Raw genomic sequence first — 144,179 nt, forward strand, 5'->3', positions numbered from 1 at the left:
CCATTGAGTTGGTCATGCTATCGAACCATTTCATCCTCTGCTGCCCTCTTGTCCTTTAGCCTTCAATCTTTCCTAGAATCAGGGTCTTTTCCAATGAGTCATCTCTTTGCATTAGGTGGCCAAAGTATTGGAGCTTCACCTTCAACATCAGGCCTTCCACTGAATATTCAGGGTTGATTTCCTTTAGGATTGACTGGTTTGATCTCCTTGCTGTCCCAGGGACTCACAAGAGTCTTCACAAGCACCATAATTCAAAAGCATCAGTTCTTTGGTGCTCAGCTTTCTTTATGGTCCAACTCTCACATCCATACATGACTACTGGAAAAAAACATATCTTTGACTATACGGATCTTTGTTGGCAAAGTGATGCCTTTGTTTTTGATATGCTATCTGGGTTTGTCATAGGTTTAAGAACTTCATTTATGACCAGTGTAATCTAGGAAAAGCTCAAAGATTTAATACTAAAATTAATATAGGCAGATGAGTTTCCATTCTGAAATCAAAAGAATATTCAATATTCAGAAATAAAGAAGTTGATTTCCATAAAATGATTCCTGTAATGTAGAATCATGAAATAATACTTGAATTTATGCTGAGGAGTGTTACTAGAAAAATAGAAGGCAGACATTAAACACAAGGAAGAAATGATCAGAATGAGAACAAATTCAAAGATGTAGAAAATATCAGAATACAGGGCAGATACTAAGGCAAAGGAAGCACAAGCAAAACAGGATGTAATAGCAAAAGAAAACATTTTAAAAAAAAATCTAAAACATTGAAGGAGAAGGCAATGGCACCCCACTCCAGTACTCTTGCCTGGAAAATCCCACGGACAGAGGAGCCTGGTAGGTTGCAGTCCATGGGGTCATTGGGAGTCAGACACGACTGAGCGACTTCACTTTCACTTTTCACTTTCATGCATTGGAGAAGGCAATGGAAACCCACTCCAGTGTTCTTGCCTGGAGAATCCCAGGGACGGGGGAGCCTGGTGGGCTGCAGTCTATGGGGTCGCACAGAGTCGGACACGACTGAAGCGACTTAGCACCAGTAGCTGCAGCAACACATTGAAATATCAGCAAGCAGCTCTATGTAACTGATTAACTGAGCCTGGTGGACCCAAAGATGTCATGCAAAAATAAAGTGTGTATTAAACAAGTTCTGCTTACTTTTCTTCCCATCACCTGGATGAAATCATAAGCAAATCCCACTGTGGCAGCAGATCTCAGACTTTGGCTTGATCGAAATCCTCTGGGGGGCTTGTGAAGACCAGATTTCTAGGTCTTACTGCAGAGCCTCTCATTTAATAGGTCTGGAATGAATCTGAGAATTTGTATTTTTATTAAGTTTCCAGATGATTCTGATGCTACTGAGGAGGGTTGAAGACCACACTTTGAGAACCATTGCAGTATGGTTTCTGGTTACTCTCAATTAGTTGTTAAGTTTTTGAGGTATTAAAAACTAAAGAATGATCTATTAATATAATTATTGCTTTATTTCATCATCTGATTCATAACATTTTTTACCCATTATTACTGTCTCCCACCCACTCCCCCAACAAAGAGAAACTACTTTAACTGTAATTTGGTTTGGAAGCTTGTGGTCAGGAAGAAGGGTGTATTAGGCTTCCTTTTTCCTTCTGGATAAAAACTTATTCTACTTGTTACCTGTTGTTTTTGCCACTTTAGACTTGGTAAGGGAGGGATGGCCATAGTCTTAAGTGCTAATGCATTTTTAATGTAGTCCCTTATTTAGAATGTCAAATATTGATGCTTTTTACCTGGAAAACGTAGGAAACTACAAGGAACATGTTCAGTAGTGGATGATGTTGCCTCAGTCTAGCCAAATCATCTTCTGATCAGTTTCTGGCTTCTTTCCAACAGGACCCACTGACTCCCTCTGCTGTTGTCACATTTCCTTTCTAAGCAGTCCCATTTTATAGCTGAGAGGTGGAGTCACACACTGGTATCACAAGTTTTTAACCAGTCCTGCATGCATAATTTTCTAGTGTTTTCAAATCTTAGAGGTGCTTCTGAAACTCAAAAACATCAAGAAAATGTGAATTTAACATTCCTTAATTATAACATATAAAATGTTTAAATATATTCTACATTTTAAAGCCATATTCTCTATAAAAATAAATACAATTTTGTGTCATCACGCATAAAATCGGACTGCCAACTTCCACCTTGCATTTGTTATTGAGATTCCACTGTCTCTTAGAGTTATACCACTATTTAGGCAGAAAATGAGAGTAAAACTTCTAAAATAAGGACAGGACTTTGACCCTCAATTTTATATTGATTGCTACTGATATCCTTCTGGAGTAGGAAATGGCAACCCACTCCAGTATTCTTGCCTGGAAAAATTCCATGGACAGAGGAGCCTGGAGGGCTACAGTCCATGGGTCACAAAGAGTCAGACACTGTCAACTGAGCATGCGCACGCACACACACACACACACATACGCACACACAGATAACCTAATCATCGGAGTTCCCAGAGACCCCTTTATTCTGTAGCTCTTTGGTTCCAATTGCCATATATTGGACAGTGAAGGGGTATTTAATGATGTGGGAAGCTTGGTGCAGCTGCTCTGTAGGGGTCTTATCACTTTCCTGAAGACAGTACCACATAGGGAACAGAGGCATTTTAGGGGATGGAGTGGAATCACAGTTAGTCAAATAATCATACATGTTGGTGGAGGATGAAGTGCTGGTGTGTAGAAAGGCATGGGGCAATCAAAGGATATGGTGCTTTGTTCAAAGGATATGGTGTTTACTAATGATGATGATGATAAAAACAGTTTGGGTTAACTGTCGCTACCATGGAGAGCCAACAAGATGAAAACGCTAAGTTTAAGGCCTTGTACACCCAACCTGGGCTTCTTTTGTGGCTCAGCTGGTAAAGAATCCACCTGCAATGAGGAAGACCTGGGTTCAGTCCCTGGGTTGGGAAGATTCTCTGGAGAAGGGAAAGGCTGCCTGCCAAAGTCCAGCTCAGGCAGCCAGGGAATCAGCCTGAAGGGATGAGCGGTGTCGGTGGAGGATGATGTAGCCTCTGACTCAACGTGCGGGACTACATGTTTATTTCAAGGTTCAGGTTTTCTTTTATACTTTGACAAATGCATTAGGTCAGAGGTTTGACATTTTCAGTTCCCCCGCACCCAGATTTATTGTCTCCAGAAATCATTGTCGCCCTTCAAACAGAGTTCCTGCTTCAGCAATTCTCTCAGAATCAGCTTTACTATCTATTATCTACTTCCTCTTATGTGTCCTGTACTTAACTTGTGATTACATAGTAACTCATGCTTATGTCTGGGCTGCCTACCACATTCCTCAGTTTATTTCTTATCTTTCTAAATCCTGTTTGCCTCTAGTATCTTAAGCTCACTATCTCCTAAAAAGGCTTCTAGCTATTAATATCTCTAAAATTCCTAATCTCTATAAGCTATAGTAAAATATGCTAACACTACAACAATCCTTAAACTTTTAACTTCTAGCTATTCTTAATTATTCCTAAACCCTAAGCTCAGCAAACCTCTTTTGCCATAAATATTTCCCTCACAAACAGGTCTCAGATAACAATCCTTCCCATTGCCTCAAGCTGCGGCCTATGTGCTCATCCTGGAACATTCTTTGTAAAGATCCTTGAACAAATGTCAATGGTTACTTTATAGATTAATTTCTGGGCACAACTGCAGAAGGCTTTGTGCTTTCTCATGCTTCTCTCAAGAACAATAAGCACCTTAACATTCTTTCCAGCCAATTCAACCGAAGAAAGGAAAGAACGAATCACAAGACTTAACTCCTTCATCCCGGGACCATGCCTGTGGGATGAGGAGAGGGGGTTGGGGCCATGCCTCTATTTTGTCAGTAATGCCTAACGTGGCTCCCAACAGCTACCCACTCTTGTATTCTGGCCTGGAGATTTCCCTGGACTGTATAGTCCATGGAGTCACAAAGAGTCTGACACGACTGAGCCACTTTCACTTTCACTTTTCACACCCAACCCAAATCTTCACCGGTGGAGAATCAGAATGCCTCTAGGCTGTTGCTAAAGGAATCCCTTATTATTTATAACTGCAAGGTAGACATGGCTCAGGATCAGATCCAGAACTTGATTGTACAAGATATAGTGTTGTAAAATTATTTAAACCCCAACCTTGCCAGGTCTCTCATGCTAAAATAAGGCAAACAGCAAATAGTGGGATCCTGAGATTGGGATGATAACAAATTTGGCCTCCCAGAGTTGTTGAGAATTTTAAACCAAAAATTACTGCAAAATCTTCCTTATATGTGAAAGCAGTTCTTCTTTCACACATTTTTCAAGAATTATAAGTGAGGATCAGGATTCATAAGGAGATTTAGATTATCTTCAGGACACACACTCATGATAAATAGCGTTCTGCTGCTTCTGCTGCTGCTGCATCACTTCAGTCATGTCCGACTCTGTGCGACCCCATAGACGGCTGCCCACTAGGCTCCCCTGTCCCTGGGATTCTCCAGGCAAGAACACTGGAGTGGGTTGCCATTTCCTTCTCCAATGCATGAAAGTGAAAAGTGAAAGTGAAGTCGCTCAGTCGTGTCTGACTCTTTATGACCCCATGGACTGTAACCTATCAGGCTCCTCCATCCATGGGATTTTCCAGGCAAGAGTACTGGAGTGGGGTGCCATTGCCTTCTCCGAAATAGTCTTCTAGTAGAGCCCTAATGAAGTATGTGTTTCATCAAAGAGGACATAACAGAGATACTGAAATAGTGCAGAATCTGGATGATTTGTATCTGTAAGAACTGAGGGAGCATGTATGGAAAAGGTTTTAAAGGGGTTAGTATGAGATGACAAAACGGAAAGTTGACTTAAGCCTATTTTAGTGGTATAAGTGTACTCACATAGAATTTGTGATTTATACTGTTGGCTCAAGCATCTTACTGTGGTCTTGGCCTTAAATGTGACCAACTTTTAAGGGAAGGGAGATGGTGGTACCTGTCAAGTGTAATCTAGAGAAAAGTTTTGAAAACTCAAGGAGATGCGAATCTTGGAGTGGAGCTCTTATGTGTTCAGTCATCTTGTAACCTTAGGAAAGTCTAAAGAATGCTCCCTTCATGAAGGCATTAAAAAACCAAACAAACAAAAAATAAGCATCCATAAAACATTTTTGGAGCCTTTCCTCTCAAGGCCAGAGATGATCGTGGACAATGCCAGTATATAATTGGCTTTCCCAATTATAGTAGGAATAATTAGATCAAGAGTAATAGAGGATGGGTGGTAGCACTTAAGCACAGGTGGGCCCAGTATTCTCAAGTGATTAACTGAATCGCATGTGAAGTGTTTTGACTCTCAGGCTACCGTGTTGGTGAATCATCATTTGATCAAGGGAAAGAACCCTATGAATGAAATAGAAAGTCAGCCTTGACTTATATAAACAGATAAATTCTAAATGGTATTAGAAGAACCCTAATTCAAGTTCATCACAGGAGTGGTGATTCACAGCCCCTTACTCAGTTTGCAGACCCACAGTTACTTGATTAAGGAAGAAACTTGTGCCTTTGTGATGCAGGCACAAGTGTATGGTATAACTCTTCTCCCAAGCTTTCATGATCTGTGGTCATTTACCAGGGTGTGTGCACAGGAAAAAGGAAAAATTTCAGGTTTTCAGAAGGTCACTAAGACTTCACATGAAAGCTGGTTCTTATCCATCCCATTTTGCCACCATGGTCACTGTAGTATTTAGATATTAGATAATAGAAAGTGTCTTGGCCAGAATTTATCTTAGTGTAAGTCTAGTTGGTACCACAGAAATATCTGTGCTTATTTACTCATTTTGGGTGTATATGGTAGAAATGAACTGATCTCTCTCTTGTTTTATTGATCTGCATAGTAATTGGCAAAATCCTCACACTGATCCATGAAATAAGAGCTATTATTATGTAGGAAAGGGCAAATTCATATTTCTGGTGCTCACTGCTTGCTATGATAGTAACATGATAGTAATGTAACATCACTTCTGAAGGAAATATAAAAATTAGTGCCACTGTCAAAGACTTTAAAATGCAAAAGTGTTTGTTTCAGTCACATCTTTATTTAATTGCCTGTGTGACCATGCACGCAGCTTATATATTTTGGGGAGTAATTACACATAATCTTAAACATCAAATAAGAGGAAGTAGTAGTGCCTGTCCTAGGCAAACTTTCTTAGAATTAGAGGAGAAGGGACAATTTCCTAACTTATTATGAGACAAATATTAATCTTATGCTTTCTGCCAGTACCTGTTAAATTCCAGCAGGCTAAAGTCATTAACTTGAAAATAGAGTAAAATCTCAGACCCTTCACAATTCTTTATAGGAATTTCCTCAATCTGATAAAGGACATCTACCAATAACCTACACCTAAACATCTAACGTAGTACTGAAAGATTTAATTCTTTTCCACTAAGATCAGGGACAAGGCAAGGGTGTTCATTATTGCTACTTCTAGTCAATATTGTCCCTAAGTTGTAGTCAGTAGAGTAAGGAAGGAAAAAGCTAGCATAAAAAGATTAGAAAATAAGTATAACTGTCTTTATTTCAAGAGGAAAGTTATGACCAACCTAGACAGCATATTAAAAGCAGAGACATTACTTTGCCAACAAAGGTCTGTCTAGTCAAGGCTATGGTGTTTTCAGTGGTCATGTATGGATGTGAGAGTTGGACTGTGAAGAAAGCTGAGCACTGAAGAATTGATGCTTTTGAATTGTGGTGTTGGAGAAGACTCTTGAGAGTCCCTTGGACTGCAAGGAGATCCAACCAGTCCATCCTAAAGGAGATCAGTCCTGGGTGTTCATTGGAAGGACTGATATTGAAACTGAAACTCCAATACTCTGGCCACCTGATACGAAGAGCTGATTCATTGGAAAAGAGTCTGATGCTGGGAAAGATTGAGGGCAGGAGGAGAAGGGGACGACAGAGGATGAGATGGTTGGATGGCATCATCGACTTGATGGACATGGGTTTGGGTGGACTCCAGGAGTTGGTGATGGACAGGGATGCCTGGCTTGCTGCGGTTCATGGGGTTGCAAAGAGTCAGACACGACTGAGTGACTGAACTGACTGACTGAATGATTTCAAGATAAGTTGATTTTTATGAGAATGTCCCATAGATTATAGCTGGATAGTTTAGGAAGGAGAAGGTACAAAGTTGAAAAATTCATGACCAATACACAAAAATTAATTGTATTATTACATACTAGTGACAAATAATTGGCAATTGAAAATAGAAGAGTAGTAACATTTAGAATAGCATAAAGATACAAAAATATGGGATACATTTGAGAACAAGATATAGAAAGCATGCAATAAAATTACAAAACTTTGCTGATTGAAGTTAAAGAGAATCTAAATAACTTGAGTGTTATGCCATGTCAATCAGAATCTTTAATGTATTAAGTAATCAACTCTCCAAACTGATATATAGGCTCATTGCAATCCCAATCAAAATATCAGCAGACTGTATAGAAATTGACAAGTTTATTCATAATTTTTGTGGAAATGAAAAAGAATATCCAAGATAACTTTGAAATAGAACAATAAAGTTAAGTACTCATATTATTTAACTCAATTCTTTTTATAGAGCTAAAATAATCAAGAGAATAATTCATTGGTGTAAAGACAAATAAATTAATGACACAAAATAGGAAATTCAGATTTAGAATTTCAGGTTTTCTTTCCTTTCCATGACCTTGACAATTTTTATTCTTGTTTTTGTACTCACAGTTAGGATTTATTACAGTGAAAGGCTATAAAGCAAAATTAACAAAGGGCAAAGCACATGATGTGAAATCCACAGGAATCCAGACAGAAATTTCCAAGAGTCTTCTATCAGTGGAGTCACACAGGACACACTTTTATACAATGTCTTTCAGGTATTTTATAAAATGTCTTTCAATTGATGTTTCTTCATGATTAAACTGTGGATTTTTTATTTGGGGGAATAATGTTACAGAGATAAGTACCTTCTCATCATATCTTATCTACATGTATATTACAATAACATGACCATACATTTTCTTCAGTGAGTTGTCTGAATTGACATTTTAAAGGTATTTACTATTATTATTAAGAACGTTTTAGATCTTTTAAATCATGCTGATATTATGTTATACCTGTCAGTAGTATTTGGAAACTTTTGGATTTTGAATGTTTTCTCAGATAAGTTTGACAAATGTTTTAAGGTTTGTTTCTATGTAATTTATATTTTTATCACTTTATCATTTGCCTATTAACAGATTATTATATGTCTAAATGAAGAACACTTATTTAGCTACTTCACTGGGCTATCTTATAGTTTACAATGGTTTTGAATTGATTGTCTTTAATATTCCAGATATACTGAATATAATTTAAAAAATAAATTATAGCATTCCCTCATCATGGAATAATATGTTTTTAAACAATTTTGAATACTATTATACACAAAAAACAGTTATATCATTAAGTAAACAAAGCAGAATAGTAATTGCTGGATTTCACCTAGGGTTGAATTTACTTGAGGTACTTACTGTATGGAGTGCTGTCCTCTCTATTCCAATGCTATTGAATTAAAAATTGAGGGAACAAAACCCAGATTTCTGCATCATCAGTAAACACCCTTGGTGGCTCTGATATGTATAGAAAATTCACAATAAAATCTGGTTATGTAATAAGACATATGCATAAGAAAAATTTAAATTTATGTACTTATATAGTAGTAAACTTAATAATACTTTTCAATAACCTTTTTATTCTCTGGATAGCATACTATCTTGATCTCAAAAATAAGATTTACTGGGATTCCAGCAATGGTGTGGGAGTTTTTCTACTTCAATATTAGTGGTAAATTTATAAGGTCTTTTAAACTTTTAATTACTTCAAGAAGTAGCATCAAGTTGTAGTTTTTGGAATGTTTTTTGAATGGTAGTGGTTCTGTGATAAAGAGATGGAGACCCTGTAGAAGAGGGACTGCATTGCTGGTTGAAGGGGGATCAACAGTAACTCACTTAAAAATAAGGATCAGGTAAATAATTTGTGAGGCCTAGTGTGAAATGAAAATATGATGTCTTTTGTGCAAAAATCATGAACAATTTTAAGACAGCAATGGCAGAGAGTCAAACCAAATACAAGGCCTTCCTAAGGATAGGGTGCTTTGTGACTGCCCAAGTTGCAACTGTGAAACTGGCTTTGTTCTTGATACTCTAAGAGCAAGTTACAGGGTAAAAGATAATTGTAGTTTCTACTCTTCATGTACATGCTATCATTTTTGGAACCATTATATGTAGAGTTTTGAACAGGATTGCAAATGGTAAGTCTTTATAAAAGACATTCATTTTCAAATACTTTTCCCTCCAGTGACCTAATTACTATATTTCTTTTTCAAATGTAAAATAGTTCTTCCTTAGTGATTTAAGTGAATCCCATGGAAATTCATTGCTCCTCTAAATAATCTTTTAAAAATAGTTTTATGAGTCTATATAGTGAATCATCGTAAATAATAAGTAAATGCATATGAGGGTAATGATAAACATATATTTTGGAATCTTTGGAAAGACAAAAGACATTTTTAGCCGATTGGTATTGCTTTTTTTTTTTTTTTAATCTTCACTTATTCTAGGAAATGAAGAATGTTTTGATCTTTTAGGAATATTCCACCTCAGAGGTTAAAAGGTTTGAGCCTTAGAACAATTTTAACTCTCTTAAGTTCCTTTCTCTGTAGGATTCTTTTCAGTGGAAGGAGAGGTTCTTTCTTATTATAATGTTATTAGTGAAGTTTTCCCATTTCAACTTTTACCACTGGTAGCAAATCCTAATGTCTTTTGAATAATAGGAGTAAGTTTTTTTTTTTTTTTTTTAAATGATAGATTCAGGTCCTTTTGTGGTTCTTCTGAATTTTAGGGCTTCAAAAAAGTAGATAATGAAGCTTAGTTCACAAAAATATGTGTTCTCTCACTTTCCTCCCACCCACATGCCTATTTAGTGTGAGAGTAATAGAGTCTGATTTTCAATTTTAATGGACATTGCTCTATCTGAGAGTATTCAAAGAGAGTTTCATCTAATGGAAATGTACAATGGAGTCTTTTAAGTCACATTTCTAGATTCTCAATGTTAACAAAATTCTTGTGGTCTTTGGGTGATATGTTATAGGCCGACTTGGCTATTTTTTAAAGACTTAATGCAGCAATAGGAGTATTCTTTGTGGGTTTGTTATTGTTTTGCATCAAATGCAATATATGAAAAATGAGGACATATCTCAAGCAAAGATAAATTGTAAAACTTAATTCTATAATCATGCAATTATACATAGGCATTAAGAAATAACATTTATTAACCATTAAATTTAAACAGCACTAAAATATGCCTAGAGTTGACTTATGAAATGAGTATCATTCCTATTACACTGAGGCTCAGGACAGCATGTCCTCCAGTAAGGCAGGAGTACTTTCCTTGAGCATGATCTTCTGCCTCCAAATCTCAGGATTATTCCACACACACTGTAGAAGTCCAAGAATAGAGGTGCATAACGCTTCACCTTCAGTATATTTTTCCTTCTCCTTTACTTCAACACCCAATATCTCCATATATTTCAATAGTTCTATCACATCTTCTCAACACATTCTCTGCCCATAGAGGAACTGGATAGTTCACCTTAGTTATCTTGGATCTAATAGTCTTGCTGTTTATTTATGCCCATTAACGATTCTTACCATATTCAAAGCCCATGTTTCACCTCAGAATTATTCTCTAAATCCAAACCATGTGGAGGTTTTTTTTTTTTTTTTTAATAAGAACATAGTTTGTACTAAGTGCTAGTGTGGTGGTCAGTTATATTGAAAAGACACTGAATTAAGAGTCGGAGAAATCTGAATTTCTGACTTACATGTTCTTTGATATCTTACAAGAGATGCTGTATTTCAGTTTTCTCAACCATCAATGGAGCTAATAGTGCATCATAGTTTTGTGAATATAAACTACCAAATACAGTAATGGCACATGGTTTCTAAGAAACATTATTCTCTTAAAATTTTTTTTTCTGTTGTATCCAGTGAACTCTTAATATCTATAATGAAGGCAATCAATACATTCAAATCACCTCTTATCTTAATCTAGCACTTTAACACTTGATATTCACTAAGGGATAAGGCAACACCAATATGTCACAGAGTGTATTTCAAATAAAAGGCAAAAATGTACATGTGTATTTTATAACAGTCTCTTTCTACTAAATTACATGTAAAGCAGCCTTCAGTCCAAATAAGAACAACATCTATATTTTCTTGGGCTTAGTAGTGTTTAAAAATTTTTTTAATTAGTGAGTCATATTTTGTTTAGTCAACCCTACAAGGATTGATGTTCAAGCTGAAGCTCCAATACTTTGGCCACCTGATGTAAAGAGCTGACTCATCGGAAAAGTCCCTGATACTGGTAAAGGTTGAAGGGAGGAAGAGAAGGGGACAACAGAGATTGAGATGATTCGATGGCATCACCGACTTGATGGACATGAGTCTGAGCAAGCTCCAGGAGGAGGTGATGGATGGGGAAGCCTGGCGTGCGCAGTCCATGAGTTTGCAAAGAGTAGGACACAACTGAGCAACTGAACTGAACTTATGAAATATGAACTTATGAAATCTTCCCATTTTATGTTGTCTAATACATATCTTGCACCATAACATTGGCTCATTATGATGGATGAGATAGGAAAAAAAGAACTTTTTCTGCCATCAGTTGATCGGAATCTTCATTAGCAAGAATACTTTATTATACGTTGGAGAATATCAGAGTATAAAACACTAATTTTATAACTGAGCAGAATCTGGATGAGATTCTAAAGACGAGAAAGATAAGTAAAGCTAAGGTTGCTTTACTTTAGCCCTGAAAATATTTGTGAAGCTATTAAGTAAAATGGAATACTTTATTTTAAGGGAAAATTAAAGAACACTATCAATCATGTTCTCTTCATAATCTATGGATACAGATTTCTAGTCTAGTCTTTGTTCATTTAAAATTGTTTTAAAGCTTTTATTATAAAAGTATCAATTTTGACTAGCAAAGGAAAGATTAAAATTTTGTTAGAATCATTTCAAGTACATGTCCTACTTAATATTTTAATATTATAAAACCATGGCAGAAATGACAAAATCACTCTTGATTGGACATGAGGCGAATTGAACGCATTATAACTTTTGTAGTGTGCTATTGACACAACTGGAAAATTCTGAAAGAAATGGGCATACCAGACCACCTGACCTGCATCTTGAGAAACCTGTATGCAGGTCAGGAAGTAACAGTTAGACCTGGACATGGAACAACAGACTGGTTCCAAATAGGAAAAAGAGTACGTCAAGGATGCATGTTGTCACCCTGCTTATTTAACTTATATGCAGAGTACATCATGAGAAACGCTGGGCTGGAAGAAGCACAAGCTGGAATCAAGATTGCTGGGAGAAATATCAATAACCTCAGATATGCAGATGACACCACCCTTGTGGCAGAAAGTGAAGAGGAACTAAAAAGCCTCTTGATGAAAGTGAAAGAGGAGAGTGAAATAGTTGGCTTAAAGCTCAACATTCAGAAAACGAAGATCATGGCATCTGGTCCCATCACTTCATGGGAAATAGATGGGGAAACAGTGTCAGACTTTATATTTGGGGGCTCCAAAATCACTGCAGATGGTGACTGCAGGCATGAAATTAAAAGACGCTTACTCCTTGGAAGGAAAGTTATGACCAACCTAGATAGCATATTCAAAAGCAGAGACATTACTGTGTCAACAAACGTCCATCTAGTCAAAGCTATGGTTTTTTCCAGTGATCATGTATGGATGTGAGAGTCGAACTGTGAGGAAAGCTGAGCGCTGAAGAATTGATGCTTTTGAACTGTGGTGTTGGAGAAGACTCTTGAGAGTCCCTTGGACTGCAAGGAGATCCAACCAGTCCATCCTAAAGGAGATCAGTCCTGGGTGTTCATTGGAAGGACTGTTGCTGAAGCTGAAGCTCCAATACTTTAGCCACCTCATGCGAAGAGTTGACTCATTGGAAAAGACTGATGCTGGGAGGGATTGGGGGCGGGAGGAGAAGGGGAAGACAGAGGATGAGATGGCTGGATGGCATCACCAACTCGATGGACGTGAGTCTGGGTAAACTCTGGGAGTTGGTGATGGACAGGAAGGCCTGGCGTGCTGTGATTCATGGGGTTGCAAAGATTCAGACATGACTGAGTGACTGAACTGAACTTATGGACACAACTAGAGTGGGAAATGGAACCCACTCCAATATTCTTGCCTGGAGAATCCTGTGGATAGAGGAGCCTGGAGGGCTACAGTTCATAGGGTCACAAAGAGTCAGACATGGGTGAAGCCACTCAGCATGTGGACACTACTATCCAGAGTTCAAAACTGAACAAAAAAAATAAAACCATATCTCAGGACTCTCAGGACAATAAGGGATCACCTCCAGAGTTACTGTCATTATTCCACACGATGAGTGGATGATTAACCCTAAGCGCACACACAGGACAGCAGCAACAATCAGATCAGATTAGATCAGATGAGTCGCTCAGTCGTGTTCGACTCTTTGTGACCTCATGAATCGCAGCACGCCAGGCCTTCCTGTCCATCACCAACTCCTGGAGTTCACCCAGACTCATGTCCATCGAGTCAGTGATACCATCCAGCCATCTCATCCTCTGGCGTCCCCTTCTCCTCTTGCCCCCAGTCCCTCCCAGCATCAGAGTCTTTTCCAATGAGTCAACTCTTTGCATGAGGTGGCCAAAGTACTGGAGTTTCAGCTTTAGCATCATTCCTTCCAAAGAAATCCCAGGGCTGATCTCCTTCAGAATGGACTGGTTGGATCTCCTTGCAGTCCAAGGAACTCTCAAGAGTCTTCTCCAACACCACAGTTCAAAAGCATCAATTCTTTGGCACTCAGCCTTCTTCACAGTCCAACTCTCACATCCATACATGACCACAGGAAAAACCTAGACGGACTAGACTTGACTAGACGGACCTTTGTTGGCAAAGTAATGTCTCTGTTTTTGAATGTGCTATCTAGGTTGGTCATAACTTTCCTTCCAAGGAGTAAGCGTCTTTTAATTTCATGGCTGCAGTCACCATCTGTAGTGATTTTGGAGCCCAGAAAAATAAAGTCTGACACTGTTTCCACTGTTTCCCCATCTATTTCCCATGAAGTGATGGGACCAGATGCCATGATGCCATGCAGCAACAATAATAATCAGCAATAGCAGCTAAAGGAAATAGATACTTGATACACCTGGATATGTTAAAGATTAATTAATAAAGGACACTTTACAAAACTAATACAATTTTGTAAAGTTTAAAAATAAAATTAAATTAAAAAAGAAGATATTATTAACTCCATGACAATAAATGTAATAATTTTAATGAGAAAAAAAAAACAAAAGTTGTTAGGAATGTGAAAGATATTATTATGTCTATGTATAGTAAGACTGAAGTATGTCTTTTTGTGCAAAGGCAGAATAACAATAATTTTGAGAGTAGATTTACAATATTACATTAAGCATAAAGAAGGTCTGGTGTTCTGGATATCTTTCTTTTGCACCCTCAGATCTCCTTTGTATTTCCCCTTCACTCAGCTCAATGCTGACTTATATGGATGGCATTAAAATTTCTTTTGTCTTTGGGCTTCCAAATGGATTTTGTCAAGGAGAATAAAGGGAGGGTCATATGCCTGAGCTAAGAGGGGAGAGTGATACCAGCATATTTGTCCTCTTGGCTCCTTCCCTTTATGGTTACCTTATGCTGGTTGTGTGTCCCCATCAAAAAAATCTCATAGTGTGTACACTGTGTACATGTGTACACATGTCTGTCTCAAATTGTGGTCATCCTCTCTCACTTTGGAGCTTCCTGGTGGCTCAAATGGTAAAGAATATGCCTGCAATGCAGCAGACCCAGGTTCAGTTCCTGGGTCGGAAAGATCCCCTGGAGAAGGAAAGGGCAACCCTCTCCAGTATTCTTGCCTGGAAAATTCCATGGACAGAGGAGCCTGGTGGGATCACAAAGAGTTGGACATGACTGAGCAACTAACACGTTCACTTTCTCTCCCTCTATCCTTCAGGTATAAGAGTTATATTGGCCTTCACCGTTGCTAACCAGTAGCACAAGCAGTAGCCTCTTCTTTTCTCTTTACCTCTTGCCTATGACTTTGCAAATATACCCTCTATTAAACTCCTCTCCTATTATCATTACTTGAGTATTCCATCTATTGCCTCCTGACACTAGAGCTGAACATCAAGTGCATAATCTTATGGCCTTAGAAGCTCATAGTTACAAATAAGTATGATTTGTTCACCTTAATTATCTCTGAGTCTCCAGATCAGAAATTTTCAACAACAAGAACAAGTGTGAGTCTGTGGTCAATTGATCTTCCCTGGTGGCTCAGTGATAAAGGATCTGCTCACCAATGCAGGAGACACAGGTTTGATCCCTGGGTTGGGAAGAACCACTGGAGGAGGGCATGGCAACCCACTCCAGTGTTCTTGTTTGGGAAATCCTATGGACAGAGAATCCTGGCAGGTTACAGTCCATGGGATTACAAAAGAGTTGGACAAGATTTAAGTGATTAAACAACAACACAACAATAACATCTACAACAAAGGAGGCAAGAATATGCAATGGGGAAAAGATAGTCTCTTCAAAAGTGGTGCTAAACAGCTATATGTAAAAGAATGAAATTTGAATGTTTTCTCACATCATATACAAAAAAGATAAACTCAAAAAAGATTGAAGACCTAAATGTCAGACCAGAGACTGTAAAATTTCTAGGAGAAAGCATAGAGATCACTCTTTGATATAAATTATAGCAATATTTTTTTGGATATGTCTCCTAAGGCAAAAGAAAAAAAAAATAGAACCCAATTAAACATAAAAGCTTTTGTACAGCAAAGGGAATTATCCACAAAATGAAAAGATAACCTACTGAATGGGAGAAAATATTTGTGAATGATATGACTGATAAGGGGTTAATATCCAAAATATATAAACAGCTCATAAAATTCAATATATTACAAAAACCCAAACAACCCATTTCAGGAAACCTAAACAGATTTTTTTTTTTTCAAAGAAGACATACAAATGGCTATGAGGCATGTGGAAAGATGCTCAGCATCACTAATCATCAGAGATATGAAAATCCAAGCCATGATGAGATATTATCTCACATCTGTCAGAATGGTTATCATTGAAAACATCACAAAGAACAAATATTGGAGAGAATGTGGAGAAAAGGGAGCCCTAGTACATTGTTGGAGAAGGCAATGGCACCCCACTCCAGTACTCTTGCCTGGAAAATCCCATGGATGGAGGAGCCTGGTAGGCTGCAGTCCATGGGGTCGCTAAGAGTCAGACACGACTGAGCAACTTCACTTTCACTTTTCACTTTCATGCATTGGAGGAGGAAATGGCAACCCACTCCAGTGTTCTTGCCTGGAGAATCCCAGGGATGGTGGGGCCTGGCGGGCTTCCGTCTATGGGGTCGCACAGAGTCGGATACGACTGAAGCGACTTAGCAGCAGCAGCAGCAGTACATTGTTGGTAGGAATTTAAATTGGTGCAGCTACTATAGAAAACAGTACAGAGGTTCCTCAAAAAACTAAATATAGAACTACGACATGATCCAGCAATTGTACTTCCGGATATATATCTGAAGAAAACAGTAACACTTAACTCAAAAAGATATGCGTACCCCAGTGTTGATAGCAGCATTATTTACAATAGCCACCACATGGAAACCACCCAAGTGACCATTAACAGATGAATACATAAATAAGATGTGATACACACACAGACATATACATGCTAGAATATTACTCAGCCATTAAAAAAATGAAATTTGCAACAATGGATGAACCTGGAGTGTATAATGCTTAGTGAAATGTCATAGAGAAAGGCAAATATTGTATGCTATCAATTATGTATGGAATCTGAAAATAAAACAAATGAATTAATATAACAAAACAGAAACAGACTCAGAGATATAGAGAACAACGGGTGGTTACCAGTGTAGAAAAGGAATGGGGCAATATTAGGAAGGGGGCTTCAGAATTACAAACTACTATATAAAATATATAAGATACAAGGATATACTGTATATCACAAGGAATATACTCAATGTTTTATAACAACATGAAATGGAGTACAATATAAAAATACTGTATGTTGTACACCTCAAACTAATATTAAAAATCAACCACACTTTAAAAAACTAAAATGTTAAAGAAGTCATTTCAATTTCTTTATATAAATATTTCTACATTTATACTCTAAACAATAATATTTGCATACAAAAATATGAGCTACTTGCAAATATTCCAAAACTCCTGTTGATAATGTAGACCTATATACATGTGAAAATTAGCTGGTTGGCTGCATTGAAATATCAGAATGGACTCACTCCCATAATTTGGTTTGAATATTGAGACTGATGTCACCATACACACACCAAGAGGTTATAATTACACAATTGAGACTTTTCTGGGAAGAACAGTGTAAACCTCCCAAAGAGGTGCAAAAACGGCTTGACAGGACAAAGAAAGAAGACTGGCGAGAGGTTTTTATTGTGATTTTGGAGTGGGTCCAGGGTAAGGACTCCTAAGCAGTTTGACAAGGGGCTTGCAGGGCTTGACTCTCCCTCCAATGCCAAAGGATTTCTTATTTGCTCCCTCAGTTGTGGGACAGAGGCTAAGAGGTCAGAGTAAAGTTTAAGAGTTATTAACAGTTAAACATAAAAAATAGAATCTGTGTTATATTAACCAGAAACTAATTTTAATTTAATTATATTCTGCCTCAGCATCATTTCTTTAGCCCGTTTCAAAATTTCAAACTTACAAATCAAGATCCTTTGTTAAAAGATTTTTTCATAGAATATGTCTCAGTTTTTAAACATGTTTTAGTTATTTTAAAATTAATGTAATTATACTGTAATAAACATCTTCCCCATAAAATCAGAGAAACAAGAACCAAGGCTACTTTTGCCCAATATTTCATTCAAAAACTATAGCTGAAGATGGGACAGAACCACTGAAAATAACTCACCCCTGGGAGTCAGGAATCTAGTGGTCCCCTGAGACTTAGGCTAAATCAGAATAACAGTGGACACATCCTTTCTACACTCCACCACCAAGCTAAGAAACATCAAGTGATAAGACACAATAATTTTCTGCTAGACAAAGTCCAAGAGTAGGTAAAGACTATTTTTGACTGAAGCACAATACAAAGGAAAGACCTAAAGATGAGGATGAGCAAATACTGAGATAAAACCACTGGCAAACCAACTCCTACCCTAAAAATAGGGTATAATTTGAACCCTGTACTATGCTGAAGGAAACCATAGTAACAACAAATCCCAAATACATACTAACACCTAACTGCTGCTGCTGCTGCTAAGTCGCTTCAGTCATGTCCGACTCTGTGGGACCCCATAGACGGAAGCCCACCAGGCTCCCCCGTCCCTGGGATTCTCCAGGCAAGAACACTGGAGTGGGTTGCCATTTCCTTCTCCAATGCATGAAAGTGAAAAGTGAAAGGGAAGTCGCTCAGTCGTGTCCAACTCTTAGCGACCCCATGGACTACAGCCTACCAGGCTCCTCCATCCATGGGATTTTCCAGGCAAGAGTACTGGAGTGGGGTGCCATTGCTTTCTCCGAAACACCTAACTAGATTGACTCAATTCCCATAAGAATAGCTTAGCAGAAGGAAAGTAAGCCCACTTACAATCCAATAAGGAAAAACAAAACTATTTATTTCACTTCACTTCAGTCTCTAGGACACTACACAAGATGTCCAACTATAAAAATTCTATTACAAGGCATACGAAAAAAGAAAGTTATAAACAACATATTGTCAAACAAGAAAGAAATTAACAGAACTAAACTGAGGATGTAGATTTGGAATTATAAGACAGATAATTTAAAATAATTAAGATTAATATGCTAAATATTCCAATTAAAGAGATGGATAAAGTGAAATACCAAATAGGTGATAGGTCTGTATGTCAACTTGGTTAGGATACAATAATCAGTTTTTTCCAATAAAACACTAATTTACATGTTATTATGAAGATATTCTGTAGATGTAGATAAGGAATATGGAACAAGATAAATATGAAACGACAACAAAAAACCCACCTAGGCATATGACAATCGACCTGCTGAAAATTAAAGACAAAGAGAAAATCTTGAAAGAAAAAGGACGTCACATACAAAGGAATGGAAATAAGAATATAGAAGATTTCTCATCAAACTACACAGTTCTACTGATACTGGAGGGATTTATTCAAAATGCTGAAGTACAAAGTCAAAACAAATAAACAAAATCTATTAACTGAAATTCTATACCCAAAAGAAAATCTTTCAAAGTTGCAAAGAAAAGATTTAGTTTTACAAACAATAATGTAAAGGATTTATTGCAAGCTTACCTATAAAAAATGTTAGCGTTTTAAGGGTAGAATGAATATATTGAGAGCAAGGAAAGTTACCATGAATAAAGAGAGCTATTACATATGATAAATAGATCAATATTTGTATGTGATTATTTTTTTACCATTCTTTTACTTTTAATCTACTTATATTATTGTACTTCAAATAAATTTCTTATCAATAGCATACAGTTGGGTCTTGTATTCTTTTTTTAAAACCCATTCAAATAAGCTTTATCTTTTGATGTTACTATATCATTTGAATTTACTATAATTATTGATGTATTTTCCTGTAGGCATACCATCGTGTTGTTTGCTTTCTGTTGTTTTCCTTTTGTTTTTCTTCCATGACATGACTACCCCTTTCCATTCTCTTTCATATTAAGTGAACATTTCTGGTATTCCATTTTAGTAGCCCATTTTACCCATTGTAATGTTGATTATATCTTTTGTATTATGTTTTTGCTAGTTGCTAAAGAAATTAAACATACCTAGATTTTCAGTTTACCTGATATTTTACCGTTTCAAATGCAACATAGAAACCTTACTACCATGTAAGTGGTCTGATATCCTGTCCCCCTTAGTATCATATTATCAAACTTCACAAGACAATGTTAGATTATTTTGCTTCTAACCATAATACATATTGCAACAAAATTAAGAAAAGAGAGCAATTTATTTTACTTATGCAGATGTTTACAATTCCTGTTGTTTTTACAACAGTAAATTCTAAATACTTCTGGATTTATTTTGCTTTCATCAGAAGAACTTCCTTTAGTATTCCTTGTTGTTTTGTTTAGTTGCTCAGTTATGTCAGACTCTTTTGTGACCCCATGGACTGTAGCCCTCCAGGCTTCTCTCTCCATGGGATTTCCCAGGCAAGAATACTGAAGTGGGTTGCCATTTCCTTTTCCAGGGAATCTTCCAGACCCAGGAATCAAACCCATGCCTCCTGAGTCTTCTGCATTGGCAGGTGGATTCTTTACTACTGTGCCACACAGGAAGCCCTTGGTATTCCTTCAGTTCAGTTCAGTTCAGTTCAGTCACTCACTCTTTATGACCTCATGGACTGCAGCACGCCAGGCCTCTGTCCATCACCAACTCCTGGGGTTTACTCAAACTCATATCCATTGAGTCAGTGATGCCATCCAACCATCTCATCCTCTGTCATCCCCTTCTTCTGCCGTCAATCTTTCCCAGCATCACTTTTCAGTTAAAATTTACATTTGACAGTATCATTTATTTCTCAAGACTGTTGGCTCAGATGGTAAAGAGTCTGCCTACAATGTGGGAGACCTGGGTTTGATCCCTGAGTCAAGAAGATCCCCTGGAGAAGGAAATGGCAACCCACTCCAATATTCTTGCCTGGGAAATCCCACGGATGGAGGAGCCTGGTGGGCTACAGTGCTTGGGGTTGCAAAGAGTTGGACATGACTGAGAAACTTCACTTTCACTATCTCTTTTCATTCAAGTGTATTCTTTCTTACTTGTTGAGCATGATTATAAGAGCTGCCTTAAAATCTGAGTCATGTCAAGGTGTACCTCTATTGTCTTTTCTTTGAGAGTTATTAATTTTTTTCCAGTTATTTGTCACATAAGTTTGGATTGCATTCTGTATTTGAATATTATGTTAAAATATTCTTGATGTCATTTAATTACTGCAGGGAATGATTGATTTCAGTTGTAAATCAATCCAGTTAAGTTCTCACACACATTCTGTCAGTTTGTCTATGTGCTTGTCATATTATTTCCATCTCTCCAACATGTATATCATTTGATGACTTGTCTGTAATCTGGGTGGCATGAGCATATTAGTTTTATTCTCAAAGAGTTTGATATGCTGTTTACTTCATAAACATGTGTATGAAACTTGAGGGTGAGCCCAAATGTTTATACACAGCATTATGGTATCTCTTTCCTGAGCGCCTTACTCTTAGCGATTTCTCCGATACTTAACCAGTTCCCAGGGTCTCACTTCTTGGTCTTCAGGCTATAAAACTGGACCATTAGTTTCTCTAGCCAGTCACATAAATTCTAGCACTGTCTTTCCTCTGCTGCTGCTGCTAAGTCACTTCAGTCGTGTCCGACTCTGTGTGACCCCATAGACAGCAGCCCACCAGGCTCCCCCGTCCCTGGGATTCTCCAGGCAAGAACACTGGAGTGGGTTGCCATTTCCTCCTCCAATGCAGGAAAGTGAAAAGTGAAAGTCAAGTCGCTCAGTCGTGTCTGACTCTTCGCAACCCCATGGACTGCAGCCTACCAGGCTCCTCCATCCATGGGATTTTCCTGGCAAGAGTACTGGAGTGGGGTGCCATTGCCTTCTCTGGTCTTTCCTCTAGGGCCAAGAAAAGATAGTGTGTGTGTGTGTGTGTGTGTGTGTGTGTGTGTGTGTAGAGAGCGGGGGAAAGCAGCAGCATGGATTCTTCTCATGCTCTCAGGATCACAGTTCTTGTGGTCGCAGAAAACATACTGTCTCTCAGAGTTGTGGATTCTTGTCCAATTGAACTGCTATCATTTTGCTGCTGCTGACCAAAAATTCCTCGAGGCTAGAGTGAAAGAGAACAACAAAAATTCCAGGAGACTTTTTCCATTTGTTCTAGCCTTTAAGCTTCCCGCTTTCCTGTTATTCAGAGCAGAAAGTTTAGCTTCTTTTGGTACTCTTTCTCTCTGCATCCAATAAAGAGTTCTGGGTTACATACTGACTTTGAATATAGGATGAGAGCCTAGAGCAAGAAATGGGACAGTTTAAGTTCTCCTTTCATTTTCCAATAGATATTGTACTAAATATTCTTCAGAGTCCAGATATAATTATTTCATGTCCAGGGTTTTGAGAAGCATTCTGTGGGAAAGACAGAGAAGAATGTAGTTACTCCATCTTGAGTGGAACTAGAACCTTTGATTGTATGAAGTGAAGTCACTCAGTCGTGTCCGACTCTTTGCGACCCCATGAACTGTAGCCTACCAGGCTCCTCCCTCCATGGGATTCTCTAGGCAAGAGTACTGGAGTGGATTGCCATTTCCTCTCCAGGGGATCTTCCCAACCCAGGGATCAAACCCTGGTCTCCCGCATTCCAGGTAGACGTTTTAACCCCTGAGCCAACCAGGGAAGAAATTCACTCGTGCTTGCATTCTTGCTCAGTTGCATCTGACCTCTTTATGACCCCAGGGACTATAACCCGCCAGACTTCTCTGTCCCTGGGATTTTCCAGGCAAGATTACTGGAGCGGGTTGCTGTTTCCTTTTCCAGAGGATCTTCCTAACCCAGGGATCAATGGAACCCACTGGTTTCTGCATTGTAGGTAGATTCTTTCCCACTGAGCTACCAGGGAAGCCTTGTCAAAGAAATTAATGGAAACCAAGTTTATTTAGCATATATTTATGTGTCAAAAGTTTTTGTTTTTACTAAATTGTAGTTGTGTGATAACCATCATCATTAGAATAATAATAAAAATTCCCAACATTTAGGTTCTCATTTACAAAGAGTTTGCATGTACACCATATCATTTTTATTTTTTCAACAGTTCTGGATGGTATTATTAAGCTTCTTCACCAAAAGGAAATCCAATTTAGAGGATTTGTTTCCTCTCAAGTTCACCCAGCTTGTAACTATCCAAGCCAAGTCACAAACCAGATTCTTTGACCAGATATTAGTGTTCTCACATGATTGTTTTCTGAAATGTTAAAGAAGCAGTGATATAGCTGTCAGCAATCATAAAAGCCATAGTGAATCAAAGTCTTATGTTAACCAATGAGTATTACAAGTAGTCTTCTAATCTAGTAGTTTGAAATCCAGTTCCTTTTAATGAGCTGGAGAATAAAAAACTATATCAAAACACCTTAGGAGAGTTAATACATACTTTTGACTAGTAGGTAGTAAAACTACTTACTAATATGGTAAGAATCTACATGAATTATCTAAACTTCTTATTTAGAAACTGAATTCTGTTGAACATCTTGAAAAAGATACCACTAGTGTTGGTAATTGGCCTGTCAAGTCTCTTAAATCCAATGAGACATTTTTGAGAAAAAAAAAAAAAGACATTTCATATTTAAATAAATAAGAGCTCTTAATAAATCTTCAGATATGTGTAACTGTCTTATATGAGATAATGATAATTTCATATTTTAAATTTAAAATCATTTATAAAATCATATGTAAATTATATATAATTGTATATAAAGTGGAATTATATATATATATACACATAGTACACACACACACATACACATGCACACTCGCAGATGTCCCTGACTTAATGTTTCAACTTATAAGTTTTCAACTTTACAATGGTATGAACGTGGTATGTACTCAGTAGAAACCATAGTCTGAACTTTGAATTTTAATCTTTTCCTGGACTCGTGATATACAGTACAGTGTGACACTCTCTTGCGACGCTGGGCAGCAGCAGTGAGCCACAGCTCCCGGTCAGCCGCACAACCAGGAGAGCAAACACCTGACACACTTACAACTGTTCTGTTCCCAAACAGCCATTCTGTTTTTACCTTTCAGGACAGTATTCAATAAATTGCATGACATATTCAATACTTCGGGGGCTTCCCAGGTGGAACAGTGGTAACGAATCCACTTGCCAATTCAGCAAACACAGGAGATGTGGGTTTAATTTCTAGGTCGGGCAGATACCCTAGAGAAGGAGATGGCAACCCACTTCATTGTACTTACCTGGAAAATCCCACGACAGAGGAGTCTGGCAGGCTACAGTCCATGGGGTCACAAAGAGTCAGACACAACTGAGCACACGCACACACACTCAGTACTTTATTATAAAATAGGTTTTCTGTTAGATGATTTTGCCCAACTGTAGGCTAATATAAAAGTGTTCTGAGCATATTTAAGACAGGCTAGGCTAAGCTATGATATTGAGTAAATTAGGTGTATTAAATGAATTTTATCCTGTCCTGGTGGCTCAGATGATAAAGCGTCTGTCTACAATGCAGGAGACCTGGGTTTGATCCCTGAGTCGGGATAAAGATATTTAGTAAATTGGGTGTATTAAATGAATTTTAGACTTACGGAGTTTTCAACTTAACTATGAATTTGTTTGGGTGTTACCTCATTATAAGAAGAAGTTCTTATTAAAAACATTTGTTTTGTAGTAAAAATCTCACCAAAGTATCTAAGAAAACTCAGAAAGGCTTTTTTTGTAAATATCTAGAGATACCCTTCTCTTCCCAATATGTCCCTGTGTGAATTAAAAGACTGAAATTCATAGGGGAAAAAACAGGGCCTTAAAGAATATGGACTTGTGATCACATACTGCGTGCCAGAGATACTACTGACATATCAGGTGTTGTAGAAAAACGTAGGGGAATAGCTCTACAAATCATGCTTTCTGGAGTGAATAGTCACATCTATATTCCATCAGTTCAGAGAGAAAAAGGCAGGAAAAAACTCCAGCTCAATCAAGAAGAGCTGCACTGGATGAATGCCTGTGAGGTGCTGAATATTGAGCTAGGAACAAGCTATTCCAATCAACTTGTCTTCCAGGCAAAGATTTGGAAAATTCTTGCAACATCAAGCAATGAAGTTATTCATTGTCAGTATTTTAAGCATAAAAATCCATTACATGAGGTGTTTGGATATTAAGCATTTTATAATATGACATATACATGAACTTTTCTGTTTATTAGCTTATGCTGCATAGAATTTCACTGATTTGCTGCATACATGAAAGGACATGAACCTAGTGCTTCGTTTCTGTTGAAACAATCTGGCAACTCTTCTAAGTGACCTGTGACCAGATCCAAGGACATGTTGCTTATCCTGTCTCTTAACAAAACCATGTATGGATAGATATTTCCTTATTTAGCAGTAATTATGGGTTGAATTGTGTTTCTGCAAAAAGATATGTTGAAATCTTCACCCTGAATAAAAGCGTATTTGTAAATAATGTCATGGCAGATATTAAGATGACATCGTGGGGGAGTAGTGTGAGCCCTTAACCCAAATGACTGTGTTGTTATAAGAAGACAACACAAGACAGACAAAGACACAGGAGGAGAACCCCATGTGGTGACAGAGGTAGAGATCAGAGAGAAGCAACTGAAAGCCAAGGATTGTCAGCCCCCACCGGACGCTAGGAAGAGACAGGAGGGATTCTAATCAGTCTCAGAGGTAGTATTACCCTGATTTTGGATTTCTAATTTCTGTATCTGTGAGAAAAGGAAACAAAATTCTGTGGTTTTAAACCACTGTTTGTTTAACTTTGTTGCAGCAGCCCTAGAAAGCTAATAGAGAAGTGGAGAAACAAAATGTTATGTGATATGTAAAAATTAACTCTAGTGAAAGAAGCATCTTTAAAACTCACAGATAAAATACAGTATTTAAAATAGGAATGGATTACAATAACCTTGTTTTTCTTTTATCATTTATATGTTCAATTGAGGGCAACAAGATGTGGCTTCTAAAAAATGCAGACATTTATGAAAGGAAAATCTAAGACGAAAGTAGAGACACAAAAGAAGAGACTTGATAAGAATATAGTGCCATAGGAAAACCCAAATTTCAAAACAAAATTAAAATTTACTTTGGAGTGAATAGAAAAAGAATTGAGCTGAAAATCAGACCAGTGAAATGCTTAGCCATTAAAATTCTCTAAGATTCAAGAAATAATGAGAGAAGATAGGAGGAAAAATATTAAAAGAGAACAAACACAAAAACTGTCATTCTTCATAAGATAAAAAAAAGCTTAAATAATAGAACAGAATCAACAATAACATATTTGAAAAAAATGACATGGGGCTGAATAGATATTGAAATAAATCAATGCATATAGGGAAATATTAACACTTACTCATCAATATTAATTTTAGATAAAGTAGTGTTTGTGGGGAGAACACTACTATATGAGACAAAGAAAGACTGTTATATAGATAGGTTAAAAAATCACCATAATAACACGATAACAAATATCTGCAAAATAATTTTGGATTATAATGAAAATAAAATAAATTAGGTCTCATCTATCACTGGATTGAACTTCACATTATATGTAGGTCTGAAACTGATAAGAATGTATGATGCTACTTTTTTCAGGTATTGTGTAGCAGAAAGATCAGAACAGATATTTACTGGAGAAGGTTTGGTCAGGACCTGACTGAAACCTCCATGCAGATTTTAAGAGCTCCTTTCTTTCTTGTAACTTTGACCTGCAAATTCCAGTTGCCTTTTCTGGCCCAGATTCCAGCTTCTTCCTCTGGCGAGACTGTTTCTTTTACAAAATGCAGCCACTAGACTTTTCTTAAACTTCACCTCTCTGCTCTGTAGTTTAGAGAAAAACCTCCAGGCAGAAAGCAGTGTTGTTATTTGTTGGAGAGATCAGAGAAGGGGAGGACTTTAAATTATGGTCTGCATTCATTGTTTTGTGTGTGTGGTCAAACTGTCATCAGGTCCTTCTGTGGAGAATGTCTGCCATGGCAGTCTGTTTCTCAATGGAAAACTGGTAAAATCTAAACAGTCTGGAGTTTAGTTAGCAGTGCTATGCCAATGTCAGTTTCTTAGCTTTGAAAAATATTAATATAAGATGTGAACAATGGTATAAAGTAGGTAAGGGGTATATAGGAACACTGTATAATCTTTGCACATCTTCATATGTACGTCTACAATTTTTCCAAACTTAAAAGTTTACTTAAAATATATCCTTATTATTGCTTCACTGTGTCAAAAATGGTACATGGAGTTACTCATTGCCCCCATGTACCGTTTCATCGTCTCACAAGAGATTTTTATAGGAATAAGGTAAGTGAAAGACAAAATTCAGCAGACAAATAGGAGGATGAGTTCATTCACACTAATGAAGTCAGGAAGTATTCACTGATGCACGGAACCTCTCAAAGGAAAAAAAAAAAAGGGTGTAGAATTTATAGAGGAAGATAACAAGGGAGTCCTGAGGGAGAGTGGACACTGAGTCTCCTCTGAAGTGTGGAAGACTAGTCTTATGTCTGGATACATGAGGGCAAGGTGGTCCTTTGGGCTAGATGTATCTCAGAACTCTACTGCTGCTGCTAAATCACTTCAGTTGTGTCCGACTCAGTGTGACCCCATAGACGGCAGCCCACCAGGCTCCCCCGTCCCTGGGATTCTCCAGGCAAGAACACCGGAGTGGGTTGCCATTTCCTTCTCCGATGCATGAAAGTGAAAAGTGAAAGGGAAGTTGCTCAGTCGTGTCCGACTTGTAGCGACCCCATGGACTGCAGCCTACCAGGCTCCTCTGCCCATGGGATTTTCCAGGCAAGAGTACTGGAGTGGGGTGCCATTGCCTCTACACTGTGGGGGAATTTCTCAATCGTGGCTGATTTTCCAGGACACAGAGCTTAGGTTAAGTTCAACAGTCAGGAGTTTTAACACTAGTTCTGCACTGTTTGCTTCCCAGGAAATCATGTTTTCAGACTCAAGATTTGTGGAGGGACTGAGATGGAATCAGGGGGTTTCATCTTAAAGCTCCTGCAAGCCTCTCTAGAGGCTCCTGGGAGGGGAAAACAGAACAGAACAAGGACTCTCTTAGGGAACAGGATTATACATCATAACTTTTGAAAAGAAAGGCTTGAAGATTGACAAAATACAGGAGGAAACACCAGCAATGGTAATATGGGAGTATTACAGTTGTCTTTCAGTCCAGCTCACCAAACTAACCTAGAACTGTCAGCTCAATTTTTCCCATTTTGTATCCCTCCAAGAGAGGAAAGATTCCTTCATACTACTGTTGTCAATCTACTTAATAAAATACTAAGCAGAAGGAAATGGTGAGGAATGAATATGAAAGAGGCAGAAAGAAAATAGAAAACTAGAAAGGCTGATGGTAGCAATGGTAGAAGGGAAGATGTTAGTAAGTGTTTGAAAACAGATGAAAAAGTTTTGGAATGTGAGAGAATACATAGGAGAGGAAAGATGTAACGGGTTTTTTTAAAGAAACTATTTAATTTCTCCTTAATAATTTTTATACATACACAAATATTAAAATTTCTTTTTAATGACTTCCTGAGTATTGGTCTGTTTTTCTTGAATACAGTATCATTCTGAGACTAAACTACATGTACCCAGTTTTCTTTCTAAATTTGTACATAAGAAAATATGTTCACACTGGTGCTGCTGACAATTGAGGCTTGGTTTAGTGTCTATAGGTCTTGGATGCTCATTGCAGTCATCTGAGGAAACCCTAAAATACTGGTTCCTGGATTCCATCCCCCGAGATTCTGGTTGAATTGGTCTGAGTGTGGCCTGAACTCAGTACTTTAAAACTATCTCCCAGTAATTCTAATGTGTAGCCACAATTGAAAATCACTGAGTACTAGATGGATACAAAGCTGACAGTAACATATAACCCATGCCTGCTGACAGAATATTGGTTGTTTTTACTTCAAGTTACAGCCAGTCCTGTGATATCTTCCTGGTGAAGTAGCCGCCATCCTTGCAAATATATGTGATAGGCAGAAGCTAACAGAGCACCTCTTCCAGATTGCTTTCCTCTGTCTACTGGCCATGTCTATCCAGTCCATCATAATTTCCACTTTTCCACCATCAGGGTCATGTTCAGTATCACAGGTAAAGAGGAGGCAGCAATGGCAGATGTCATGGAATCCAGGAATGTGAAGATTGCCTAAATAAAACTTTGTTTTTACCCAATTGTTCAAAGTAACAATTCACAGGCAATTTTCCAAGTTGGTAGTTAACCCATAGAACTAGTTTGAAGCATATATAATAATTACTTAGTATTTATTTTGTTATTTTAATAAGGACTGTAAATACCCAATAGCATTTTATGTGATCTTGACTCTGTTTAAAGAGAAGCTATGAAACAGATGGATGTCCTGCTGACAGCCACCCAGGAGGCCAACATCTAAGAGAGATGTGGGAAGCTGCACACAGTTTCAAAGTGATGAGGGGGAGTAGCACAAATCCTATTAGCAAATAATGGAATTTGTACATCCCCTGCACCGCCAAAGAGGAACTCTCTTGCCTGCTTTTCCTTACTATTTGTTTTCACTTAAAAGGCTATTAAAGCCTTCTCTAGTCTTGGAATAGAGCACATCTTCTCATTGTGCCCATTATCAGCCACAATAAATAGATTTGAGCTCAGAGACTCAGGCACTTTAATTGCCACTATGTACTTTTCTCAAGTAATAAAAAGAAAATATCAACTTTTATGTGTCCCCTTTGATATAGTCTATGTATAGTGCCGGCTCTTTATTCCCCCAAAGCCTCACTCCCTGGAAGAAGAAAAACTGGTTTGATGCTATTATTTGCCTTTAAAGAAAATCAATAGTCAAACTTAAAACACAATCTCACTTGGAAGTAAAACATAGAAGCTATTCAATGTATTAGATACACATGGGCAGCAGTTTGTTTCCTTTGGTTACAAGGGACCTAAAAAGGAAGTTACTGAAATAAGATGGAGACTTACTTAAAGATATATTCTGAGACCTTATTAGTCTTCTCTGGACATAACCAACCTCAGGGTTTGGCTGTATTGCATAATGCAAATAGCATATACTTTAATATAAAGGAAATATGGATTTGAGTCTTGACCTCATCATACAAGTTGCATGGCATTGGGCAAATTACCTGACCTGTCTGTGCCTCATATCTATAGGTGTAAAATAAGAATAACAGCATCTATTGTATACTGAAAGTGTTAATTGCTCAGTCGTCTGCAACTCTTTGTGACCCCGTGGACTGTAGCCTCCAGCTCCTCTGTCTGTGGAATTCTCCAGGCAAAAATACTGGGGTGCATAGTCATTCCCTTCTCCAGTATATTGCCTTTTGTATATTGCTATATTGCTGTTATATTAATAAGAGACATTGTTAAGTATAACGCCCAACATAACATATTGCAAGCACTCAACAGAAAAATAGATAAAATTTCTTGCCTCATTTTCTTCTCTATTATTCAAGCAATGCCAAAAGTCTGGGAATTTTTAAAAATATCTTCAAATAAATAATTCTTAATTTTTGTGAGTTATGAACTTTGAAAATGGGCTGAACACTGTGAATTCTTCCTTTCCCTACAAACTTTTCATATACACTACACTTTATATACCAATCAGTTAAAATCTTTGTCATATAGCCAGTCTTCTGTATGAAAAATCCTATAACATTCATTTTTCAGGAAGTATCCTGAGTGATCTTACTTGGAAAGATAATGAGGAATGAGTTAGAGGTCACAAGTTCAATGGAAGTGATTTCCATTCACAAGAAGTGCTCAATAGTGTTCCTTCTGATTCAAGAGGAAAAGAGCAATCCAATTATTTCTCTGGGACATGATATTGGGAATGTGATTTGTTATCCTGCATGGTTGAAGTTGGAAATTTGAAATGACAGAAACATCACTTGAACTACAAGCCTTCAAAGTGTAATCATTATGCTGGGAATATATTGTTCTCAGTTGATCAATACCTGACACTGTAGGCAATTTTTAAATGTATAATGCCATGGCTGAAGCCTTCATTTTTGTGTAGTAATATTTAATTATCAGAATTTTACAATAATAACATTAATGGTGATGGGATTATTTGGCCCATAAAAGATAGCCGTAAAAGTAAGAATTGAGATAGATATGCATAATATAATCTTTTTGCTTGCTATTGTTTGAGAAAGGGATATTTTCAATTTTACCTTTCTCTTAACCATAGAGACTAAGCCTGGACCATGCAACAGTATGCTAAGCCTCAGACTAAGCTCTACTGATTTATATGTTGCATTCAGTTACTACTCTTCTGGGCTTTGCAATTGGCTCAGTGGTAAAGAATCTACCGGCCAATGCAGGAGACTCAGGAGACATGCGTTCTATCCCTGGGTCAGAAAGATCCCATGGAGAAGGAAATGGCAAACCATTCCAGTATTCTTGCCTGGAAAATTCCATGGGCAGAGGAGCCTGGCAGCCTACAGTACATGGAGTCACATAGAGTTGGACACAACTGAGCGTGCACACTACTATTGCACTACAGTGTTTTTCATTTGTGATTGAATTAAGGAAAGTATTAGTGAGAAATCTATTTGATACTGAATAAAAAGTATAATTTATTTTTCACCCAATTATTTAAAATGTGGGGATTTTTATACTTCCTTCATCGCCCATGAAGGCAGTCGTGCATAGACTATGTAATGATACCACACGATGCTTTTTTTGAAAGGATAAATTTGTGTTAATAAGGATAAGCTAAAGATATCCCCTCTTCTTTTCATATCGAATTATAAATATATTACCCTTTTTTCTTTTATTTATATTAGCATAATCTTAAGAGTACATATTTACTGATTCACTTACTTGGACCTTGAGCAAGTAGGAACTGAACTAAGTAGAAAAGATTTCCACTATTTGCCTTAAAAAAGCCCCAGACTAGTAGAAGATAATTACATATGTAGTATTTATACATATGTTTTATGTATATAGAGAACTAGTATTTATCATTATAATAAATAATATTTATAGTTTGTCCAATATGCTATACTCTTCTAGTTTATTTCCTTTTGTTTTCATCTTGACTCCTAAATCCTTGCTTCTATAAAACCAAAGTGTATTTTATACCCAAAAGACATATTACTGCAAATTATGTTTTCATTGGGGCTTCATTTGATCCATTGTTTTGAAGCATTTAAGTCACAGATATGGATTAAGAGAAGCATTGGGTCAAGCACTCTTTTATAAATATTTGGTTAAAATGAGCAATGCACCAAAGAAGAACAACTGCCTTCTCTTTATGACTAATTTCTTCCTGGTTCTTTAAAATATAACAGCTAATCTGAATTTACACTCAGATCAGAGATTTGGTGCTTGAAAATTGACTCATTATCTTAAATCAAACCTCAGTATTCCTCTCTAATACCTTAGAGGAACCATATGTATCTTCAAAATAGATTGAATTTGTGGAATAAACTACTTTCTGTGTATTTAATAAGTCACTTGAAATTCATATCAGGTCAGGTGAGTTCAGATCAGTTGCTCAGTCATGTCTGAATCTGCGACCCCATGAATCGCAGCACGCCAGGCCTCCCTGTCCATCACCAACTCCTGGAGTTCACTCAAACTCATGTCAATAGAGTCGGTGATGCCATCCAACCATTTCATCCTCTGTCGTTCCCTTCTCATCCTGCCCCGAATCCCTCCCAGCATCAGAGTCTTTTCCAATGAGTCAGCTCTTAATCTTTATGAGTTGTGGTGGCCAAAGTATTGGAGTTTCAGCTTTAGCATCAGTCCTTCCAATGAACACCCAGGACTGATCTCCTTTAAAATGGACTGAGTGGATCTCGTTGCAGTCCAAAGGACTCTCAAGAGTTTTCTCCAACACCACAGTTCAAAAGCATCAATTCTTCGGCGCTCAGCTTTCTTCACAGTCCACCTCTCACATCCATACATGACCACTGGAAAAACCATAGATTTGACTAGACAGACCTCTGTTGGCACAGTAATATCTCTGCTTTTTAATATGCTATCTAGGTTGGTCACAGAGAAGGCAATGGCACCCCACTCCAGTACTCTTGCCTGGAAAATCCCATGGATGAGGAGCCTGGTAGGGTGCAGTCCATGGGGTCGCTAGGAATCAGACACGACTGAACGACTTCACTTTCATTTTTCACTTTCATGCATTGGAGAAGGAAATGGCAACCCACTCCAGTGTTCTTGCCTGGAGAATCCCAGGGATGGGGGAGCCTGGTGGGCCGCCATCTCTGAGGCCGCACAGAGTCAGACACGACTGAAGCGACTTAGCAGCAGCAGTAGCAGCTAGGTTGGTCATAACTTTCCTTCCAAGGAGTAAGCGTCTTTTAATTTCATGGCCGCAATCACCATCTGCAATGATTTTGGAGCCCAAGAAAATAAAGTCTGTTTCCACTGTTTCCCCATCTATTTCTCATGAAGGGATGGAACCAGATGCCATGATCTTAGTTTTCTGAATATTGAGCTTTAAGTCAACCTCTTCACTCTCTTCTTTCACTTTCATCAAGAGGCTCTTTAGCCCTCTTCACTTTCTGCCATAAGGGTGGTGTCATCTGCATATCTGAGGTTATTGATATTTCTCCTGGCAATCTTGATTCCAGCTTGTGCTTCTTCCAGCCCAGTGTTTCTCACGATGTACTCTGCATATAAGTTAAATAAGCAGGGTGACAATATACAGCCTTGATGTACTCCTTTTCCTATTTGGAACCAGTCTGTTGTTCCATGTCCAGTTCTAACTGTTGCTTCCTGACCTGCATACAGGTTTCTCAAGAGGCAGGTCAGGTGGTCTGGTATTCCCATCTCTTTCAGAATTTTCCACAGTTTATTGTGATACACAGACAAAGGCTTTGGGATAGTCAATGAAGCAGAAATAGATGTTTTCTGGAACTCTCTTGCTTTTTCGATGATCCAGTGGATGTTGGCAATTTAATCTCTCGTTCCTCTGCCTTTTCTAAAGCCAGCATGAACGTCTGGAAGTTCATAGTTCATGTATTGCTGAAGCCTGGCTTGGAGAATTTTGAGCATTACTTTACTAGCTTGTGAGATGAGTGCAATTGTGCGGTAGTTTGAGCATTCTTTGGCATTGCCTTTCTTTGGGATTGTAATGAAAACTGACCTTTTCCAGTCCTGTGGCCACTGCTGAGTTTTCCAAATGTGCTGGCATATTGAGTGCAGCACTTTCACAGCATCATCTTTCAGGATTTGGAATAGCTCAACTGGAATTCCATCACATCAACTAGCTTTGTTCATGGTGATGCTTTCTAAGGCCCACTTGACTTCACATTCCAGGATGTCTGGCTCTAGGTCAGTGATCACACCATCGTGATTATCTTGGTCGTGAAGATCTTTTTTTGTACAGTTGTTCTATGTATTCTCGCCACCTCTTCTTATTATCTTCTGCTTCTGTTAGGTCCATACCATTTCTGTCCTTTATCAAGCCCAGCTTTGCATGAAATTTTCCCTTGGTATCTCTAATTTTCTTGAAGAGATCTCTAGTCTTTCCCATTCTGTTGTTTTCCTCTATTTCTTTGCATTGATCACTGAAGAAAGCTTTCTTATCACTCCTTGCTATTCCTTGTAACTCTTCATTCAGATGCTTATATCTTTCCTTTTCTCCTTTGCTTTTTGCTTCTCTTCTTTTCACAACTATTTGTAGGACCTCCCCAGACAGCCATTTTGCTTTTTTTGCATTTCTTTTCCATGCGGATGGTGTTGATCCCTGTCTCCTGTACAATGTTACGAACCTCGTTCCATAGTTCCTCAGGAACTCTATCTATCAGATCTAGTCCCTTAAATCTATTTCTCACTTCCACTGTATACTCATAAGGGATTTGATTTAGGTCATACCTGAATGGTCTAGTGGTTTTCCCTACTTTCTTCTACTTAAGTCTGAATTTGGCAATAAGGAGTTCATGGTCTGAGCCACAGTCAGCTCCCGGTCTTGTTTTTGCTGACTATATAGAGCTTCTTCATCTTTGGCTGCAAAGAATATAATCAATCTGATTTTGGTGTTGACCATCTGGTGATGTCCATGTGTAGAGTCTTCTCTTGTGTTGTTGGAAGAGGGTGTTTGCTATGACCAGTGCGTTCTCTTTGCAAAACTCTTTTGGCCTTTGCCCTGCTTCATTCCATATTCCAAGGCCAAATTTGTCTGTCTTTCCAGGTGTTTCTTGACTTTCTACTTTGCATTCCAGTCCCCTATAATGAAAAGGATATCTTTTTTGGGTGTTAGTTCTAAAAGGTCTTGGAGGTCTTCATAGAACTGTTCAACTTCAGCCTCTTCAGTGTTACTGGTTGGGGCATAGACTTGGATTGCTGCTACCGCTAAGTCGCTTCAGTCGTATCCGACTCTGTGCGACCCCATAGATGGCAACCCACCAGGCTCTCTGTCCCTGGGATTCTCCAGGCAAGAACACTGGAGTGGGTTGCCATTTCCTTCTCCAACGCATGAAAGTGAAAAGTGAAAGTGAAGTCGCTCAGTCGTGTCCAACTCCTAGCGACCCCATGGACTGCAGCCTACCAGGCTCCTCCGTCCGTGGGATTTTCCAGGCAAGAGTACTGGAGTGGGTTGCCATTGCCTTCTCCGAGACTTGGATTACTGTGATATTGAATGGTTTGCCTTGGAAACAAATAGAGAAATTCTTTCATTTTTGAGATTGCATCCAAGTACTGCATTTCAGACTCTTTTGTTGACCATGATGGCTACTCCATTTCTTCTAAGATATTCTTGCCCAAAGTAGTAGATATAATGGTCATCTGAGTTAAGTTCACCCATTCCAGTCCATTTTAGTCCGATGATTCCTAGAATGTCGACGTTCACTCTTGCCATCTCCTGTTTGACCACTTCCATATCAGGTCACTGTCCATCATGTCTGCTACTCCATATCTTCCATTAATAAAAATTTAAATTCAAATTTCAGCTTTTATGTACCTAAATAGATAAGCATTATATAAACAAAAGAGCAACTATAGAAATCTCCTGTATTCATTCTGCCATGTGGGGCCTTCTAAAAAGGATTTCTTTTAGTTGGCTTCCCAGACATGATTGTGCAGAATTTTTTTCACATCCTCTCAAGAATACTAAGAGCAAGAAGGCAGTGTTCATCTATATATTTATATTCTAGAAACATCAGAAGATGCTGTGATTAGTAATATGTGATCAGGGCTTGACCTTTTGTCTTCCCTGTGGAATTTTATTAATTTTTACATAGATTGGGAAGAAATATGTTTGCAAAAATTCACACAACTCAATAAAATTGCTTTCTTCTGAGATGTGACTTACTCTGCAGAAATGATATGAGAGATTATAGATTCATTTTATAAATAGCAAATTTAAAGTAAAATACAATGCATACAGCAATTGCTAGGAAAGTTCAGAGAGAGAATATAACAAGTCAAAATGATTAATATTACATAAATTATATATAATTATATGTAATTATATAAATTATATATTATATAAATTATATAAATATAAAATGATTTAATATCAATTCATATGTTCACTTATTCAACAAATATGGATTCTCTATAATGTGGCAAGTAAGAAGGGAGCTAGGTGAGATGTTCAGTGGTAAATTCGTATCTTGTGGCAGGGGCTATCAGTAAGTATACAGAAACAGTGTACTAAAGTGTATAAGGACCAATGAATGAGGATCTGAGAGAATATAGGAGGAGCATGACAAACCTAGACAGCATATTAAAAAGCAGAGACTTCACTTTGCCTACTAAGGTCCGTCTAGTCAAAGCTATGGTTTTTCTAGTAATCATGTATGGATGTGAGGGTTGGACCATAAAGAAAGCTGAGTGCCAAAGAATTGATGTTTTTGAACTGTGGTGTGGAGAAGATTCTTGGGAGTCTCTCAGGCTGCAAGGAGATCAAACCAGTTAATTCAAAAGGAAATCAGTCCTGAATATTCATTGGAAGGACTGATGCTGAAGCTGAAGCTCCAATACTTTGGCCACCTGATGCAAAGAATTGACCCATTGGAAAAGACTTTGATGCTGGGAGGGATTGGGGGCAGGAGGAGAAGGGGACAACAGAGGATGAGATGGTTGGATGGAATCACCAACTCAATTGACATGAGTTTGGGTAAACTCCACGAGTTGGTGATGGACAGGGAGGCCTGGCGTGCTGCAGTCCATGGGGTTGCAAAGAGTTGGACATGACTGAGCTACTGAACTGAACTGAACTGTAATTTATAATTCATCCTAAGGAATCAGAGAAAGAGCCCAGAATGAAAATAAAAGCTTGCCACAGAGAGGAAGTGGTTAGAGAATGCAGTACTTAACAGAAAAGAGAAAACAGGGCATGTCCAAAAAGTGAACTCATTCAGGATAGTTAGAACAGAAGTGTTCTACTATAAAGAATAGGAGTGGTAGAAGATGAAACTTTACGTGGTTTTGGTGCTTTGTATTCCATATTATAATTTATCTCAAGGCTTTGACAACCATTAAGAAGTTTTAAGCAGAGGAGAGCCATGATCATTTTAGATCATGAAAAATCACTTTGTATGCAGTATGGGGGGATTGATGATGAAACAAGGAGGAATAACAGTTAAGAGGCTATTACAGGAATTTGGGCAAAGAATAATGTAGATACAATTATGGTAATAGTACCATGAATGGAATGGATGAATCAAGAGATAAAGGATATAAAACTCAGTGGCTAATGAAATGCACAGAGTAAGGTAGAGGAAATGTTAAGGCTTATATTTTGGCTAGGTAATGGGGTAGTTGGTTGAATGATTCAATGAGATAGGAAAAAGGAAATGTAAGAATGAAGGGGGAAATGATCGATTGAGTTTTTGGTATAAATGTGACAATCCAGAAGAGATGTTCAATAACAATTAGATTATTAAAGCTCAGAAAGAAAACTAAGTTGGAAATAAAGTTTTGAAAATCAGGAACACAGAAGTAGGTATGATTTTTCTGAGATAAAATGTACAGTGAAAAGGATAAAAATCTGAGGAACATCAAAGTTTAAGAGACCATCCTTAGAAGAATGACCCATGGAAGAAACTTAGAATTAGGTGGATCATAAAAACCAAGGAAATAGCAGTAGAGAAAAATCAACAATGCCCAATTATAGTTGGAAGTTCTGTAACATGGGGGCCACACATAGACATGTTGAATTTCATCACCTAAGCTTGATGCCCCTACTATCCTGAGAACATAAAAAGTGAGCAGTAGTAAAGATGTTGCCACACATTTTTCATTGAGAGGAAATCATTCAAGAAATAACATCTTCCACATACCTATTCAAATTTCTCTGTTTTTTTTGAAATATTAGAGTTTGGGATTCCAATTAATTTTGAAAGGTGGGAATATGTTTAAGGAAGAAATCGTTATCATTCATGTCAATGACCCTAGTAAAGGGAAGGATTCTAGCTTCTGATCTTTGGTTTCTTGGTCTTTAGTCAACTTGAGGGTTGTCCCACTGTGATAATATCATAAGCTTTTCTTATTCAAACTGCCTTTATTTATTTGAAAAAAAAAAAAGTACCACTTTAACTATCTTATGTGTCTGAGTTTCCAACTATTAAAAAACACTGTTTTGCTTTGTTTTTCCTCAAGCATTTCCATTGGAGAATCCTGCATTAAGTGCAGCTAGTAAAGGGCATGATATGTCTAAACTAAATATCGTTTTGTTCATTTATTTGGCTGTTGGTTTTTCTGATCTTTCCCAGTTTACATACTCTACTTGACCAATGAAATTGGATAAAGTCATAATGAGTGTGATTCTCAGGGAACAACAAAGGTTCATGAAAAATAAAAGTTAAGAAAGATTTACTCCCCCTGCAAGTAGTGTAACAATAACTTTTCTATACAGAATAGAGGGCTTCATATTATAGCTATAGAAAAGAGTTCTTACTAATAAACCAAAGCGTCCACTAAGAAAATAGAGTTGGCTGGGTTTCACTGATGTGGCCCTGACTTCCTGGTGCACCAAACTAAAGATCTGTTTCTAATCTGAATGTTCAGTTGAAGTATGCCACAATATTACAGAAATTCAAATGAATGAAACTATTCTATATGATACATTTTTTGCAAATACTAAAAAATGATTTCTGTTTCATTTCTAAGATTTTCTAATGTTTTCATAACATTAATAACAGAATGAAAGGGAGGGAGATTCAGCTATAGTTCGTTTTTCTCAGCCTTCTCCAGTTCTACATGAAGATATCTTCTTCTTCCTTTTTTTTTTTTTATGAAGATATCTTCTAAGTGTCAAAGAGCAACTGGTTTATATCTACAGTATAGGAGAAAATACGCAGGAGGCTAGAAATAGAGTTATTTAAAAAGCCAATATTGACCTTGCACTATTTTGAAAAAAAAATTTCCCAGAATATTTTATTTAAATTATCTACTGCTGAAAAAACAAAGCAAGCAAAAACAAACAAACAAACAAACAAACAAAATCAACACCCTCTCCTTTAAACCTATTGTTAGAATTAATGTATGTGTATTTCACAAATCTTCTGGAATTTTATAGAGTACATCTCACAGCAGGGATCAGGCTTAGCAGGTGTGTCAATATGATTGCAGGTACAATGTAGCCGTAGCAAATTAACTTAGAATTTCAAATATTCCTTTGAAAATAAAGGTGTAAATAGATGCACAAATCTTAAATTAGTTAAATATCCTATTACGGCGATTCATTTTTGAAAATCCTTATCATCAATATCAAAATCAAGAGTAAACTAAGAAAAAAATGTTAAAATAATTAAATAATTAGCTAAAAACAATGCATTTGCCCTGTGATACAGTCATGTTTCAGAAAAATAATAAGTATTTGGTAATTGTTTTTCTTTGCAGAATTTTGAAGTGCAAAGTAATGAAAGCAGTTTTATTTCAAGAAGTGCAGCTTTATAGTTATGTAAAATTTAATGGAGAAGGAAATGGTAACCCACTCCAGTATTCTTGCCTGAATAATCCCATGGACAGAGGAGTCTGGCAGGGTACAGTCCAAGGAGTCACAGAGTCAGGCACCACTGAGCGAGCACAAACACACAGTTATTTAATTTTAATGGGAGACTTGGAGGAAGGATGGGCGAAGCTAAGGTTTAGCCATTAGAAATAAGTTGATAAAATTATGGCCCCACAGGATTGAATACAATGAAATCACTAAAAAGAATGTTGTGTATGTATCATTTACAATAGTCATATTTCCATGATCTATTGTCAAATAAAATAGTTTCAAAAGTAACAACTAGGATATAATCCAGTTCAGTTTTTTTAAAAAAACTATATTTGGATCTATCTACACTGCATATCCAAAGTGAACTTATATATGTTAGCTGCTCAGTCATGTCCAACTCTTTGTGACCCCATGGACCGTAGCTCTCCAGGTTCCTCTGTCCATGGAATTCTCCAGGCAAGAATACTAGAATGTGTAACCATTCTTTTCTCCAGATCTTCCCGACCCAGGGATGAAACCCACGTCTCCTGCATTGCAGGCAGATTCTTAACTGTTTGAACCACCAGGGAAGCCAAGAACGTTCTCCAAAAGTTTAATGGCCAATGTGTCTAAAAAAAGGGATTTGATCAAGATGACCTTAACATTCCCCAAGATTGACTAAACTTCAGACAAGTTTCCTCTTTATTATATAGGCCCCAGAACTCTCTTTTTTCTTAGAGCATTTCCCTTAGAATATTTGCAATTACAAATTCTTTCCTTGCCTGCTTAGAAAGTAAATTCTCCTAGTTTTTACTGGTTTTATAAACAGGAATGATTTTTTTAGAGACCTTGGAACCATCCCTTTGAAATGTCATCATTAAGGGAGACAGAGACCCTGTCTGTCAGTCTCTGTAAGAGACAGTAGAAGCCTAACTTTTATAAAGTCCAAATAGCAAACTCAGATGCCTAATCACATTGACCATCCTCCCCTAACACGTCCAGTGCTTTTCCCACAGCTCACTCCATCATCTAGGAATTCTTCTGCCTTTTATTTCAATAGATTTGACTTCAAACTCTCTCATTGCAGTAGTCTTGACCCCTCCTGCAAGTCTTGAATAGAATTTTCTTGCCTATTTAATTCTGTGTGATGCAATTTTTCTTTGACAGGTTTTGGATATATATTTTTTATATCTATGATCTTTATATGTTATAAGTATCATGTAATATCATGATTGATATTATCAGCAACTGAAAAGCCTCAAAATAGAAAAAAAAGCACTTATTTTTTATGATATTGCCATTGGAGTTCACCAGAAAATATTTGTCTTTTAAATTTAACATAAGATGTTTGTTTAACTTATTCTAAGGTTGTAGTGTTTGTTCACCTAGAAAGATTTTTTTGTCATAGACTGCTCTAGTTTTACTTTCCAAACTTCTCTTAGCAGTTTCTCCTCCTCTCAGTGGAGAAAGAAATGGCAACCCACTCCAGTATTCTTGCCTGGAGGAGGGATTCTTCTCCTTGGACAGAGGAGCCTGGTGGGTTACAGTCCATGGGGTTGCAAAGAGTCATAGATGACTGAGCAAGTAACACACTCCTCTCAGTATTTCCATTTTTTTGTGTGTTTTTGTTTTGCTTTGCAAATGATATTGTCCCTAGATAAATACTAAAACCACAATGCCTTAATATGTTACATTTGATTTAACAAAAATGCCTGTGAGAATAAGACTTATGCATCCCTTTACTGGACTTCTGACTTCCAAATCTAACTCCAAAATTTGCTTAACAGCAGATTCATTTTCTTAAACAATGAAATCTTCATGTCTCCTATTGGTCATAAAAACATCTTCCAATTACTGACTTTCTTCCCTGGTCCATGTTGCTCACTTTGTAGTCGATAATACTGCAAATCAAATAGCAATCAGAATAATGAGCTGCCACCATTTGGAATCATAGTTGGTGCTGCAGTTTGTCAAAGATTGTTCACACTAATCAACTAATAATGGCATTGCTGCTTTCATCACGCTAAACAAAATTCCCTCAGTTGTGCAACACAATTACTACTAATAACCTCTGAAACCTTTGCGTGCTTAAGGAGGCTGTTTCAGAGATCATCTGGAGACCTATCAGAGAATAAACCAGGGAAGACAGAATCTACCAGATGGAGATTCCTCTTTAGTAATTAACTAGACATTGCTCCTTTGGGTCCATAACATTTTGTAACATTGCGAGGCATTCCTTTAGCATGATGATCCGTCTGTATTAATATATTAGATTGGGAGCAGCCAGGAGATAGTGTTAAATATTAAACATTTCATACATGAATTATATTATTAATAGCCTTTCTTTAGCTTAAAAAAGTATGCTTAAGTGACAGTCAATAAACAAATTTAGAGACATTAATATTGAAGAGAAGCCAATGAATTTAGATGTGACAAAATGCATATTGGTTCATTTCTCAAGAAAGACATGCCTTCATGATTATTAATATAGCCGTTAAAGATTTGCTTTGAAATGGAAAAGCTGAAAACACCTTAAGTCAGTTAAGACAATGATTCTTATGTTCAAAGCATTGGAATTTACCACCTTGAGAGAACTAGTCCCTTCCCTTGTCTTTACCAGGCTGCTCAGAAGTGTAAGCTTAGATGACAAATGAGCCATGACATCCTCTGTGACACAGACATTGTACATCTTGTTTCAGGAAACATTTGAGGGGAGGGGGTGGAGATCTCTCAGAGTTTCATTAGGTTAAAGAAGCCATCCCTGCATTTGTCACTGTTAAAATTTGTGGTGAAAAGCGTAAAAACACGTTTCGATTCAAGCTGAATGATTTCAGACAGGCTGACAGACAGCTGCGTTTTGCTGGTTTTGAAATGCAGATTTGGGGTGAAACATGTGGTGTCATTATTTCAGGCCTTATAAGGCATTTTTGTCTAAGAGACAGCTGGTTGCCTCAAGGTCATTTTACTAATAGTCCAAGGTGAGGGCCTTAGTCACACTGAAACTCTGCAATGTTTATTAACCCTTTAATACTGATGGGAAACTTGAAGTACCCTAATTGCACAATTACTAGGAGTATTTTACAGAAATTTCTAATTTAACTGTCAAAACTGTCTCTCATGTTTGAGAAAAATTGAGACTTAAATAAACCAGTCACAAGGAAAACCACATTAAAGATTGTAGAAAGATATTAAAAGGATAACCATTTCATCAATATAGGAGGAGTTATGATATCTTCCCTAAAGTCTAGAAACAGCTGTGGCAACCTTGTGTGGCTTGTCCTAGAAACTTGCCTTGGGCCAGTGGCATGAGCATACCCTGGTTAGTCAGTCAGTTCAGTTGCTCAGTCGTGTCCAACTCTTTGCGACCCCGTAGACTGCAGCACACTGGGATTCCCTGTCCATCACCAACTCCCAGAGCTTGCTCAAACTCATGTCCATCGAGTTGGTGATGCCATCCAATCATCTCATCCTCTGTCATTCCCTTCTCCTCCTGCCTTCAATCTTTCCCAGCATCAGAGTCTTTTCTAATGTGTCAGTTCTTTGTATCAGGTTAGAAATGCAGGATCTCAGGAACCAACATAAACCCACTGAGTCACAATCTGCATTTTAACTAGATTCCTAAATGACTGGTATGCACCTAAGTTTGATAATCACTCTCTTGGGATGCAAAGCTAGTAAGTGACAGAGCCTACTCTCAGATCCAGCTTAGTTTAGCAACATAGGAATGCCATTCTGTTTACAGTAAGATGTGCTAATTTTTATTGCATATTTTGTTGTTCTTGGTTTTAATTCATAGGTTTTGTAAATCTGTTCTTCAATGAGGTATGAACTGGAACTGAAGCATTTTTTGCAGGCAAGACTTTCTTCAAGTTTAGATCTCTGTTGATCCCTTTTCCTTCTCAACTACCAAATTTTGGTGCTTCAGGTATCTGGAGTCAGTGAAAAATAGAGTTCAGTTTAGGAACTAGAGGTTTAAAATATAGCTCTACCAAGTTATTTGCATAAGAAGATTGGATATGCAGGTGTGAATCTGTGTGGCAGAGGCATGATTATAAATGCAAAAACATGAAATACCGATGTTTGTATTTTAATGCACCATTGAATGGGATATAGGAAATAATTAAGAATTGAAACCATTGAAAAATTCCTGACACTTCAACAGATATTACTGTGTGCTTCATGTTTTTTAACCAGTCATTATATCTTCTTTTCTAATTCTCCTTTGTTCACCTTCCCTCTCTGTCTCAATTTTGATTTATTTCTTTATAAATTTGAGAAACATTCTCCATTCCTATTTACACCCAGATCCTAAGAGCTTAGTTATCTGTACTAGAGACTTGCAAATATTATTTACTTTTAAATTTTGGCTTTCACTTAAAGGAAAAAAAGTGAGATTTATTTGGACAGTCCAGGTCAATTTGTTTCACAAACAGTTTATTAATTAAAAATGTCCATTCCCGTATAATCACGAAAGCTTCCAACTTGATCAAAGGTAAAGCTAATTTCCATCTTCTCTGGCTGCAACCAGTTCCTTCAAGGAAGGGGCTATGGCCATCTCATCTCTTGTTCAGTTCCTCCCTCACCTTATATCTACAACCTTGAAGATACCCCTTCAAGATAACAGGGAACAGGTTGAGGGAGGAGAGTTAAAAGATGTAAGAGAATTCATTTTTTACTGGTACTGTTTTCAATTGGCTTTCTGCACTATGGCCTGGGAGATGCTTAGTGTTCTTTTTCTTTTTTGGTTTGACACTTCCATGGGACCTCTGGAGATCATTTCCACCACTTACACGTGTCATTTGCTCACCTACAAGTTCCTAAATCTGGGCAAGTGCACTCTATTATAAAGGTCACTTACTCCTTCCTCGGCAACTAGGAATTCAGTCATTTAATTTATTATAAGTTATGCCAACTCTAGGTTCCATAGGCTTATCTTAACACATCAGCAACTCTCCTTCACATTGTCATGAAAGCTGCTAGCTAGCTTATCCTCGGGCTGCAGATTTCCTAAGCAGGAACAAGACACCAACCTAGTGTGTCTTATAACTACTTGGGATACATATCAAACTCTCTGAATGGTCAAAGAAAGTACCTGTTCCCACCTCTTGCCTGAGTGTGTATGTGTGTGTTTAGGATGAGCTGGGGTGAGGGGGAGATATTAACTATATATCAGCATCTTTATTGAAAATTATCTTCATAAGAATCCTCTAATGCAACTCCTTTACCACATCCAATGTACATCACACTTTTAAAAATTAGATTTTGTTAGTTTGTTCAAAATCTACTAAACTACCTTATATTAAATCTTTGCAAATTTTATGTGCGGTTGATGCAATTTAAGACACAGAGTTTAAATTGAACCCATGTCTATCTATTGTCATGCTCTTTCCACTTTATAGAGAAAATTAGGTCAAAGGATAGTTTGAGGAGATTACTCAGCCTAGGTTCACAATGATTTCTGAAATATAAGTATCATTTAACCGTCAGAGAAGGCATCAATCATTCCTTTTTATATCTCCTTTCAGTTCAGTTCAATTCAGTTGCTCAGTCGTGTCTGACTCTTTGAGACCCCATCGACTGCAGCACACCAGGCCTCCCTGTCCATCAACAACTCCTGGAGTTCACACAAACTCATGTCCATTGAATCAGTGATGCCATCCAAGCATCTCATCCTCTGTTGTCCCCTTCTGCTCCTGCCTTCAATCTTTCCCAACATCAGGGTTTTTTCAAATCAGTCAGTTCTTCGCATCAGGTGGCCAAAGTATTGGAGTTTCAGCTTCAACATCAGTCCTTCCAATGAACATTCAGGACTGATCTCCTTTAGGATGGACTGGTTGGATCTCCTTGCAGTCCAAGGGACTCTCAAGAGTCTTCTCCAACACCACAGTTCAAAAACATCAGTTCTTCGGCACTCAGATTTCTCTATAGTCCAACACTCACATCCGTATGTGACTACTGGGAAAACTATAGCCTTGACTAGATGGACCTTTGTTGGCAAAAAATGACTCTGCTTTTTAATAATCTGTCTAGGTTGGTCATAATTTTCCTTCCAAAGAGTAAGCATCTTTTACTTTCATGGCTGCAGTCACCATCTGCAGTGATTTGGAGCCCCCCAAAATAAAGTCTGTCAATGTTTCCACTGTTTCCCCATCTATATGCCATGAAGTGATGGGACCAGATGCCATGATCTTTGTTTTCTGAATGTTGAGCTTTAAGCCAACTTTTTCACTCTCCACTTTCACTTTCATCAAGAGGCTTTTTAGTTCCTCTTCACTTTCTGCCATAAGGGTGGTGTCATCTGCATATCTGAGGTTATTGATATTTCTCCCAGCAATCTTGATTCCAGCTTGTGTTTCTTCCAGTCCAGCATTTCTCATGATGTACTCTGCATAGAAGTTAAATAAACAGGGTGACAATATACAGCCTTGACGGACTCCTTTTCCTATTTGGAACCAGTCTGTTGTTCCATGTCCAGTTCTAACTGTTGCTTCCTGACCTGCATATAGGTGTCTCAAGAGGCAGATCAGGTGGTCTAGTATTCCCAGCTCTTTCAGAATTTTCCACAGTTTATTGTGATCCACACAGTCAAAGGCTTTGGCATAGTCAATAAAGCAGAAATAGATGTTTTTCTGGAACTCTCTTGCTTTTTCCATGATCCAGCGGATGTTGGCAATTTGATCTCTGGTTCCTCTGCCTTTTATAAAACCAGCTTGAACATCAGGAAGTTTATGGTTCACATATTCCTGAAGCCTGGCTTGGAGAATTTTGAGCATTACTTTACTAGCGTGTGAGATGAGTGCAATTGTTTAGGAGTTTGAGCATTCTTTGGCATTGCCTTTCTTTGGGATTGGAATGAAAACTGACCTTTTCCAGTCCTGTGGCCACTGCTGAGGTTTCCAAATGTGCTGGCATATTGAGTGCAGCACTCTCACAGCATCATCTTTGGAATAGCTCAACTGGAATTCCATCACCTCCACTAGCTTTGTTTGTAGTGATGCTTTCTAAGGCCCACTTGACTTCACATTCCAGGATCTGGCTCTAGGTCAGTGATCACACCATCGTGATTATCTGGGTCATGAAGATCTTTTTTGTACAGTTCTTCTGTGTATTCTTGCCATCTCTTCTTAATATCTTCTGCTTCTGTTAGGTCCATACCATTTCTGTCCTTTATCGAGCCCATCTTTGCATGAAATGTTCCTTTGGTATCTCTGATTTTCTTGAAGAGATCCCTAGTCTTTCCCATTCTGTTGTTTTCCTCTATTTCTTTGCATTGATCGCTGAGGAAGGCTTTCTTATCTCTTCTTGCTATTCTTTGGAACTCTGCATTCAGATGTTTATATCTTTCCTTTGCTCCTTTGCTTTTCACTTGTATTCTTTTCACAGCTATTTGTAAGGCCTCTCCAGACAGCCATTTAGCTTTTTTGCATTTTTTCCATGGGGATGGTCTTGATCCCTGTCTCCTGTACAATGTCACGAGTCTCATTCCATAGTTCATCAGGCACTCTATCTATCAGAACATCTAGGCCCTTAAATCTATTTCTCACTTCCACTGTATACTCATAAGGGATTTGATTTAGGTCGTACCTGAATGGTCTAATGGTTTTCCCTACTTTCTTCAATTTAAGTCTGAATTTGGCAATAAGGAGCTCATGGTCTGAGCCACAGTCAGCTCCTGGTCTTGTTTTTGCTGACTGTATAGAGCTTCTTCATCTTTGGCTGCAAAGAATATAATCAATCTGATTTCGGTGTTGAACCTCTGGTGATATCCATGTATAGAGTCTTCTCTTGTGTTGTTGGAAGAGGGTGTTTGTTATGACCAGTGCATTTCCTTGGCGAAACTCTATTAGTCTTTGCCCTGCTTCATTCCGTATTCCAAGGCCAAATTTGCCTGTTACTCCAGGTGTTTCTTGACTTCCTACTTTTGCATTCCAGTGGATGTTGGCAATTTGATCTCTGGTTCCTCTGCCAATTCTAAACCAACTTGAACATCTGGAAGTTCATAGTTCACATATTGTTGAAGCCTGGCTTGGAGAATTTTGAGCATTACTTTGCTAGCGTGTGAGATGAGTGCAATCATGCAGTAGTTTGAGCATTCTTTGACATTGCCTTTCTTTGGGATTGGAATGAAATCTGACCTTTTCCAATCTTATAGCCACTGCTCAGTTTTCCAAATTTGCTGGCATATTAAGTGCAGCACTTTCACAGCATCATCTTTTAGGATTTGAAATAGCTCAACTGGCTTTATTCATAGTGGTGCTTCCTAAGGCCCACTTGACTTCACATTCCAGGATCCTGGCCCTAGGTGAGTGATCACACCATCGTGAATATCTTCTTTGGTCAAATCCAATTATACTCTCTTGTTTGCAGCCCCATTTTTTATCTGTAAACAATATATTCTTCAATGGGATTGATATTAGGAATTGAAAAATGGGATCTCCCAAAATATAAGATTTCAGAAGTGTAAGCGTATCAAAAAACAAAAGCCACAGAACTTGTAAATTAGACAATAGTATAGGAAAATTGGCCGTCTTCTTGAGAAGATGCCATATGGATGAATCCACAGCTCTGGCAGAAAAAAAAAAAAACAAAACAGTGAAAGGAAAAACGTAAAAGAAAATATACAATGATGCATTTAGGATAGATTTTTAAACTGTTCAGGGAAGTATTTCTTCCATTCTCATGTAATCTAACATGGCAGATGCCAGAAGACATTAAGAATAAGAAAGTAATGATATAAGAATTTCACTAGGACTCCTGAAAGCTGCCAATTTACTAAGAAGAAAGTGAAAGAATAGATAAAGGAAATAAAGAGTATGGAAAGTAGTGGAGGAAAAGTGACATTTTGGCGTACTTGTGCACAATTAAGAAAGAATAATGGCACCATTTAACCTTCAAAACGTCTGAGAGTTGGATCACATTTAGTCTAGGACACTTCTCCATATGTTTTCCTTTGACATGCTTAAATCATTCAGTGACTATAATTAAGAAAGAGAAGAAAAGGTCCATTTATGTTTCTATTATAATTTTTAAATCAGTGCATTGAGCATTGCTTCAGGATCTATTTTTCTTATTCCCCTTTCTTCATCATTTTCCTTTTTTTTTTTTTTTTGGTTCAGAGACTATATAAGACCTACCCAAAGGTTCAGATTCAGAATCATATTTTTAAACTATTTGTATGGAGTAACTTCGTATTTTTACAACTTAATTCTTTATTTTTGTTGAGGTATAATTGACATATAACTTTATATTACTCTCAGTATATAACATAATGATACTGAAAAATGATCACAAAAATCTAGTTAATGTTTATCACATTCATAGTTACAGAATTTTTTTCTCATGATGAAAGCTTTCTACTCACTTAGAAACTTTCAGATATACAAGGCAGTCTTACTAAATATAGTCACCATGCTGTACATCACATCCCCATGACTTATTTATTTTAAAACTGGAAATTTGTACTTGTAAATGCCCTCTCCATTTTGTCCCTCCCCAACTGCCTCTCTGCTTGTTTTGTTGTTGTGTTTGTTATGTTTTCACTGATAAATACAAGTTTAAGGATCTAGCACTCCTCACATGGCTACAGAGGCTGTAAATTAACCCAGGAATATGCAGCCATGTAACACAGACCAATCAGTTAGACCTGAAATAAACTGGCTTCTAATAACTATCTTGAAAACTTTCAATCCTTTCTTCTATCCAAAAATGACCCTACTCTTACATGAAAATACTTATTGTAGGGAAATGAGAAATTAAGCTTTGTGGTCAAAAGTAAAAATGAAAGGAAAAATAGCAATCCCATAGTTTTGGTGAAAGCAGGAAATACGGCACACACTGCACTGCCTCGTTCTCACTCTTGATCTTTTGGCCCTTCTTCTTCAGGTCTGTTCTTGGATCTATGACTTCAGGTGTTTTGTGTGTGTGTGTTTCTTCAGATTCCACATACAAATGGGATTATACGATATTTGTCTTTCCCTGACTGACTTATTTTACTTAGCACAATGCATTCAGGGTCCATCCACATTGTCACAGATGCCAAGATTCCTCCTTTTTTTATGACTTAATAATATCACATTGTTTATTATATACCACACTTTCTTTATTTATTAATTATTCAATGGACACTTAAGTTGCTTCCATATTTTGATTATTATAAATAATGCTACAGTGAACATAGGATATAACATCTTTTTGAGTTAGTGTTTTTGTTTTTTTTTTAGATGAATATACTATAAATGGTATTGCTGGATTATATGGTAGTTCTAAATTTGAAGAACCTCAATACTGTTCTCCATAGTGGTTGAACCTGTCTACACTTCCACTAACAATGCAAAAGTGTTCATTTTTCTTCATATCCCGACCAACAGGTTTTCTCTCTTGTCTTCGTGATATGAGCCATTCTAACAGGTTTAACATAATTTCTCACAGTGGTTTGTATTTATATTTCCCTGATGATTAGTGATGTTTAACACCTTTTCATGTATATGTTGGCTACCAGTATGACTTCTTTGGAAAAAGAGAAAAAATGTCTTCTCAGATCCTTTTCCCATTTAAAATTCAGATTGTTTGCATTTTTGCTGTTGTATTGTAAAAGTTCTTTATATATTTTGAAAATAAACTCCTTATCAGATCTATGATTTTCAAATATGTTCACCCATTCTGCAGGTTTCCTTTTCATTTTGTTGATGGTTTCCTTTGCTATGCAGATGCTTTTTAGTTTGATGTACTCTGGTTTAGTTTTACTTTTGTTGCCTTGGCTCTTGGGTGTCAATTCTAAAGAAATCATAACCAAGACCTGTGCTGAGGTGCTTGCCACCTATTTCTTCTAGGAGTTTTATGGTTTCACATCTTAGGTTAAGGTCTTTAATATATTTTGAGTTTTTTTTTTGTGTATCATATAAGATAGTGGCCCAGCTTAATTCTTTTACATGTGATTGTAGTTTTCCCAACACCATTTATTGAAGAGACTTTCCTTTCCCCACTGTAAATTCTTGGCTACTTGTCATAAATTAATTGACCAAATATACATGGGTTTATTTCTGGTTCCTCTATTCTGTTCCATCGATCTATATGTTTGTTTTATGCCAGTATCATACTGTTTTCCTTACCAGTACTTTCTAGTTTGAAATCAGGAAACACCATTCCTCCAGCTTTGCTATTCTTTCACAATATTGTCTCGACTATTTGGAGTCTTTTGTGATACCATACAAATTTTAAGACTCTTTGTTTTATTTCTGTGAGAAAAAAACAAACTAGGATTTTGATAGGGATTGCATTAAATGTGCATTGTTTGGGTAATATGGATATTTTAACACTTTTCGTTATTCTAATCCATGAGTGTGTAATGCTTTTGCATTTATTTGTACCTTTTTCAATTTCTTTCATCATTGCTTTATAGTTTTCATTGTAGAGATCTTTCACTTCCTTGATTAAGTTTATAACTAAGTACTTAATTTCTTTTGATGCATTTATAAATGGAATTTATTCTTATTTTCTTTTTCAGATGATACATTGTTAGTGTGCTAAAACACAACTGATTTTTGTATGTTGATTTTGTATCCTGGAACTAAACGGAATTTGTTTTTTAGTTCCTACAGTTTTGTGTGTGTATGTGTGGAATCCTTAGAGTTTTCTGTGCATATAATTATATCATGTGCACACAGAGGCAACTGTACTTCTTTTGTTTTTGATTTGGATACTTTTTGCCTTGCTTTATTCCTCTGGTGGTAATTTCAAGTACTATGTTGAGTGGAAGTGGCAAAGTCATCATCCTTGTCTTGTTCCCAGTCTTAGAAGAAAAGATTTTAGCCTTTCACCGTTGAGTGTGATGTTTGCTATGGACTTGTCATAAATGGCCTTTATTATGTTGGGGTAAGTTCCCACTATACCTATTTTGTTATGAATTTTTAATCATAAATGAATGTTGAATTTTTTCAAATACTTTTCCTTTCTTTGAGATGATTATATGATTTTTATCCTTCATTTTGTTACAGTTGTGTATCACATTGATTGATTTGTGGATATCAAACCATTCTTGCATGCCTGAAATAAATCCAACATGATCATGATATATGATCCTTTTAATATATTGTTTGATTCAGTTTTATAATATATATTATTAAGGATTTTTGAGCCTCTGTTTATCAGGGATATTGCTTGTAATTTTCTTTTCTTGTGGCATTCTTGTCTGGTTTTAGTTAGAGTAATACTGGGCTCATAAAACAAGTTTGTAATGGTCTCTCCTCTTCTATTTTTTGAAAGAGTTTGAGAAGTATTGGTATTAATTCTTCTTAAATGTTTAGTAGAATTCACCAGTGAAGCCATCTGAGTCTGCACTTTTATGTAGAGCTTTTAATATGTCAATCATACCTTAATAAAATACTTTAACAAAATAAGGACATGTTCTAAACTGACACCTCACCAAAGAAGCTAAATAAGTAGTAAATAAACATGTGAAAAGATGCTTACTATCATATGCCATTAAGAAATTGCAAGTTAAAACAACAATGCAATGATACTACATACCATTAGAATGACTGAAATCCGACACATTGATATTACATGCTGGAGAGGTCATATAGTGACAGAAACTCTCATCTATTGCTGGTGGACTTGCAAAATGGTGTAACAACTTCTGAAGTTAGTTTGTTGTTTTTTTGCAAGGCTAAATAGGCTTAACTACCCAACCTAGGAATTGAATTCCTAGCTACTTATCCAAATGGGTTGAGTGAGTATCTGCACACAACTGTTTATAACAGTTATATTCATAGTAGTAACACTGTAAATGATCAACATGTTCTTTAAAAGGCAGATGGATAAACAAATTGTGGTGAATCCATAGAATGAAATAGTATTCAAAAATAAAAGAAAATGAGGTATCAAACCACCAAGAAATATGGGAGAATCTCTAATGCACTTTAATAAGTGAAAAAAGCCAGTCAGAAAAGCCTACATACTGTATGAATTCAACTATATTGGAATTCTGGAAAAGGCAAAACCATAGTTCTGGAAGAAAATGAGGAGTGAATAGGTTTAGAAAAGGGCATGCTTAAGGCCGTGAAACTATTCTGTATGGCATGCAATAGTGGATAAATGATATTAGACATTCATCAAAACCATGGAACTATACAACACAAAGAGTAAACTCTAATGAAAATGATTATTATTTTTAGTTAATAATAATATATTAATATTGGTTCATCGATGGTGATGAATACACTACATCAATACAAAGTATTGATAATAGGGGAAACTGAGTAGGAGACAGAGGGCGTATATGATAAATTTCTTTATTATTTGTTTAGTTTTTGGTAAACCTAAAACTTCTCTAAAAACTAAAGTCTATTAATTCCTTCAAGGAATATGGAACTGTCATAATTGCTCTAGAATAATCGAGATTCATGAAATTTAAATTCTGATGTCAAAGAAGAATTGAGGAATATTTGCTAGATAGGTATCCAAAATGTTTGCTACGGTGTTACACTACCATGCAATAATTAATATGCTTAATATCAGCCACGGGTAGTCAAACAGACTGAGTTTTTTGATAATTTACTTCTTTATTTGAAAAATGTAGAACTCCTCACTCTGTAGAACTCCTCAACCTTGATGAAAAATAAACCAGTCACTCATTTATGCTTGTCATAAAAAAATCCTTTCATATTTTCTCACAAAGTTCCTATTTGAGGATATATACTGCTCATTTGGAGCTTCTGGGTAGTGAAATAATTGATTTTTGCCCTTATGTAATAAAAACACAATAGTATCATATATATTGATTGAATACTTACTAATACATTAAACTTAATTTGCAGCATAAGCATATGAGATAAGTATCATACACTTTTTACTGCCTCAGAAAATTTAAGTATATTATCTAATGTCACACAGCTAGGAAGTGGCAAGTCCAAGATTTGAATCCAGTCTTGATTTAATATGTTTTTTGTGTTCTTTGAAAACTCTATATACTCTCTCCTTCCTTTGTGAAAGATGTTTTTTGTTGCTCAGCAAGGTAACTAGAATACACTAGGTTGATCTAAGTACCAGAGTTCCCATAAAGATATCACCATGTACAAAACAGCAAAGAAGCATTAGGTTTGTACTGATAGCAATTAGGTAATCTTTTTGTTTTTTTCTTATCCATTCTTCCTTTTTTTTTCTTTTTGCTGATAGTATTCTTAAAATAAAAACTCTCTGAAAGTATAATGTGCAGGAAATAACTTATGCTCACCTATGTAGTGATGCTTTGATAAATTGCCTCTAAACATGTAGACTTGGAGAGACATATCAAATAACTTTAACAAAGCAAATAACTTTGCTAGTGCCATATCAGATTTGGGGTGGAGCAAGGATATCAAAAGCTGAGCTATTTTAGAAAGTAGCTAGAAAGCTATTAACCCACCAACAGGCAGCATGTAGTGCTGTTCAGCCCATGAAAAATCAGTTTAGGTGAGAATTGTAAATTGATGCTGTGAGGGAAGGAACAGAGCCTGGTTAGAGGCTAGATGTTGGAGTTTAAGGAAAGATTCCAGGCACACACACACACACACCCAAATAATCAGAAACTGGAACCAAGTAACTAGAAAATTACAAGAAGGTTTAAATAATAGAGTAACAACAACATACCAGAGGTATTAAGAAGTCATTCATAGAAAGCCAGTTCCCTCAAGCACATACATCTCTCTTCATTTTAAGGTTCAGAATAGTCTTGGAGTGTGACTGAATTAAGTCCACCAACAAATCTGACCAAAGCTGAGACATGAAACACCAGAGATATGGACCTGAGACCAGGTCTCCAAAGTTCAGATCTTTGTTCACTTAATTATTTCCTTTAAATATCCACTGGTTGAGATGAGATATCTAACTTAATAATTTTCTATTTTAACTTTGTTTACTCATGAATTTTAGCATCTTTAAAATATATTTTAATATTGATGTTATAAGTTCAAGGCAATTTGCAGAGTATAAAAAGTCACAAATGATGTTAAAGTATCAAAATTCTGCTTACACGCCATTAAATGATAACATTCAAAAGGAAGTTTCAGTGATTATAATAAAAATTACTTTTAAAAGTTTCTTGCTTTTTTTTCATTGTTTTGTCCACATTCCATATTAATACCATAACTTGAAGGTTCTACTAAGTAGGGAGAAATATGGCATATATGTTTCTATGATTTAAAGACAAAAGTTACTTGCAGATCTCATTAAGGAACAATAAATTCCATGGTTATCTATAGGACGTCAAGGGAGGCAGCATGTGATAGGAAAAAGAACAAGAAAATTACTCAGATCCACTTACACTTTAATTGCCTATAGGACTTTGTAGAAAATGTTTTCTTTATTTAGCCCTCAATTCTATCATTACTCATTACCTGAAAAAGAGGGACAGAAAATCTCACCATTTCAAAGCTGGTAGGAATTATAATCTGTGTAAAATACAAAAGCAAGTATGAACTTCCAGTTTCAGCCCAACAGGTAGTTTGGAAGTTGTCATCCCTCTCCTTATAGTAAGAAAAAAATGGAACAAACTACAAATTAACTTTGTTTTGACCCATCAGAGAACATACAGTGTGGGACAAAGCATGATGCTGAAATCTGAAGAGACAGGCAGATCCAGAAGCAGAGCCAAGATCTGCTTCCTTGAAGCATAAGTCACTAGAACCACAAACTGTTAAGGAACATTTAAATGGTTATTTTGACAAATTACTGAAGACTGAGACTAATTGCATGAGAGTGAGAAATTTCTGGGTGCTGCGGGCTTTAGAGGAGCCCATACTTTCAGGGCCTTTAATTCTAAGAACCCTATCAAAGTCTCATGTTTAAGATTTTAGAGAGTTTCTTCTGGCTCCTGACAGTATAAGGGGACGAGTAATCATTGCTAAATGGGCCCACAGTATCCTCCATAACAAAGACCTGCTCTCCATGGAACAATACTTCACCAGAGATTTATCCCACCTAGAAGATGGGCATTCCTTCAATTTAAGCCCTCTTCAGTCTTACTGTCTTATTTAAGGGGTGGTGGGGGGCGAAATAGCTATATCAATGGAGAAATACATGTGAAAATAGAGACAAAGATAGAACATGAGGAAATTTGTAATCTCCAGTCTAATCAATAAACACAATCCGTGTTCTAACCAGATTAACATAAATCTTCAGACTAAAGACCTATTTAACTCAGTTCCTATTATCCAATATGACATGTCCAGCTTTCAACAAAAAAAATTACAAACCATATCAAAAGAAAAGCTAAGGACACAACCAGAAGGAACAAAACAAATTTCAGAATCAAACTCAGATAAAACAAAGATATTGCAAATTTTAATATATGACATTTAAAAAACAAAAGGAACAAAAAAGCCCCCAAACATACCAATTTTTATAGTCATTAACTGAAAAGTCTGAAATTGGCAATAAGGAGTTCATGATCTGAGCCACAGTCAGCTCCCAATCTTGTTTTTGCTGACTGTATAGAATTCTCCATCTTTGGCTGCAAAGAATAATCAATCTGATTTTGGTATTGACCATTTGGTGATGTCCATGTGTGGGTCTTCTCTTGTGTTTTAGGAAGAGGGTGTTTGCTATGACCAGTGCATTCTCTTGGCACTACTAGCCTTTGCCCTGCTTCATTCTGTACTCCAAGGCCAAATTTGCTGTTACTCCAGGTGTTTCTTGACTTTCTACTTTTGCATTCCTGTCCCCATCTTTTTTGGGTGGTAGTTCTAGAAGGTCTTGTAGCTCTTCATAGAACTATTCAACTTCAGCTTCTTCAGCATTACTGGTCGGGGCATAGTCTTGGATTACTGTGATATTACATGGTTTTCCTTGGAAATGAACAGAGATCATTCTGTCATTTTTAAGATTGCATCCACGTACTGCATTTTGGCAAATAGATGGGGAAACAGTGGCTGACTTTACTTTTCTGGGCTCCAAAATAGCTGCAGATGGTTGCAGCCATGAAATTAAAAGATGTTTACACCTTGAAAGGAAAGTTATGACCAACCTAGACAGCATATTAAAAAGCAGAGACATTACTTTGTCAACACAGGTCTGTCTAGTCAAGGTTAGACTGGTTTTTCCAGTGATCATGTATGGATGTGAGAGTTGGACTGTGAAGAAAGCTGAGCACCAAAGAATTGATGCCTTTGAACTGTGGTGCTGGAGAAGACTCTTGAGAGTCCCTTGGACTGCAAGGAGATCCAACCAGTCCATCCTAAAGGAGATCAGTCCTGGGTGTTCAGTGAAAGGACTGATGTTGAAGCTGAAACTTCAATACTTTGGCCACCTGATGCGAAGAGGTGACTCATTTGAAAAGACCCTGATGCTGGGAAAGATTGAAGGCAGGAGGAGAAGGGGAAGACAGAGAATAAGATGGTTGAATGGCATCACCAACTCAATGAACATGGATTTGGGTGGACGGCCTGTCATGCTGCAGTTCATGGTGTTACAACGAGTTGGACACAACTGAGCGACTGAACTGAACTGAACTGACTGCATTTGGGACTCTTTTGTTGACTATGATGGCTACCACATTTCTTCTAAGGGATTTTTACCCACAGTAGTGGATATAATGGTCATCTGAGTTAAATTCACCCATTCCAGTCCATTTTAGTTCACTGATTCCTAAAATGTAAATGTTCACTCTGGCCATCTCCTATTTGACCATTTCCAATTTGCCTTGATTCATGGACCTAACATTCCAGGTTCCTATGCAATATTGCTCTTTACAACATTGGATTTTGCTTCTATCACCAGTCATATCCACAACTGGGTGTTGTTTTTGCTTTGGCTCTGTCTCTTCATTCTTTCTGGAGTTATTTCTCCACTGATCTCCAGTAGCATTTTGGGCACCTACTGACCTGGGGAATTCATCTTTCAGTGACCTATCTTTTTGCTTTTTCATACTGTTCATGGGGTTCTCAAGCCAAGAATATGAAGAGGTTTGCCATTCCATTTTCCAGTGGACCACATTTTGTTGGAACTCTCCACCATGACCCGTCCATCTTGGGTAGCCCTACATGGCGTGGCTCATAGTTTCATTGAATTAGACAAGACTGTGATCCGTTTGATTAGATTGGTTAGTTTTCTGTGATTGATCTCTTTACTGGCAAGTTCAGACTTAACTTGAAGAAAGTAGGGAAAACCACTAGATCATTCAGCTATGACCTAAGTCAAATCCCTGACGATTATACAGTGGAAGTGAGAAATAGATTCAAGAGATTAGATCTGATAGACAGAGTGCCTGAAGAACTATGGACAGAGGTTTGTTACATGGTACAGGAGACAGGGATCAAGACCATCCTCAAGAAAAAGAAACATAAAAAAAGTAAAATGGTTGTCAGAGGAGGCCTTACCAAAGGCTGTGAAAAGAAGAGAAGCAAAAAGCAAATGAGAAAAGGAAAGATATACGCATTTGAATGCAGAGTTCCAAAGAATAGCAAGGAGAGATAAGAAAGCCTTTCTCAGTGATCAGTGCAAAGAAATAGAGGCAAACAATAGAATGGGAAAGACTAGAGATCTCTTCAAGAAAATTAGAGATACCAAGGGAATACTTCATGCAAAGATGGGCACAAGAAAGGACAGAAATGGCATGGATCTAACAGAAGCAGAAGATACTAATAAGAGGTGGCAAGAATACACAGAAGAACTGTACAAAAAAGATCTTCATGACCTAGATAATCATGATGATATGACCACTCACCTAGAGCCAGAAATCCTGGAATACAAAGTCAAGTGGGCCTTAGGAAGCATCACTATGAACAAAGCTAGTGGAGATGATGGAATTCCAATTGAGCTATGTCAAATCCTAGCTGTGATGTTGCTGTGAAAGTGCCACACACAATATGCCAGCAAATTTGGAAGACTCAGCAGTGGCCACAGGACTGGAAAGGTCAGTTTTCATTCCAATCCTAAAGAAAAGCAATGGAAAAGAATGCTCAAACCTCTGCATAATTGCACTCATCATACATGCTAGAAAAGTAATGCTCAAAATTCTCCAAGCCAGTCTTCAACAGTACATGAATCATGAACTTTCAGATGTTGAAGCTGGTTTTAGAAAAGGTAGAGGAACCAGAGATCAAATTGCCAACATCTGTTTGATTATTGAAAAAGCAAGAGAGTTCCAGGAAAACATCTATTTCTGCTTAATTGACTATGCCAAAGTCTTTGTCTGTGTATCACAATAAACTGTGGAAAATTCTGAAAGAGATGGGAATGCCAGATCACCTGACCTGCCTCTTGGGAAATCTGTTTGCAGGTCTGGAAGCAATAGTTAGAACTGGACATGGAACAATAGACTTATTCTAAATCAGGAAAGGAGTACATCACCTGTATATTGTCACCCTGCTGATTTAACTTATATGCAGAGTATATCATGAGAAACACTGGGCTGTATAAAGCACAAGCTGGAATCAAGATTGCTGGGAGAAATATCAGTAACCTCAGATATGCAGATGACACAACCCTTATCAGAAAGCGAAGAACTAAAGAGCCTCTTGAGGAAAGTGAAAGAGGAGAGTGAAGAGGTTGGCTTAAAGCTCAATATTCAGAAAACTAAGATTGTGGCTTCTTGTCCCATCGCTTCATGGCAAATAGATTGGGAAACAGTGGAAATAGTGGCTGACTTTATTTTTTTGGGCTCCAAAAATCACTGCAGACGGTGACTGCAGTAATGAAATTAAAAGACACTTACTCCTTGGAAGAAAAGCTATGAGACAGCATATTAAAAAGCATAGACATTACTTTGCCAAAAAGGTCTGTGTAGTCAAGGCTTTGGTTTTTCCAGTAGTCATATATGGATGTGAGAGTTGGACTATAAAGAAAGCTCAGCACTGAAGCATTGATGTTTTTGAACTGGGTGCTGGAGAAGACTCTTGAGAGGCCCGAGGACTGGAAGGAGATCCAACCAGTCCATCCTAAAAGAGATCAATCCTCCGTGTTCACTGGAAAGACTGATGCTGAAGCTGAAACTCCAATACTTTGGCCACCTGATGTGAAGAACTGACTCATTGGAAAAGACCCTGATGCTGAGAAAGATTGAAGGTGGGTGGAGAAAGGTATGACAGGATGAGATGGTTGAATGGCATCACCAACTCAATGGACATGAGTTTGAGTAAACTCCAGGAGTTGGTAATAGACAGGGAGGCCTGGCGTGCTGCAGACCATAGAGTTGTAAAGAGTTGGACACAACTGAGCTACTGAACTGAACTGAAAAGTAGATAATATGCAAAAGCAAATTGATAATATAAGAAGAGAGATGGTAATTCTATGAAGAACATCAAAAAGAAATGATGGAAATAAAAATATTTGTAAGGGAATTAACAGTTAAAAGAACTGCAGTCCTCAGAACCTATTTAAGAAGAAGTCTCTAATGAAAGTTAAAGACAACAGGGGGGATCATAACCAAGTACTGGAGTCCATTTTAACCTCTGACAGGGCAACCACAGTGAGAAGTAAACAGAGCCTCCCTCCCTCCTAGACTGATGAACATAAACTTCACACTGAGGACTTGTCCATCTCAGTTCCTTTTGCCTAATGCATGACTAGATTACAATGAAAATTCACCAGGCATACTAGAAGGTAACAGCAACAAACAGAGTCTGAAGGAACTAAGCAAACAACACAGCAACACAATCACACAAGCAAAGCACAGACTCAGATATGGCAGGAATTGTGAAATTATCAAAACAGGAAATTAAAATAACTATGATTACTGTACTAAGGGCTCTAATGGAAAAAAGAGGACACCACACAAGAGGAGATTGGAGATGTAATTAGATGAATGGAAACGCTAATAAAAAATCAAAGGAAATGCTAGAACAAAAACGTTGTGATGGAAATGAAGTTTTCCTTTGATGGTATCATAAGTAGACTGAACACAGCTGAGGAAAGGATCATGAGCTTGAAGATACGTCGAGAAACTGAAAAAAAGAATGAAGAAACTGAATACTAAACAGAATATTCAAGAACCTTGGGACAATTACAAAAGGTGTAGTATACACAAAATGGGAATGCCAGAAGGAGTCAAAAAAAGACAATGGAATAACAGAAGAAATTTAAGTAGTAATGACTACTGGTTTTCCAAAATTAACTTCAGACACCAACCCACCCATCCAAGAAGCTCAGAAATCACCTAGCAAGTAAAATACTAAAAACTACATCTAGGAATATCATATCCAAACCAAGAAATCAAACAAAGAGAAAATTTTGAAAGAAACTAGAGACTAAAAACCAATAAAAATAAAAAACAAAGAAAAGCCTACCTATGAAAGAATAAAGAAAATAATTCCATTGGACTTCTTTACAAAAACTATGCAACCAACAAGAAAATAGAGTGACATTCAGTTCAGTTCAGTCGCTTAGTCGTGTCCGACTCTTTGCGACCCCATGAATCGCAGCACGCCAGGCCTCCCTGTCCATCACCAACTCCTGGAGTTCACTCAGACTCACGTCCATCGAGTCAGTGATGCCATCCAGCCATCTCATCCTCTGTCGTCCCCTTCTCCTCCTGCCCCCAATCCCTCCCAACGTTAGACTCTTTTCCAATGAGTCCACTCATAGTTACTATTAAAATTTTTTTTAAAATACCAAAATACTCTGTATTCAGTGAAATTATCCTTCAAACATAGGAGAGGAATACTTTTGCAGACAAAAGTTGAGCATGTTTGTCACAAGTAGACCTGTGTAGCACAAAATGTTAAACTAAGATCTTAGAAGAAAAGGAAAATGATATGTCAGAAGCTCAAATCTACATGAAAAAGAAGAGTATTAGAGAAGCCATAAATAAAAGTAAAATCAAATCTTGTCTTTTTAAATTTACAATTGATCTGACATTTGAATAGTTTGTTTAAATGATATTTACAACAGTGTATAAGGTGATTACAACTTATAGATGAGTAAAATGAACAACAGAAATGTAATAAAGGAAAAAAGAAAGAATTGGGAATACTTTAAGTTACCTACACTCCCCGTGAAGTGGTATAGTGTTATTTGAAAGTGGACATGGATATGTTGTAAATATGTATTTCAAATTGGCTCAGATGTTAAAGAATCTGCCTACAATGTAGGAGACCTGGGTTTGATCTCTGGGTTTGGAAGATCCCCTGGAGAAGGCATTGGCAACCGACTCTAGTATTCTTGCCTGGAGAATTCCATGGACAGAGAAGCCTGGTGGGCTACAGTCCATGGGGTCGCAAAAAGTGAAACATGAGTAAGTAATGAACACTTTCACTTCCAGAGAAACCATGGAAAATATTTAAAAGAGAAGTACAGATTATATGCTAAAAGAGGAGAGAAATGTAGTTATGCAAAATTCCCTAGTAAAATCAGAGAAAGCAGAAAAGAAGACAAAAATAAATCACAGATGGAGAAAAAGGAATCCTCTTACGCAGCTGGTAGGAATGTAAATTGGTACAGCCACTCTGGAGAACAGTATGAAGTTTCCTTAAAGAGCTAAAAGTAGAGTTACCATATGATCCTACAATCCCATTCCTGGGCATATATCATGAGAAAACTATAATTCAAAAAGACACATGCACCCCAATGTTCACTGCAGCACTATTACAATAAGCAGGACAGAAGCAAGCTAGGAGTCCATCAACAGATGGATAGATAAAGAAAATGTGATACATACAGACAGTGGAATATTACTAAACCATAATAAAACAATGAAATAATTGCATTTGCAGCAACGTGGATGAACCTAGAGATTATCATACTAAGTGGAGTAAGCCAGACAAAGAAAGAAATATATGATATCACTTATATGTGGAATCTAAAGCAAAAAGATACACCATTTCTTTTACCTTTGGCAATAAATTACAAAAGCCTACAAAATTTGTCAATCTATTGACCCAAGAATTATATTACTAAGAGTTAAACTGGAAAAGTAAAACACAAATACATAAAAACATACCTTTCAAGTTCATAGCACTATTTCTCTTAAAAATTAACATTTTTGGAACATCTACATACCCAATAGTATGGATTATTTATTTTTTTAAATATTCATAAAGATAAACGCTCTTCATCCAATAAATAACAGATGTAGATTCTCTCTGGGTGTTGTGGAAAGATTTTTATAGTATATTATTAAGTGGCAATTAATGCATTTGTTTAAACTATAGCTATTGCTTCCCTGTTATAATGGGTGATAACATTTATAAACTTTTCTTTCTCATATCTTCTATAAACCAATTTTACTTTGGTACTATAAATTTTGTGTAAAATTCTCATATATGATTTGTCACCTTGGATTAATACCTCTTGGTTCAGAAACACTATAGAAGTGATAATAAGGAGCCTACACCATGTTCCACCTTATCCCTTCCCAGATATTGGTTGGCTATATAATTTCTGTGGTGTCCAGGCATATAACACTTTTATCCTACACTCTTTTATATTTTTATTTAAAATTTTAATTCTATCTATTCATTCTAATCTTTATTTTACTCTTTGTTTTGAAGTTAAAATACAATTTATGCCCACCATCAATCCTTTCCCACTAGTTTTCAAAGTCATTTATTAGTTTTCTGAAGGTCATTCTTAAATAATTTCCTGAAGGACGAACTCAAAATAAAACATTCCCTGACTTGTGGCAAAAAAAACACAAAACAGTTTGTCTTCAGTCTAGCTACCTGAATATTGGCTTAACTGAGTAAAAGTCCTTGGTTTACACTATCTTTTCTTAAGCATTTTGTGGCTGGTAGTCGTGGTTTAGTCTCTAAGTCGTATCTGAGTCTTGTGACCCCATAGACAGTAGCCTGCCAGGCTCCTCTGTCCATAGGATTCCCCAGGCAAGAATTCTGAATGGGTTGCCATTTTCTTCTCCAGGGGACCTTCCTGACCCAAGGATCAAACCCAAGACTCCTGCATTGCAGGGGGATTCTTTACCTCTGACCCACAGGGAAGCCCATTCTGTGGCTATCTCCCCATAATTTTCTGGCACTGAATGTTGCTGGGGGGAAGTCTGAGGTCAGGTATCTTTTATCTGATATATTTTTACCTAAAAAGTGATTTAAACTCTCTACATTTGACCAGAGGTTGTTTTTTTTTTTTCAATTCCTTTATATTCATTGTTTATAATTGGTGCCTACCAGGAAATGTCATAGTGTTAAATATTGTGTTGATTTTTCCTGAGACATTATTTTAAATTTGAATATTGTCTTTTTTGTTGTTTTTTTAAAGGAAACTTTAAAAATATTATCCTTAAATACCTGTTTTGTTACATTGTTTTAATTTGCTTTTTAGTGTTATTTTTTTCTCTTTTATTGTCTAGCCTTTTAAAAATCTTTATTTCCATTTTATTTTGACCACTTCTCATATTTTACACCAGACATTTCCTACATTTCCTACAGAGTATAGTATCCTGTTTGTTGTCCTTAAATTTTGTCTTCCTTTTAAAATTAAAATTTTCACTTTTTTCCTGCTTTATCTCAATTTATATTTCTCCATATACTAAACTGATGTTTTTTTTATTACTTATAGTTCTTTTTCATGAAGCAGTTTCTTTATAAAGATACTTAAGAAAGTTAATGGTGAAATAGTTGCTTACAATTTTTATGTGCTTCATGAAAATGTTTTTCTTCAACATTCTTTTTTTAAAAAAGATTCTGCTATTGTTTATCATCTTTTTTTCTTACTCTGTATTTGTGTTAATTCTATACCAGTTTATTTGTTATTCAATTCCGTTCAGTTCAGTCACTCAGTCATGTCTGACTCTTCGTGACCCCATGGGCCACAGCACACCAGGCCTCACTGTCCATCACCAACTCCCAGAGTCCACTCAAACTCATGTCCATTGAGTCAGTGATGACATCCAACCATCTCATCCTCTACCATCCCCTTCTCCTCCTGCCTTCAATCTTTCCCAGCATCAGGGTTTTTTCAGATGAGTCAGCTCTTCACATCAGTTGGCCAAAGTATTGGAGTTTTAGCTTCAACATCAGTCCTTCCAATGAACACCCAGGACTGATCTGTTTTAAGATGCACTGTTTGGATCTCCTTGGAGTTCGAGGGACTCTCAAGAGTCTTCTCCAACACCACAGTTCAAAAGCATCAATTCTTCAGTGCTCAGCTTTCTTTGTTATTAGTTAGTTAGTTCAGTCGCTCAGTCATGTTTGACTCTTTGGGACCCCATGAATCGCAGCAGGCCAGGCCTCCCTGTCCATCACCAACTCCCGGAGTTCACTCAGACTCACGTCCATCGAGTCAGTGATGCCATCCAGCCATCTCATCCTCTGTCGTCCCCTTCTCCTCCTGCCCTCAATCCCTCCCAGCATCAGAGTCTTTTCCAATGAGTCAACTCTTCGCATGAGGTGGTCAAAGTACTGGAGTTTCAGCTTTAGCATCATTCCTTCCAAAGAAATACCAGGGCTGATCTCCTTCAGAATGGACTGGTTGGATCTCCTTGCAATCCAAGGGATTCTCAAGAGTCTTCTCCAACACCACAGTTCAAAAGCATCAATTCTTTGGATCTCAGCTTTCTTCACAGTCCAGCTTTCACATCCATACATGACCACTGGAAGAACCATAGCCTTGACTAGACGGACTTTGTTGGCAAAGTAATGTCTCTGCTTTTCAATATGGTATCTAGGTTGGTCATAACTTTTCTTCCAAGGGGTAAGCGTCTTTTAATTTCATGGCTGCAGTCACCAGCTACAGTGATTTTGGAGCCCCCCAAAATAAAGTCTGACACTGTTTCCCCATCTATTTCCCATGAAGTGATGGGACCAGATGCCATGATCTTTGTTTTCTGAATGTTGAGCTTTAAGCCAACTTTTTCACTCTCCACTTTCACTTTCATCAAAAGGCTTTTGAGTTCCTCTTCACTTTCTGCCATAAGGGTGGTGTCATCTGCATATCTGAGCTTATTGATATTTCTCCCGGCAATCTTGATTCCAGCTTGTGCTTCTTCCAGCCCAACGTTTCTCATGATGTACTCTGCATATAACTTAAATGAGCAGGGTGACAATATACAGCCTTGACATACTCCTTTTCCTCTTTGGAACCAGTCTGTTGGTCCATGTCCAGTTCTAACTGTTGCTTCCTGACGTGCATACAAATTTCTCAAGAGGCAGGTCAGGTGGTCTGGTATTCCCATCTCTTTCAGAATTTTCCACAGTTTATTGTGATCCACACAGTCAAAGGCTTTGTCATAGTCAATAAAGCAGAAATAGATGTTTTTCTGGAACTCTCTTGCTTTTTCCATGATCCAGAGGATGTTGGCAATTTGATGTCTGGTTCCTCTGCCTTTTCTAAAATCAGCTTGAATATCTGGAAGTTCATGGTTCACGTATTGCTGAAGCCTGGCTTGGAGAATATTGAGCATTACTTTACTAGCATGTGAGATGAGTGCAATTGTGCGGTAGTTTGAGCATTCTTTGGCATTGCCTTTCCTTGGGATTGGAATGAAAACGGACCTTTTCCAGTCCTGTGGCCACTGCTGAGTTTTCCAAATGTGCTGGCATATTGAGTGCAGCACTTTCACAGCATCATCTTTCAGGATTTGGAATAGCTCAACTGGAATTCCATCACCTCCACTAGCTTTGTTCGTAGTGATGCTTTCTAAGGCCCACTTGACTTCACATTCCAGAATGTCTGGCTCTAGGTGAGTGATCACACCATCGTGATTATCTTGTTCATGAAGATCTTTTCTGTAAAGTTCTTCTGTGTATTCCTTCCACCTCTTCTTAATATCTTCTGCTTCTGTTAGGTCTATACCATTTCTGTCCTTTATTAAGCCCATCTTTGCATGAAATGTTCCCTTGGTATCTCTAATTTTCTTGAAGAGATCTCTAGTCTTTCCCATTTTATTGTTTGCCTCTATTTCTTTGCATTGATCGTTGAGGAAGGCTTTCATATCTCTTCTTGCTATTCTTGGGATCTCTGCATTCAGATGCTTATATCTTTCCTTTACTCCTTTGCTTTTCGCTTCTCTTCTTTTCACAGCTATTTGTAAGGCCTCCCCAGACAGCCATTTTGCTCTTTTGCATTTCTTTTCCATGGGGATGGTCTTGATCCCTGTCTCCTGTACAATGTCACGAACCTCCGTTCATCAGGCACTCTGTCTATCAGATCTAGTCCCTTAAATCTATTTCTCACTTCCACTGTATACTCATAAAGGATTTGGTTTAGGTCATACCTGAATGGTCTAGTGGTTTTCCCTACTTTCTTCAATTTCAGTCTGAATTTGGCAGTAAGGGGTTCATGATCTGAGCCACAGTCAGCTCCTGGTCTTGTTTTTGTTAACTGTATAGAGCTTCTCCATCTTTGGCTGCAAAGAATATAATCAATCTGATTTTGGTGTTGACCATCTGGTGATGTCCATGTGTAGAGTCTTCTCTTGTGTTGTTGGAAGAGGGTGTTTGCTATGACCAGTGCATTTTCTTGCCAAAACTCTATTAGTCTTTGCTCTGCTCATCACTAAATAAATCATTTATTTTTAAACAATTATATATAGAAAATATTGATGTTTAGAGGTACTTTTATAGTCTTAGGCTTCTCCTCCAAAAAGATCTTTCCTTCTTTACTATCACAAGAATAAAGAGCTTCCTTCAATTAATTTTTTTGGATTTTTTTAACATACTTATATAAACTCTCCCCCTTAGCCTATCTCAATGAAACAACGTTCCTGATAGCTTATGCTCTTAGTCCGTCTCTATCTCATTCCTGCCTCTGTTATTGCAACGAAGAGATAAAGTTCTGCAATCCAAAATGAGTCCCTGTATGTGTTCATAATATAATTTAAATTCTTTGACAACATAACAATGAAATGAGTATAAAATCAAGTATTTCTGACTGAAAGGAAATTTGTTCTGTGCTAAGCTTCCTTTCTTAGTAAATGTCAAGATATTTTGATATTATCAAATGTTTCTCATATGGAATTTGTATTTTTCAAATATCTCATTTTACTCTGAGAGGTAAATATCTCTCATTCTCTGAATTACCAAGCTATAATTACTTTGATCAGATTCTGAGCATTAAAAAGCTTTTAAATCTGTGGTGTAGCTTCTTCTTCTGTGACATTTAAACATGTTCCTCTCATTATCTTTGAGGTATAATCCACCTTGTCAGGAGAACTGATCAGATTCTTTTTATATATTTCAAATATTATTGTACTTCAAGTCATATTTAATATGAAGAGACTTTGACTTGATTTATGGTCAACTCTGCACCTTTTGACCCACTTATCAGTGTGTATAAAGTCTGCTCAGGTCACGTTTTATTTGTCTAATATTTTCAGAAGTTTTGTGATTAAAAAATAACTATTTTTATGAATCTAGATATATTTAGCAAGTTGTACTGGGCTTTTTATATAAATAAATAGAATCTCCTGACTTAAGGTCCTCAAAGTTCCAAGTGCTTTAATCCCTTCTTTTAAAGGGATATCAATATTATCAGTTAATTATTTTATTTTTTTAATTAAATGACTAATTTTATATTATTTACAATGTATAAGCACTGATTCATTCTGTGGGTGTTACAAAGTTGAGTAAGACATAGGAGTAGATTTTCAAAAGCACATAATTAAGGAGATACATATGTTAACCCAAATATGAGGCAAACTGTGATGAGAGATGGAATAAAAGAAATAATGAGGTGCTTTGCAAATATAGGGATGGAAGAAGATAGTTTTAACAGAATGGATGTATACAGATGTCTTTCATATGTAAGATGTCTAATTTAAAGGAAAGGATGTCTCATGCCTTGATAAGCAGTGAAGATGACTGCAACACAGTGGGAATGGGATTCATACTAGGGAATAGTTTGTGTTTATACCAGCTAATTTTGCTATTTAGCAAGACTGCATTGCAATACTAGCAATCCATTTGACAAAAACTGGTTCTAGTCACAATGAAAGAGCACAAAGCCATTTCCCCTGCTGGAAAACAAAACAAAGATATACTTCTGATAATGTGGACATGGTGGCTACAGCTTTATGTATGAAGGATGTAAGTTTGTTCACTAGGTTGATGGCTCCATTTGTCATACTTATTGGCAATATTGCCTTGACCTGATTACAGTCAACTATAATTACGTGGCTCACAATATCATCATGACTTCAATGGAGTTTTCTAAAATTTAAAAGACAATATTCAGTAATCAATATTATATTTTAGGAACAGTATTTAATTAAATTACCTTTGCTGAATAGAGGGTGCCTTTGTACTGTCTGATCATTTCTGAAGTCAGATTCTTCAGTTAACCCTTACACTAACTCTTAACAAAGAGGCTGAAGCTGATGATTCTTTTTTGCAAGTTTCAGGAGTTTATCACTTAATGATGCAATCTCAGGTGTACATTTTAATTTTTCTTTTATTCTACCTCACACTTAAACTCCACACTTAAGGAAATAAGGGCTTAAGAGTCCTGGTCACACCACCAAACATAGCTATAATCAGTTAATATAATCTGTCTCAAGCCAGCTAAATGAAAGTTCAAGAAAAATGGAAAAATGGGTTTTAGAAAATAGCTGACTTCAGGAAAGCTAAGGCTAAAGGAAATGCATTTATTCTGAAAACCATCTATTAATCAGGACTCTGTCTATTTGATTAAAAGCTCTTTCGGTAAAAAGCAACAGAAATCCATTTAAACTAACTTATGTATTAAAGGGAATTTATTTTAAGAGCAAGAACGTATGCCCTAGTCACACCAGGACTGATACCAGGAAATGGGAATATCTGGCGTGGAGGCAGATATTCTTCATCTGTTGTGTCTTTCTGTATCACTTCCTAATTATCTCTTGCTTTTGCTTCGGTATTCAGGCTGCTGTCTTTTAGTGTGTGATTTGATGTACACAAAATGAAAGCTGACCGCACTGCAGTGACAGTGTTGGTTATACATTTGTTTTTCTTCCAAGTTCAAGTGGTATTAGACACTGACATGTGTGACCTAATCCCAAATTTTTGGAAGATCCTAATTGGCACATTGGGAATCAAATATCTGTCTACCCCATGTGCTTTTCAATATGGCCAATTGTACAGTCTCACATAATATAAGTACAACTGCACATGTGGGAAGTTCCTGCAAAGATCTCCCCTCCTTGAGAAACTATGCTTGAATGTTCCTATCATACTGTTGCAGCAAGGACTTTTCTCAAGGAAAATGAGAATCTACATGAGATGTTAAATATCATATAGTACATAAGTGGCAAAACTAGAATCAGCCTTAGGTCTGTCTCACTCCAAAGCTCCTTTTCATTGCCAAATTCACCGATGAAAGAAAGTTACTAGAGTTTATTCTTCTAGTTTTAAGAGAAAGGTGGTTCGCAATGGTATGGGTGACAGCGACATTTCAGGAGAAATTTTACATTGTAAAGAAATTTTTTCAGAACGTCTTTGATGGTGTAGTGAAGGCTAGGCTCACACACACTACAAGACCTTGGGAATGTGCTGCCCAGAATACTGCTGAGGAGAATATAGGAGACCAGTGTCCCTCCCTGAATCCAACATGGGCCAGATTCATCCATCCTGTCCCCGGTTCATGACTGAGCACTTGAAGATAACCAGTGGTGTTCATTCCTACAGCAGGGGGCCCTCCTCTAATGGTCAGCGTTGACTTAATACCTCCTATCAGCCTGAACATCTTTAGAACTGTGCTTCAGCCTGAAACTCTTGGCACCTGGTATTCCTTCCTGGGCTCTCCTTTCACAGATATCAAACCTGTATTTCAGCCTGAGGTCTCTCCTTGCCTACACCTTTCTTCTCTTTACCCTTCAGTGGTGTTTCCTATGAAAATGATCATGCAAAACTTTTAGAATTATAAAAAGGAAATAAAAGAAAGAAGTATTAAAATTAAAGGTAGAAGCATTTGGAAAATAAGTTAAAATAGTTTTATTTCCATGTTGTTTATGGGAAATTACAGGACTTTCCGGGCTTCCCAGCTGATACCAGTGGTAAACAATCCACCTGCCAATGCAGGAGACATAAGAGACAAGAAATGCAGGTTCGATCTTTGCGTCAGGAAGATGTCCTGGAGAAGGAAATGACACCCCACCACAGTTTTCTTGCCAGGAGAATTCTATGGGCCACGGAGCCTGGTGACCTACAGTACAAGGCTTTGCAAATTGTCGGACATGACTGAGCATCTGAGTGCAGCACAACACATAGGACTTTCTACCCATTTCATTTGAATTTTTAGAATAGCATTTTTTGTTTTCCCTCCTGAGGTAAACACATATATAGCATACATAACACATATGTTAAAAGAATAATAATGTAGAACTTTAAAGCTACAAAATAAAATTAACATAATTTACTATTATTAAATTTTAATATATTCTCCAATCTTTTTGTTATGATTTTTATTTTTTCTAGTTAGGATTGAATTAAATAAACTGAATCTTTTTCATTTTACTAATCTTACGATGTCAACACTTCCAATGTCATTAAATCTATATTTTATTTTTCAATTGATAGCAGATTTATATTAAGGATCTTTTAGCAAATTTTCATTATATCCTACTTTACATTCTTAGTGACCCTTCTGGACAGTAGGGGATATGATTGTTAAAAACAGATGAAGATAAAGCTACTGGAATGGGACACAGCGATTTTTGGTGTTATGAGGAAAACACTGACCTGGCGTCGAGTGAGGGTGTGGTGAGGGAGACCTAAGGACCACTAGAAATACAAATACAGAGAGAGGAGAGGCATTGATAATCTTTGTCTTTCAGAAATGCCCTAAAGCCTTCCTCCCTAAGGAAAGAGCCCTGGTGAGCCTCTCCCAAATTGTAGCAAGTACCTTAAATATAACTGATAGCTAGATCTGCTGTCCCCCTCCAGATGGCTTTGGTCATAATTTGATCACCAGTTCCCTTAACCTTATTGAGAAAGTCTATTGGAAGTAACAAGGATGACTCTCTTTTCTTTACTGCCCATGCAATATACCTCCTAATGATTCCTCCCCCAGACATAGTCATTCTCTGGGGGAAACAAATGTCACCTCTCCAACCCCTGGTAGGATGAACTCAGAGGACAGATTTAAACTGACTACCTAAGGTGGTCCCTTCAAAAATGAGGATAAGACTCAACAATTGGAACTGATTTGGGATTCCTAGGGCCTTCAGTGGGTTTCCCTAGTGGCTCAGAGGGTAAAGCGTCTGCCTACAATGCTGGAGCCTCGGGTTCAATCCCTGGGTCGGGAAGATCCTCTGGAGAAGGAAATGGCAACCCACTCCAGCATTCTTGCCTGGAAAATCCCCTGGATGGAGGAGTGTGGTAGGCTATACAGTCCATGGGGTTGCAGAGAATCGGACATGACTGAACAACTTCACTTTCACTTTCAGGGCCTTCAACCAGTGGTGAGGTCACATTGGGAGCCCTGCCCACCTGCACATCCCAGGTTAGTTATAATTAACACTTTCTTTCCAGGGGTACGCTGTGTGTTCCTGAGAATTTGCTCCCTCTAAGGGAATCAGGCTCAGCTCTGGAAGGTCTTCAGGTCAACCTCACTGATTAAGCTTGTAATAAGTGGCAGAATTGCCCTAGACATCTTCTTTGTGGGTCAAAATGGATTCTGTACAATTCTCAATGTATCTTACTTTATCTAGATTAAGGCCCAGGCCAAGTGAAAAAGTCAAAACAGAAATTTAAGGACAAAGCCCCTTAATTTTCTAAGATGGACACTAATGGTTTATTAGATTTGTTCAGCTGGAACTCTTGGAGGTATAGCTGAGGTCAATACTGGTTTTTGTTTATTTTATGTAAATTTATGTAAGCCACTTAGGATATTACAGCTTAAAGTTTTTATTTATTTAGAATCTTGATAAGCAGCTTGGACTACATCTTTTGGCTGTTTAGGTTGTGGAATTTTACTTTCCTGCATTGGAAGATACCACTATGCCAAAGCTAGCTATTGGTTAACATGGGTCTCTGTGGTATAGATTCTAACTGGTTATTCTGTGGATGTGTCTAGATTTCTTTCTGGTACTGGTGCTCACATAGTAGGGAAATCTCTATTATCTCAGAAGATATCAGGAAGATATATTCTTGAGGTAGTGATTTCAAAATCAGGATATATTCCAATATAAAATAAAAAGTTAAAAAAATTAAATAAATGGCAGTGAGAGACAAAAAAATAAATAAGAACTCTCAAATGATATAAATCTTTAACGTGCTTCCTAGGGATGAATAAAGCTTCCAAGTTTTTCAGGCCTGGAATAAGAGGCTTTGTCAGTGGGGTTCTGCCAATATTTTGCTGAGTTTCTTTTTAAGGGGAAATTTTGGGGATCTTCAAATTTTCTTAATTGTTTTCCTTTCAGTCTCTTTATAATTTACATAAGTTTCTGGAGGTGAGAAAGGCATTATCAAGTTGCTGTCTTAACCAGAATTGTGATGTTCCCTATGAATCACATTATGTTGCTAGATGTTATATTAGATGTGAAAGAAGCAAATGGAATATATTGTCCTGTAAAGTGGTATCATATGTGTGTAAAGACCCCTGCCAGAATAATCACTCCTCCCTTAGTCTGTTAATGTATGCCATTTTGGATCTCTAGAGAGAGTTCCTGAAGTGAGACTTGTCAGAGCTGTGACCAGATTCAGTGAACCAAAAGCCACAACACATATTCTGTTTAGTGGTGGGTGTGGGAGGCGGGGTGTTGTACCTCTCCCAGGTGTTGACAGGTTTCATGAAAACTACTGAGTACCTCATCCTTGCTTGTTTCTGTAATAATCAAATTGCATCCATCATTTTTCACTCCTCATAAGACTTATTATGATTCTTGATGTGCAAATAAGGAGACAGGCTTGAAAATAAATCATTTACACAAATCATACAGTTTGGAGCTGGAAGTACTCAGATTTGATTGAGAAAATGTCTATCTTTCAAATTCAAGATATTTCTACAGGGTAATGTGATAAAATACCTAAAGAATTAATAATCAGTCTAGCCAAAGATCTCACTTTAAATGGATTTGTACCGATTTTGGCAAGCATTCTTGATACAACTAAGAAAATTACAAGTACACATGTTCAAACCCTGAGAAAGGATAGAAGCCAGATAGTAAATGAAGGAAATAGAGAGAGGGAGAAAGGTCATAATATTGAATATACAGTCATCAGTTTGAATATCTGGAAACTGAGTATCCCAGAAGGGATACTTCATAAATATTGAGTAATGATACCACTAGGAATTTTTATAGTCTGGGAAAGTTTTGAAGTCACAGTCTATTGTAAGTGACTTTTATGTCAAGTACTTAGAAAAGCTAAACAGCAGTAAATTAGACTTGTGATTAAAAGTTAACAAGGACAGAAATAGAATTTAGTAGACAGTAACAAGAACAGCAAAAAAAGCTAGAAGAATAGTAGCCTTGGATATCCAGGTAATTACTAAAATTAAATTAGTCCTATTTTATTCTACTAACTTTTTAGGTTTAGATTCTCAGAGGTTCAGCCTTTGAACTTATTTGTAGTATTCATGGAAATGTCTGCAGCTTAAGGTTTATGAGAAGTCAAAGCTATGTTATTAATTGTGAAAGACATATTTTAGTGATTTTTATTTGATTTAAAGATAGTGAAACCTAGATATATAAAATAATTAATAAGAATATTTTATAAAACACAGAAACTGATAAAACATAAAACAAAGAAAGCAGTTACATGAAACTAAAGATTTAATGATTAAGGAACATGGAAACTAGAGGATTCCTCCAGAGATATTAATAAATAAGAAATCCATAACTATATCTTCCCAAACTTTGATAACTGACTTGAATTTGACTTAAACAGAAACCAAACATAGTAACTATATTAGCTGAATACTATCTATATCTTCCCAAACTTTGAATATTGACTTGAATTTGGCTTAAACAGAGACCAGTTAGTAATTATCTTAGTTGAACACTATTTATATTGTGCTGTAAAATGATGTATCAGTTCTGATTTGAAGTTTAGACTTTTTTTAAGAGGTCAAAGAGCTAAGTGTGTTAATTACCTAATGCAATAATATGTGGATACATTTCCAATCTAATCTCATTGATTTTAAAAGATTATTTTACTTAGTCATCATAATAATCCTGTGTAATATTTATTTTCTGTTTTATTGATGAGGAAACTGTAGTTCAAATAGAACAAACATGCTGTAACTCAAAAAGTAGAAATCAAATTTGGCTCTTTTAACTCCCATTCCAATATTTTTCCATTTTACCTCAATATTTTCCAATCATTGTTTCTGGCTATTAAGAATAATATTATTAGAAACATTTGCATACATGTCTTTGAGTGAGCTTATGTTATATTTCTTAAATATATAGCTAGAAGTGGAAATTCTGAGTCATCTAATACTCTCCAAAGAGCTCCATCCATCATTACTTATTTTATGAGATCTTTTCATTCTTTGTGATGAAAACATGAATTATTCTTCACCTGTATGAGCTCCAAATATTCTTTAAACCTTTGCCTTTCAGTGGTTCTTTCAATGACTTTAGGTAATTTCTTTCTACACATGCACAACTCTATACTCAGCCAAAGACATGAGGGGACCCTCTGCAGATCTCCAGTGCTGTCTCTCTTGTGTTCCGTTCTAGTACATTTCCCCCATGAATTTGAACAACCTTGCCTGACTTCTGATCTCTTTCTTCTGTACTTAACAAGGATGCTGAGCATAGTTTGGGTTCCCCTGTCCCATACTTCCTATGGGGATCTGCATTCAGACATTAAGCTGTGGAAAATACAGGTTTCACCTTATTTATGTGTGCTTCTTCTATTAGAAATCATAGTCTTCTGCCATTTGCTTCCCAAAGTCTGAAAATTGTTGTTTCATATATTTTTACTACTGTTATAATTTTTGAGGTGAAAAGGTGAGTATAGTTTCCCGTTATCATGTTGTGATAAGAAGCAGAAATCTCTGAGTTTCATCAATTTAAAGAGTAGATTTAAAGAGTAGACTGAAGTTCAGAAAATATTTTGATCAGTCATCACTACCATATCCAAAGACAGATCTATCATCAGAACACAGGCTGTCTAGCTCAAGGTGTTTGAAAACAACTTCTGAAATATTTAAAATAAGAATGGGCATATAAACAGAAGGTGGAGTATTGATTAACATGGGCTGGGAGCAGGGGTCTGGGGTTTCCTCTTGAGGAGCTGAAAATGTCCTGGATTTAGATATTATTTATTGCTGTACCACTTTGTAAATATACTAAAAACTACTGAACTGTACACTTTAAGAGGGTAAACAATACCTACATGAATTACATCTCAATAAGGTTATTTTTAAATGGCTATTTCTAATTTTATGAGGTGTTTGCCATACTGGATTAAAAATAAGAACCAACATATTCTGTCATGGCAACCCACTCCAGTATTCTTGCCTGGAAAATCCCATGGACAGTAGAGCCTGGCAGGCTGCAGTCCATGAGGTGGCAAGAGTCAGACATGATTAGCAAATAAACAATAACAATATATTCTGTCTATAGGAAACACATATTATATACCAAAGATATAGTTAGGGTAAAAGTAAAGGGATGACAAAAAGATATACTATGCGATAGTAACCTATTATTTTTCATTTTTATAGCTATTAGTTTTCATTAATGCCTCTAATTGAAAGAAATAAAATTTCTTTGAAATGAAGATTAATTTGAAAGTCCTCTAATGCAAACTTTTTACAGATGCTCTTTCAATTGTTGTTGTTTAGTTACTAAGTTGTGTCCGACTCTTTTGTGACCCCATAGACTATAGCCCGCTAGGCTCCTCTGTCCAGGGGATTTCCTAGGCAAGAATACTAGAGTGGGTTGCCATTTCTTGCTCCAAGGGATCTTCCTGATGCAGGGATCAAACCTGCATTGCAGGCAGATTCTTTATCACTGAGCCACCAGGGAAGCCCACCCTTTTAGTACTAGGTCCTTTGCCCTCCTTTTCAAGGCCAGGAATAATGCAGTTAGAAGATGTTTTCCCATGTTCCTGCTATAAGTCAGTATGTAATAGGCATCCTTTGGTTTGTTTGGTCAAAGAATGGTGACCCTCCTCAGCGTGAGGACTTTCTGGAATCCTCATGGTCCTATGGAGCTTGTTTTCTATGTCTTACTTCCCTCTGCACCTCTTGATTCCAAACCTCCAGGGACAGGGTTTCCAGTCTGATATACTCTCCTGTAAGGCCAGCCACAGATTATCTTCACAGTCACCAAGCTGATCTTGTCCTTGGTTAAACCTTTCTCCAAAGGCAGAACTGATGAAGGTGTGTCAGCATGGCAATACCTGTGTGGCATGTAGCAGTCTCTCACCTGGATTTTAAGAGGCAGAATTCTTGGGGATGGAAATCTAAAATCAGGGTGCCAACATGGTTCAGTTCTCTTACTGGCTTACAGAGAGCCACATTTAGATGTATGCTTACAAGGCATAGGACTATTTCATCATTCTAAAAGTGAGGACTAAAGGGGAATAGTCAAGGCCATGGTTTTTCCTGTGGTCATGTATGGATGTGAGAGTTGGACTGTGAAGAAGGCTGAGCACCGAAGAATTGATGCTTTTGAACTGTGGTGTTGGAGAAGACTCTTGAGAGTCCCTTGGACTGCAAGGAGATCCAACCAGTCCATTCTGAAGGAGATCAGCCCTGGGATTTCTTTGGAAGGAATGATGCTAAAGCTGAAACTCCAGTACTTTGGCCACCTCATGCGAAGAGTTGACTCATTGGAAAAGACTCTGATGCTGGGAGGGATTGGGGGCAGGAGGAGAAGGGGATGACAGAGGATGAGATGGCTGGATGGCATCACTGACTTGATGGACGTGAGTCTTAGTGAACTCCGGGAGTTGGTGATGGACAGGGAGGTCTGGCATGCTGCAATTCATGGGGTCGCAAAGAGTTGGACACGACTAAGCAACTGAACTGAACTGAAAGGGGAATAAAGAGGTAAAATTACATGATGAACTCATAATTCTGTAGTCTTAATGCTGATGCATTGCTTACTGAGAATACAAAATATGTCTTAGCTGATTTGAATAGCACTGGAAAATTATGAACACAGTGACAGACAAGATATGTATTTGTAGATATGTATTTGGCTTGTCTTTGGGTCAGTCCTTCAGCTGACTTTTTGCACAGAAAATGTTTCATAAAATCATTTGGGAAGCATTTCATGAAAGTGTCACGTGGATTATAATTCTCCCTAAGCCTGTATCATCAGGATAAATGCATTTGAAAACAGCTGAAATACTGACTACCAGCTTTTCTCTACATTCATACTGAGTGTATTTGTGCATAAGAAATTCTTGATAGGAAACTTCAAGATAAGTTGAATAAACTGGCAAAGAAATCCTGTAAACCTGAGTAGAATGAGTCAGTTGTACTCCTTTAAGTCATATTTGCTTGAAAATATCTAGGCAAGGCAGAGGAATGTATAATGCCCATCACTCACTAAAATGTTGTTCTCGACCCATGGTTGGTAGACTCCAAGCGGAGCAAAAAGGAAAGGCTGAGTACTAAATGAGGCTGGCATTTTTAGGTTTCAGCATGTAATCATACATACTTCAGAGCCTGAACTGTTGATCAGATGTTCTAGGTCTAAGTCTTGTATGACCTTGAACTAGTGCCTAACTCTTCAAACTTCATCAGTGTAATAGGGATGATAATAAAATTACCTCATAGGGTAAGGTTATGGGAGGTTGACTGATCTAATCACATGTAATACAATACAGGGCCTGCTTCTTGGTGAATACACTTAAATATCAGATACTGTTGTTGCTGTTATTATGTTGTTATTATTATTATTCTAGATCCATAATCCCTAATTTACATTTATGATACCTGAAATCCCTTAAAATCAAAGTATTTTTCATAAAGTTGTCACAAACTCCTTTGATAGCAAAGCCTGATCTAAGATGGTGTGAGTTTTTTGGTAGATTTTTTAATTCCCTTTTGATGTGTATGTCCATTTGTTTAGCTGTAGAAATATTAAAGTTTTTGATTATGGGATGTTGACCAAAACCTCACTGGGAGTGTTCATTAATATGTATCATATCAAGAGTTTTCAGCAAGGAATGATTGACCTGTGTCTTCATGTTATTATCATCACCAAAAGTCATAAAGTAATTACCTTTTTTCTGTACACGGCAGGGAAAATTTGGAGTGGACATAGCTCTATAGGAAAACTGTGCCACCTGTAAGTGAGAAGTGAACAGCTAACACTGCATTTAATTACACTCCTTGCCTAACTTTGGTACATTCTGACTCAAATGTCTAGAAAAGGATAAAAAATGAAACAGATTTAAAATATAAAAAGAGAACTTAAAATGGCTGCTCACAATATATTGCATCCTTTGAAAAATGGGTATTACTTGCAAATATATAGGCAAATTAATATTTTTTTACCTAGTCAGCTAATGATAAAACATACTGAGAAGAAGAGTTGAATGGAAAGTCAATAGTGTGGGCTTGCAATACAAAAAGTAATCCAGAAAGTGTTCCTGATTGGGAATAACTGCCTATTTAAGTAAAATAATCCTGTCAAAAAAACCAAACCAAAACAAAACTCAAGGGTAATAAACACAGTGCTACACTGAAAGAAGACCCAGTGATCTCTTTTACCTATTTTGAAATTTTAGATAAATTTTGATAGTCTTGAACTTTATAGAAATAATTCTACATGCCCCTCAGGAGGCAGATAAAAACATCAGAAGCATTTTTTATTGTAATAACTGGGAGAAGGTGAGCTAATGGCTAGGAATGCTCTTCAGTGCTCAGGACAGCCCCCTACAACAACGTGCCAATAGTGCCAGTCAATCTAAGAAACCCTGATCTAGGCGTAGAGGTTAATATAAACATTTTCATCCAACAGAGGTGAAAATAGTTTACCAGTGGAAAAACTAACTCCAATTTAACAGTTTAGTGCCCTGTTTGACAGTAAGTTTGTGTTCAACAGCGCAGTCTTATCTTTACAATTCTTACTTTTCCTTGAATGTATTTGGAACTGATCTCTTGCTGCTTTTTTCCATTACTTAAAATCTTTGATATGTGTTCATTTTTTACTTATAATGATGGTTATTTTTTAACCTTTTGAAAATTATATTTTAATAATTAATTGGGGTACTAGCTAGAAGTGCAGAAAACTTCATAAGTGAATTTAATATATTGCTTGGCTTTCATCAATTCAGTTCAGTTCAGTTCAGTCACTCATTCATGTCCAACTCTTTATAACCCCATGGACTGCAGCACACCAGGCTTCCCTGTCCTTCACCAACTCCCAGAGCTTGCTTAAAATCATGTCCATCGAGTCAGTGATGCCATCCAACCATCTCATCCTCTGTTGTCCCCTTCTCCTCCTGCCTTCAATCTTTCCCAGCATCAGGATCTTTTTCAATGAGTCAGTTATTTGCATTAAATGGCCAAAGTATTGGCCAATGAATATTCAGGACTGATTTCCTTTAGAATGGACTGGTTGGATCTCCTTGCTGTCCAAGGGACTCTCAAGAGTCTTCTCCAATACCACAGTTCAAAAGCATCAATTCTTTGGCACTCAGCTTTCTTTGTGGTCCAACTCTCACATCCATACAAGATTATTGGAAAAACCATAGCTTTGACTAGTTGGACCTTTGTAGAAAGTAATGTCCCTGCTTTTTAATATGCTGTCTAGGTTGGTCATTGCTTTTCTTCCAAGGAGCAAGCATCTTTTAATTTTATGGCTGCAGTCACCATCTACAGTGATTTTGGAGCCCAAGAAAATATTCTCTCACTGTTTCCATTATTTCCCCATCTATTTGCAATGAAGTGATGGGACAGGATGCCATGATCTTAGTTTTCTGAATGTTGAGTTTTAAGCCAGCTTTTTCACTCTCCTCTTTCACTTTCACCAAGAAGATCTTTAGTTCCTCTTCACTTTCTGCCATAAGAGTGGTGTCATCTGCATATCTGAGGTTATTGATATTTCTCCTAGCCATCTTGATTCCAGCTTCTGTTTCATCCAGCCCAACATTTAGCATGATGTACTCTGCATATAAATTAAATAAGCAGGGTGACAGTATACAGCTTTGATGTACTCCTTTGTCTTTCATGGAAACGGTGAAATGTCAGATGTTGCCATAGTCGGTGTTACTTAAAATAGGTTGATTTTCACCAGTTATTTCTGGTGTTGCACGTATCATTGCTAATTAGATTCTGCAATTCTTTGACCCTGAACTTATCTTCCTACTCAGGTAACTGCCCTACATTTTATGCTAAAAAGATACCTTCCCCCCTCCCCCCACAATGCTTTTATTCTTAACTGTAAACTGAAGTTCAAATAGCATTGGATCTATTTCCTATATCCCGCTCTCCCTTCATCTTGATGTCCTGAGTAAAAGTCTTTTGGCAAAGATGTGAGATTTTTTCCTATAAAAGTTTCCAATCAGAATAAGATAGACAAGGATCCTGTACTCAATGAGTTTATCTTCTAAACAAATTGTTTTAACATGATGTAGCTCCGTTACATTTCAATTTTAAAAAGCGTATACCCTGGGTGGAAATACATCAAAATGCTAATGATGGTTACCTTCGGGGGGTGGAGATTATGAGTGATTGTTAATTTTTACTTTATCCTTTTTTGTATTTCTAGTTGTCTGCTATGAACATCTATTGTTTGTAAAATTAGAAAGAAAATAATAAATGCCATTAAAATTAAAAAAATAGGTTCCAGTTGTTCCATGTATGTGCCTGATAAGTCACTTCAGTCGAGTCCAACTCTTTGTGACCCCATAGACTGTAGCCTGCCAGGCTCCTCTGTCCATGGGATTCTCTAGAGAAAGAATACTGGCGCAGGTTGCCATGCCCTTCTCCAGCGGATCTTCCCAACTCAGTGATCAAACCCATTTCTCTTGTCTCTTATGTTTCCTGCATTGGCAGGTGGTAAAGGACCACCTGCTAGTTCTTTACCACTAGCATCACTTGGGAAACCCTGTCCCATATGGGCAGGTTTTAAAGTTGCCTGAGATCTTATTCTGGGTCTCCAGAGAAAGAGTGTGTAACATACAATAGGCTTTAATTAGGGCCTGATCTGCTGAGCTGACAGCTTCCACCACCTGGAAACTGCAACTCTTTTATATGACAGGTTAACAAAAGGATCAGAGAAGGCAATGGCACCCCACTCCAGCACTCTTGCCTGGAAAATCCCATGGATGGAGGAGCCTGGTGGGCCACAGTCCATGGGGTCGCTAAGAATCGGACACGACTGAGCAACTTCACTTTCACTTTTCACTTTCATGCATTAGAAGGAAATGGCAACCCACTTCAGTGTTCTTGCCTGGAGAATCCCAGGGACAGGGGAGCCTGGTGGGCTTCCGTCTATGGGGTTGCACAGAGTCAAACACAACTGAAGTGACTTAGCAGCAGCAGCAACAAAAGGAAACCACAAACATACACTTGGAGATTTGAAGTCATGGAAATAACTTGACCGTTATACCAAAATTTTTCAAGTCCTGAATCTATCCTTTATTAGGTGTTTGACATTTGGTAAAGTACAGGTGATCTCTGAATCTCTGTTTCTTACCTGTAAAGTTTCTCCAGCAGAGTTGCTGTGATAATAAATGATAAGGTGAAATGTGGATTATAACTCATAAAATTTGGTATTTCTGGTACTTGTTAGACATTGATAATTATATTTTTGTTAACTACATCTTTGATATTCACAAATAATAATAGACTTTCTGGAATGCTGCAAACATGGTTACATTACAGAATATAATTTTTGTCATGTAACATTACAATACCTGTTCCAGAGTCATATTAAATGTAAAATGTAAACATTGAATGTAGAGACTAGTTCACACTTTCACTAAGAATCTTATTTCTAAATCTTGTGACTAAAATTTGTGCCTCAGCAAAGTTATTATGCAAAATGTAATGGACTTTATAGATTTTTAGCAAATAGTTAAAAGTATTAAAGTCATATATGTAAATTACAAGTGAGTGATGCATAGTCTCCTTTGTGGTGTAGTAACACTCTTGAGAAAATCTTATGAGATAGAAAGGGAAAAGAAGAAGAAGTAAGTCTTTGGAGTGTTCAGTCAGGTATGAATATTGTGGTAGATGGGAGAAAGTGCAGGCGTGGTATATAGAACAAAGCCACCTCATCCCTCACCCCTTGAAACTGCTGAATGTTACCTTACATGGAATGTAACTAAAGAACTAGAAGTCAGAATGAGTTAATGAGAAGGGTTCAACCTGCTTTTGCTAGCTTTGAAGATTGAGGAAGAGGGCCTTGAACCCAGGAATATAGGCAGCTTCTGGAAATAGGGAAAGAGAAAGGAAACAATTCTTACAGAGAGCCTCCAGAATGAAAGCACCTCTGCTGACATTTTGATTGTAGCCCATTGAGATCCATTTTGGATTTGCTGAGCACCAGAACTACACAATAATCAGGCTGTGTTAAGACAGCAAGTCTGTGTTAAGTTCAGCAAGTACTGGAAGCTGAAACTCCAATACTTTGGCCACCTGATGTGAAGAATTGACTCATTTGAAAAGACCCTGATGCTGGGAAAGATTGAAGGAAGGAGGAGAAGGGGACGATGGAGGATGAGATGGTTGGGTGGGATCACCAACTCCATGGAAATGAGTTTGACCAAGCTCCGGGAGTTGGTGACAGACAGGGAGGCCTCATGTGCTGCAGTCCATGGGGTCACAAAGAGTTGGACACGACTGAGAGACTGAACTGAAGCCAGCAAGTTCATAACTTGTTACAGCATCAATGAGAAGCTAATACAACAGCGAATCTGGTTTGTCCATGAAATACATAAGAAGAATATAGAAGAGGTATATCTCCTTTTTTTAAAATTCCAACTTGTTATACATAAATTACAGGGAGGTCATCAAAGGAAGTGAAATCACAGACCACCCAAATGAGCAGAGATAAAAGACATGTAGGTGCACATCTCATTCATTGATGGAAGGTGAGTGTATTTTGATGAAGATGTTGGAATGGAGAATGGAATTGCAGTGGCTCATTGATCTATTCATTCATTCATTCATTCACTTGACATCAATTTAGATGACTTACTATGTTTCAAGTGCCAGTATTGAACATAGTTAATACCATCTCTTTCCTTCTGGAACAGTCTTCTCAAGAAAAAAAAATATTTAATAATTTCTGAGTGGCTCAGATGGTGAACAATCTGCCATAAATGCAGGAGACCTGGGTTTGATCCTTGGGTCAGGAAGATCCCTTGGAGAAGGGAATTGCTACCCACTCCAGTATTCTTGCCTAAAGAATTCCATGGACAGATGATCCTTGTGGGCTACTGTCCATGGGGTTGCAAAAAGTTGAACAACACTGAGGAACTAACATTTTCACTTTCAGATATACATGACACACTTCAATAATGGTGTAAAGGAAAGGAATTGTTATAGAAAGTCATGCTTACTGAGAATCTAATTTAGATTGGGAGAGTCAGGAAAAGCCTCCCTGAGAAAGTGACATTTTGCTAGACTGTAGAGGACAGCCAAGCTAAGGACTCTGCAGGATCTTACAGAGAAGGCAATAGAATATGCAAAGACTTTATGCTGGGAAAATAATTGGAGTATGGATAATATATGGAACAAGAAGAGAATGTCTAGAAATGAGCTGACTGGGTAGGCAGAGACAAGATTACACAGGAATTTGAGGCTTTTATTATAACAATTATATATTGTGATTCTTGATTACTCTGATTTCCCACATTTAAACTTTAGCTTTAAATGTCGGGATAATGGCAGAGATGGAAGGCTTGAGCTCTCATCTAGCTTAATTGCTTTAATTTCAAGTTGAAGAAAGTGAGGTGCAGGATGGTTACCTAGGTAGGTTAAAGTTGTACAAGGCAGCTCTGGGTCAAGAACCAAGTTCTCCAGACTCGAACACTGCCCTTCTTCACACATGACACTGCCAGTCACTAAGACTCCAGTGGCTTCAGAAGGGACTGCTTCCTGAAGGGATAGTCTAACAAAGGGCCCATGGGTCATTCTGTTAACCCCCTCCCCCCCGGACCAGCCTCCTTGGGATGCCCAAATGGCCAGTCCTCTGGGGACACAGAGGAATTCCAGTCTTTAGGAAAAAAGATCCCCTCTTATGGAGATAAACATCAGATTTATGTTTAAGGGAGCCCTCATAGCACATCTCACCACGAAGAAAAGATCTGAAGTTATAAAGTCTCACTTTTACTTTTTGCTCCGTTCTATACTTACCAACTTCCTCAAGGTCTTCTCAAAGTGGAAATTTTACTGCTGAGAGAAATACAAGAAGCTATTGAATTCTCTCTACTGCTAAGTCACTTCAGTCATGTCTGACTCTGTGCGATCCCATAGACGGCAGCCCACCAGGCTCCCCACTCCCTGGCATTCTCCAGGCAAGAACACTGGAGTGGGTTGCCATTTCCTTGTCCATGACAGTCAGCTGCTGCTGCTGACTATCATGGACAGTCAACTTCTCTCTAGTTGATGAATAAAAATACTTTCATTACAAAATAAGCTAATTTCTTATTTTTGTGGTAATGTATATTTCTTAAGAATTTGTAGTTCACTCATAATTTGTTGCCATTTTGTAAACTGAGAAGTTTTTCTGTGACTTGAGTGGCTTCCACAGCCCCTACCGCAGCTGAACATAGATATAAGTGATCCTACAAATACATGTTAAGGGAGTTGTTACCATGTCATTTAGTTGCATTATGTTGTTACCTTGTATTATAGAATTCTCCGATGTTATTTGTCTAAATGATAAAATGCAGGCTCTCAAAGCTGAAAGAGACTGAGAGGGAGAGAATATTTTTCTGCTAAATATCTGTTCTGAGTGGCATGAAATTTTGTTGCCTCAAAAGTAGAGTCTAAGGTAACAAACACCAAAAAAAAAAAAAAAAAAGGATTCCAAGTTTATCCCAACTCCCTTTCCCACATCACTATAATCTAGGCCTGAATAACCTTTACATAGATGCAGCAACCTAGTTTGTCTACTGTCTTTTAGACATCATTTTTTAAAGTTAATTTATTTATTTTATTTGGAGTCTAATTACTTTACAATATTGAAGTGGTTTTTGCCATACATTGATATGAATCAACCATGGTTATACATGTGTCCCCCATCGTGAACCCCCCTCCCACCTCCCTTCCCATCCCATCTCTCAGCGTTGTCCCACTGAACTGGCTTTGAGTACCCTGCTTCATGCATTGAACTTGGACTGGTGATCTATTTCACATATGGTAATATACATGTTTCAATGCTATTCTCTCAAATCATCCCACCCTCGCCTTCTCCCACAGAGTCCAGAAGTCTGTTCTTTATATCTGTGTCTCTTTTGCTGTCTCACATATAGGGTCATCATTACCATCTTTCTAAATTCCATATATATGCATTAGTATACTGTATTGGTGTTTTTCTTTCTGACTTAATTCATTCTGTATAATAGGCTCCAGTTTCATCCATCTCATTAGAACTGATTCAATACATTCTTTTTAATAGCTGAATAATAGTCCATTGTGCATATGTACCACTGCTTTCTTTTCCATTCGTCTGCCAATGGACATCTAGGTTGCTTCCATGTCCTAGCTATGGTAAACAGTGCTGTGACAAACATTGGAGTAAACGTAAACATGTCTCTTTCAATTCTGGTTTCCTCAGTGTGTATGCTCAGCAGTGGGATTGCTGGGTCATATGGCTGTTCTATTTCCAGTTTTTTAAGGAATCTCCACACTGTTCTCCATAGTGGCATACTAGTTTGCATTCCTACCAAGACTGTAGGAGGGTTCCCTTTTCTCCGCACCCTCTCCAGCATTTATTGTTTTGTAGACTTTTTGATAGCAGCTATTCTGACCGGTGTGAGATGGTATCTCATTGTGGTTTTGACTTGCATTTCTCTGATAATGAGTGATGTTTAAAATCTTTTCATGTGCTTGTTAGCCATCTGTATGTCTTCTTTGGATAAATGTCTGTTTAGTTCTTTGGCCCATTTTTTGATTGGGTCCTTTATTTTTCTGGTATTGAGCTGAATGAGCTGCTTGTATATTTTTGAGATCAATTCTTTGTCAGTTACTTTGTTTGCTATTATTTTCTCCCATTCTGAGGCTGTCTTTTCACCTTGCTTGTAGTTTCTTTCGTTGTGCAGTTTTTAAGTTTAATTAGGTTCCACTTGTTTATTGTTGCTTTTATTTCCATTACTCTGGGAGGTGAGTCATAGAGGATCCTGCTGTGATTTGTCAGAGAGTGTTTTGCCTATGTTTTCCTCTAGGAGTTTTATAGTTTCTGGTCTTAGGTTTAGATCTTTAATCCATTTTGAGTTTATTTTTGTGTATGGTGTTAGAAAGTGTTCTAGTTTCATTCTTTTACAAGTGGTTGACCAGCTTTCCCAGCACCACTTGTTAAAGAGATTGTCTTTTCTCCATTGTATATTCTTGCCTCCTTTGTCAAAGATAAGTTGTCCAGAGGTGTGTGAATTTATCTCTGTGCTTTCTATTTTGTTCCATTGATCTATATTTTGTCTTTGTGCCAGTACCATACTGTCTTGATGACTGTGGTTTTGTAGTAGAGCCTGAAGTCAGGCAGGTTGATTCCTCCAGTTCCATTCTCTTTCTCAAGATTGCTTTGGTTATTCGAGGTTTTTTGTATTTCCATATAAATTGTGAAATTATTTGTTCTAGCTCTGTGAAAAATACCGTTGGTAGCTTGATAGGGATTGCATTGAATCTATAGATTGCTTTGGGTAGAATACTCATTTTCGCTATATTGATTCTTCTGATCCGTGAACATGGTATATTTCTCCCATGTATTTGTGTCATCTTTGATTTCTTTCACCAGTGTTTTATAATTTTCTATATATAGGTCTTTTGTTTCTCTAGGTAGATTTATTCCTAAGTATTCTATTATTTTCATTGTAATGGTGAATGGGATTGGTTCCTTAATTTCTCTTTCTGTTTTCTCATTGTTAGTGTATAGGAATGCAAGGGATTTCTGTGTGTTAATTTTATATCCTGCAACTTTACTATATTCATTGATTAGCTCTAGTAATTTTATGGTGGTGTCTTTAGGGTTTTCTATGTAGACAATCATGTCATCTGCAAACAGTGAGAGTTTACTTCTTCCTTTCCAATCTGGATTCCTTTTATTTCTTTTTATTCTCTGATTGCTGTGGTTAATACTTCAAAAACTATGTTGAATAGTAGTGGTGAGAGTGGGCACCCTTTTTTAGTTCCTGACTTTAAAATCTTTCAGTTCTTCACCATTGAGGATAATGTTTTCTGTGGGTTTATCATATATGGCTTTTATTATATTGAGGTATTTTCCTTCTATGCCTGCTTTCTAGAGGGTTTTGTTTTTTTTTTTTTATCGTAAATGGATGTTGAATTTTGTCAAAGGCTTTCTCTGCATCTATTGAAATAATCATATGGTTTTTATCTTTCAATTTGTTAATGTGGTGTATCACATTGATTGATTTGTGAATATTGAAGAATCTTTGCATCCCTCGGATAAAGCCCACTTGGTCATGATGTATGCTCTTTTTAATATGTTGTTGGATTCTGTTTGCTAGATTTTTTTTTTTTAATTTTTAAGTGTTTTAATGAGAAATACATTGTACATTTAATGTAGTGTGATCATTATCATTCTTTCTGTAGTGATGCAAATTTCGGTTCTTCTTTCATCCTTTCAAGAAGAGAAAATGCATTGTGGTTCCCCCTTTTAAGTTGAGAGGGAAGTCAATGCTGTCATTCCAACACACTTGTGATGTCATTTAGAAGATTTGCTGCACAGAGCTCCTCTTTTCATTTCAAGATGCATTACTTGGTTCTCACAAGGTTCCAGTGGCTACATATATATATCCCACTCATGTATATGCGAAGACATTATGGAGTCTTGATGGCACAAAGTCAAATGTAGAAATCCTAGGGCCTATAATTTCATAAACCTTTAAGGGATCTATCAATACCATAGGGGTAATTATCATTCAGGAAAGACCATTCTTTATCCCATTCAATCCCTGGAAATCTTGCATCCCATCAGTGTGCTTCAGGACCACCACCCTTCAAGGCTTGCCAGACCCATGCCTGACCTTCAGGGGTGTCTGAAATCCTGAACTCTCCAATCCCTCACCTGACCCCCAGGCTGGAGCACTCACTCCTATGGACAGCCCTGACTCTTTGGACAGTCCATGAGTTTGACAGAAATCAAATCAGCAATTTGAAAAAGAAAGCCCACCCTGTTTGAAAAGGCAAGGGAAGCAGAGTGATGGGGAAGCAGACTTGGAAGGAAAGTCTTCTGAAACGTGGATGAGCCCTTCACATCATGCTAAAGAGACAAGCATTGTCACCAAGTGCTGAATTTTCCTACAGGGCCAATGCCTATATTTTGAGTGGGTTGGGTGGAAGAGATGGATAGGGAAACATCTCTTACAGTCATATGAACCCATTCAATGTGACTGGCAGCATTAATGAAATATAAGATTATGGCATGTTTCCATTGCTAGAATTTTGTTGGGGATTTTTGCATCTATGTTCATCAGTGATATCGGCCTGTAGTTTTCTTTTTTGGGGGCATCTTTGTCTGGTTTTGGTATTAGGGTGATGGTGGCCTCATAGAATGAGTTTGGCAGTTTACAAATTCTGCAATTTTATTTCTCTAAATTTTTGGTAGAATTCACCTGGGAAGCCATCTGGCCCTGGTCTTTTGTTTGTTGGAAGATTTTTGATTACAGTTTTGATTTCTGTGCTTGTGATGGGTCTGTTAAGATTTTCTATCCCTGGTTCGGTTTTGGAAGGTTATACTTTTCTAAGAAATTGTCCATTTCTTCCAAGTTGTCCATTTTATTGTCATATAGCTGCTGATAGTAGTCTCTTATGATCCTTTGTATTTCTGTGTTGTTTGTAGTGATTTCTCCATTTTAATTTCTAATTTTGTTGATTTGATTCTTCTCTCTTTTTTCCTTAATGAGTCTGGATAATGGTTTGTCTATTTTATTTATCTTCTCAAAGTACCAGCTTTTAGTTTTGTTGATTTTTGCTATAGTCTTCTTTGTTTCTTTTTCATTTATTTCTGCCCTAATTTTTATGATTTCTTTCCTTCTACTAACCCTGGGGTTCTTCATTTCTTCTTTTTCTAGTTACTTTAGGTATAAGGTTAGGTTATTTATTTTATTTTTCTCTTATTTCTGGAGGTAAGCTTGTATTGCTATGAGCCCTCCCCTTAGCATTGCTTTTACTAAATCACATAGGTTTTGAGTTGTCGTGTTTTCATCTTCATCTGTTTGTACGTTTATTTCAATTTCTTTTTTGATTTCTTATTTGACTTGTTTATTCAGAAGCATGTTGTTTAGCCTTTATATGTATGTATCTTTATTAGTTTTTTCCCCCCCTGTAGTTGACATCTAATCTTACCGCATTGTGATCAGAAAAGATGCTTGAAATGATTTCAATTATTTTTAGTTTACCAAGGCTAGATTTATGGCCCAGGATGTGATATATCCTGGAGAATGTTCCATGTGCACTTGAGAAAAAGGTAAAATTCATTGTTTTGGGGTGAAATGTCCTATAGACATCAATTAGTTCTAACTGGTCCATTCTACCATTTAAAGTCTGTGTTTTCTTGCTAACTTTCTGTTTGGTTGAACTATCCATAGGTGTGAGTGGGGTATTAAAGTCTCTCACTATTATTGTGTTACTGTAGAACAGCATTTCTTAAAGTATGGTTTTAAGACCACTTACCTTAAAGTCAGTCGAGCCTCACCAGAGTTCTGTGTATGAGAACCTGCATACCAAAGATTGAAGACTGATGCTCTAGAACTACTCACTTTCATACATTATCAAAAGAGCTGCTACACTGCAGCTTCCTTGGGTTTCTCCATTAGAATACAAAGTCATAGCTAATTTTTCAGTAACATTCCTATGTAGAACCATTTGACTGAGCATTTTAATTTAGTCTCTGAAAAAAGAAAGATTTCAGATGTAGAAGGTACATAAGGGTGCAGTGACATCAGTTGTAGGTCTTCCAAGTATATAACACATGTCCTCAAAACAGGGCAAGTTCACAGTCCAGGTTTCCATCTTTGAAATCTGTGGTTCTTGTTAGATGTGAAGATTGTGACTCCTGCAGGATGATATCATTTATTGGATGACACCAAGAACTGAACCAGGATGAAGTACGTCTTCAAAACTATCAAGATACCTACTTAAGTTACACTAGCTTATAATTATAGTTTAGCCACACTTCTCCAAAGACATTAAAAAAGGGGATATATTACTTATTATCCCATCCATCCAAAGTTTTGTGTAAAAAGAATAGGTTGTCTTTATATTGGCTTAGTTACTCTGAAGACCTGCTCATTACAGGCAGCAGTCTAATGTTTATAGACTCAGTCACTTAATTTAACAAATTTGAGTCTATTACTGCTATACACTGAAATATTTTGTGGTCTTTAGTACAAATTGAAATGTATTAGTGCATGTAAGTTATGAAAAATGTATTAGTATGTATGTAAAATATGTATGTAAATGTATTAGTATGTATGTAAAAATATATTAGTGAAATGTTTTGTGGTATTTAGTGCAAAATGCACAATTACACTCATCTCACATGCTAGCAAAGTAATGCTCAAAATTATCTAAGCCAAATTACAGCCATGAACTTCCAGATGTTCAAGCTAGATTTAGAAAAGGCAGAGGAACCAGTGATCAAATTGCTGACATCCATTGGATCATCAAAAAAGCAAGAGAGTTCCAGAAAAAAATCTACTTCTGTTTTATTGACTATGCCAAAGCCTTTGACTGTGTGGATCACACAAAAAAACTAGAAAATTCTTAAAGAGATGGAAATACCAGACCACCTGACCTGCCTCCTGAGGAATTTGTATGCAGGTCAAGAAGCAACAGTTAGAACTGTACATGGAACAACAGACTAGTTCCAAGTCGGGAAAGGAGTACGTCAAGGCTGTATACTGTCACCCTGATTATTTAACTTATATGCAGAGTACATCATGAGAAATGCTAGACTAGATGAAAGACAAGCTGGAATTGAGATTGCCAGGAGAAATATCAATAACCTCAGATATGCAGATGACACCATCCTTATGGCAGAAAGTGAAAAAGAACTAAAGAGCCTCTTGATGAAAGTGAAAGAGGAGAGTGGAAAAGTTGGCTTAAAGCTCAACATTCAGAAAACGAAGATCATGGCATCTGGTCCTATCACTTCATGGCAAATAGATGGGGAAACAATGGAAACAGTGAGAGACTTTATTTTTCTGGGCTCCAAAATCACTGCAGATGGTAACTGCAGCCATGAAATTAAAAGATGCTTGCTCCTTGGAAGAAAATGTATGATCAACCTAGACCATGTATTAAAAAGCAGAGACGTTACTTTGCCAACAAAGGTCCATGTAGTTAAGGCTATGGTTTTTCCAGTAGTCATGAATGGATGTGAGAGTTGAGCTGCAAAGTAAGCTGAGCATGGAAGAATTGATGCTTTTGAACTGTGTTGGAGGTGTTGGAGAAGGTGTTGGAGAAGACTCTTGAGAGTCCCTTGGACTGCAAGGAGGTCCAACCTGTCTATCTTAAAGGAAATCAGTCCTGAATATTCATTGGAAGGACTGATGCTGAAGCTGAAACTCCAATACTTTGGCCACCTGATGTGAAGAACTGACTCATTTGAAAAGACCCTGAGTGCTGGGAAAGATTGAAGGTGGGAGGAGAAGGGGACAACAGAGGATGAGATGGTTGGATGGCACCACCAACTCAGTGGACATGGGTTTGAGTAAACTCCGGGAGTTGGTGATGGACAGGGAGGCCTGGTGTGCTGGAGTCCACAGAGTTGCAAAGAGTTGGACATGACTGAGCGACTGAACTGAATTGATTGATCAACACTAAGCTTTGTGATCACAGGCGACATCTGTGTTGTTTTCCACTGAATCTCTAGCATACCACAAACACTGTGTGTCTTGCACTTAGTAGGTGCTTAAAAAGTATGTGTCAAATATATGAATGTAAGTGTCATTATACAGGGAAAACATGTAGTGACTAAACTAGTATTTTTTTTTCAAGCAATGGATGTATTGAGCAGCTAAATCATGGTCATCCCATTGCTTTTATGAGTCCCTCTGTCCTCACAGTGTAAGATATAGCTGTTTCTACACTACTGCTTATACAATGTTGCTGAAAGGCACAGGAATAGAAGCTGTCTAGCAAAAATAGATTCATTTATGTGCAATCTTGACTGGAGCTTCAAAACTGGCTGACTTAGCATTTGGGTTTTGTTTTCAGATATTTGTTTCCGTTTACCTCTTCTAAGCACAAATCAGGTGAAATGAATGTGGTGCTCTGAATCTGTGCAAAATCAGAAGTAAGCTAGCTGTTTTGCACTGAGCGGCACCGTTCTCATCATGCCTGTGTCAGCAATCCAGGCCATACTGAGCCTCCTGGGAATCTCAGAGGTCAACAGAACACACTTCTTATGGCAGGATTTACTACTGATACTCAGCCCTGGCTGGGGTCACAGTATCCTCCACAGTTTGCTACATAGTTAACACACACACAGTATTGCACCTCTACCCTCTCAGCCTGGTTCAATATACAGTATGCAACATACAGTTAATGTATAAATAGGAAAATATCATAATCGTACATTGAGTGAACAGAAAAGGGAAACAAAATTCTGGGGCACTGACTATTTGCCAAATATTGTGCGAGGTACTTAATAAACATTGCTTCCTGTGATGCTCTCATTAATCCACTTGAAAAGGAATGTGTTACCCCTATCATACAGATAATGCATGAGAGTCCTATAAAGTACCTAACAAATTCTACAAGCAGCAGGGATATGACCTAGGACTGTTCAAATCCCAGGCCAATGCTTATTTCATGATTTCTAGTTTTTCAAAATACATCCAGGAGACAGTGTCTGTGTCAGAGTGTCTGGGTCTTGGTCAGAACCAGTGAAGTAGTTTATTTTCTGAAGTTCTCTGAACCCTTTCTAAGTTCTTGAGATCCACCAGGTACACCTTTTCCAAAGAAGTATTACTGCTCTGGGTAATTAGAGATCAATATTTGCCTACCTAAATTATACACATTCTTGAAGACTGAGCTTAAATGTCCCTTTTGTATAAGGGCATCTCCTTCCTTCCTTGATGCTTCTAGAGAATATTAATTCCTTGACTTTTGTTATTTTTCTTTTTTTTTTTGTTTACTGTTCTTCATTCAATTAGACCTATTAATTTATTGTATATTTTTCTAAACATGGAGAATATAGGGAAAAGTAGAAAAATCCCTCAATCTGTGGAACAGAAAGACATGCTTAGAAATAATTGTTCATTGTGCTAAAAGTGTTACATATAAGCAGTTATAGATTACACTGGAAAGAGTGTCATACAGTTACTAATTGTCACTGAGGGTGAGATGAGGGATAGTGAGGATAAAGAGGTAGGAAAGCATCCTGGGAAGGCAGAGAATATGCAAATACTTAAAGATGTGTGAAAGAGTATGTTTTGGAGATTGCAAATAATACCACATAACTGGAGTATAATGCATGCCAAGACTTATAGGCAGAGTAAACATGTAAAAATATCCCAGAGACAGAACTTCAAGGCATCTGTAAACCAGTTGAAATTATTGGACATTTGTTTTTTCCTGAAGATGAAACAAAGATCTGAGTTGCTCTTAAATATGTTTGATGATATTTATATTTTAGAAAGACTATGTTGCAAGAAGTATCAAGAAAATTTTAAGCAAGGGAGGGCACTATTAAGGGCCAGGAGACAGTTAGTTTGGGTATTTACTATTGATTTCCAAAAAAGTTTTTAATAACCTCAGTGCCAATAGTAATCAAGAGTCAAGCAGAAATTTGAAAAATGTTTGGGTAACTGATACTAGAGATAATACTTGATGAAATAAGGGAATAGGAGAGGGAGAAGAAGAGGACTTTAAGCATTCTAATTTAGAAGGCTAAAATGTTGCTGCTGCTGCTGCTGCTGCTAAGTCACTTCAATCGTGTCCGACTCTGTGTGACCCCATAGACGGCAGCCCACCAGGCTCCCCCGTCCCTGGGATTCTCCAGGCAAGAACACTGGAGTGGGTTGCCATTTCCTTCTTCAGAGGCTAAAATAGGAAACACTTAAAGAGAAGAATATATTGTGGGGAAGATAATTTCATTTAAAAAATATGTTAAAGTTCCATTTAAATAACGTACAAAAATAAGCACAAATAATCTGTGGTCACAAAGGTCAGAATTTTATTTAATTTTGGTAAGAGTATGCTTAGTGATTTGGACAGAGCACATTGAAGGTCTCCGTGGTTCTAGTGATATATTTCTTGATTTGGGTGGTGGTTACATGGCTTGGCTCACTTTCAATTTGTATACTTGTTCATATAGTTTATTTATTTAAACATAATTTAAAAATAAGTTCAATGAATAATTTTAAGAACAGTGTAAATAAAGTTGAAAAGAGTATCAGTTAAGTGGAGGACATATTTGAAGAAATTATACTGAATACAGGATATGTTTCCCCTCGCACTTCATAGTAATCTTTCTCAGTTCTTCTGCCTTCCCCTTCACTGGCTTCTTCTCATTTCCTTACTTTTGGTACTTTCTAGGATTCTATCTGTGGCTTTGTCCCTTTCTTAATTATAAATATTCGTTAGTATCGACTCAAAAAAGCAACGTTTTTCAAAAAAGTACATTTATCTGAGGTGTATGAAGTCAGTAAAAATACAAATTAAATGGTATCTGTTTAGAATCAGACATCTCTGAAATATTTAAAGTGCCTTTTAAGAACATTTCCTATGTTTTTTGCTTTATGGTTCAAAGGACATGATTTACCCCAAATGAATTGATTTTATGTAGAATTTCTGACAGGAAAGAGGAGTCATACAAATTTTGTCTTAGCAAGGTAGGGAAAATTAAGTCTTTTAGAATATGATTAATGCAAAGTTTAAAATTTTTTTTAATTAAAAAAATAATTAAAATTAAAATTTAATCTAAAATTTAGAAGGAAGGATGCTGTTACACTATGAAACAATTTTTAAGAGCAATTTTCTAATTCTAGAGACTAAAGTTTCTTTTTATTTTGCTTTTATAATTTATTAAGTACTACCTGAAACAAATATGATTAAAATATTCATTATATTTAAAATTTTGAAATTATTATAGATTCACACATAGTTATAAGAAATAATTCAGAGAGGTTCCACACATCCTGTACATAGTTTGACCTAACAGTTACATCTTGTAAAACTGCAATATCACAACCATGATATTGACATTGATACATTCAATGTTTCCAGTCCCAAAAGATTCCTCATCTGGCCATTTTCTTAAGCCATACCCACCCACCTCTCGCCACCTCACCCAGCTCCCAACTTCTGGGAACCTCTAATATGCTCTCTCTTTCTAAAATTTAGTCATTTTAAGAATGTTATATAAGTGTAGTCATACCTTTGGAAATTGTCATTTTTCCACTCACTATAATTAACTTCCTAGAAATTTGCCCAAGATTTTGCATATGTCAATATTTCATACTTTTTTATTGCTAAGTATTATTCCTTGATATGGATGTACCATAGTTTCTTTAACAGCTCACCTATTAAAAGTCGTCTGGGTCATTTTCAGTTTGTGGCTATTATGATTAAAATCGCTGCTACTGCTGCTGCTGCTAAGTCGCTTCAGTCGTGTCCGACTCTGTACAACCGCATAGACGGCAGCCCACAAGGCTCCCCTGTCCCTGGGATTCTCACGACAAGAACAGATTAAAATTGCTATGAGCATTCATCTGTAAGTTTCTGTGTGAATATAATTTTTCATTTTTCTGGGATAAATTCCCAAGAGGGCAATCTAGGTCATATTATATTTACATGCTTTAAAAAAACTGTCAAACCGTTTTCTAGAGTGGATATGCCATTTTACATTCCCACCTTCAATGTGCAAATGACCCAGTTTCTTTACATCCACACCAGCACTTATTTTTTCCTCAAGCAGTTCTGATGGGTGTGTAGTGATAACTCATTGTGTTTTGATATGCACACGCCTAACGGCTAATGACGTTAAACATATTTTTAGCGTAGGTTGCCATCAGTTACATTTTGAAACTTTGAAAACAACCTGCTGATGGATCTTTTGGTCTGGGATGTATACAAGGAAATTATCAATAGCATTCCCCATATCAGGAGAATAAAGTTGGCTAGAGATAGAAATTTCGATGCAGTGGACCAACAGAGAGTTTGTGGTTGGATGGGTCAAGATAATTTAAAGAGAAAATCAGAATATGTATAAAGTTTGGTAAGAAAAAGAGAAATCAGAGCTGGGGCGAGCTGTCATGGAAACAGTAAAAAGGTTATGTTTTTTAAAGCTTCAAAATCCTAAAACTTCAAAATTTATGGAAATCTAGTTGGAATAGGAGTGGAAAGTAGTTTGTGAGGAAGAGTGTCTGATGCTGCGATCACAAACAAGTAAAACAAGTTTCCAGTGAGACATACTTGAGAAATACAGAAACTACAACAGTCTAGATCCAAAGTTAATGAAAGGAATTGCCCTTTCATTAAGGGGAGGTGCCTTCCTCTTTAAATCAGTCTAGATACACTTCCTGAACAGATATATATTTTTGTCATCTGAAGGTTCAGGTTTTCACACTTGGAAATAGTTCATTCATTTATAAGCATCTTTCAAAACTGGGTTCTTGCACCGAGAGACTAAGGAAAGTCTAGGGGATAAGCCCATATACCTGCTATTCTTTACTCTGCTAAGTAAGAGTGGCCAAAGGGATTCACTGGGCTAGAATAATAATGCTCCATTTACTATTTACCTAAGAGGGTGCTGTAGACTCCATAAACCCATTCCCAACACTATACACTGACCAAGGAGCCCCAGCTGCAATGAGGAGCAGCCCATGTTCCGTCAGTTAATTATGATTCACCACTGCTTCTCCTTCCTGTTTACTTTGTTAGTCCCTCAGGGGGATGGGGGGTAAATCTAGCTATTGATTAGTTTCTTGTTGAAACAGGAAGAGATAGACAAATATAAAAATGTAGGAAATGGTTAGTACTAATTTGTAAGCCTCCAGGACTGGTCTGTGATTAAGGAAAAAAAAAATAGGTGATGTTAGAAAAAGATGGATGACAATGAAAGATCTACTTATATGTGCATTTGAGTTGCTTAAATAATGCCTGAAACTGCCTCTGAACTACTTGTTGTTAGAGAAACAAATCACTATTTGCTTTAAAACACTATTAGTCTGGCATTCTATTACTAGAAAGGGAACTTTGAAAGGATTCGCATTTATTCTGACATTCTGGACCAATGACAGAGAAAACCACTAGCTTATTTTTCTCTATGTATTATTACACTCCTGGTCTCCCAAAACTTGATTTAGCTTTTAGACTACACCACGACAGAGAATCAGTGAGGGTGTTATGTCTGATCTCATGCATGGAGGGAACAAGAAAAATCCTCATGTATCATGAGTGCAAGTCTGAGAAAGATCCTTTGCCCCCCAAATTCTCCAACACCCAGATGCTACAAGTCTGAATTCATTTTTTTTTAATTTTCTCCATTTGTTGCTTTTGAAAATTTCAATGATTCTCAGATGAAACAGCAAACACACGCACATGTGGATTATGGGATAATATTTCCTCTTGGAATGAGAGAACCTCATAGTTTGAAAACTCTAGGAATTTGGGAATATTGGCAGACAGGGCAAAAAGAAAAAAATAGCCAGTAAGGCCAAGTGAGGACGTATACATTAAATTCACTTTGTTGTGCCCTTTTTTATGAACAAATTCAGCCTTGGTTGGCTCTGTTTACTAGCCCTGACTGATTGGAACCTCTGGAGCCTGAAAGTGGTGAAAGTGATCATCTGGTTAGCTCTCATCATAAAGTGACAATTTAAAAACACATTTCAATTCCATTCTTTGTCCTCTTACCTATTAAGCTATCCAGCTTTGCCTACCATGCTGCCAGAGCTTCTATGCATGGGCTACTCTCCACCCTACTCTTGACATAGGCTCTGACATGCATTTTAGCCTGTACCTCCCACCAGGATGGGCCCAGGATTTAGGGAGTTACAAACTGATAAATCTTATTGGTTATCAGTTTGGGGAAGAACTCAAGATAATCACTGTAGCCCTCTTAATATCCCAACTAATATAATGCCCATGACCAAGGCATATAAGACCAAGACATACATAATGAGCTCTATTCCCTGTATTTTGAAAGGAATTATACTTAGTTATGAAAGGTGCTTAAAGGTCAAAGATGAAGAGAATTTTTGATGTAGAGATTATTTCTTTGTCATAGTAGAACACTTGCCTCATGCAATTTCAGAGTTTATCCTAATATAGGAATGATTAAGATTACTATTAATCTGCTACTCACCTGTCTCAACATAAAATTTTTACTTTAACTAAAAATAAGGCTGTTTCTGCTCCTTATACTTCCAGTTGGGTAATGAATGTATTCCCTAGCAAATAACAAGCTTCTAAGAAATTACCCTAATCGACAAATACCTTTACTCCAAACTGCTCACAGTGAGTGGTAAAGTGAATCAGAATCAATTTCTCTGTCCTCAAGCCATAATAGAAGCAGATAACAAACATGATGCACTGAGCTTTTCTGCAGTTAATTTGGAAGAAACTGTTATACCTGGAGAAAGCCTGATGGTACTTAGTTGGTAGAAACACACAGATATGCTGTAAATGTGGGCTATTTGAGGGAAGGATGTTTTGAATGTTCTTAAGTATTAATGCCTGGAGAATCCCGTGGACTGAGGAGCCAGGCAGACTACAGTCCATGGGGTCACAAGAGTCATACATGACTTACCAACTAAACCACCACCACCATGAAACATCCTTTATCAGATCAGAGAGGTGAAAAACAGATTTGGGCAAAGCAAGGTTTCTTTGCTACTGCTGCTGCTGCTAAGTTGCTTCAGTCGTGTCTGACTCTGTGCGACCCCGTAGACGGCAGCCCACCAGGCTCCGCTGTCCCTGGGATTCTCCAGGCAAGAACACTGGAGTGGGTTGCCATTTCCTTCTCCAATGCATGAAAGTGAAAAGTGAAAGTGAAGTCGCTCAGTCGTGTCCGACTCTTTGCGACCCCATGGACTGCAGCCTACCAGGCTCCTCTGTCCATGGGATTTTCCAGGCAAGAATACTGGAGTGGGGTGCCATTGCCTTCTCCGAAAGTTTCTTTAGCACCTTTTATTTCTCTATTTTATGTTTTACATTTATGCACTTCAAGTTCTTAAAGAAAATGAAATTAGTTCATCAAAGGCTTAATTATATTCTCTTCAGTGGGCATCAATACTATTGGCAGCCCTCACAGGGATATTCTCTTGACAAATCAAGTTATTGTCTGAAGCATGAAGTGTTAGATTATGATCCAGCCAGCGTGACGCTGTGATTCATGGCTACTCTATTACTGAGGGAAAGTGAGATTTTTATTTCATAATGACTTTGAATTTCTGGTGAGACAAGTGAATCCTTTTGTTCAACTTCAGAAGTTTATCTTCGGTATCATAGAACAAAATTGTTTTACAGACTCAAACATGTGAAGACAGAGGGGTATTAAATAATGATGCAGGAGCACTTGTACTCCTGTGGCAATCCTTTGGAATTCTAAAAGGGACCTAAAGTGAAGTGAGCAATCCAAATAACAAGCAATAAATGTTGAATCTATCCATTGTAGAATTTAATGTTTTAATGGGTATGTTTTTAGCATTCTGTTTTTTATATCACTGTTACTAGCCCACAGTTGCTCGACTTTGCTGATATGAGTAGCATTCATTTTATTAGAGAAAATTCTCAGCTTAGCAGGTTTTCATAGACTTCTGGTTACATAAATGCCTATGTTTTTCCAGTATGATTTTTAAGGCTATTTAGTTACTTTACATAATGTAATTTTATAAAAGAAAATATTTGTTATAAAAATATGTTTAAATAATGGGAAAATACGAAGAACTAATTTTTGAAGATTACTTTCTTACATCCAGGAGATATATTTTTATCATTTCTGTATATTTATTTTCAGTCCTTTAATATACACAGAATTTAACAGAGTAGTCTTATAACACTACATGTTGTTTTGCAAAACTAAATTTTTTAATTTAATGATGTAGTATGAACATTTTCCCATTAGCAGTCAATCTTGTTAATGAAAATGCTATTTTGGCTGAATGTTTATGCATAGAAACTGCAGCTGGATACCGGTGCAAAGTTAAATATTTTAAAATAAAGTCAGAAATAATTTATAGATTGCTAGGTTTATTTTCATAATTGTGGTAGGAAGTATTTCATGCCCTCTCTTTGTTTCATATCACAAACACATATACTAATGCCCCTGGCCCTGATTACTGGCTTTTTTCCCCATGATTTTCTCATTGTGTAGATTGGCAGACTGAGGAGATAAAGGACAAGAGATGAGAATGGGGAGCTGTTTCTGTTTCAGAAGTGTAGAAGATTAAAAAAAAAAAAAGTATATTAATAATGAGTGCCAAGGAGCAATTCTGTGCTCGTTCTTCCCAATCCTGGTTCTCAGACTCCTCCAAATACTTCCATGGGGTCAGGGCAAGAGAATGTAGAAAGTCTGTCTCTCAGTAGGAGTGTAAAAGAAGGAGAAACTATGACTTGAAGCTTATACAGCTGTCAGCCTGTGTTCCTTTGTCCCTGCCTTCATAAGCTCCATTGTTGTGGTTTGGATTCAGCCTCTGTCACCACATAGAGATTTTTGTTAATGTTCTTCATCATAACAATACCGCCAGTTCTAATTAGGAAATGTGGACATTGAGACAGCACTCTGAAGAAGTCATCTCTTTTTTGGTTCATACCTTATATAATATACCAAAACAAAACAAAAGAGACACCGTTAAAAATAATTATAGACAAAAACACAAAACTAGAGGAAAACAAAGGAGGAAATATAGGTGACTTTTGGCGATGCAAGCAATTTCTTAGATATAACACCAAAAGTATGGCCCCCAAACGAAAATATTGACAAATAGGATATCAGCCCCCAAAAGAAAATATTAATAAAAAGGGTGTCCTCAAAACTAAAATTATTGCTTCCAAAAAATACTGTTAGGACAATGAGGAGACAGCTGCAGTATAGGAGAAATGTTTTCAAGACACATATCTGATAAAGGATTTTATTCAAAATGCTTAAATTCTCAAATCTTAATAGGAAAATGAGACACCCAGTAAATAAATAGAAAAAAGATTTGAACAGATACCTCACCAAATAAGATACATAGATAAGAAATAAGCAAATGAAAAGATGCTCAATATCATTAATGAAGAAAATGCAAATGAAAGTCATGATATGATATTGCTATACAACTATTAAAATAACTAAAATTAGAAGATAGGATTGTTTCAAATGTTGGTGAGGATGTGGGAAAACTAAAACTCTCATACAATGCTCCCGTAAAATCACTTTGAAGAAATAATTTGACAGCTTCTTATAATAGTAAATATACATCTACCATTTGATCCAGGCTAGGGATCCAGACTAGGGCTTCTCAGGTCGCTCAATGGGAAAGAATCCGCCTGCTAAAGCAGATGTGGGTTTGATCCATGATCCAGGAAAATCACCTGGAGAAGGAAATGGCCGCCCATTCCAGTATACTTGCTTGAGAAATCCCATGGATGGTGGACCCTGGCAGGCTACAGTCCATGGGGTTGCAAAAGAGTTGGACATGACTTAGCAACTAAAAACAACATGGGATTTACCCAAGAGAAAAGAAACAAAATACTCACTTAAAGATGTACATAAATGTTCATAACAGCTTTATTTGTAATAGGCAAAAACTGAAAACCAAATTTATGAATATTTAAGCAAATGGTGGTGTATTTATACCGTGGGATACTGCTCATTCATAAAAAGGAATAAGCCATTGACATACAGTGGATGAATATCAAAATAATTATGCTGAGTGAAAGAAGCCAGACAACAAAAGGAACATACTATATGATTTCATTTATGAAAAACTATAGATAAACTACTCTATAGTGACAGAAAGCTTATGAGTGAATGAAGTTATGGAAGTGGAGGTAGGCTGGAATGAGTGAAAAGAAGGGAAGAATTACAAAAATACACAAGAAAATTTTGCAGGTTGATGGCTGTGTTCACTACCTTGATTGTGCTGATGGTTTCATGGGTGTATAGCAATGTAAAAATTTATCAAATTGTATACTTGTATATGTGCAGTTTATTGTGTCAATTATACTCAATGAAACTTAAAATATGTTAGAAAAGTACACATGACTAAATGAATAAATACCACAATTTTTAAAAACACTATGTATTTTCAGACTTTGTACAGGCTTACCTTTAGAGTGACTCATATTTTAATTTAATTACTCCTTTAACACAGACTATGAAATAAATTGAAATCTATAATGCAAAGTCTACGTATGCAGATGACACCATCCTTATGGCAGAAAGTGAAGAAGACTTTAAAAGCCTCTTGATGAAAGTGAAAGAGAGTGAAAAATTGGCTTAAAGCTCCATATTCAGAAAACTAAGATCATGGCATCTGGTCCCATCACTTCATGGCAAATAGATGGGGAAACAATGGCAACAGTGAGAGACTTTATTTTAGGGGGCTCTAAAATCACAGCAGATGGTGACTGCAGCCATGAAATTAAAAGATACACCTTGGAAGGAAAGTTATGACCAAACTAGACAGCATATTAAAAATCAGAGACATTTCTTTGCCAACAAAGGTACATCTGGTCAAGGCTATGGTTTTTCCAGTAGTCATGTATAGATTTGAGAGTTGGACTATAGAGAAAGCTAAGCAGTGACGTATCGATGCTTTTGAACTGTGGTGTTGGAGAAGTCTCTGAGAGTCCCTTGGATTGCACAGAGATCCACCCAGTCCATCCTAAAGGAAATCAGTCCTGAGTATTGGAATGATGAATATTGGAAGGACTGATGTTGAAGCTGAAACTCCAGTACTTTGGCCACCTGATGCAAAGAGCTGACTCATTGGAAAAGACCCTGATGCTGGGAAAGATTGAAAGTGGGAGAAGGGGATGACAGAGGATGAGATGGTTGGATGGCATCACCGACTCAATGGACATGAGTTTAAGTAAACTCCAGGAATTGGTGATGGACAGGGAGGCCTGGCGTGCTGCAGTCCATTGGGTCACAAAGTCTCGGACACAACTGAGCAACTGAACTGAACTGAACTGATTACAAAGTCTAACTGCCAGTAAGAAATAAGTTTGTTGTTGTTGATTTGGAAAAAAAAAAAGGAAAAATAGTTCCCTCTGAGGAAAACCTCTTTGTTTGAAATAATAGGGAAGATAGCAACTCTTACAGATGAGGGTTAGTGCTATGCCCAAATTTCTATGGCTCACTAGAATATCAGGCCCAGACAGGGAGACAACCAGACAACTCTTTTATCTGCTCCCTTTTGTTGTTGCTATTATTGTTCAGTTGCCAAGTTTTGTCCATCTCTTTGTGACTCCTGTGGACATTCCTGATTCTAGCTGGTTGAGATTTCCCTGTCTACACAGGCACTCAGTATTACTGTGACCTGCCCATGTGTTGTTAATTGCTCAGTCATGTCTGATTCTTTGCAACCCCATTGACTACAGCCTACCAGGCTCCACTCTCCATGGAATTCTCCAGGCAAGAATACTGGAGTGAATAGCCATTCCCTTCTCCAGGGGATCTTCCCTATCCAGGGGTTGAACCTGGGTCTCCTGCGTTGCAGGCAGATTCTTTAATGTCTGAGCTATCAGGGAGTACCAAAAATTTTTGACCTACCTCTAGTTATTTAGGTAAGATAAAAGAAGCATCCCACTAGAAATTATTTGAAGATCCTTGCTAGAGCCTTAACAACAGTAGTTTTTTTTTTTTTTTCCAACTTCAGTGTGAATATGAAGTAATATGAACCATCTATGAATTGTATTAAACATTTAAATTACCAAGGCCTAGTCCTAGATGTTCAACTTCAGTAAGGCTGGGAAAGATTATACTTTGAGATATCTGAATTGAGTGGTTATTTTTCAATGCAGTATCTATTTTAATAGGAATTTGATTTTCAGTCATGCCATAATTAAACTGATAATTCACTTTCATAATTTTAACTTCATGATTTTTGTTACAGTTAAGAATTTTTCCTCTCTGGTTTCTTTCAGAAAAACTACTTTGGGCCAGACACTAGGCTTGGCATTGAGAGAACAAAGATCCTTGGTCTTCAGAATAGTGGAGTTTGGGAAGCCTGGTAGGGGTAAAGGGACCAAGCCGGAGATTCCAGGGTAGGGCCAGTTGTGTACTTCTCTAGTATTACAGCATTGGATTCCTCCATTGATGTGTTCTGTAAACTGTTAACTGATAGATCAACTCTCTAATTTCTAAAACTTACATTATTCTAGGTTAGATCTATTATAGATTAGTTCCATTGAGGAGCTGCAAATCAAAACTACAATGAGATACCACTTGATAACAATTATGATGACCAAAATCAAAATGAGGTAGAAAATAAAAATTCAAGTTTTTGAATCAAAAATGGTACATTTTATCAAAGATTTATGGAAAAATTTAAACTCTCATACAGGGTGGAATGAATATAAAATGGAAAAGCCACTCTGGAATGAGGTCTAGGCTATCACCAAATAGTAAACCTAGAATTATCATATGACCCATCATTCCCACTCCTCGGGGACATTTAGTCCAAGAAAATTAAAACATGTGCTTGACCAAAATTTATACATGAATTTTATAGTAATATAAATCATAGTAGCCAAAAGGCAGTAACATTTAAATGTATATTAACAGATGTATGAGTAAACAACCTTTTATCCAATCAGTAGTATGTTATTCTGATGTTAAAGAAAATATTGATTCACAGTTATCCTTTGAAAAAATTATGCTGAGCTTTTCAAAAGACCATATATTATCTAATTCTTTTCATTTGAAAGACCAGGACAAGGAACTAGAAAGATTAGTGACTTTCCAAGGCTGGAGACTAGAGGAGGATAGGAAGATTAGCAATGACATCTAATGAGTAGAGGAGTTTTGTTTAGAAGTGACAACACCCTTTGACTGTGGTGATGAACATATGTATCTACAAATATTCTAAAGGTAGGAATACTTAATGGGTGCCTTTTACAGTATGTACATTTCAATAAAGTTGGTCAAATAAAAAATAAAAGTAAAATAGATTAGTTTCAGACCTGTGGTCCAAAAGAAATATCTAGCACATAAATGTATAAATAAATAAAAATAATAGAAAATCATCTTATCTCCCTCAGTTTCCTAACAATTGTGTATGCATTTTTTATGTTGTTGTTGTTGTTCTGACTTATTCATAAATGATAGAACACCAAGATTCTCTGGTTCACTTCTCATTCACTACAATTTCTTTTCAATGATAAAATGCTTCCACCTGGCTCTAAATTGTCTGAAACATATGGATCCTTTGTATCACCAAAAAGCAGGTAAGTGAGGAATGCGTTCAACAGACTGAAGTGACTTTATGTTATGGATACCGTAGCCAGCACTGTGAGGAGACCCATTATGAAACAGAAGTGACTTCAGATGACAGATCAATTTAGGGGAGCATCATGAAGAAGGAGTGTCTCTGCTTCCTTTGTACATTAGTCAGGAGACACCAGGAAGCCTTCTGAAAGCAGTCAGATTAGAGAATGTAGGCATCTCTAAGAGATTTTCCTTGGCTTAGAATGACAGCTGCCAACCTTTACCCACCTTTCTGCTGCCCCCTACACTTAAAGGTTAGCTCATGTTGTGCTGTGTGATTAGAGTTCAGTGACAGTTACCTTTTCTTCTGGAAATGGATAGTGATGAATCAATTATGTGACTTTCATTGTCATTATGGAGGATGCACATATTGCTCTTTCCACATTTCAAGGAGGCCAGTGGCAAATGCTAAGATGCTTGCTCAGTCATGCAGTCATGTCCAACTCTTTGCCACCCCATGGAGTGTAGCCCACCAGGCTTCTCTGTCCATGGAATTTTCCAGGCAACAGTCCTGCAGTGGGTTGCCATTTCCTACTCCTGGGGATCTTCCTGACTCAGGGGTTGAACCTGCGTCTCTTGCCTTTCCTGCATTGGTAGACAGATTCTTTACCACTATGCCACCTAAATGCTAAGGTTCAGTTCAGTTCAGTCACTCAGTCATGTCTGACTCTTTGCGATCCCATGAACTGCAGCACACCAGGCCTCCCTGTCCATCACCAACTCCTGGAGTCCACCCAAACCCACGTCTATCGAGTCGGTGATGCCATCTAACCATCTCATCCTCTGTCGTCCCCTTCTCCTCCCACCCTCAATCTTTCCCAGCATCAGGGTCTTTTCAAATGAGTCAGCTCTTCACATCAGGTGGCCAAAGTATTGCAGTTTCAGCATCAATATCAGTCCTTCCAATGAACACCCAGGACTGATCTCCTTTAGGATGGACTGGGTGGATCTCCTTGCAGGCCAAGGGACTCTCAAGAGTCTTCTCCAACACCACAGTTCAAAAGCATCAATTCTTCAGCGCTCAGCTTTCTTCACAGTCCAACTCTCACATCCATACATGACCACTGGAAAAAACCATAGCCTTGACTAGATGGACCTTTGTTGGCACAGTAATGTCTCTGTTTTTTAATATGCTGTCTAGGTTGTCTAAATGCTAAGGTAGTGGTGTCCAAAAGATGCAGACTGCTTAACTGGCAGATATACCTGAAGGAATGACTTAGCCTGAAACAGATTATCTTAAATGGAATACTAAAACACTTTAAACCACATGGAGCCCAGTGATTGAGTTTCTTAACAGAAGTATAAATTGTATGATTTTCTAGATCAGCCCATAAACAAACAGAGTGATCAGAGACAAAGGGCATTCACATGACTGACAAATTACCTTCACTAACTATCCTGGTTTAATTGGGTGTACTATATTTTTTATGCCACAATTTAATTGTGTTTGGGGTTTTGGCTGGCAGCTTGTCCTTTCAAAGGCTCTGAGAGATTTTTCTTGCTGATGGAAATGAAACTGAGCTTTGGGCAAAGTAGATCACTACAGCATTTCCTGCTGCAGAATATAATCAACATGTCATATATAATTCCTGAAGCTGCATACACCAAAAGAGCCAGATATGAAAACTCATTGACACCAAGAACCAAATGATCATTTAAGTAGTCACTCCAGGAGTCATGCTGGAGAATAATAGCTGACTTCATCAGTCTAGTGACAAGGATTGCCGGCATTTTTTTCCCTCAATTACTTTTCTTCTTTCAAAACTCCGGTGAAGGATAATGATTTTGTGAAAAATGACAGGCTTTTAAATACTTTTAAATACTTATCAATGTTGAAAAACAAATGAAAATATATGAAAATAAAAGCACTTGTCAAATTTTGTTTGCTTACTAAAGAAAGGGTCTCTTCCATAATCAAAAGAGCTGAAGTTGTCCCAAGTTAGTTGTAGCTTTTTATCCACTCATGTTGGTCTGAACAGCCAGGATTAGCATTATGTTTCTCCATGTCACTATAGAACTTTGAGATACTTAATCCTTTCCATGAACTGGATGGGGTTAGTCATAAGGCTCTATCTACACTTTGGGGCTGCACATATCTGATGCTAAACAGCTGGATGAAAGTGTTAGTCGCTAGTTGTGTCTGACTCTTTTAGACCCCATGGACTGTAGCATGCCAGGCTCCTCTGAGCATGGGATTCTCCAAGCAAGAATACTGGAGTGGGTTGCCTTTCTCTTCTCCAGGGGGTCTTCCCAACCCAGTAATTGAACCTAGGTCTCCTGAAGTGCAAGTAGATTTTTACCGTCTGAGCCAAATGGCTGAATGGACACTTTCAAGCATTTTCCTGATTTTCTAATAGACATGAAACATCTGATAAATCTTCACAATCTTTTTGACTGTAGAAAGATTGCAAAATGGTGGCCTGAAGATAGATTCTGTTCAACTATGACATGGTTTAAAATGTTTTGATTTGGATATAAATGCTTTTAAATGGAGAAAGCTTTCAAATTCTTGGTTCCTACAGTTCTTACCAACTTCTTGGTTCCACAGTCCTTGGGAACCCACATCCTGACCCATTGATGCTTTGGTCCTGGCCCATCTAGGCATTTGAGCTTGTGACTTTGATTTAGATTTGTGATTTTTCTCTAAAGTGAAATTACTAAAAACACAGGTTTCTTGAGTTTTGAAAAAAGCAGAAGTACATGTTTCCAAGAAGTAAAAGGTTTTATACTCTATTTTTCTCATAAAATTTTATTTTTGCAGTTGTAATATAAGTGTTAAAACCTTGTATGCTTTAAATTCTTCTCTATGAAGACATGGAATCTCTTTATGAAAAAAGTTTGACATATCTTTATTATCCCAGGAAACTCTTGCCTTGGAAGATGAAAGCTACAAGTAATTTGTTGTTCTTCCAAGGAATTTTTTGAAAAAATCAATTATTTAATAGAAAGTTTTGAAAGATAGTTTATACCCTAATTCTTGAAACTCCTTGACTCAAAACTGTATTCTTTTCCTATCTATAAATCCTAAATTACTGTTTTATCATTTCTACTCAATATAAACCACATCCCTGGATTAGAAGATTTTAAACCAGACTTCAAAAAGCCAAGTTTTTACTCTTTACCTCTGGTACACACTTCTAAGACTGTCAAGGTCATGCCTTCCCTGCATTGGTAAGCAATAAACCCAACTTTGTCTTCTCAGTAGGTTGTTTTAGTGATGTTTGTAGAAACCATCATTTGACAATACCCCACAATACTGTCATCTTTCTTTTTTGTTTTCTGGTAGGTTAGGAAAATTAAGTAATACTAAAGAAAAATATAAATATAGTAAAAGCAGGAACCTAAGAAAGAAAAGTAGGTGCCATGGGATGCCACAGTTGGGAGTGAAAAGAGAAGTAATATCATTTCCCTTAATCAACTCTTCTCTTGATAGTCTCATTTACTTCCATGTGTCTTCATAGTACTTGGTTTTTGGACTTGTCACTCTTACATGCAAAGAAATCAGAAAAAAAAAAAGTCATATGATGGCTCAGATGTGAACTGATAAGAATTCGAGATTTAGTCATAAATACAAAAACAGAAAAGTAATGGAGATAGCAATGGTGCTCAAAATTTTTAAAAGTTAGTATACTTGTTAGTGAAGTATTTCATTCATGGAAGAAATAAAACATTTAAAGATGACCAAGACTTTAGATATTAAAAATCTGGATAATGGTGATGCCAAAATCAGAATGGGGAAAGAGTGGAATGTTATAATTATTTTATGCACAGATTAAAACTTGTATTTGACTCATTTTTAGACTTTGATTGGGGCTTCCCTGGTGGCTCAGTGGTAAAGTATCTGCCTGCAGTGCAGGAGACCCAGGTTCGATCCCTGAGTTGAGAAGATCTGCTGGAAGTGAATGGCAACCCGCTCCAGTATTCTTTCCTAGAGATTTCCATGGACAAAGGAGCCTAGTGGGCTACAGTCCATGGGGTCGCAAAGAGTAGGACATGACTGAGCGACTAACACCTCACCTCACCAGACTTTGATTAGATAGAGAAATGAAGACAACTTTTTAAAAATAAACTGAAGATGATAAGCCTAGAGACATGTGAGATGTGAAGTGTCAAAGTAGGAAATGAATATTTGGAAGTCCTGTGAATTAACTGAGCTCTTTATGGGTACAGAAAGGGATGAATAGAATTTTCCCAGGGAACCTTAAAGAGAAAGGGAAAATATAGGAGAAAAAAAGAAAGAAAAGGGAAGAAAAGAATGTTCATAAGAATGGACAAAAGGGGAAAGGAGGAAGGAAGGAAAGGAAGAGGGAAGGGTGGGGAGAGAAGGGAGAAGGAAGGAAGGGAAAAAGAGAAGAAGGGAAAGAGGGAAAAAGGGAATAGAGATAAGAAAAACAAAGGAAAGAGCAAGGTATTCCAATGAAGAGAAGAAAGCTAAGTGAATCAAAGATGAAAAATACCAAAATTAAAAATTAGTTTTTAGAAGGAATGAGGTTGTGAAATATATGTTAAAAATGCATAAGGGTAGAACTTAACAAAAAAATATAAACATTAATATTGTTTAGAAAAAGAATATTAGCTAACATTAGGGGGATTTGAAAGACAGGTGAAAATAAAAGCCAGGTTGATAATTTAAGATTTTATATGGAAATATTGATAGTAAAAGAGTGGTATTTGAAAAGTCAAATTTTCAGTGGTTCTGTTATATTTCATTTATTTATTTTTAGTTTTATTGTCATATAGTTGATTTACCATGTCATGTTAGTTTTAGGTGTATAGCAAAGTGAATCAGTTATACATATACATATGTCCACTCTTTTTTTTTAGATTTTTCCCATATAGGTCACTACAGAGTAATGGGTAGAGTTCCCTGAGCTGTACAGTAAGTTCGTATTCATTATCTACCTCATATATAGTAATATGATATGTCAATCCCAGTCTCTCAATTTATCATTCCCCCCTTTATCCCCCAGTAACTGTAAGTTTGTTTTCTGCATCTGTAACTCTATTTATGTGTTGTAAATAAGTTCATTTGTAACCTTTTCTTAGATTCCACATACAAGCAATATCATATGATATTTGTTTTTTGTGTGTGTCTGACTTCACTCAGTTTGACTATCTCTAATGGCACAGAGAAGGCAATGGCACCCCACTCCAGTACTCTTGCCTGGAAAATCCCATGGATGGAGGAGCCTGGTAGGCTGCAGTCCATGGGGTCACTAATAGTCAGACACAACTGAGTGACTTCACTTTCACTTTTCACTTTCATGCATTGGAGAAGGAAATGGCAACCCACTCCTGTGTTCTTGCCTGGAGAATCCCAGGGATGGGGGAGCCTGGTGGGCTACCGTCTATGGGGTTGCACAGAGTCGGACACAACTGAAGCGACTTAGCAGCAGCAGTAGCAGCAGGTCCATTCATGTTGCTGCAAGTGGCATTATTTTTTTTTTTTGGTTGAATAATATTCAATTACATATATGTACCACATCTTCTTTATCCATTCCTCTACTGATGGACATTTATATTTCTTCCATGTCCTGTGTGTTGTAAGTAGTGCTTCAATGAACATTAGGGTGTATATAGCTTTTTGAGGTATTGTTTTCTCTGGGTATGCCTGGAGTGGAATTGCTGGGTCATGTGGTTCATTGACTATGCCAAAGCCTTTGACTTTGTGGACCACAGTAAACTGTGGAAAATTCTGAAAGAGATGGGAAGACCAGACCACCTGACTTGCTTCTTGAGAAACCTGTATGCAGATCAGGAAGCAACAGTTAGAACTGGACATGAAACAACAGACTGGTTCCAAATAGGAAAAGGAGTACATCAAGGCTGTATATTGTTACCCTGCTTATTTAACGTATATGCAGAGTACAATATGAGAAACGCTGGGCCTGAGGAAGAAAAGCTGGAATCAAGATTGCCGGGAGAAATATCAATAACCTCAGATATGCAGATGACACCACCCTTATGGCAGAAAGCGAAGAAGGACTAAAGAGCCTCTTGATGAAAGTGAAAGAGGAGAGTGAAAAAGTTGGCTTAAAACTCAACATTCAGAAAACTGAGATATGGCATCCGGTCCCATCACTTCATGGCAAATAGATGGGGAAACAGTGGAAACAGTGGCTGACTATTTTTGGGGGCTCCAAAATCACTGCAGATGGTGATTTCAGACATGAAATTAAAAGACACTTACTCCTTGGAAGGAAAGTTATGACCAACCTAGATGACATATTAAAAAGCAGAGACATTACTTTGCCAACAAAGGTCCGTCTGGTCAAGGCTATGGGTTTTCTAGTAGTCATGTATGGATGTGAGAGTTGGACTATAAAGAAAGCTGAGCACAGAAGAATTGATGCTTTTGAACTGTGGTGTTGGAGAAGACTCTTGAGAGTCCCTTGGACTGCCAGAAGATCCAACCAGTCCATACTAAAGGAGATCCGTCCTGGGTGTTCATTGGAAGGACTGATGCTAAAGCTGAAACTCCAATACTTTGGCCACCTGATGCGAAGAGCTGACTCATTGGAAAAGACCCTGATGCTGGGAAAGATTGAGGGCGGGAGGAGAAGGGGACGACAGAAGATGAGATGGTTGGTTGGCATCACCGATCAATGGACATGAGTTTGGGTAAACTCCGGAAGTTGGTTATGGACATGGAGGCCTAGCATGCTATGGTTCATGGGGTCACAAAGAGTCAGACATGACTGAGTGGCTGAACTGAACTGAATTGATGGTAGATCAGGGTTTCCCTAATACCTCAGTTGTTAAAGTTCTTGCATGCAGGAAACCCCTGTTCAATTCTTGGGTTGGGAAGATCCCCTTGAGGAGGGCATGGCAACCCACTCCAGTGTTATTGCCCGGAGAATCCCAATGGACAGAGGGGCCTGTTGGTTACAGTCTATGGAATTGCAAAGAGTCAGACATGACTGAGTGACTAAGCATAGTACAGCACAGCACAGCATTATAGTTCAAGTTTTTGGTTTTTAAAGAATCTCCATACTGTTCTCCATCATGGCTGTACCAATTTACATTCCCACCAACAGTGTAGGAGGGTTCCCTTTTCTCCATACCCTCTCCAGCATGATGACCATTCTGATGGTCTGAGGTGATACCTCATTGTAGTTTGGATTTGCATTTCTCTAATAATTAGAGATGTTGAGCATCTTTTCATGTACTTTTTAGCCATCTGTATGTCTATTTTGAATTTTAAAGCAAAAACAGAAAGAAATTAACTGATTTATTATGCACACACTGCTATATTTAAAATAAAATGCCTTATTCCATGAAAAAAAGCAAATAATAAAATAAAAAATAATACAATTAAAGAAGCATGGGAGTTTAAACTCTCTAAAATTAGGTTGTACATCTCAACAATTAACTAATTATTTAATGGAACCATGACCTATTCTGGAGTATGTGGGCTGGCAGGGCAGAGGAGAAAGGAGTTAAATAAAAACACGATTTAAATGTTTTGTCCTATTTTTTTCTCATTATTCCTGATTATCTCATTCTCTCAATTTCCAGAGACATTACTGGTTGCTTGAGGTTGTCATCATAGTTTTGTTTTTATTTTGTTTCCTCTTTGCCATCATCTATTCTTCAGCTCCTGCTTCTCATCCTTCCATGGGTCATATATCCCCATTTCATTATAGACAGAATCCTTTTTTAATGAACTTCCATAAAATTTTGCCACCTAGCTCTTTCTTCCTTGAAGCACCTACATGAAACACTATAATGAGATTCTTCCTAGGGAAAACTTTCCCCTTTTAGTGGACTTTGCCTATTGCCTGAAGTTTCTGAGTGGTTAATGATATTTTCTTCGGATGTCTTGAGAATCCATCTCTCACAGTTTTCTCTGAAAATCTTGGCAAAAGCAGACCATTTCCTAAGGATAATAAGAGCAAAGCCACCAGTGGGTTGTAATTCATTAAAGAAAAAAAAAAGTATGCATCCCCAGATTTTATATCATTTCTCAGAGAGAATTCACTTCTACTTATAGCATTTTCATTCTGAGCACAGCCAAGAATGCATTCCTTTAGTTAAGCAAAGGATTGCTTTATTTTACTTTATTTAAGTGAAAATTAAATGCTCAAGATACAGAGTAAAATTATTTAAGGTAGAGCAAAAGGTATTTTATTTTTGCAAATGCATTAATTGGTTATATAGTATGTTCTGCTTATCGATTAGTGCATCTTCATGGGTTTTGCTTTCTTTCCTTAAGGTGTGAACTGTCTCTCTATTTTGTAGGCAGCATTTCTTGAAGTGTGGGGTGTGAACTATCTCCATTAAATTCACTTGCAATTATGATCAGAACAAATAACCTGGGAATCTGCCTTTTCAATACGTAACTTCAGGTAGTGATTAAGCATTGAAATTTAAGGAATTCGCTAGAAAAGCAATAGTACATAAATAATACCAGTATTTGACACAGAATCTACATTTCAGTGAAATTAAAATCCTAATTTGGAGTTTGCAGATTCCTTTTATCAGACTTTGATAAAAAGCCAATTTCTGAGGAGTCATGTTTGTGGCATGGATGACTGTGAGCAGGCAACAACTGACATCAGTGAGGAGGGTGAGGCCTTGACAGTTCCTGTCTGGAGATACCCTCCTCAGCACTTCCTAGAGTCCCATTGCTAGGCTTCTAGTTTCTCCTGTCCAAAAATTAAGCACAAGTATTCCAAGGTACATGGCTGCTTTTTTTTTTTTTTTTTTCCAATTTGAAAAGAATCTGCCCCAATCCTTGAATCCTTCTTACATGTAAAGCCTGGAGATGAGACTTTATTGTAAGGGAAAAAAGAAGAACTAAAGAGCCTCTTGATGAAAGTGAAAAAGGAGAGTGAAAGAGTTGGCTTAAAACTCAACATTCAGAAAACTGAGACATGGCATCTAGTCCCATCACTTCATGGCAAATAGATGGGAAAACAGTGGAAACAGTGAGAGGCTTTATTTTCTTGGGCTCCAAAATCACTGCAGATGGTGACTGCAGCCATGAAATTAAAAGACACTCCTTGGAAGGAAAGTTATGATCAACCTAGACAGCATATTCAAAAGCAGAGACATCACTTTGCCAACAAAAGTCTGTCTAGTCAAAGCTATGGTTTTTCCAGTGGTCATGTACGGATGTGAGATTTGGACTATAAAGAAAGCTGAGCACCAAAGAATTGATACTTTTGAACTGCCGTGTTGGAGAAGACTCTTGAGAGTCCCTTGGCCTGCAAGGAGATCCAACCAGTCCATCCTAAAGGAAATCAGTCCTGAATATTCATTGGAAGGACTGATGTTGAAGCTGAAACTCCAATAGTTTGGCCACATGATGTGGAGAACCTACTCATTTGAAAAGACCCTAATTCTGGGAAAGATTGAAGGCAGAAGGAGAAGGGGCCGACAGAGGATGAGATGGTTGGATGGCATCACTGACTCGATGGACATGAGTTTGGGTAAACTCTGGGAGTTGGTGATGGACAGGGAATCCTGCTGTGCTGCAGTCCATGGGGTCACAAAGAGTTGGACATGACTGAGTGACTGAACTGAACTGAACTGAACTGAATTAGAAGGAGAGAAGGAAATGAGATATCAGTACGCATTCAAAGGCAGAGACTGAAGTTCAGAAGGTGAATGGAAGGAATTTGAGAGATTATAGCTGTTACTGGAAAAGAAAAAGACTTAAGTTGTTTATGAAAGTTCATGGTGAGAACAACATAGGAAATTTAGCTAGGTTTAATGCATAAGGAGAAAAAGAAATATGATTTTTGGTTATGAAACCTCAGAATTAAAGAAATGCTAGCTGGGTAATATCATTAATAGAGTGCTTACTCTTTCAGGTATTGTATGAAGGACTCCATTTGTTGCTGTTGTTCAGTCACCAAGTCATGTCTGATCTTGGTGACCCCATGAACTGCAGCATGCCAGGCTTATCTGTCCTCCTCTATCTCCTGGAGTTTGCTGAAGTTCATCTCCATTGAGTCGGTGATGCTATCCAACCGTCTCATCCTCTGCCACCCTTTTCTCCTTTTGCCTTCAATTTTTCCCAGCATCAGGGTCTTTTCCAGTGTATTGGCTCTTTGCATCAGGTGGCCAAGTTATTGGACCCTCAGCTCCAGCATCAATCCTTCCAATGAATATTCAGGGTTGATTCACTTTTAGGATTGACTGGTTTGATCTCCTTGCAGTCCAATGGACACTCAAGAATCTTCTCCAGCACCACAATTCAAAAGCATCAATTTTTCAGTGTTTAGTCTTTTTTATGGTTCAATTCTCACATACATTCATGACTGCTAGAAAAATCATGCTGCTGCTACTACTGCTAAGTCACTTCAGTCGTGTCTGACTCTGTGTGACCCCATAGACAGCAGCCCACCAGGCTCCCCCGTCCCTGGGATTCTCCAGGCAAGAACACTGGAGTGGGTTGCCATTTCCTTCTCCAATGCATGAAAGTGAGAAGTGAAAGTGAAGTCACTCAGTCATGTCCGACTCTTAGTGAGCCCATGGACTGCAGCCCACCAGGCTCCTCCTAAATTGGATTTTCCAGGCAAGAGTAATATGCTGTCTAGATACTATTTAATCTTTACAAGTCTTTGCTTCCAAAGCAAACATTATTGTTTACATTTTGTCTGTGCAACTCTTTGTGACTCCATGGACTGTAGTTTGCCAGGCTCCTCTGCCCATGGGATTTTCCAGGCGAGAATACTGGAGTGGGTTGCCATTTCCTTCTCCAGGTTTACATTTTACAGATGAGTAAATATGGCTTGGGAAGATAAATCACTTATCCCACATTCACACAGCTATGAGTTTAAAAGCCAAATCTAGGGCAAACTCCTAAGCAGTGCTTCATGGAACTTTGAACTAAAGCTGAAAAGACATGCTCCCTTTGAAGACTAGAAAACAATGTAGTTGACATGAGGGTAAAGTAGTATATATTTAGAGAAAGAGTCAGATTGGGCTTCCCTGGTGGCTCAGATGGTGAAAAAGCTGCCTGCAATGAAGGAGACCCAGATTTGATCCCTGGGTTGGGAAGAGTCCCTTAATGAAAGGAATGGCTTCCCACTCCAGTATTCTTGCCTGGAGAATTCCATGGACAGAGAAGCCTGGTGAGCTGCAGTCCATGGGGTCACAAAGAGTCAGACACGACTGAGTGACTTCACTTTCACTTCTCACTTTCATGCATTGGAGAAGGAAATGGCAACCCACTCCAGTGTTCTTGCCTGGAGAATCCCAGGGACGGGGGAGCCTGGTGGGCTGCCGTCTATGGGGTCGCACAGAGTCGGACACGACTGAAGCGACTTAGCAGCAGCAGCAGCAGCAGCAGTAACATATTGTTCTATTTGTTTACTGAGTCATTGGAGTTTATTGCTGTTCTTTGGTAGCCTGTACAATGATATGCCGCTGAAGGAGACTCAGAAATAGAAAAATGGCACTTGGTAAAACTGGTGGGTAGGGCGTTGTTTTGTATAGCTCATTATAGAAGGGGCATTGATTCTCAAGTGTACAGAGAGAATTCATCTTATCACACTGGGTCATATCGCTTATCATTAAAAGGTTCTTGTTCTGTCCTATATTTTCATTTTATGTCTCATTAATCACCAATCTTTACTTCTTACTCACCCTGAACTCTCATTCTGAATGACCTAGTTCATTACAAACAAATAAACAACCATTTCAAGTTGAAATAATTCAACAGATCCTTTTCTTTTCCAGCTTCATTGCATTTTCCTAAAAGACATTATAAATTTTGTGCACATCGTTAGTCACAATATATAAAATTAAAACAATAATCTATGACTTTTGCATAAATAAAAACTGATAGACATATCTATTCTACTATAGCTTTGTTTTTAAAAAGAATTAGAGACTTTGATCAACAGAGCAATGTTGTTATGGTCTATCTACAGTCTAGTTTTTGATCCATGGAAGTATCTTTAATTAAAAAATCAAAGAATTAAAATAATATTACATGAGTCCTTTTATAAAATCTCTCTCTGATCTGCTTTCTGTTTTATTAAGCAAATATATCTCTTATTTCCTGACCTTCTCTTGTCCCATTCTCCTTTTCCTACCTCATTCCATAATGTTTTAGTCAGCTCAGGTCACTATAACAAAATTCCATGGACTGAGTGACTTAAACACAGACATTTCTCACATTCTGGAGGCCGGTAAGTCCAAGATCAAGGTGTGGATACATTAGTTCCTGGTAAGGACCTTGTTGGCTTTCAAACAACTGCCTTTTCACTGTGTAGCCACATGGTAGAGAGAAAGAGAGAGTTGTGATCTCTTTTTCTTTTCTTATAGAATACTAATTCTATCATAGAGGCTCCATCCTCAAGACCATATCTAAACCTGATTACTTCCAAAAGGTTCCACTTGCAAATAATATCACATTGGGGATTAGGGTTTGAATATATGAATTTTGAGGGGTGATAAGCATTCAGTCCATAACATATAACTACATTATTCTATATCAGCCATTCCATGCCCCTTCCTACTGTGTCACATGTTAACACTCAGTTTGGACACACAGACTTAATATCAGAGACATCAATTTCCTATCCTGTTAAATGAAAACACAAGATACCTTTACCATCCTTTAGAACACACAATGGATTAAACTCTGAATATTCAATATCTCTGATCTTTTCTCAAAGAGTCATGCAGAGTAAAACAAAAAACTATTAACATCCTTCAAATTATGAGACTAGAGAGATTATTTGTTTCCTGTGTCAAGATAATCTCTAAACTCTATCCTTCTATCTATAATGTATCTATAAAGTATACTGCTTTTTTTTTTTTTTCTGTTGTTGTTCAGTTGCTAAGTCATGTCTGACTCTTTGTGATCCCATGGACTGCAGCACTCCAGGCTCCTCTGTCCTCCACCATTTCCCAGAGTTTGCTCAAATTTCTGTTGAATTTCATCCTAACCATCTCATCCTCTGATGCACCCTTCTCCTTTTGCCGTCAATCTTTCCCAACATCATGGTCTTTTCTAATCAGTTGGCTTTTCACATCAGGTGGCCAAAATACAGGAGTTAGCTTCAACAACAGTCCTTGCAATGAATATTCAGGATTGATTAATTTTTAAGAATTCAGTAGGTTTTAGTATTTCTCAATGCTGTTCAACCATCACCATTATTTAATTCCAGAATATTTTCATCACCCTAAAAAGAAATTCCATACCCATTCCCAGTCATTTCCCATCCTCCTTCTCCCCAGTTCCTAGCAACCACTCATTTATTTTCTTTCTCGGTGGATTTACCAGTTCTGGATATGTTATATGGCATTTTGTTTTTGATTTTCTTTACATGGCGTAATGTTTTCAAGGTTCATCCATTCTGTAGCATGTGTTAATACTTTATTCCTTTTTATGGATGAATAACATTCCATTGCATGTGTATGCCATACTTTGTTTAGACATTCATCAGCTGATGGACCTTTAGATTGTTTCCATATTTTGGCTCTTATGAATAATTCTGCTATAAATACTGTTTGAGCATATGTTTTTAGTTCTGTTGGGTATATAACTAGGAGTGGAATTGTTGGGTCATGTGATAATTCTATGTTTAAATTTTTAAAAACTAACTTTTCCACAGCAGTTACAGCATTTTACACTCCCACCAGCAGTATATGAAGGTGCTAAATTCTCCACATTCTCAACAACACTTATTTTCCTTTTAAAATTTTTATTAAATCTACCCCAGTAGACATGAAGTGATGTCTTATTGTCATTTTGATTTGCATGCCCTTAATGATTAATGGTATTGGGTACGTTCTCCTGGGCTTATTGGCTATTTATTAATTTTTTAGGAGAAATGTCTCTTCAAATCCTTTATCTCTTTTTAACTTAGGCTATTTGTCTCTATATTTTTGGTTACTTTATATATCCTGGATACTAGATTCTCATGATTTCAAATATTTTCTTCCTTTTGGTGACTCTTCACTTTTCTGATAGCATCTATTGATGCCCAAAAGTTTTTAACTTTGATGAAGTCCAATTTATCAAATTTTTCTGTGGTTGCTTGTGCTTATGGTGTCATATCTAAGAAAACATTGCCCAGCCCCAAATCACAAAAAATTGCACATAAACAGTTTTAGCTCTTGCATTTATTTTTTAATCCATTTTGTGGTAATTTTTTAATATCACATGAAATAAAGGGCCCAATTTCATCCTTTTGCATGTGTACATCCATACATTCCCATCCTTTGTTAAAAAGACTTTTCCCAGTGAATGATCATGGCCTCTGCTGAAATTCAGTTTGTATTAATGTACAGATTTATTTATAGAATCTCAGTTTTATTCAGTTGATCTATATGTCTATGACAGTACTACACCATCCTAAATATTGAAGCTCTGTACTTCTGAAATTGGGAGATATACATCCCCCAAATTGGTTCTTTTTCAAGATTGCTTTGGTTATCCTGAGTTCCTTGCATTTCCAAATAAGTTTCAGAATCAGCTTTTACATTTTGCAGCTTTGGCTCAGTTAAGGATTACGAGAGGTGAGCGCAACATAATCCTAAGTGTCCTTATAAGAGGGACCCAGGGGGAGACTTGACCCTAGGAAGCAGAGATTTGAGATGATGTGGCCACAAACTGAAGAATGCAGTCAGTCTTATGTGGCTCCAGAGACAAGGAAGGGATTCTCCACAGGAGCCTCCAGAGGAACCATCTCTGCCAACATTCTGATTTTAGCCCATAAGACCCATGTTCTTCGTGTTCTCTCAGGATTTATGACCTCTAGAACTATAGGAAAATTTATTTCTGTTGTTCTAAACTACTGAAGTGAAGTAAATTTTTATAGCAACAAAATGAAAACTAAAACAAGGAATATTGCCATGATAACAATATTGTGTTACAAGGCATGAATAAAGAATGTTTTTACATTTATTTACATTTTCTTTAATTTCTTTCAATACTATTTTCAGTGTAAAAATCTTACACTTCTTTGGTTAAATTTATTTCTAAGTATTTTGTTCTTTTTAATGCTATTTTAAATGGGATTTTTTTCCTCAATTTCATTTTCAAATTGTTCATTGATAGTGTGTAGAAATAAATTGATTTTTATATATTGACCTTGTATCACCCAATAGAAATTTAATTTATTATTTTGATTTGGAATTTAAAGTTTGTCCCAAAACTGGAATTTGTCTGTCCATGTCTCTAAGCTGTCTATGTCCACATCTCCAGGGCTTCATTTTTCTCTTGAAAATAAATACCAGCCTTTGTTGGCCACATATTCATAATTGTCTTCCTATATGCTTCCTACATTTCTTCAGGGCTTCCCTCGTGGCTCAGAGGATAAAGCGTCTGCCCGCAATGCGGGAGACCAGGGTTCGATCCCTGGGTCGGGAAGATCCCCTGGAGAAGGAAATGGCAACCCACTCCAGTATTCTTGCCTGGAGAATCCCATGGACGGAGGAGCCTGGTGGACTACAGTCCATGGGGTCGCAAAGAGCTGGACATGACTGAGTGACTTCACTTCACTTCTTCACTTCTTCCTACATGCAGAGTGCTGTAGACCTTACTTTACTGTCTTGACTTCACCATAAAGTTGAAATCATATTTAAATTAAAATCTGAATTTTAGTGTATATAAAGTGTCAATAATCATAAATAGTAATATTTCCACATCAGTTCAGTTCAGTTCAGTTGCTTAGTTGTGTCCAACTCTTTGTAACCACATGAACAGCAGCATGCCAGGCCTCCATGCCCATCACCTACTCCCAGAGTCCACCCAAACCCATGTCCACTGAGTCGGTGATGCCATCCAACCATCTCATCCTCTGTTGTCCCCTTCTCCTCCTGCCCTCAATCTTTCCCAGCATCAGGGTCTTTTCCAATGAGTCAGCTCTTCACATCAGGTGGCCAAAGTATTGGAGTTTCAGCTTCAACATCAGTGCTTCCAATGAATACCCAGGACTGATCTCTTTTAGGATGGACTGGTTGGATCTCCTTGCTGTCCAAAGGACTCTCAAGAGTCTTCTCCAACACCGCAGTTTAAAAGCACGATACTGGATGCTTGGGGCTGGTGCACTGGGACGACCCAGAGGGATGGAATGGGGAGGGAGGAGGGAGGAGGGTTCAGGATGGGGAACACATGTATACCTGTGGCGGATTAATTTTGATATTTGGCAAATCTAATACAGTTATGTAAAGTTTAAAAATAAAAAAAAAATAAATAAATAAATAAAAGCATCAATTCTTTGGCACTCAGCTTTCTTTATAGTCCAACTTTCACATCCATACATGACTACTGGAAAAACCATAGCCTTGACCAGACGGACCTTTGTTGACAAAGTAATGTCTCTGCTTTTTAATATGCTTTTTATGTTGGTCATAACTTTCCTTCCAAGGAGTAAACATATTTTAATTTCATGGCTGCAGTCACCATCTGCAGTGATTTTGGAGCCCAGAAAAATAGTCAGCCACTGTTTCCATTGTTTCCCAATCTATTTGCCATGAAGTGATGGGACCAGATGCCATGATCTTAGACTTCTGAATGTTGAGCTTTCCACATAAGTAAACAAAATGTCCTTAGTTCTTTCCTATTCTAGATTACACTAACTTTTTCTCTCTTTATTCATAGAAATTCTATAGTTTTGCTACTTCCTTCAAATGTGATTCCAAACGTTGTCAGCTGGTGAGCAAAGAGTAGCTCAGATAATCAACTAGGAGAGTTATTAACATTGTCAGTCAGTTCAATTCAGTCACTCAGTCGTGTCCGACTCTTTGCGACCCCATGAATCACAGCACGCCAGGCCTCCCTGTCCATCACCAACTCCCGGAGTTCACCCAGACTCACATCCATCAAGTCAGTGATGCCATCCAGCCATCTCATCCTCTGTCATCCCCTTCTCCTCCTGCCCCCAATCCCTCCCAGCATCAGAGTCTTTTCCAATGACTCAACTCTTCGCATGAGGTGGCCAAAGTATTGGAGTTTCAGCTTTAGCATCATTTCCTTCCAAAGAAATCCCAGGGCTGATCTTCAGAATGGACTGGTTGGATCTCCTTGCAGTCCAAGGGACTCTCAAGAGTCTCCTCCAGCACCACAGTTCAAAAGCATCAATTCTTCAGTGCTCAGCCTTCTTCACAGTCCAACTCTCACATCCATACATGACCACTGGAAAAACCGTAGCCTTGACTAGACCAACCTTTGTTGGCAAAGTAATGTCTCTGCTTTTCAATATGCTATCTAGGTTGGTCATAACTTTCCTTCCAAGGAGTAAGCGTCTTTTAATTTCATGGCTGCAGTCACCACCTGCAGTGATTTTGGAGCCCAGAAAAATAAAGTCTGACACTGTTTCCACTGTTTTCCCATCTATTTCCCATGAAGTGATGGGACCAGATGCCATGATCTTCGTTTTCTCAATGTTGAGCTTTAGGCAAACTTTTTCACTCTCCTAATCAAATATCTAAGGAATAAGAAGTCCTAAACAAACTGGCATTTCCCCCATATAGCTGGCATTTGGGAAATGTGGGCATTATAGACAAGATAGCTGATATACAATATTAGAAAGAAATTTTATACTCCAGGATAGACAGCGTGAAGCCTTCAGACAAAAGACAGGAAAAAAAAACTTGCATATGTTCATTACAGCCATATAAAGCTTAGCATTTCACACTTTGTCAGAGTTATCAGGTACAGAGCTGTCTTTGAATCTAATTTTCATTCCAACCGAAATGTGAGAAGTCAAATCACTGCACAGTGAAAAATGGAAAGCTTTCTTCACTGTGCAGTTTGCTGCAATCATGTCAAAGGGGAACTCAGAAAAATCATACATTAAAAAACATCAGGTTGTATTTGTTCAATGCAAACTGTTTTACTTGATAATGACAAATATGAGCTCTAAATTGCCCATGTTTAGAAAACTTACATTAGTAAACATCTCTTGTGACACAGTTCTAACTTGTTTACTGACACAGTCTAGTGTATTTGTTGATTTAAAATTTTTTAACCTCTTAGGTTTTAAAAGTGTTAAGAAATTCTAATATATGTTAGAGAAAGTACTAAGAAAGTACTAGTACTTATGAAGAAGCTATATGCACAAATTTTTTGTGTGAAATCCTATCTTTCTTTATTTTCAACCTGTAGATAAACCTACCAAAAAAGAAGATAACAAGGAAGGATGGTAAAGTGAGCTAATTTCTTTAAAATTGAACCTGGATTAAAAAAGAAAAAAATCCTCCTTTTAGGATCATTTACTTTTCCAAGGACTGAAAACATAAAGGATGGGAATTGTTGTTGGATAAATTTTGTTTCTTTTTTTGTTTTTATTTATTTATTTTTTGTTACTCTAAATTTTGTTTCTTAACTTGAGTGCTGCTTTCATTGTGGTTTTACCTTGTGATAAATGATTGAGCTCCTAAAAATAATAATCACATGATTAGGTGAATTGATGGTTGGATAAAGAGACAGATAGGTAGATAACTAAGTGATAAAGCAAATTATATAGAACGTTAATGATAAGAGTATAGAAGGTAGGCACATGAATGTTTAATATAAAATCCTTTCAATTTAGCTATGTGTTTAAAATTTACCCTATAAAATGTTGAAAAAAGTAGTAAATAAATGTAAGTCATAATCTTAGATTAGGTGGTCATGGAGAAAAAATGTTAACTCAATTTTCCAGTATACTGTATGGTAAACTCTACATGGGACATGATAAGAAACATGAGAGAACTGTCAAGACAACACAGAATTACCCACATAAATTGTGAATTCTCTTATGTTTGCTTGGTGACTGGATTAAAACATCACACAATTTTTTTTTTCCAAGATAGAAAATATAACTAAATATAAGTGGTGAGTAGAATTCTATTGAGATCTATTGCTGCCCAAGTAATTTGAGCTCTTACAAACGTTTTAGTCATGCCAGGACTATGATAAAAGAGAATTGTGAGATTAAATCAATATTCAAGACAGAAAAGGCTATTTTGTTTATCTGGACTTTCTGGTAGGGTGATTTGTCTACATAACATCAGAAGGCACCTTGTCTGTGTGGCTTCTATGAGGAGTATCTTAGAGTTAGTGATTGCACAGTATGTGACAACCCTATTTTCTGATTAACATATCTTTTCCTGGGATTATTTAAAATGGTGGAAAAAAAATCTTACTAGCAGCATAAACACTCGGTTCCATCTTCATGCCTCCCCTCATTCACTAATTTCTGTCTCTGCCAAAGGTAAAAAACCTCCTGATATCTTTGACTACACTTTAGTTGAATTTCTATATAATTTTTTCAAATAAATATGGATATTACACATTGCATTTATCTTGTATCCTATTGTGTAAATGAAATCTCACCATTGGTATTCTTTTGTGTTGAAGCTCTTTTCATTAGCATTATGTTTATGAGATTCATTCATGTTTCTGCATGTACCTGTTTTTCACTTATTTTCATTGCTGCATACTATTTCACTGTATGATTCCACCTCATTTATTTGTCCTTTCTAATATTAGCAGAAATTGAGTTACTTTTATTTTGGAGTTAATAAGAGTTTTATGATGAGGCACATTCTTATCTATATACTTAATGTATTGATGAGGCTTATATTCTTCTAGTATTAAGTAGTATAATTGATGGTGGCTTCCCTGATGGCTCAGATGGTAAGAATCTGCCTATAATCCTGGAGACCTGGGTTCGATCTCTGGGTCAGGAAGATCCCCTGGAGAAAGGCAGAGCAACCCACTCTAGTATTTTTGCTTGGAGAATCCCATGGACAGAAGAGCCTAGTGGGCTACAATCCATGGGGTCACAAATAGTCAGACATAACTGAGTGACTAAGCGCACACACACAGTACGATTGATTTCTAATCAATTAGTTTTGGTAAAACATGAACAAGGATAATTAACTGATATTAACCCTATTAACAAATATAATTCTAGCTATATTAGTTGTATTTATTGCCTTCTGACTCCCTCAACTAAATGTTTATTCAGAAAAAAACAAGCCTTTATGAGTGCAGATTTGACCCTATAGGATCAGCTCATCTTCCTTTCTCTGTAAAATAATTTTTAGTAGCCATTACATTGCTTCTTTTTGATTTAGAAATTGCACTCCTCTTACCACTCCCTTGATCATCACAAATAATTTAAACACTATACTCATTATAGCCCTATTTCTAATTTTATTATTACAGTAAGCCTAGCCTACAAATGAACTCAAAAAGGACTAAAATGAGCCAAATATAGTATTTAGTTCAAAATAGATGATTTTGACTCATTAGATTATGATTAAATGCATAATTACCAAGTGGCTTCAGTATATATAAATATTATTATAGCATTTACATTTTCCCTTATAGGACTATTAATATATTGATCTTATTTAATATCATCTTTATGATGCTTAGAAGGCATGATATTATCACTATCCATTATAGCAACCTTAATAATCTTACACACTTTAACTCACATAAGGCCAATTGTATTATTAGTATTTTCAGCCTGCAAAGCAGCACTTGGGTTGTCTCTACTAGTAATACTATCAAATACATATGACATTGACTATATAAAACCTAAATTTAATGCTAAAAATTATTATTCCCACAGTTATACCAATACCCCTAACTTGATACTCAAAAAATAGTATAATCTTATATCAATACAACTCACAGCTTACTAATTAGCCTTACAAACCTACTCCTCCTTAACCAATTCAACACTAATCATCTTAATATTTCATTAATTTTTTTCTTTGACTTCTTATCAACACCACTACTGATTTTAACAACATGATTGTTACCTCTTATATTAATAGCTAGCCAATATCATGTATTAAAAGAATAATTAACCTGAAAAAATTATATATTACTATACTAATCATACCACAATTATTTCTATTTATAACATTTACTGCTATAGAATTAGTTCTCTTCTACATTTTATTTAAAGCAACACAAGTCCAACAATTGTATTGTTACCCAATGAGGTAATCAAACAGAATGCCTTAATGCATTATTTCTTACTTTATACACTTGTATCCCTCCCCTTTTTGGTAAAACTAGTCTATATCCAGCATATCACAGAATCACTAAATTTCCTAATACTTCAATCAGATCAGATCAGTCTCTCAGTCCTATCCGACTCTCTGCGACCCCATGAATCGCAGCACGCCAGGCCTCTCTGTCCATCACCAACTCCCGGAGTTCACTCAGACTCACGTCCATCGAATCCGTGATGCCATCCAGCCATCTCATCCTCTGGCAATCCCTTCTCCTCTTGCCCCCAATCCCTCCCAGCATCAGAGTCTTTTCCAATGAGTCAACTCTTCGCATGAGGTGGCCAAAGTACTGGAGTTTCAGCTTTAGCATCATTCCTTCCAAAGAAATCCCAGGGCTGATCTCCTTCAGAATGGACTGGTTGGATCTCCTTGCAGTCCAAGGGACTCTCAAGAGTCTCCTCCAGCACCACAGTTCAAAAGCATCAATTCTTCAGTGCTCAGCCTTCTTCACAGCCCAGCTCTAACATCCATACATGACTACTGGAAAAACCATAGCCTTGACTAGACGAACCTTTGTTGGCAAAGTAATGTCTCTGCTTTTCAATATGCTATCTAGGTTGGTCATAACTTTCCGTCCAAGGATTAAGCGTCTTTTAATTTCATGGCTGCAGTCACCACCTGCAGTGATTTTGGAGCCCAGAAAAATAAAGTCTGACACTGTTTCCACTGTTTCCCCATCTATTTCCCATGAAGTGATGGGACCAGATGCCATGATCTTCGTTTTCTCAATGTTGAGCTTTAAGCCAACTTTTTCACTCTCCACTTTCACTTTCATCAAGAGGCTTTTTAGTTCCTCTTCACTTTCTGCCATAAGGGTGGTGTCATCTGCATATCTGAAGTTATTGATATTTCTCCTGGCAATCTTGATTCCAGCTTGTGCTTCTTCCAGTCCAGCATTTCTCATGATGTACTCTGCATAGAAGTTAAATAAACAGGGTGACAATATACAACCTTGACATACTCCTTTTCCTATTTGGAACAAGTCTGTTGTTCCATGTCCAGTTCTAACTGTTGCTTCCTGACCTACATACACATTTCTCAAGAGGCAGGTCAGGTGGTCTGGTATTCCCATCTCTTTCAGAATTTTCCACAGTTTATTGTGATCCACACAGTCAAAGGCTTTGGCATAGTCAATAAAGCAGAAATAGATGTTTTTTTGGAACTCTCTTGCTTTTTCCATGATCCAGCAGATGTTGGCAATTTGATCTCTGGTTCTTTTGCCTTTTCTAAAATCAGCTTGAACATCTGGAAGTTCACAGTTCCCATATTGCTGAAGCCTGACTTGGAGAATTTTGAGCATTACTTTACTAGTGTGTGAGATGAGTGCAATTGTGCGGTAGTTTGAGCATTCTTTGGCATTGCCTTTCCTTGGGATTGGAATGAAAACTGACCTTTTCCAGTCCTGTGGCCACTGCTGAGTTTTCCAAATGTGCTGGCATATTGAGTGCAGCACTTTCACAGCATCATCTTTCAGGATTTGGAATAGCTCCACTGGAATTCCATCACCTCCACTAACTTTGTTAGTAGTGATGCTTTCTAAGGCCCACTTGACTTCACATTCCAGGATGTTTGGCTCTAGGTGAGTGATCACACCATCGTGATTATCTGGGTTGTGAAGATCTTTTTTGTACAGTTCTTCTGTGTATTCTTGCCATCCCTTCTTAATATCTTCTGCTTCTGTTAGGTCCATACCATTTCTGTCCTTTATTGAGCCCATCTTTGCATGAAATGTTCCTTTGCTATCTCTGATTTTCTTGAAGAGATCTCTAGTCTTTCCCATTCTGTTGTTTTCCTCTATTTCTTTGCATTGACAGCTGAAGAAGGCTTTCTTATGTCTTCTTGCTATTCTTTGGAACTCTGCATTCAGATGTTTATATCTTTCCTTTTCTCCTTTGTTTTTCGATTCTCTTCTTTTCACAGCTATTTGTAAGGCCTCCCCAGACAGCCATTTTGCTTTTTTGCATTTCTTTTCTTTGGGGATGGTCTTGATCCCTGTCTCCTGTACAATGTCAGGAACCTCATTCCATAGTTCATCAGGCACTCTATCTATCATATCTAGGCCCTTAAATCTATTTCTCACTTCTACTGTATAATCATAAAGGATTTGATTTAGGTCATACCTGAATGGTCTAGTGGTTTTCCCTACTTTCTTCAATTTAAGTCTGAATTGGCAGTAAGGAGTTCATGATTTGAGCCACAGTCAGCTCCTGGTCTTGTTTTTGCTGACTGTATAGAGCTTCTCCATCTTTGGCTGCAAAGAACATAATCAATCTGATTTCGGTGTTGACCATCTGGTGATGTCCATGTGTAGAGTCTTCTCTTTTGTTGTTGGAAGAGGGTGTTTGCTATGACCAGTGCATTTTCTTGGCAAAACTCTATTAGTCTTTGCCCTGCTTCATTCCGTATTCCAAGGCCAAATTTGCCTGTTACTCCAGGTGTTTCTTGACTTCCTACTTTTGCATTCCAGTCCCCTATAATGAAAAGGACATCTTTTTTGGGTGTTAGTTCTAAAAGTTCTAGTAGGTCTTCATAGAACCATTCAACTTCAGCTTCTTCAGCATTACTGGTTGGGGCATAGACTTGGATTACTGTGATATTGAATGGTTTGCCTTGGAAATGAACAGAGATCATTCTGTTGTTTTTGAGATTGCATCCAAGTACTGCATTTGGGACTCTTTTTTTGACCATGATGGCTACTCCATTTCTTCTGAGGGTTTCCTGCCGGCAGTAGTAGATATAATGGTCATCTGAGTTAAATTCACCCATTCCAGTCCATTTCAGTTCGCTGATTCCTAGAATGTCGACATCACTCTTGCCATCTCTTGTTTGACCACTTCCAATTTGCCTTGATTCATGGACCTGACATTCCAGGTTCGTATGCAGTATTGCTCTTTACAGCATCGGACCTTGCTTCTATCACCAGTCACATCCACAGCTGGGTATTCTTTTTGCTTTGGCTCCATCCCTTCATTCTTTCTGGAGTTATTTCTCCACTGATCTCCTGAACCCAAATAATATCCAACTCCTGACCCAATGTTTTTGCATGATTTGGAGAAGGAAATGGTAACCCACTCCAGTACTCTCGCCTGGAAAATTCCATGGATGGAGCAGCCTGGTAGGCTACAGTCCATGGGGTCGCAGAGTCGGACATGACTGAGTGACTTCACTTTCTTTCTGTAGTTCCTTTTCGAGAAGGAAATGGCAAACGACTCTAGTGTTCTTGCCTGGAGAATCCCAGGGATGGGGAGCATACATAATAGTGTAAAATATCTTTATAGAAAAAATACCACTATACGGTCTTCATCTTCAGTTACCTAAAGCACTTGTAAGAAGCCCCTACTGCAGGTTCCATAGTACTTCTAGCCGTTATTACTGAAACTTAAAGGCTATGGCATATTATGAATTACAATAAAACTAAATCCACTAATGGACTTTATAGGATATCCTTTTGTTATATTATCCTTATGAGGCATAATCATAGCTAGTTCAAACAGACCTAAAATCACTCATCACATATTCTTCTGTCAGCCATATAGCACTTGTTATTGTAGCTATCCTTTTCCAAACACCTTGAATCTACACAGGGGCTCCTGCTCTAATAATTGCTCATAGCCTTACATCATCTATATTATTCCTCCTGGCAAATTCGAATTACAAATGAATTCATAGCTGAACAATAATTCTAGCCTGAGACCTACAAACATTTCTCCCATTAATAGCAACCTGATGATTACTAGCAAGCCTGACAAACTTAGCCCTGCCCCCAACTATTAATTTTATCAGAGGATTATTTGTAGTAATATCATCCTTCTGATAATCAAACATCATAATTATTCTAATAGGAATTAATATAGTAATTGCTGCCTTATATTCCCTATACATACTAACTATAACTCAGAGAGGTAAATAAGACACACCATATCAATATTTCACCATCCTTTACACAAGAAAACACCCTCATATCACTCAACATCTTATCCCTCCTACTCCTATCATTAAACCTCAAATTTATTTTAGGCCCTTTATACTGTAAATATAGTTAAAAAAAAAAACAACTAGATTCTGAATCTAGGAACAGGAGATTATACCCTTCTTATTTACTGAAAAAGTATCAAGAAAGCTAACTAATGCTCCTATGTCTAATATGGTTTTTTCAAACTTTTAAAGGATGATAGTTATCCATTGGTCTTAGGAACCAAAAAAAAACGGTGCAACTCCAAATAAAAGTAATAAACTCATTCTCCTCTTTCACACTGGCCATGCCACCTAGGAAGCCCCTATTTATATTAATTATACCAATTATAATAACAAGCACCAATATCTATAAAACTAACATATAAGTAAAGTAACTAACATATAAGTCACATGTAAAAATTATTTCATAATGCCTTCATTTAGAGTCTAATTTCAATAATAATATTTATTCACGTGTTGTTTAGTTGCTAAGTCACATTTGACTCCTTTGCCATCCCATGGACTGTAGCTCACCAGGCTCTTCTGTCCATGGAATTTCCCAGGCAAGAATACTGGAGTGGCTTGCCATTTCCTTCTCCAGGGAATTTTCTTGACCCAGGGATGGAACTCCACCTCCTGTATTGGCAGGCAGCTTTACCACTGATCCACCAGGGAAGCCCAATATTGATTTTATACAGGCCATGAAATAATTGTCTCAAACTGACACTGAATTACTGTTCAAACTCGTAAATTATCATTCAGCTTCAAAATAGATTATTTCACAATAATATTTGTAACTATTTGTCACATGATCATAGAATTTTCAATATGATACATGCATTCATACGCTAATATCAACTGATTTTTAAATGTCTTTTCCTTTTCCTCATTGCAATATTAATTCTTATTACTGCTAACAACCTCTTCCAACTCTTCATCAGAAGAGAAAGTGTTCATTGCTCAGTTGTGTCTGACTCTTTGTGACGCCCTGGACTGTGTAGCCAATCAGGCGCCCCTGTCCATGGGATTCTCCAGGCAAGAATACTGGAGTGGGGTGCCATTCCCTTCTCCAGGGGATCTTCCTGACCCAGGGATCAAGCCCAGTTCTCCCACATCAGATGAGGAGTAGGAATTACATCTTTCCTACTTATCAGATGATTATATAGATGAGCTGCTGCCCTACAGGTAATCTTATCTAACCATATTGGAGATTGGATTTATTACAGCAATAGCATGATTCCTATTCAGCTTAAATGCATGAGGTTTACAACAAATTTTTATACTCAATTTAAATAATTCAAATTTACCTCTAATAGGACTCATACTAGCCACAACTGGAAAATTTGGCCTTCACCCATGACTGTCTTCCAGAGAAGGCAATGGCACCCCACTCCAGTACCCTTGCCTTGAAAATCCCATGGACAGAGGAGCCTGGTAGGCTGCAGTCCAAGAAGTCGTTAAGAGTCTGACACGACTGAGCGACTTCACTTTGACTTTTCACTTTCATGCATTGGAGAAGGAAGTGGCAACCCACTCCACTGTTCTTGCCTGGAGAATCCCAGGGATGGGGGAGCCTGGTGGGCTACCTTCTGTGGGTGGCGCAGAGTCAGACACGACTGAAGCGACTTAGCAGCAGCAGCAGCAGCAGCAGCAGCATGACTGTCTTCAGCAATAGAAGGCCCTATTTCTATCTCAGCCCTGCTCCACTCAAGCACAATAGAGGGAGCAGGTATCATTTTACTTGTTTGCTTTAATCCTTTGACAGAAAATAACCACCTTATTCAAACAATTATGTTTAGGAGCCATTACAACACTGTTTATAACAATATGTGCTATTACCCAAAATGATTTAAAAAAAAAAATCATTGCCTTTTCTACCTCTAGTCAACTAGGCCTCATGATAGTAACAATTGGCATTAACCAACCTTACCTAGCATTCCTTCTTATTTGTACTCATGACTTCTTTAAAGCTATCTTATTCATATGCTCTGAATCAATGTCTGAACAATGAGCAAGACTTCTGAAAAATGGGTCTATTTAAACAATACATTTTACCACAACAGCCCTCATCATTGGCAGTCTAGCACCTATAGGGATACCTTTCCTCACTGGATTTTATTTTAAAGACCTAATCATTGAAACTGCCAACATGTCTTATACCAATGCTGAGCCCTTTTAATAACTCTAATTGTCACCTCCTCACAACCCTGTACAGTACCTGCATCATCTTCTTTACACTGCTAGGACAGCCCCAATTCTCTGCCTTAGCTGTAATTAATGAAAACAATTCCTTTCTTATCAATTCTATTAAATGCCTGTTAAAATTTGAAGCATTTTCACTGGTTTTATTTCCCAGAATATTCCTCCAACAACAATTCCATAAATAACTATACCTTACTCCTGAAAGTTAACTGTCCTTCTTGTAATCATTCTAGGTTTCACTCTAGCACTTGGAATCAATAGCATTACATAAAACCTAAAATTCAGTTATATATCAAGTATATTCAAATTCTCCAATCTCTTAGGATATTTTCCCATTATTATTCACTGTCTAATGCCTTACATAAATCAACAAGCCAGAAATCACCATCCTGCTTAATCTGATTAGAGAACATTTTGCCAAAACCCACTTTCCTTATTCAATTAAAAATCTCTATGTTCGTATCAGATCAGAAAAGCTTAATTAAATTCTATTCCCTTTAATTCTTCATCACCCTGCTTCTTAGCATGATTCTATTTCATTTCCATGAGTAATCTCCATAATAACCATAACACCAATTAACAAGGACCAGCCAGTGACAATCACAAATCAAATACCATAATGATATAGCACCACAGTCCCTTTAGCCTCTTCACTAAAAAATGCAGAATCCCCCATATCTTAAATTACTCAATCCCCTAAACCATTAAATGTAAACATAATCTCCACCTTCTCATCCTTTAAAGCATTAAAAACTAGCAAAAATTCCATAATTAAACCAGAAAGAAATGCCACCAGTACAGTCTTATTAGAGACCCAAACATCAGGGTAATGCTCAGTAGCCATAGACATTGCATAACCAAACAGCACTAATATCCCCCATAAATAAATTAAAAATACTATTAAACCTAGAAATGATCCACCAAAATTTAATACAATACCACAACCAACACCACCACTTACAATTAACCCAAGCCCACCATAAGCAGTTGAAGGTTTTGAAAAAAATCACACAAAACCAATCACAAAAATAATGCTTAAAATAATGTGTTATTATTCTCAGATGGACTCTAACCATGACTCATGACATGAAAAACCATTATTATTCAACTACAACATTAGTGACCAACATTCTGAAATCACACCCCTAATAAAAATTATTGACAACATAGTTATTGATCTCCCAGCTCCATCAAACATCTCATCATGATGGAATTTTGGTTTTCTGCTAGGTATTTGTTTAATTGTGAAAATCTTAACAGACTTGTTCCTAGTGATACATTGTACACCAGATATGATAACCACCTTCTTATCAGTCACACACATCTGCTGAGACATAAATTATGGGTGAATTATCCAATACATAATGCAAATGAGGCTTCCATATTCTTTATCTGCCTATTCATCCATGTAGGATGTGGCCTATACTGTGGGTCATATGACTTCTTAGAAACATGAAGCACTGGAGTTATTCTATTATTTACAGTCATAGCCACAGCACTTACAGGTTACCTACTGCCTTAAGGACAAATATCATTCTGAGGAGCAAGCAACAGTAATGACTTAATCTCCTTTCAGCAATCCCGTATGTTTGTACAGACCTTACTGAGTGAATATGAGGTGGATTTTCAGTAGATAAAGCAACTCTCACATGATTCTTAGCCTTTCACTTTATCCTTCCATTTATTGTTGCAGCACTAGCTGCTCCACCTATTGTTTTTCCAGGAAACAGGATCTAGTAATCCAACAGGAATTTCATCTGACATAGAAAAGATCCCATTTCATCCATATTATACAATTAAAGATATTTAGGTGCCTTATTACTAGTTTCAATATTAATAATGTTTAGTCCTGTTTTCACCTGACTTGTTAGGAGACCCTGAAAAATCCCTTCAATACACCACCCCATATTACCCCAGAATGATATTTCCTATTTGCATATGCAATCCTCTGATCAATTTCTAGTAAACTAGGAGGGGCTTTATCCCTAATCTTTTCTGCTGCTGCTACTGCTAAGTCGCTTCAGTCGTGTCCGACTCTGTGCGACCCCATAGACGGCAACCCACCAGGCTCCGCCATCCCTGGGATTCTCCAGGCAAGAACACTGGAGTGGGTTGCCATTTCCTTCTCCAATGCATGAAAGTGAAAATCTTTTCTATCCTAATCTTAATACTAAATACCATTACTCCATACATCTAAACAAGGAATCATGACATTCCAACAACTTTGCCAGTGTCTATTCTGAGTTCTAGTAGCAGACCTATCAACATTAATATGAATTGGAGGGCAACCATTAGAACACCCGTTCATTATCATCAGACAATTAGCATCAACCCTATATTTTTTCCTAATTCTATTACTAATACCAGTAACTAGTACCATCAGAAATAGTATCCTAAAATGAAGAGTCTTTGTGGCCTGTTTGTTACCCTGGTCTTGTAAATCAGAAAAGGAGAATAATAAATCTCCCTAAGACCCAAGGAAGAAGCTATAGCTCCACCCTCAGCACTCCCCTCCTAAAATTCACGGTATACTTAAATATATTGATCTGTATATGTCACACATGGAAATACATTTCTTTAGGATGTACCAAAGAGTGGAATTGCTAGGAAGATCTTCAGATTTAATTTATAATACTTAATAGTTTTTCAAAATCATATATTTATGCTCTTATAAACTATCTGAAAGTTCCCAGTTGTCTACATTCTTGCTAACATATGATATTTTTATTTTAGCCATTTTCTTGTATATTAAATGGTATCCTACTGTCTCCATTTTTATTTGATTAATCAGATAAAAGCAAACTATGGCCACTTTTGTGAAATGCATATTCAGATGTTTTGCCCATTTTTCTATTGAGTTGTCTGTAGTTTTGTTTTTTTATTTTTAAGATTTCTTTATATATTTTAAATAGAATTCCTTTGTTGCTAAGTAATGTGTGTTGTCTTCTTTTATTCCATGTATTTCCTATGAGCTATTTTATTGATGGAAATTTTTAATTTCTACTTCTAGTTTTATTATTTTGAACTTTAGTATAGTCCAATATTTAAATTTTTCTCAATAATTAGTTTTTATATCAACAATTTAAAAGTGATTCTATGTCATAAGATTATGTAACTATTGTTCCGTTTTTATCTTCTGTAAATATTATTGGTTTTATTTTATCTTTCTTTTTAAAACTCACCTAGAATGGTTTTTTGTTTTATTTTTTCTGAAGTGAACATTTTATTTTCTAGCAATATTTTTAATAAGACATCATTTTTCTGTAATTCTACAGTGTCATAGAATGATGATGTTTATGTGCTCTCTGTTGTATTCTATTCATTTATTTGAACATTCAAAAATAAATAGCTTACATATTTAATTACTATAGTTTTATAAATCTTGACATCCAGTAGCAAAAGTTCTTATACTGTGTTTTCTTATTCAAGATTGTCCTTATTGTTCTTGACCCCTTGCACTTCCTCATAAATTTTAGAGACACTGTCCATTTCCACAAAATTGAGATTATATTTAATCTGTATATTAGTTGCAGAGAATGGCATCTTTATAACATCTTTATAATTTTATTTTTTTAATCCATGTTTTATACAATTTTCTTAAAGAAATTTTGCCCATCTACTATTATAGCTTATATATGAATATAATATCAGAAAAAAGCACATAAATTATTAGTGAACAGTTCAATATATTTTCACAAAATATTCTTGTAACCAGCACCAGGTCAAGAAATAGAATACTATTAACATCCCAGAAGCCACTATACTGTCCTCTTCCAATCTACTTTTGAACTTTAAATAATGTGAATCATTCAGCAAATATTCTTTTATAGCTAATTTATTTTGATCAACATTGTATTTTTGAAATTTATAAAAATTTGAAAGTGAATATTTTATTCACTCTTTCTTATCACTATATACATTGCATTTTGTGAACACATGAATTATTTTATCCATCCTACTATTGATGGATAAAATAATTTTATATATTGACTTTCCCCCACTGCCACTTTGGAGCAGTCTCTCAGAGCTATCTGAGATGCTGCCTCCCTGGCTGCAGTCCTCATTTTGCACCAAATAAAACTTAACTCACAACTCTCAAGTTGTACATCTTTTTTTAGTCAACAGTTATGGCGACTGACAAAATGACCCCGAGTGGATTTCCTTCCTTCGACTGGACTCCATGAGGAACCAGAGCTTTGGTACCAGCAGCGACCACTTGTGCCCATCTGCCTCCTTGGGGAGTGCAGATGAATTTGGGTTTAATATAAGATAAATATTATATGGTGGAGGAAGATTGCAGATTAGAAGGACATGCACTCATCTTCCCCTGTGAGAACTCCAAAATTACAACTCGCTAAATGAACAACCATCAACAGGAAAATGTTGAATCCCACCACAAAAAGACACCACAAGCACACATCCAAGGGCAAAGGAGAAGCCCCAGCAAGATGGTAGATGGAGCGTAATTGCATTTAGAATTAAACCCCATATCCACCAGAGACACTCGGAAGGCTCAAATAAATCTTGTGTGCACCAGGACCCAGAGACCTCACATAGACCGAGCCAGAACTGTGTTTGAGTGTCTCCTGCGGAGGTATGGTTCAGCAGTGGCCTGCCACAGGGGCAGGGGCTCTGGGTGCAGCAGACCTGGGTATGGCATAAACCATCTTGGAGGAGGTTGCCATTAACACCACCATAGAGTCACCAGAACTTACACAGGACTGGGGAAACAGACTCTTGGAGGGCACAAACAAAACCTTGTGCATACCAGTACCCAGAAGAAAGGAGCAGTGATGACAAAAGAGACTGACCCAAACTTGCCCATGAGTGTTGAGGAGTCTCCAGCAGAGTCGAGGAATGTCGGGGCGCTCGGTGCAGCAGTGCACCCATAAGACTTTTTGAAGGAGGTCCCATTATCTTCACTACCTCCACCATAGTCTGGCCTCAGGTCAAACAACCAGGAGGGAACACAGCCCTGCCCATCAACAGAAAATTGGATTAAAGATTTACTGAGCATGGCCCCACCCATCAGAACAACACCCAGTTTCCCCTTTAGTCAGTCTCTCCCATCAGGAAGCTTCCATAAGCTTCTTATCCTTATCCATCAAAGGGCCAACAGAATGAAAACCACAATTACAGAACACTAATCAAACTGATCACATGGACCACAGTCTTGTCTAACTCAATGAAATTATGAGCCATGCCATGTAGGGCCATTCAAGATAGATGGGTCATGGTGGAGAGTTCTGACAAAATGTGGCCTACTGGAAAAGAGAATGGCAAACCACTTCAGTATTCTTGGCTTGAGAACCCCATGAACAGTATGAAAAGGCAAGAAGATAGGAAACTGAAAGATGAACTCCCAAGGTCAGTAGATGCCCAATATGCTACTGAAGATCAGTGGAGAAACAACTCCAGAAAGAATGAAGAGATGGAGCCAAAGAAAAACAACACCCAGTTGTGGATGTGACTGGTGATGGAAGTAAAGTCTGATGCTGTAAGAACAATATTGCATAGGAACTTGGAATGTTAGGCCCATGGATCAAGGCAAATTAGAAGTAGTCAAACTGGAGATGGCAAAAGAGAACATCAACATTTTAGATTTCCAGAAAAGCATCTACTTCTGCTTTATTGACTATGCCAAAGCCTTTGACTGTGGATCACAAGAAACTGTGGAAAATTCTTAAAGAGATGGGAACACTAGACCACCTGACCTACCTCCTGAGAAATCTGTATGCAGGTCAAGAAACAACAGTTAGAACTGGACATGGAACAACAGACTGGTTCCAAATAGGAAAAGGAGTACGTCAAGGTTGTATATTGTCACCCTGCTTATTTAACTTATATGCAGAGTACATCAGGTGAAATGCCAGGCTGGATGAAGCACAAGCTAGAATCAAGATTGCCGGGAGAAATATCAATAATCTAAGATATGCAGATGATACCACCCTTATGGCAGAAAGTGAAGAACTAAAGAGCCTCTTGATGAATTTGAAAGAGGAGAGTGAAGAAGTTGACTTAAAATTCAACATTCAGAAAACTAAGATCATGGCATCTGGTCCCATCACCTTATGGCAGATGGGGAAACAACGGCGACACTGAGAGACTATTTTGGGGGGCTCCAAAATCACTTCAGATGGTGACTGCAACCATGAAATTAAAAGACAATTGCTACTTGGAAGAAAACCTATGACCAACCTAGACAGCATATTAAAAAGCAGAGTCATTACCTTGCCAACAAAGGTCCATCTAGTCAACACTATGGTTTTTCCAGTGGTCATGTATGGATGTGAGAGCTGGACTATAAAGAAAGCTGAGTGCCAAAGAATTGATGCTTTTGAACTGTGGTGTTGGAGAAGACTCTTGAAAGTCCCTTGGACTGCGAGGAGATCCAGCCAGTCCATTCTAAAGGAAATAAGTCCTGGGTGTTCATTGGAAGGACTGATGCTGAAGCTGAAACTTCAATTCTTTGGCCACCTGATGCGAAGAGCTGATTCATTGGAAAAGACCCTGATGCTGGGAAAGATTGAGGGCGGGAGGAGAAGGGGACGACAGAGGATGAGATGGTTGGATGGCATCACCAACTCTATGGACATGAGTTTAAGTAAGCTCCAGGAGTTTGTGATGGACAGAGAAGCCTAACGTACTGCATTCCTTGAGGTTGCAAAGTGTCGGACACGACTGAGTGACTGAACTGAAATGAGCTATTGATGGACATTTGCGAGATTTCCATTTTGGGGCTATTATGAATAGTACTATTATGAACATGTGATTCTTTTGGTAGATTTTGCCAAGCAGTTCTCCAAAATGGTTGTATTAATGTTGATATTTTTCTGCTACTTTTAAGTAATCTACTAAAAATGCTTAATTTCCATTGCTTCTGGTGAAGAGAAATGCAATTTATTTCTATTTTATATTTGCCTCATATCCAGCCATCTTATTAAGATTATTTATCAACTTTAATAATTTTATTTTACTTTCTTTGGAATTTTTTGCATATATAATTATGCTGTTTGAAAAGAATAACAGTTTTTTTTTCTCCTTTTAATTCTGATAACTTGACTTTAATCTATTGCACATATAATAAAAATAGTATTAATGACATCGTGTCTCCTTCCTGATCCCAGGAGAAAAGTTGATAATAATATACCAATAAAATTGATATTTGCCATGAGTTTTGCTACATTTTTTTTTGCTCCTAGTTTTCAAGTGTCTTTATCGTGATTAGATGTTGCATTTTATCATGTATGTTTGTTTCTACAGCCATTAAGTTGGTCATATATTTTCTTTTTTCTGTTAATGTGGATTACATTAATTGGCTCATATATTGATCTAATCTTTCATTTCTATGGTAAATGTAATGATTACTATGAATTAATCTTTGAAAATTTTTGGATTCAGTTCATATTCTTTTCTTTTTTATATGTTTTATAATTTTAGCTTTCTTCAGCTTTTCTTGCTTCATACCATTTCAGGAGGTCCTTGGAAACAGATTTAAGAAAGAACATTCATTTTAGTAAACTGTCAAAGGCCTTTCTGTCTGTATAAACTAGTGCAGTCTGAAACACCAAAATCTCAGAAGTAAAACTCAATAATATGCACATGCTTTCTAATCCAAATAAGTGTTCTAACTTCAAAGCCTCCACAAATTATGAAAACTCAGTTTTCTTTCAGACCCTTGTTGAACAAGATGAGAATGTGTCATCACAGGTTAGGTGGTTTAGAAAGCAGATTCTGACCCAGATTGGCATCCTGGAGATTTATCAGATAGTGAATGGGCTTGTGACCAACACCCCTGTTTTAAGGGAAGGGAAGAGGAAAGGGAAGGAAGCAGGTTTGTGCAGATGGATAAGGTTGGTTGTAATATAGTTTAGTAGGTGTCTCACTAATCCTGTGTAGAGTTCTCAAGCTAGAATTGCCTTTATATTTGTCCTAAGATATGGTGGGATGACTGGGCCTACCTATCACCATAATTTTCAGTCAAGGCTGCTTCCAGTGTATGTATGGTCCCTGACAAATATCTTTCAGTGAGACCTTGCTCTCTATAAGCAATTTCACTTCAAAAAATGGGTTACAGATTTCACAGGTCCATGATCATTTGATTATTGTCCAATTAATTGGTGAAGAATCTACAAAGTGTTCAGGCTTCAAGTCTTCTTGAGTTCCAGAAATCATAGTCTAACATTTGTGGCTATTTTCTTTTCTTTTTGTTAAAATTTTTATTTTATATTGTAGTATAGTTGATTTACACTATTGTATTAGTTTCAGGTATACAGCAAAGTGATTTAGTTATGCATATTCATATATCTGGGCTTCCCACATGTCTCAGTGGTAAAAAATTCACTTGTCAAACAGAAGGAACGATTTTGACCCCTGGGTTGGGAAAATTCCATGCAGGTGGGAAATGGCAAACCATTCCAGTATTCCTGTCTGGGTAATCCCATGGACAGAGGGGCCTGCTGGGCTGCAGTCCATAGCGTCTCAAGAGTCCAACACGACTTAGCAACTAAACAACAACATGTGTGTGTGAAGTCATGTCTGACTCTTCGATCCTGTGAACTGTAGCCAGCCAGGCTCCTCTGTCCATAGGATTTCCCAGACAGGAATACTGGAGTGGGTTTCCATGCCCTCATCCAGGGGATCTTCCCAACCAAGGGATCGAACCCCACATCTCTTGTCTCCTGCATTTGCAGGTGGGTTGTTTGCCGCTAGTGCCACCTCAAATCCAAACAACATCTCAATTCATATATCTATTAATTTTCAGATTATTTTCCCAGATAGGTTATTACAGAGTATTGGGTATAGTTCCCTGTACTCTATAGTAAGTCCTTGTTGACTATCTATTTTATACATCTTTACTGGCTACTTTCTTATTACCCACCCCCATCATCTGTGAGAAAAAGGGAACAACACTGTTATTCAATGCCATGACTTTTTGAAATCAGTATTGAAACAATATAAATCTTTTCCTGCAATTCCCTACATCATATTTTGCTAATATATTTCTATAAAAATATTTTATTTGTGACACATATTCTCTAAAATAAAAATCAAAGTATATGTATAATATATAACCATATAAATATATAGAGAGAAAGAATTAATTTTTATTTTAAATCGTTATAATCATGAGATTTTAAGCTTTGGAAAGTGTCCTCTGAAATAGACTTGATAAAAATAAGTATATTAAATTTTATTAATTAATTTTCAACACAAATTTATTGGAAGTCAACCTGTTACTGATATGTTCGGAGCTTTTACTTTTCAATTTATCACTTATTAATAGAAGAATACTAGTTTCCATATAAGTTCTATTTTTGTGTCTGGTTGTTATCAATATAAATACTAAGGAAACTCTTTTGCTTAAATAGGTAGAAATCAAAGTCTTATTACAGTGATGTCACTTTCTTTCAACTTCTGAGTTTTATGTCTTCCACCTAAACAATCACAAATTATCTAGCATCAGAAATTATTTTATGAAATACAATTTGTTCCTTCTTCAATGTGTTGAAAGTAAAAAAGCCACTGGAGTTTTATAAGCTTTATAAGTTTTATAAGTTTTATATGTGTTATTTTAGCATTCTGTTTTTCAGCATCTATAGTATTATTTAGACTACCCTACGAGTGAGTAAGAGTGTGTATATGTGTGTGTGTGTGTGTGTGTGTATGCTAGAGGTTATGCTTTTAATCTGCAATGGGAAGAAACATGATTGATCGAAAATGAGGCAGTGGGAAAAATGGAACCAAAGCAGCAGTCTTCTTCTTAGGTGGATCAATACCAGTAATGAGTACAAATAGAAGTTGAACATTTGTAAAGTAATATACTTAAATCCATTTATATCTGTATTCTCCTTTTAAAGTCTTATTTTTCAAGGATACTAGTACCTCAGAATGAATACTAATAACGTAGTATAAATTAAGTGCTTGTGTGTGAAATGAACGAACAAGTGAATGAAGTGAAAACTAGTATGTTTAAACTTATTTAGTTAAATGTCATTCAATTTATAATTTGATTTATTATGATAAGTGTGCAATTTTTGGCAATCATTATATAAAAAATATAAGCTACAAAGCATTTTCAATGATATCATTTGTGAACATTGAAATTAATAATATGACATTGTAATGATGTTACAATTGGCAGACATAGAATTAAAAATTAATTTTAATTTTGGAGTTTCTTTCTTCTTTTGTACTAAATGAACATTTTTCTAGAAACTCAAAGCATTTTCATAGGCCTTTGAAAATCTTATAGTCCCTAAGCACTCTGTTTTTTGTGACTAACAGGTAAATTAGCCCTAATCCAGCCTTATATCCACTGAGAAAGAAAGGGGAGACATTACATTACAATACATTGTATTACATTACAATAAGCAAGGGCTTCAACTTTAGAACTTTTTTTGAACTGACCTTGATCATGGCTAGTTTATAATAGGAGTTGTCTCTTCTGCCTCAAACAGGCTTGCCTAAGACTGAAGTCCTACCATAGAGATCGGTACACCTAAGACAGGCCCCTTTTTGGAAACTTCATATAATAAATTTCATATTTGGAGGTATACATGATACACATAAATGAGTCAGTCAGTTCAATTGCCCAGTCATGTCCAACTCTTTGCAATCCCATGAACCGCAGCAGGCCAGGCCTCCCTGTCCATCACCAACTTCCGGAGTTTATCCAAACTCATGTCCATTGAGTCAGTGATGCCAGCCAACCATCTCATCCTCTGTCATCTGCTTCTCCTCTCGCCCTCAATCTTTCCCCAAATCAGGGTCTTTTCCAATGAATCAGCTCTTCGCATCAGGTGGCCAAAGTATTGAAGTTTCAGCTTCAGCATCAGTCCTTCCAATGAACACCCAGGACT

This window comes from Bubalus kerabau, chromosome 10 (assembly GCF_029407905.1).
Source record: "Bubalus kerabau isolate K-KA32 ecotype Philippines breed swamp buffalo chromosome 10, PCC_UOA_SB_1v2, whole genome shotgun sequence".
Lineage (NCBI taxonomy): Eukaryota > Metazoa > Chordata > Mammalia > Artiodactyla > Bovidae > Bubalus > Bubalus kerabau.